Raw genomic sequence first — 130,618 nt, 5'->3', positions numbered from 1 at the left:
GATTCTGTTAAACATTTCCCAAGGGGTTACTTTCTGAGTGTAGGTAAATTCTCCTATGCCCTCTCTTGGCTTTCGGAGAGGTGTCGTTTTTCCACAAACACAGTCAAATTCATTGACTTCCATGGCCCTTATGTCAAACCATTGGAAATTCATTAGGTGTTGCCAAATGTTGTGGGAGTCCCCTACAAAATGCTGGTGGCTTAAGGACATTTTTCTTAGGAGAAAGTCAGCAGTTTTTAAAGGGATCTGGTTATCCAAAAAGACAAAGAATCAGCCTTCTAGGGCACCTGGGTGGCTCAGTCAGTTCGGTGTCTGCCTTCAGCTCAGGTCATGATCCCAGGGACCTGGGATGGAGACCTACACTGAGCTCCCTGCTCAGCGGAGAGTCTGCTTCTCCCTTTCTCTCCCCTTCTGCCTCTCCCCCTGCTTGTGCTTGCACACTCTTATTCTCTCAAATAAATAAATAAAATATTTTTAAAACCTGAAAAAAAAAAAAGAATCAGCCTCCTCATACCTGTGCTCATTGCAGCCGTATTCAACAGCCAGTATATAGAAACAACCTAAATGTCCTTCAGTGGGTGAATAGAAAAAGAAAACGTGATACACAACACACACACTGAGGAGTATTAGTCAACCACATAAAAGAAGGAAGTCCTGTCATTTGCTACAACATGGATGAACTTGGAGGACATTATGTTAAGTGAAATAAGTCAGACAGAGAAGTAAATACCGTAGGATATTACTTACATGTGAAATCCTTTTTTAAAAAAAGATTTTATTTGTTTATTTGACAGAGACACAGCGAGGACCAGGACCTCAGGTCCTCAGGATCCCAGGACCCCAGGATCATGACCCGAGCCTATGGCAGAAGCTTAATGACAGAGCCACCCAGGAGCCCCTTACATGTGGAATCCTAAGCAAACACACAAACCAGCAATTTCATTGAAACAGAGACTAGAATGGCAGTTGCCAGGAACTGGAGAGAGGAGGAAATAGTATAATCTAGGTCAAAGGGTACAAACTTCCAGTTATAAGAAGAGTAAGTTCTGAGGGATCTAATGAATGTGTGGTAATGATAATTCATAATAGAGTATTGTGGACTTCATAAGTGCTGAGAGTAGATCTTAGGCATTCTTACTACAAAAAGGGGGGGGGAGTGGTTAACTATGCAAGGTAATGGATGTGATCATTAAGTTGACCTGGTAATCATTCCACAGGGTGTATATAAATATAAATATAAATAAATAAATATATGTATACATAATCATGTTGCACACTTTAAATATATGCAATTATATTTGTCAATTACTCACTTAAAAAATAAATTTTAAAAGAATCAGTGTCCTAAAGACACATCAGATGCAGCCAGTCCTCACCAAATGTTTTAGCATTCAAAGGGAACTTAGTTACCATCAAGACCAATGTCCTGGTTGTACTGAGAAGGAAAACAAGACCAAGAAGTAAACTGACTTGCGAAAGTCACTCGGTTTCTTTAGGACCAAGGCTGAGAGTGGGCCCCAGAGCTCACAGCACTCACATCTCCCATGGTAGTCTGTTGCATGGCCTGATTTTCCACCATCACAGCTCCCGTCTGAATTCAGAGGCCCTGATACCACCTGTAAGCAACCAGAGGCTCCTGCCATATGCTCTGAGGCCCACTGTCCGTCCCCTTTTCATGCTCTCTTGTTATTGCCTATTCAACTCTCTCTCCTGCCTTAGAAACTGACCCATCATCAGCGTGAAGAACAGTGTTATTTGCTTGCCATTGTATCCCAGGGATGTAGCACATGGTGGGCTCTAAATAAATCCTCACGGTTTGAAAAAAATGAATCTGTGAATGCATGAATGATAATCATCTCCTTAGAGAATGGCCTTCCTAAGGCGACACAGGGCTTGGTATCACCCGCTACTTTCCTCCTCAGTGCAAGCTGAGACAAGGCTCACAGAGGAACGAGGATGGTTGGACGAGGAGGGAAGAAAACAAATCCACAATGGCATTTTGAGGAGGGCACGTTGAGTCAAGAATCCCAATAGATGTGTTATGGTCCAGAGACCCTGACTCAGATCGAGAGAAGCAAGTTCAAGGAAAAGGAGGAGTCCCCGAGACCCTCACGCAGACTGCTTGGCCCTTGCTGCCATAGAGACTCAACAGTCCTGCCAAACCAGGACCTGACCTCCCCAGGTAGCAGCAGGTGTCTCCAGCCAGGAACTTTGCAGTAATTGCTTGTGTCCTTCTTCTTCACCAGACACAACTTCTGAGCCATTAATATTCTTCCAGGGTGCAGAGAGCATGCCAAGAACTTCCTGTAGCTTATGAGTCATGGTCTCTGAGCACAGAACATCTCCCAGGGAAAGAAGGGTTGCAGAGCCCCAATCCCCAAGGGGATATCTTCCCAAGGGTGCCCTGCCCCAAAAGCACCCTGGAAAGGCCCTGTTAGGGATGCTGGGTTAAATTGTCCAGGGTGCCATGGAAACCTCACTGGGTGGCTAGGGCTGAAAGAACTTAGAGCGAACAGGAAAACAGGCACTGACCCGGGATGGGCAGCCTGATGTTTATACTCAGGAGCCCCAGGCTTGACAGAATTATTGAAGTAACCAAATGAGAAAATGTATGTGATACTGTTCTGCAAGCTTTACGCACTGTTACTGCTAGTTGCTATGATTAAACAAAAGTCAGACGTCAGACCTACAAGGCAGACATAATGTTCTCTGTCTCTCCTTTATATTCCCTTTGAGCTCCATTCTTCAGGAAAGACTAATAAGGAGGGAGCACTCAGAATGTCTTCTTTTTTGTTTTAAGATTTTATTTATTTATTTGACAGACAGAGATCACAAGTAAGCAGAGAGAGGAGGAAGCAGGCTCCCCGCCAAGCAGAGAGCCCAATGTGGGACTCGATCCCAGGACCCTGAGATCATGACCTGAGCTGATGGCAGAGGCTTAACCCACTGAGCCACCCAGGTGCCCACTCAGAATGTCTTGATTGTGAAATTGATTTCAACTGGATTTGCTGCAGGTGAAGATGGGGAGCTTCAAAGACCACTACAAGGGACAGGAGAAGAAAGGGTGACATTCATGACCGGGACTGGTACCCACAGAGACCTGCAAACCAAATGCAGAAATCGCAGCCTGTTAAATAAGCATATATTTATCCGGGGTGGGGAGAGGGAGAAGAAAAAATGAAAATTAAATTAAATTAAATCATTTTAAAAAGCAGCATGCACTTAGCAAAGTAATCTGCATGTGGTGGAACATGCCTACTTGTGATAAGTCTACTTTGAGTCAATCAACAAATATTTATTGAGCATCTCCTCTGTGCCAGAATGGTATTGGATGCATGGTTTCCAGAAGCTCCTCAGAATCTTTTTCCTGTTAAAATTCTAACATGTTCCCCACCTAACGCCAGCTTTGCACAATAATATTCTCAACACTCCTTTGACCCAGACGACGGGGGCTACCGAGACAGTTTGGGAATTTACTTCTATCTCAAGTGTTGTTCTTTTCCCAGTCTGTGACACATTTTTCTGTTCTCTACTTTCTATAGAATCTATTCTCTTTTGCTTCTTCTCTCCTGTTTCTCACACAGCTAGATACACGCACAAGGAGCTAAAATGCTGACAACAATTGCAAGACACTTCATTCCTGAGGGCCTCAGTTTCCTCACTGGAAAATTGGGCGTGCTGAGGAACATACACTCAAAGAACCCTTCCCGTTCTGTCCTTTGGAGACCTTGAAATTCGATACGCAGGTCTTCATTTTTCAATGAGGAGAGGAAGCTCAAGGCAGGGAGAAGCACCCAGATCATGGGCAAAGTTGAGATCAGAGATGCTAACATTGTGGAGTTGCCAACTTGCTCGGAGACTCCATGTCCAGCACGTAACAGCCTGACTTGCAAGAGACACTGTGCACAGTTCATCCATGTCCAGAACAAGAGGGCAACTATGAGACTGGGAGGAAGGAAGACTATTAAGTGATAAAAGGATCGAAGTTCTGTAGATAGCTGTTTTTCATTAGGTCTTTGCCAAGAAGGTTGACTTTGGCCTGAAACTAGGGCTAAGAGCCCTGGGATGGCAGCAAGGCAAGAAGAAGGATGGCTTCTTATCCCTCTTTGGGCTGGACATCAGCCAGGCAGCACTGATGCCTGCAGGGACCCTTGGCAGGCATCTTCCAAAGAGAGACTTTGGTAACCCAGAACACTTCCCACCTCCAACATTGATAGAACAGCACAGGAAATACTCCAAACTGGGGCGCCTCGGTGCCTCAGTCAGTGAAGCATCTGACTCTTGGTTTCTGCTCAGGTCGTGATCTCGTGGGTCGTGGGAGCGAGCCCCTTGTCAGGTTCTGCACTCGGTGAGATTCTCTCACTCTGTCCCTCCCCCAACCCCTGCTCTCCCTCTCTCTCTCAAAAAAGAAATAAATCTTTAAAGAAAAGAAAAAGAAAGTATTCCAAACTGGTCATAGCCTTCTCCAACCTCTCCAGTCCTCAAAATGCGACTCTGAGAAATGGATAACAGTATAAAGAGAAAGGAGAGGAAGGCCCAGAAAGACAAAGCTGATTTGCATTAAAGGACAAACACTGAGTACCAAGAAAAGAACTCCTTCCTGGAGGAGAAAGCAGAAGAAAACCCAGCCAACGTAAGGTAGAGTTAGAGGGAAAGGCCCGAAAGAAAGGGAGAGACAGAGAGAGCTCACAAAGGAAGAGGGATACCCCAGGAGGGGAGAGCTGTTGTCCTACTTGGTGCATCTCCATATTGCAAGAACCTGAAGAAGGATTACTTCGTTGTTTATTATGAAGTGTAATGCATCTCTTCCAGGGCTCTCAATGAAGACTCGAAAGGCTTCACAAAATTTTCTTGAAGTTGGAAATGTTTCTTTGAATGCCGCCCTGTGCTAAGACCATTGCAAAGGCGTCCGGGTTGCATTCTGGTGAGCGCACTTTGGAACAGCACATTCTGCCTGAGGTGACCTCAGATCTGTAATCTGCTGGGTTTGCAGACACTGCAGACATGGGCTTGAAGTCAAAGGGCGCTGGTTTCCATTACTAATTGTGTAAAGGAATTGTTTGGTCTCTGCTTCCTCATTTTGAAAATAGAAAGATGATGATTTCTAAACTGATACAGTTTGTAGATGGTGGCCCTCAACTGGGAAGCCATGGATCCACTCTGAGCTTTTTGCAAACACATGTGCCCACGAAAAGGAACAGAGCAGTGACACACGCTGCAATATGGACGAACCTGAAAAGCGTGAGGCTAAGGGAAAGGAGCCAGACACAAAAGACCAGGTACTAGGTCGATTCTGTTCACAGGAAAGGTCCAGAAAAGACAAATCTATACAGATAGGGAGTCGATTAGAATTTGCCTGGAGCTGGGAGGTGAGTGTGGAGACAGGAATGAGGTTTCTTTTTGGGGTGATAGAAAGGATTTAAACTAAGATTGTAGTGAAGGCCACACAACTAATACTAATAACCACTGAACTGTACACTTCATTTTTTTAAAAAGATTTTATTTATTTATTTGACAGATAGAGATCGCAAGTAGGTAGACAGGCAGGCAGAGGTGGAGAGAGAGGCAGGCTCCCTGCTGAGCTGAAAGCCCAATGCGGGACTCCATCCCAGGACCCTGAGATCATGACCTGAGTCAAAGGCAGTGGCATAACCCACTAAGCCACCCAGGCGCCCTGAACTATACACTTTAAATGGGTGCATTTTATGGCATGTAACTTATGCCTCAATAATGCTTTTTAAAAGCACACATGCTTTTAAAAAGTACACACACATCACCCCCACTGCAATAGTCCTTGTGGGGGGTAAAATTCCGAAAGAATTTCTTCCAGGTATTTTTTCTACCTATCTTCCCTACCTCCACATAAGAATCATTGACACGAGGCTTTGCCCCTCCCAGAGGGGTCCATAGCGCCCGCCCCACTGGCTATCCCCTAGGAGCTGGTTGGAAATTAATCAGAGGCCCCGCTGCAGAAGCATGATTGTGGCTTGAAACTGGTGAGCATATGAACCTCGAGAAGCAACTGCTGTCCCTACAAACAGTAAGAGTTATGCCCTTGCAAGGTCTTTTCTTTTGTCATGACTTTATCCTTTATGAATCCAACATTTGCTTAAGGAAAGTCCTCTCGCTTAAGGAAAGAGAACATTCTTGCCTTTCAGAAACCAGGTAATGTTTTGGGGGAGTGGTGGTGGAGGGACTCTTTTCAAATGAAGGTAATTCATTATTGGTTATCAACAACACTAACCAATGTTGCCTGCCTGCCTCAGAGCCTTGCCCAGATGTTTACCTGGGGTTGCCACCAAGGGCGGAACACCAGGCATCTGAGGAATGCAGGTTCTCATCTCTGTTTCTGGATGTACGTTAGGGAATCCAAATGCCCATTTGTTGTAGCGGTGAGTCTCCCCACAATCTGTCGTGTTGGTAAACTGCCCCACTGGTGTTTCTCTCAGTAATCCCACGTAGCACCGATCTCAGATGGCTGGCATCGCGCACAGGAAAACAGCCGGAACACGAGCAACATTTCCATATTTTGGAAATGTTGTGAATGATACAGCAGGGGCCTCCTTCCTAATTGCTCTGTTTCTGGCCTGGAGGACAAGCAGAAACTGGGTTTTGGAAGCTGTTTTGGGGCACTGTTAGTTGCAGAAGCTAAAGGCTGCCCATCCCCCCAAAAGACATTGGCATTATTTACATAATAGAGACTTTTCCTTGCAATTTCTACTTGAAAACATGAGAGACATTATCAGTTATGTTAGAGGTTCTGATAATCACTAAACAACAAAACCGTTTGGAAGCCATCACGTCCTTTAAGCATGATCATTTAAAGAGTCCTGTCCCACTCCGTTATGCAAGGTGGCAATCCAGCCCGAGATTCACTCCTGCCTTTCTTTGGTCCCGTGGGTGTCTTCATTTTGACCAGTTTTTTCCTCATCAACACAACCTCCAAAAGAGGAGCCAGAGATGGGAAAGATTACCAAGGCTGGGTTAGTTAAGTCCCTGTTCTTTTGAAGGTCTGGGGACAATGGTGGACAATATTTCCATTTTCCCTACGATGTTCCTCGAGTCAGACAATTCAAAATCACAAGAGAATTCAAGGTAAGATGACAGAAGAATTTTGAGCCAATTTTTTTTTTAAAAATCAAACATTTTAGAAATTGATACAAAAGTACATTGGCACTCTTTCCAATAGTGAGAAGTGCAAACAATTTTCTAAACTCTGCCCAAGTGCAAAAAGCTTTTTTCATGTACTGCCTTATTTATGATCAATGTGGGCGGAGAAACAAGAATGCATTCATGGCTTCTGTGGCTCTTGGGCCAAGGATGTAGAGACATAGCTGCAAAGGTGAAGGAAGAGGGGAGACAGTTTAGAGCTGGGGCAGGCTGACAATGTCTGACCATCTGTGGACATTGGATGAGGCTGCTCCAAATGCAGCAGCCAGAAAGCAGCCTGATGATTTAAGGCCCTTGTGATGGCTTCTGCACACCATGAAAAGGACATGGTGTGCCTCTCATGGCCCTAGTTTCATTTCCCAAGATATGATAAGATACACACTTGTATGATGATGTTGAATGAGTGAGAGGTCTAGCAACCCAAACTCCCAGCCCTAAGAGCCCTTCCCTTTTTTTTTTTATTTTTAGCATTTTTATTTCTTTTTTCTTTTTTAATTTCTTGTAGTAGTAAACATACAGTGTTATGTTAGTTCCAGTTGTACAAGATAGTGATTCAACAATTCTGTACATTATTCAGTGCTCATCACAAGAAGTTTACTCTTAATCTCCTTCACCTATTTTACCCATTACCCTACTCACCTCCCCTCTGGCAACTACTAATTTGTTCTCTAAAGAGTCTGTTTTTTGGTTTGTCTTTTTTCTTTGTTTCTTAAACTCTATTTATGAGTGAAATCATAGGCTGTGTTTCTCTAATTTATTTCTCTTAGTATCATGCCCTCTAGATCCATCCATGTTGTTGCAAAGGTCAAGATCTCATTCTTTTTTCTGACTAATACTCCACGTCTATCTATCTATCTATCCCACATCTTCTTTATCCATTCATCAATCAATGGACACTTGGGCTGCTTCAAGAGTTTGGCTATTATAAATAATGCTGCAATAAACATAGGGCTGTGTGTACCTTTTTGAATTAATGTTTTCTTATTCTTTGGGTAAATATCCAGTAGTGGAATTACTGGATCATATGTAATTCTATTTTTTGATTTTTTGAGGAAACTTCATACTGTCTTCCACAGTGGCTGCACCAGTTTGCATACCCACCAACAGTGCACGAGAGTTCCTTTTCCCCACATCTTCACCAATACTTGTTGCTTCTTGTATTTTTTTATTTCAGCCATTCTGACAGGTGTGAGGTGACATCTCATGATGGTTTTGATTTGGGTTTCCCTGAAGATTAGTGATGATGAGCATTTTTTCATTTGTCTGTTGGCCACCTGTATGTCTGTCTTCTTTGGAGAATTATCTGTGTCTTCTGCCCTGTTTGTTTTTTTTTTAATTGGATTATTTGATTATTTTGGTGTGGAGTTGTGTAAGTTCTTTATGAATATATAATTTTTAAGATTTCATGTTTTTATTTGACAGAGAAAGATAGACAGACAGAGAGGGAACACAAGCAGGAGGAGTGGGAGATGGAGAAACAGGCTCTTTGCATAGCAGGGAGCCCAATGCGGGGCTCAATCCCAGGACCCTGGGATCATGACCTGAGCCAAAGGCAGACGCTTAATGACTGAGCCACCCACGCACCCCAGTTCTTTATGTATTTTGGATACTAATCCTGTATTGAATATGTCATTTGAAAATATCTTCTCCCATTCAGTAGGTTGTCTTTTAGTTTTCTTGGTCATTTCCTTTGCTGTGCAGAAGTTTTTTATTTTGATGTAGTCTCAATAATTTACTTTTGTTTTTATTTTATTTTATTTTTTGCTTTTGTTTCCCTTGCATTAGGAGGTTTATCCACCTAACAGCCATTTCTTCTTCTTTTTTTTAATTATGTTATGTTAGTGACCATTAATTTTTGATGTAGTGTTCCACAATTCATTATTACATATAACACCCAGTGCTCCATATAATACGTGCTCTCCTCAATACCCATCACCATTTCTAGCAGAGTCGGACTCTACCACCACCTATGTATTATTATGAAAAACAGTATTAAACCTATCAAAATCGATCCCAGAGATCACAACAATTACCAAAGATTTAAAAATAACTACACCCAAACCAGGGATGCCCTGGGTAATTTAAAAAAAAAAAAAGTTTATCTACATACCATCAAAACCACATCCCATCATAAAACAGGTTTAGGTGATAGGTCCCACTTTAGTTTTATCTTCCTATAAGAAACATGGTACAGGGGCCTGGGTGGCTCAGTGGGTTAAGCCTCTGCCTTCAGCTCAGGTCATTGTCTCAGGGTCCTGGGATCAAGCCCGGCATCAGGCTCTCTGCTCAGCGGGGAGCCTGCTTCTCCCTCTCTCTCTGCCTGCCTCTCTGCCTCCTTGTGGTCTCTGTGTCAAATAAATGAATAAAACTAAAAAAAGAAGAAGAAAAGAAAAGAAAAAAGAAAAGAAACATGGTACATTACCATCTGTACCTGTTTAACATTATATATTTGACAACCGAAACCCATAACTCTGAAGCAAGACAACAGCTTGGTAATTTATTTGCACATTGTCATTTCTCCAAGGTTAAGTGGGTTTGGTGGCACATAATGCAGCTGAAAAGTTGTGGGGGAACATCTGCCGTATTCTCCATGATGAAGACAGGGAAAGAGTGTATTGATTAGTGACTACACTGTTTGTATTGGAAGCTTGACTTCCAACTTGGCCCAGAAACAGAGCTCAGATTCTAATTGGCCAGAACCAGACACACCTGAAGCCTGCTGTAACCACCCATAATATAGCGGGGGGCTGCAGCAGCAGCAGCTGGCAACAGAGGGAGCCTTTGGAAGGTCGTGAGAGTCTTCTCTGAGCAACTCAGAAGAGAAATGAACTTATTGGAATTTGGGGAGAGATAATAAATTGAATGTCAGTATGATGGAGTAAATAAAGGAACCTTACTGGGGCAAGTAGGTACTGATTATAACTAGAGACATGAGGAGAAAACAAATTGCATTTGGCAGCATGAAGAGAAATGACTGTATGTGTCAAGGTTAAAGAAAAACCTGTTTGATGTGGGGATTTGCACTGGAACCTGAAGGGGGGCTACTACCTGGGTAGGAAAGAGAGAACATTATGAACTTAGAGAGTGAATGATCCCAGCTGAAAAAGAGAATTAATGTTGGAAACAATGAGAAAGCGGCTACGCAAGTGGGACCAGACTGAGGAGGTTGGCTTTTTATCTCTGATGTGAAAAATTTTATCGGGCAGGCCAACTTCATTTGCTAGGGAACGTCTGCCTAGAACACTAGGTGAAGGATTCTAAAGCAGTGTTTGGACTTTTGAGAAAGAAGCCACGATCAGGTGGTAGTGTCTGCCCTGGGAGTTGGATGTGAGGCCCAAGCTTCCTGTCTGCTGGCTTAGTCCTACAAGAAGGAGCACCATGAGAGGTTTGAAAGCAAAACTAACTCAATTAAACCAAGAGACAGTGTTGCTATCCACTTGCCTATTACAAGAGAAAATTTGCCCCTAAAATCTTAAATTTCAAAATTGTTTTGAAAAAAAAGATGCAATAAGGATTATTACCTTACATTTAACTTGTTTATTGATTCATTCAGTAAGTATCCTTGTGTGCCTATCAGAAGCTTGGCACCAAGAATAAATTATAGGCAAGATGAATGTTTCTCTGATCCAGGAGTTCACAGTCTAGTAAGGGAGATAGACAAGTAAACCGGTCTGAACTACAGAGGGATAAACTGAGGATACCGCACAATAAGTTGAAAATGGCCACCTAAAGATATCCACAACCCAATCCCCAGAACCCGAGAATGTCAATTTATGGGCCCCAAAAAAAGGGGGGTGGAGTGGGGCTTTGCAGATATAATTAAATTAAGGATCTTGAGATGGGGAAATTATTATGGATTATCTGAGTGGGCCCTAAATATAGTCACACATATCCTTATAAAAGGCAGGCAGAGGGAAATTTAACACACACAGAAAAGAAGACCATGTGGCCAGAGGGACGGAGACTGGAGTGACACAGCCACAAGCCATAAATCATGGGCTGATGAGAGCCATCAGAAGACAGAAGCTGGAAGTAGCAAGGAAGGGATTCTCCCTTTCTGAGGCAGCAAGGTCCTGCCAACATTTTTATTTTGGCTCAGTGATACTGACTTTGGACGTCTGGCCTCTAGAACTATGAGAGAATAGATTTCTGTTGTTTTAATCCACAAAACTGATGATAATTTGTCAGGAGAGCCATAACAAACTAATAGACACCCTGGGAGCTCATGAGAGAGTGGCTCATCCAGGCTTCCTGGGTCAAGTTTGGGAGCTAATCTGGTTGATTTAGGCAAAGTTTCCTTGAAAGGCTGTCAGGGGGCTTTCACAGGGGACTTGTAAGATCTAGAAAAGCTGGAGGAAGAAGCTCAGTGAATGGGAAGCACCTCAGAAGGCTTCAAACACCATGTGGGAGGAACAATCCTTCCAAAAGGCAACGACCCCCGCCACGGGAAATAGGAAATGACTTCTAGCCATCTCTTTTGTCTCTGTGTCAGTCACTCAATCCAAAATTCCAGAAAATAGGATCTGATTGGATAAGACTCGGACTGCCAAAGGAAGGGAGAGAAATCGTCCCCCATTCAGCTTCTTCCATGAGAAGAGGAAGGAATCCCACAAATACTATACATTTGGGGAACTCTTCCCCAAATTCAGTAGGGGTCTTGGGTATTAACAACCAGGAACAACATATATTCATACCAGGAGATATCTAATTCACTCTTGGGAGGCTCTGGGGGACAAGTGGTATTTAAAGCAGAAATCTGGGGCGCCTGGGTGGCTCAGTGGGTTAAAGCCTCTGCCTTCAGCTCAGGTCATGATCTCAGACTCCTGGGATCGAGCCCCACATCAGGCTCTCTGCACGGCGGGGAGCCTGCTTCCTCCTCTCTCTCTGCCTGCCTCGCTGCCTACTTGTGATCTCTCTCTGTCAAATAAATAAATAAAATCTTTAAAAAAATAAAATAAAATAAAATAAAGCAGAAATCTCAAGGATCAGAAGAAGTTAGTCATGTGTGTTCGTAGAGTTAAATTATTTCTCTCCCCCCACGCCACACACACAACCCAGATTTGTTCCTGTCTCAGCTAACAGACCTACTAAGCACTAAACAGCACATCAGCACCCTCTCCGATTCTCACTTCTATTTCACTCCTGATTACAAAGGGACTGCGGAAGGAGTATGGAAAATATGGGGCTCAAACCAAATGATACCACGTCTGAACCTTCCAGACCTCACTATACCTGTGTCCTCAGGACGTTAGCTTGGAATCCCCCCTACGTCACAGCGCTGAGAGCAAACAACACCATTGCTGCTTCCATGAAGTGTGTATCACATTGCTTAGCAACCCCTCACTGTTTGTGTGATGAACTCTTCGCCTGGGCACATATGAATACATTTTGGCTCCCTGGGGAATGTAACTGAGTCACAATTCTGCTTTTATGAGATCAGGAAAGAATAAAAACATTATTTGCCTACGTGGTTGCCCACAACACAGCTCTAAGACCTTCAGGTGAGATGACTCAGAAGACTGAAAGAAAGATAATGGGAATGAATGTGAATGACAAGTGGGAAGAACAGGCTAGAAATACATTTGATTAACATCATCCTTCTAAGGAGGCAGAATAAATCCAGGAGGGGATTTCTGTCAGCTAGGACACCCGTGATGGGAGCACCCAGGGTGGAGACAGTCAGTAGAGTCAGTAAGATTTATGTCAAACACAATCTCTGGCCATTGTTCTCAAACTGAGCTTTTATACCTCGAGGTTTCCTGGGAAGATGTAATACCCATGACCTATGCGTAAGGTTAAAAGTGAATTTACTGAACATTTAGCTGAAGCACGTACAACTATTTATATACATCCTATACTACTTTTGCTATAAATGAGCCTCTAAGCAAGCAATTCCCATTTAGAACCCTCCCTTCACACAGCTGCTCCTGGCCCTCTCGGTCGAGGTCTATCCCAGCCTTGCCCTGACACCTTGTTTCATCATCAAAAGAAGTAAAGTCAGAGATAGGGGTCAAATGACCATTGTGCCACTTGCGGTTGTATACCAAGCAGCTGTATAGCAGCTCTCCAAATCCCAGATTCCTTATCTGCAAACTGGGCAAAATAACAGCAATTCATGGGGTTGTTCTGGCAACTAAATAAGATAAGCCTGGGTGGCTCAGTGGGTTAAGCCACTGCCTTCGGCTCAGGTCATGATCTCAGGGTCCTGGGATCGAGCCCTGCATCGGGCTCTCTGCTCAGCAGGGAGTCTGCTTCTCCCTCTCCCTCTCTCTCTCTCTGCCTGCCTCTCTGCCTACTTGGGATTTCTCTCTGTGTCAAATAAATAAATAAAATATTTAAAAATAAGATAATACAAATAAAGCACTCATCACCTCCTGAACGCTCAATAAATGGTAACTATATCGGATTGGAATCCTAGCTACTCCGCTTACTGTCTGTTGACCTTATATAAACAACTTCATCTTCATGAGCTTGCATTTTCTCCTCTGTAAAATGGTGATAGCAAAGCCTACCTTACAGAATTCCTGAGAGTATCAAATATGACATATATAAAAGAGCCAGCACAGAACAGTCAATAGTCCTTAATCTGTAGTAATAATGTTTCTATTTCTACCTATTGTTCCCTTTCATGTGGATTTAGCTAACATTTGCATGGTTGGGGTTATCTGGCTCTTTCCTCCAAAAAAGATAAATTTCTCTAAGTTACTAAGACTTTTATAAGCAACTTAAAGAGAAAGACCATCTCCTCTATAGCTTGGTGTCCTTCACGCCTAACACAAAAAAATTAAATTTAAATTTAAAAAGAATTTTTCCTCTGTCCCTGACTTCTTGCCTATTCCACAGCACTGTTTCTTGAGATTTTATTTATTGGTTTTAGGAGATCAGGGGTAGTGTCAGAAAGCACAATATTGATAACAAACATTAAATTCTGAAAATTATAGATCATTTCTACTCCCATGATTAGGATTAAGAAAATATTTAAAACCTCTTGCTTTAAACTAGTCAACTATTTAAAACATTATGTGAAGCTGGTGGGATTGGTTGGGGAGGGGAATTCATGGATCCCTAAAATATATAAGTTGATCCATTAGAGTATGGGAAAAAAAATATAAGAACTTCAGTTCAATTAGTCCAGTAGTAAATGTATATAGTAGTACATAAATAAATTCCACATCGTAGGGGTGCATACTCAAAAACTGTGATGGAATTACAACTTATATAATCAAAAATGTTTAAAGACCATTGACTTAAGTTGTGTACTTAATGTCACAGTTTGCCATTAATCTTATATCCGAAACTTACCATAACATTTAAACTTCATTACTTTGGATGTGTAATTAGAGTTACCCACATGAAAACTACATATGCAGCTTTAAAAGTTCCTCTACCTTTATTTTACTAAGGGAGCAAGGGAGAGAAGGGAGGGGAGGGGAGGGGAGGGAAGATGAGGGGAAGAGGAAGGGGGAGGGCGGGGCAGGGGAAGGGACCAGAACGGAAAGGAAGGCAAGGGACCAGCGAATTGAAATTTTTTTTTATCTCAAGAGAATAACTTAAGCACTTCATGCATCCTGCTAGCATTTCTACAACTAACACCCAAGTGTTAGCCACTGTAGAACAATACACAAACAAAACCCAAGTTTTGTCAGCCAGGGTAGAACAATACACAAATACTTGGTCCAAACTGAGTCACCAGAGACCAGCTTTCTCCCACAGTAACAAAACTCAGTTGGTCCTGGCCAGATGTCTGATGTGCCCCACTCTGCCTGCTGGCCTCTAACCTGTTCATGGTCCTGGACCTGTGGCTCCTAAAGTTGTTTGTGATGATCTGCCTTATGGCACTCTGATGTCCATTCTTTTTTTTTTTTTTTTCAGTGTTTTGTTTTTTAAAGATTGATTTATTTATTTGCCAAAGAGAAAGAGAGAGAGAGAACAAGCAAGTGGAGCCACAGAGGGAGAGGGAGAAGTAGGCTCCCCACTGAGCAAGGAGCCTCATTCAGGGCTCAATCCCAGGACCCTGGAATCATGACCTGAGCTGAGGGCAGACACTCAACCAACTGAGCCACCCAGGTGTCCCTGATGTCCATTCTTTAAAGTTTCGTGGGGTTTTTTGTTTGTTTGTTTGTTTGTTTTTTATCTGACAGATCACAAGCAGGCAGAGAGGCAGGCAGAGAAGGAGGAGGGAACAGACTCCCTGCTGAGCAGAGAGCCTGATGCGAGGCTTGATCCCAGGACCCTGAGACCATGACCCGAGCTGAAGGCAGAGGCCCAACTCACTGAGCCACCCAGGTGACCCCTTGATGTTTATTCATTAAAGAGGTATTAAATCATGGCTGCCCCAAGACTGCCCCAGGCTTATGTTGGGCAGGAGGCCATTAATTCAAATTGCCTAAACAGAGCAGTTAAAGAACACTCTCTTCTTAAACGAATGTTTTTTGTTCAATATTAAATATTTTTAAAACTTCCTCCATTTCATTATTGAAGCTTCTCATTCCCCTGTCTAGTCGTACAGCTATCAAAATTTCAGTGCAGTATCTACTGTCTACAACTGCCTAGAGTGTGGTAGACACCCCCACTCCCATGGGCAGTTCTTGCCCCAACATTCAGGGCTACCAAGGCCTATTAAGTTGGTTTCTAGGCACACTCATCATCTGGGAAGTATTCCCTTTCTGTTAGCTGAATAACCGTTTATTAATAAAACAGGCCACTAATGAGTCACTCTCAGTCTTGATTGTTTGGGCAAGTCATGACTGACTAAATCACTTCTCAGACTTGTGACCCAAGGGTTCAGTGCCAACGTGGAATAATTGCTTTCTCTATTTTATCACTTCAGGGCCAAAGGCTTAGCCAGCTGGAATATAAAATTAACTAGTAAAAGAGATGAAATATAACATCATTTTTCAATACAAATAAGGTTTTTCATCTAAATGAAATTTCAAATTTTACATTATTGTTCAAATGCTCTTATGACTCTTCAACAGTTCATTGAGGCTCTTCTTAACGACCTCCATATGTTCTCCTAACCAACCTCTTACACTTGGATTCACACTTTTCTAGAACGCTTCCCCTTTCCTCTGACACCTTGAATCCTAAGACATCTGATCCACTTGTCCAAACCTACAGTTGCTGAGGTCTAATTCACATCAAACATCCTCCTGAAGCTTTTGCTGAGGTTTGTAGCCCACGTTGATCTTCTTAACTGTAACAGCCTCATGTACAACCTGTCATTTATGTCACTCTGTGTTGTTCTCCAGTGATACAGGGAGATCCTGGATGAACTGAATAATTATAAGCACATTTGCTTTCATCACACTATAAAACTTAACATTCAATATCATAGTGTTTATGAAGCTATATTCAATATATTGAATATTGAAGCTATATTCAATCAGCAAATTTAAAACTTTGACCTTGAGGTTGCCTGTTTCTGTGTTAATCAGCGGAGATTACTCCCATGCAAAGAGACTTGGTGTGAAGGAAAGTCATTGTTCCTAGAAACAAAGCATGTCAGATTATTGGGTTATTAACCTAAACCTCCCTACATATATATATATATATATTGTATTTTTAAGTTTTTATTTTAATTCAGGTTAGTTAATATACAGTGTTATATTACTCTCAGGTGTACAATATAGTGATTCAACACTTCCATACATTACCCTGTGCCCATTACCAGTGTCCTCGGTAATCCCCATCACATATTTTACCTATCCCCTACCCACCTCCCCTCTGGTAACCATCAGTTTGTTCTCTATAGCTGTCTGTTTCTTGCTTTGTTTCTCTCTCTATCTCTCTATTATTTTTTTCCTTTTGCTTGTTTTTTTTTAATCTCTTAAATTCCACATGAGTGAAACATATATTTCTTTACTTCACTTAGCTTTATCTCTAGTTCCATCCATGTCATTGCAAATGCAAGATTTCATTTTTTATGATGCTGAGTAATAGTCTATTATATAGACCTAGATTACATATCTACACACACACACACACACACACACACACGTGTATGTATGTGTGTGTGTGTGTGTGTGTATCACATATTCACAACATATCCGCTCATCAGTGGATGGACACAGGCTGATTCCATATCTTGGCTGTTATAAATAATGCTGCTACAAACATAGGGTGCAAGTATTCCTTTGAATTAGTATTCTTGTGAATCTTTGGGTAAATACCCTGTAGTGTGAGTAGCCCTATTTTTAACTTTTTGAGGACCCTCCCTACTGCTTTCCACAGTGGCTGCACTAGTTTGCATCCCCACCAACATACACGAGGGTTCCCTTTTCTCCACATCCTCGCCAACACCTGTTGTCTCTTTTATTGTATTTCTAGTCATTCTGACAGGTGTGAGGTGATATCTCATTGTAGCTTTCATTTGCATTTCTCTGATAATAAGTGATCATGAGCATCTTTTCATGTGTCTGTTGGCCATCTGGGCATCTCCTTTGGAGAAATGTCTGTTCATGTCTTCTGCCCATTTTTTCATTGGATTATTTGGTATTTGGATGTTGAACTGTAGTAGTTCTTTATATATTCTGGATAGTAACCCTTTATTGGAAACGTCATTTGCAAATATATTATCCCATTCCGTGGTGCCTTTTAGTTTTATTGCTTCCTTTGTTGTGCAGAAGCTTTTTATTTTGCTGTACAGAAGCTTTTTATTTTTATATAGTCCCTATAATCTTGTTTTTTTCCCCTCACCTCAGGGGACCTACCTAGAAAAAATGCTATGACCAATGTCAGAGAAATTATTGCCTGTGTTCTAAGATTTTTACGGCTTCAGGTCCCACATTTAGGTCTTTAATCCATTTTGAATTTATTTTTGTGTATTGTGTAAAAAAATGGCCCGGTTTCATTCTTCTGCATGTTGCTGTCCAGTTTTCTCAACACCATTTGTTGAAGAGATGTGTCTTTTTCCCATTGGATATTCCTTTCTACTTCATCAAAGATTAATTGACCACATAGTTGTGGGCTTATTTATGGATTTTTTTATTCTGTTGCATTGATCTGTCTATTTTTGTGCCTGTACCATACTGTTTTGATTACTGTAGCTTTGTAAAAAAAAAACTTGAAGTTTGGAATTGTGATGCCTCTAGCTTTGCTTTTCTTTTTCAAGATTGCTTTGACTATTCAGGATCTTTTGTGGCTCCATACAAATTTTAGGATTGTTTGTTCTAGTTCTGTGAAAAATGCTGTATTTTGATAGGGATTGAACTAAATGTGTAGATTGCCTCGGGTAGTATCGACATTTTAATGATATTTGTCTTCCAATCCATGAACATAGAATGTCTTTCCATTTCTTTGTGTTGTCTTCAATTTCTTTCATCAGTGTTTTATAATTTTCAGAGTACAGGTCTTTCATCCCTTTGGTTAAATGAATTCCTAGATATCTTATTATTTTGGGTGCAATTGTCAATGGAGCTGTTTTCTTAACTTCTCTTTCTGTCACTTCATTATTTGTGTATAGAAATGCAACGTATTTCTGTATGCTGATTTTTTTATCCTGAAACTTTACTGAATTCACTAAACCTCCCTATATATTAAAAAATAACTAGTTTATGGGGCACCTGGGTGGCTGAGTGAGTTAAGCTTCTCCCTTCAGCTCAGGTCATGATCTCAGGATCCTGGGATCGAGTCCCTCTTCGGGCTCTCTACTCAGCAGGGAGCCTCCTTCCTCCTCCTCTCTCTCTGCCTACTTGTGATCTCTCTCTATCAAATAAATAAAATCTTTAAAAAAAATAAATAACTAGTTTATTGAACTTCTTAGTTTAAGTATGATGGGTAATATTATAATACCTGCCATGTTTATTTCAGATTGAATTTTAGAGAAATACAATGTTAGAAGGGTACTGGAAATTATTTTTTTTCCCAGTCCCATTACTCTCCCTTCCGGGCCATTGGCAACTAATATTATAAATTTGTGTATCCTATGTTATGTTCATTACACATAAATTCACTCTCTCTCTCTCTCTCTCACACACACACACATACATACACATACACACACGGTGGTTCTCTGTTACATTAGCGGCCTATAATGAGCCATACCTCCCAGAATTCATATCACTGAGTAGACACCCTCCCTAGAGCTTGAGCTGGTCTGTGATGGCAATGACACTGGGCCAGTCCCATGCCTAGGCTTTGTCTGCTTCTCCTTGTGTACTCTTGGGAGCCCTGAACTGCTATGTAAGAAACACAGTCTATGTGAGAGACCATATGTAGAGTCCACATGTAAAGGCTACATGGGAATGAGAAGTCCCAAAACAACATGTAGAAGGAGAAAAATCCAGCTGTCCCAAGTGCCGCTGATGCCGGCTCCAGATGATGTATCGGCCAGCCACCAAGCGACTAGCAAAACCAGCAGAATTGGCCAGCTGAGTTGAGCCCAGATTGCAGAATTTTAGGCCAAAAATAATTTTTGTTGATTTAAGCCTAAGTTTTAAGCTGGTCTGTTATGAAGCAATAGATAATCAAAACATATATATTCACAAACATTATATAGTAATATTCCATGTGAGTTTTTAAAATTCAACATGAGTGTCATCAGTGTGCATAACATTGTATCATTTGTTTTTTCTTAGTCAATATTATGCTCTTAGGTCTATTATTATTAAAACCATAGATCTAGTTCATTCATTTTAATTCCTGTATATTCCATTGTATGACTAATACAGCTTGTTTTAAAAATTGGGTTGTTTCCAGTTTTTCCTCATTGCAAGCCAAGGAGCAATAGACATTCTCACAAAGGTCTCCTGTGCTTATGTGAGAGAATTTCTTTAATTTAAATATCTTAATGTTATTAAAGATTTTCCATGCACCAATATTATCCCCACTTTACCAGTGAGGAACCTGAGGCTCAGAGAATTTAAGTGACTGGTTTAAGGGCAGACAGCAAATAAGTCACAGAACTAGGATTAAATAGGTTTATTTGACTCTAAAGCCCACTTCTTCAACCTCTATACTGTTCTGTATACAAGTGTCCTACAGAGCTATGTCTGCTGATTTTGTTTCCCCACCAGAATTCTAAATTCTTTGAGGGTTTACAACTATAATTCATAATAATAGCTTAGTGTTATAACTTAATAGCTTAATAACCACTTGTTATATAACCACTATGGGCCAGATGTTGTACATAACCTTTAAAATATTATTTAATTTCATTCATTTAATCCTCATACAACCTGATGATTCCCATTTTATAAACAAGGAAACTGAAGCACAGTGAATTTCAATAGCCTACCCAGAGTTACACAGATAGACAATGGTCAAGATAGGAAGAGATCCTAGTTTTGCAGGGCTTAAAATTTATCCAGGATGGATTAGGGAGGCTCTCAAAGAAATAGAATTCAAATATACAAATATAAAAGTAGGTATGAAAGTGACTATTCCAAATGAAATAGAAACCACCACTGGTTACTTGACTCTTAGATATGCAATTCCCTTTCTTCTGAGATAGAGACAGTTCCTTTGGAATGCTTACATAGAAAATGTGTCCTAGCTGCTACTGGCTTTCCATCTCGAACACTCTGCTGCTTCCTTCACTCACAGGGCCTATGCAAGGGAGGGGCTCTGAGGCTGAAGCAATATTAACTCACGATAAATCTGCTTCCAGGCAGACCTAGGATTTCACCTAGACAAACATAAATGTTTGCCTTAACATTTGCCTTCTCCAAAGCCCATCTTAGGCACCATTTTGGATTCACACAGTCCAAAGGGCCTGGCACTAGCCCTCAGTATGTATTAGGGAGCCATGATCTTGTATACAGCCCACCTCAGTCATTCTCCCTCATCTTATACCATTAATTTTCTTCACAGTATCTATCACTACCTGCAATTATCTTAATTGTGTGTTTGTGTGCTTATTGTCTATCCCACTTGAACATACAGCCCATAAGATGAGAAACCTTGTCTATATTTGTTCCACATTTTATCCTCATTATCTACAACAATGCCTTGGCCTCATTCATAGTATCAATGAACATCTATGGAATAAATTAGTAAATAAATTCTAGCTGAATGAAGAAATTAAAATACTTTCACATTAAGATAGCTCAAAGCTTAGAGAAGTCATACAGAAAAAAAATTTATAACGGAGTTTGCAGTATTTGAAACGAGTTCATGCAATCTTCTTAAAACCAAATTTATATTTTGCACACATCAGGCATTATATTGAGCTCATTTTCTTCTGAAAATGTTAAATATTTAAATCCCAGGTACAATCCACAGTTCTTGAGCAAGAGTTATCCTTCCTCTATAGTAATTATAGTAAGATTGCAATAGAAAATAACAATACTCAAGAACTATCTTTATTAATGTGGTAATCAAGAAGTTCACACTGCATATACTGGGAATCAAATCTAAAAGAACTAACAGCAGCAGCTTCTTTTTCCAGTGAAGAAATGCAAATTTTGTCACTTCGTGGATGATTTATCTTAAGTTGGGAAATTATCAGGAAATTAAAAAGAAAGAGAAATGTTTGTTTCTTAACTATGAATCATATAAGAGAATTGCACCGAGTCTGTGTTTTTTACATTTTCACACTAGTCTACTTGAAAGACTATTTCATTTTTTAATCCTCATTTCTTGTCTAACATTATTAAAATTCAAAATAACAACTTTGTTTAGTTAAATTTCATAATTGTTATTGAGGAAAAAGTACAGACTACATAAAGTTATTGTCTGAGATAAATATCTGAGATTAAAATGTCTTTTGTTTTCTGTTCTTCTATTAAGTATGGCAAAAAAAAATCCTCAAAATAACCATAATTAATGTTTCACTTGGGAATGGTTCACTTCCTTGTTGCCTTTCCAAACATCCCACAAACCTCTGTTTCTGTTTACTTTGGTTAATAAGATTTCCAAATCTTCTTCCACTATTCTAATGAGTTTAAAAGTATGCTTTCAGTATCAATTTATTTACATTACTGCCAAATGTAAGGGATTAATGGTATTGGGACAAGTGACTAACCACCTAGAGAAAAATAAGTTAGATACCTCACCCCTTACTCCAAAAGAAATTCCACTGGAATCAGAAACTTAAACAGAAAGAAAGAGAAAGAAAAACAAAACAAAACAAAAAAAGAAACCGCAAACATACAAGGGAAAAAATATAGGGAACTTCTACTTCTTATAATAATAAGTTAAGTAATACAAGTGACTATCCTACTGAGAAAAACAAGGCAAAATATTTTTAAACACACCCCTACCCCAGGATCCAACTAATCCATGCCTAGATATTTGCCAAAGAGAAATAAAACTTAAGATAATTATGCTGAAAGAATCCAGGGGGAAAAAAAGCAAATATGCCCATGCTTTCATTTATAGAGAGTTCTTAGAAATGCAAACTAGCTTACAGTGAAGGTAGATCAGTAGTTGCCTGTAGATGGGGAGTCGGGATGAAGCAGAGGGTAGGGAAGGAGGATTACCAAAAGACAGAAGGAAACTTTTAGGAGTGATAAATATGTTTATTATTTTAATTTTGGTAATGGTTTCAAGGTTATATACATATGTCAAAACTCATCAAACTCATCATATATTTACATATATGCGGTTTACTGTGTATGGATTATACCTCAATAATTACCTCAGCGATATTTACGACTTCAACAATATACCTCAACGAAGTTAGTCTACTTGAACTATTTGGAGATTGTAAGGAGGCTGTGAAGACTGACACAGCCAAGACTCAGGAAAAGAACTCCAGAGGCTGAGCCTGGTATTTGGGGGCAATTTCTTTCTTTAGGAAGCCCTATAAATGTTTGCCTTAAAAAAAATACTGAAAATGAATGGACAAAGTATTCAACTTAAAAGATTAGAAAAAGAACAGAGTAAGCCCAAAGAAACAAAGATTAGGAAGTAAAATAAGAAGCAAAATTAATGAATCCGAAAACAAGAAGTTAATAGCATAACCAACAAAACCAAATATTGAGTGGTTTTCTTTTTTTAGACTAATAAAATAGACAGGGGACCCCTGAGTGGCTCAGTCAGTTGGGTGTCCAACTCTTTGGCTTCAGCTCACGTCATGATCTCAGGGTCGTGGGATGGAGCCTCACTTTGGGCTCTCTGCTCAGTAGGGAGTCTGCTTAAGGATTCTCACTCTCCCTCTCCCCCTCCCCCAGCTCACATGCTCTCTGTCTCTAAAATAAACAAAGCTTTCAAAAAAAAATAGACTGTGGCAAGATTTATTAGGAAAAAAATAAAAAAGCAAACATACTAGGAATAAAAAAGGGGATAAAACTACAGAAGAAGTAGATATTAAAAAGCATAAAAATATACAACTTTTTGCCAATTACTTGAAAATGATCTATATTTGAAAATGAATTATAGAGAAATATTACTTACCAAACTGACTGAAGGAGAAATTTTCTAAACCTAAATAAACCAATAACCATTAAAGAAAGTGTTTCAATGTTTTAAAAAAATCTACCCCTCTTAAACACACACACACATACACACACACATACGTGTGTGCCATCAACACCAAACCTAAGAGTTTCACAGGCAAATTCTAGCAAATACTCAAAGAAGGCAATCTCATTCTTATGTCCAGAGCAGAAAAAAATAAGACAAATTCTACAGTTCATTTAATGAAGCTAATGTAACCATTATACCAGAACTAATGAAAGAATATGACAAAGGAAAATTATAGACTAATCCCATTTATGAACATAAATACAAAAGTCTTAAAAAAATGTTTCTTACAAACTGAGGGCTGTGGAAAGGGAAGGGGGATGAGGGGTAGGACAACCAGGTGATGGGCATGTGATGTGATGAGCACAAGGTGTTATATGCAACTAATGAAGCATTGAACACTATATCAAAAACTAATGATGTACTACTATATGTTGGCTAATTGAATTTAAATGTTTTAAAAAGTTTCTTGAAATCTGAATATGTATAGGCGCATGCCTAGGTGGCTCAGTCAGTTAAACATCCACTCTTGTTTTTGGCTTCAGTCATGATCTCGGGATGGTGAGATCAAGCCCTGCATGGGGCTCCATGCTCAGCACAAAGTCTGCTTGAGATTCTCTCCCTCCCCCTCTACCCCGCCCCACTAAAATAAATAAAATCTTTAGAATCTGAATATGTAAAAAATTCCTCTTGACTAAACTGTATTTACTCTAGAGAAATAAACATGGTATAATATTAGAAAATCTATTAATGTAATGTACCTCATTAACAAAGCAAAGAGGGTCACCTGGGTGGCTCAGTGGGGTAAAGCCTCTGCTTTGGCTCCAGTCATGATCCCAGGGTGCTGGGATCAAGGCCCGCATTGGGCTCTCTGCTCAACAGGGAGGCTGCTTCCTCCTCTCTCTCTGCCTGCCTCTCTGCCTACTTGTGATCTCTGTCTGTCAAATAAATAAATAAAAATAAAAATCTAAAAAAAAAGAAAAACAAAGCAAAGAAAGTAATGCGGCTCTTTCAGTAGTTGCAGAAAATGCATTTCCTATAACTGAAAATACATTTTTTTGAGAAAGAAATCATATTAATAATAATAGAAAAGAACATCCCTAACCTGAGAATGGGAATCAACCAAATACCTACAGCAAGTATCTTATTCATTGATAAATATTAGCTCCATTCTCTTTAAAGTAGAAAAAGGAAAGGATTCCCAATATCCCTGATTCTATCCAAAGTTGTACTGGAAGCCCCTGCTAACAGCGAAAACAAGAAAAAAATGATACAAGAGTTACAAATGAGTAACCAAACTGTCATTACTCATGGATGATATAACAACATAGATAATCCCAGGGAATTATAAACAATTAGAATTCAACAAGTTATTAGGATACAAGATCAACTGGCACAGATCAACTACTTTTCTATGCAATAGCAAAAAACAAGTAGCAAACAGTAATCTCTAACATCATGTCTTTCACAAACAATAAATGCTACCTGGTGCCAAGGGCTAAATCTACAATTTATGTGCAATATTTTTATGGGAGAAAAGTCACAAAACATTATTGAAGGAGTACATAAATGGAGAAGTATGTGATGCTTATAGATGGGGAGCCCCCTATTACGAAGAGAGCAAGTTTCCCAAAATGAATCCAGAAAAGCTAGTGCAAAGGCAAAATACCAAGAATATCCTTTGTTGGAACTTCACAAGCTAATTCTCAAATTGATATGTAAATGCAAAAAACAAAAAATAGCCAATGTATTTGGAAGAAGAACACATTTGGACATTAAGCTATAGTGATTAACAACAGCATGGGACTGGTGCACAGATAGCCAAGTATATCAATGAGAGGTAGCAGAGAGCCTAGGAACATGAACATAAATATTAAAAACTTGATATTTGTCAAAGATAACACTAAAAAATCATGGGAAGAGAATTAACTAGTCAGTGAATGGTGCTGGAATAAATGGTGACCCACAAAGGAGAAAAGAAAAATCAGATCCCTAGTAAACAACATGTATGAAAATAAATTTCAGGCAGATTAAATCCTTTAATATAAAAACGAAAACACTAAAATACAAAAAAATGTATTTATGACTTTAGGATAGGAAATAATTTTTTAACCAAATTAAAACCATAAGTAAGGTCTAAATTTAAAAACCTCTGTACACCAACAGATACTTATATGTATTATATATTATTTTTGTGTTTGTGTTATTATTATGTATATATTATTTATATATTATATATTATCTCTATATAATTTATAATTAATAAGTATAATTACATATATCTAATGTAATTAGTATTCAGAATATGTAATTCTTATGTAATAAGAATTCGGATCAAAAAAATTGTTAAAAGGATAAAGTACAATTTTGCATTTAAAATGTTAAGTGGATTCAAAGTTTAAAGTAGATAATTCTCTGAGGAAAAAGTCTGAATAGTCAATAAAAATAGGATAACATACTCAGTTCCACTTGTAGTTAAAGGAATGCAAAGTTAAGTAACAATAAGAACCATTTCACTCCCATTTAGATTGACAAAAACCACTCTGCAGAGCAATTTTCCCATAAAGATAGACATATATTATAGCTGAGTGATTCCACTTTGAGAGAAAGTCTTGTTAATGTGTACAAAGAGACATGGACAAAAATAAATTTGGGAACATTGTTTATAAGAGCAAAAAAAAAAAGGGAACAACCTAAATGTTCATCAATAGGAGAAATAACAAATTGTGGTGTAGTCACACAATTGAATACTACTCGGCAACTAAAATGAAAAACTAGTGCTACTTGTGTCAGCATGCATAACTTTTTTTAATATGTAAAGTAGAAAGATTAGGTTGATATAAAGTTATATAAAGTTTTACAGCCTGTAAAACAACACTATAAAAACTTTATGGACAAATACATGTATGGTCAAAATATAAAAATATGTACAGACATGGTCAGCACCAAATTTAGGATATTAATCCTTTCTGGGAAGAAGAACGAGGTCAAAAGAGGGTTTACCATATTTGTTAGATTTATTTCTTAAGGAAAAAAGATTTAAGCAAACACAGCAAGATGTTATGACTGTGTAAAGTTGTATGAGATATACAGACCTATTACAATGTTGTACTATATACTTGGTTATGTTTTAAAGTATTTCATGATTTTAAAAAGGAAAAATTGTACCCACAAATGCTGAATACTAGTCCAGGGACAGAATGAGTGTTACATTTAAATCCCATTCTTTGTATTTATGGGAGAGTTCTCTCCAGTCCTGGAATCATGAAAGGTCTTTACACAGGTATCATTCATCAGCTCTGCAAGCTTGGAACCCGAATAAAAAGTCTCTGTTGACTGAGATTTTTGCTCATGGCCATGGGGCATGGCAGTGCTTCTCAAAATGGGGTTGATGGCACAGAACTCTAAAATTTCCGACTGAGTCAGTGGTGAAGGAACACAATGTGGCAATGCTACATGAAGGAGAAAATTGGATTCTGTTCTGGCTCCAATGGAATTCATTCCAAGGGAGACACCAAAATCCTCTCTGAGAGGGAATGAAGCTGAGCCAATCTGATTATCGGAGCACTGAGAGTTCCCAGTAGAGACAAGTAAAGCTGGGTCCCAGCAGAAGAGCACAACACCCCGCCCCCCAAAATTTGAATTCGGTATTTTCCTAGAAACATTTTGCCAGAACTTGTTTGTCTCCAGGTTCCCATGAATTTTATCCACATTATAAAGTACACTCCAAACATCATTAAAATTGCTTTTTTTTCTTTTTTCTTTTTTCTTTCTTTTTTTTTTAATTTACTGGAGAGAGAAGATACTGACACTGACCTGGACAGAAACTCCTAGAACACAAAACTACCCTGTCAGCACTTTAAGCAAAGTAGACGTTCTAAGCTTTTCTCTGGCATTTTATAGGTGTGTTCAGCTAGCAGGCTGAGTCCCACATCGGGCTCCCTGCTCAGCAGAGAGCCTGCTTCCCTCTCTCTCTCTGCCTGCCTCTCCATCTACTTGTGATTTCTCTCTGTCAAATAAATAAATGGAATCTTTAAAAAAAAAAAAGGTTTCAGTTAAAACCCATTACATTGGAAACTTCAAAGTCAATGCTATTAACTGAATGTTTGTACCCCCAAAATTCACAAGTTGAAATTCTAACCCTCCTGTTAGGAGATGGAGCCTTTGAGAGGTGATTAGGTCGTGAGGGTAGAGCCCTCGTAAATGGGATCAGTGCTCTTATCAAAAAGACCCCAGAGTTCTCTGCTCTCCTTCCTGTGAGGATATAATGAGAAGTCGGTAGCCCACAGCCCCAAAGAGGATCTTCACCAGAAACTGACCATGCTTGCACCTTGATCTCAGACTCCAGAACAGTGAGAAATAAATTTGTTGTTTAGGGGCCACCCAATCTATGGCACCTTGCCATGGCAGCCTGAACAGACTAAGAGAGTCTCTCAGCACTAAGTGTTGTCAAGGATGTGTAGCAAGAAAAATTCTCAGACCTTGTTGGGGTACACCTACTCCACAGAGAAATTTGGCAACACCTAATAAAGATAAAGAGGTATAGCCAATCCACTTCCAACATGTACTAGTATTTTCAGTGCAGCAATGTATGTAATTGCAGAAGAACTGGCAACAACCTAAAAGTTCACCAGTAGGAGAAAAACAAATTGTGCTTATTTAGCCAGTATTAAAATGAAAGAACTAGCAATACAGATGTCAGCATGAGTAAATCCCTAGAATCTAATGCTGAGTGAAAAAAGATAATTTGTAAACATATATATGTATACATAGTCACACACATATATACATTTACTGATATTCTTACATACGTTCTCTATGAAATAAACAAGAGCAAACACACCTGAAACTAATGTAACCTTGTGTCAACACAGTGTTTTCAATAGAAAATAATAAAATAAGAGCAAACATTTCTATATAGTGTTGATATTATATAAATATGAAGCAAAAGGACATGAACATTTATTTAAAAAAAAAACTTTGAATGCTGACTCAAAGAGAAAAGGAAGGAGAGGATTGGGGATAAATACAAAGCAGCCTTCAACTCTATCTATGTTGTTTTATTTCTTTAAAAACAAATCTGTAACAGATATGGCAAGATGCTAAAATTGGAAAGGGATGGGTGGTAGACACAATTTGGCCAACATTCACACTAGAATGTGCCAGGCAGTGTTGCGAGCTGAAGGTACAACAGTGAATAGGATATCCAGTCTCCTCCCACACAATTCTGGTACATTCTACCAGTAGAGAAAGATCATATACAATGTAAAATAAATATTTACGTCAGAGAGTAAGAGTAAGTGCTATAAAGAAAATCAAAACAAAATAAAGAGTTATGGGGAGGGAGGAGGAGAAGCTACTTCAAGAGCAAGGTTAGGAAGGCATCTCTAAGGAGTGAGGAGTGAAGACTAAGGGGAGATATGAACTGGTAAGGGAATCACCAATGTTCAGTGTTTTCTCCCATATAAACAAAACAACATACTTCCGAGGAACATAGAAGACACGACTATCTAGAGAGAAAGCCCAGATTCCTGAATGAATACTGTAAAGATATCATTTTTTCCCCAAAATCAATTAGCAAGATAATTTTAGTTCACCCAAAAAATAAGGGATATAGAATAACCAGTGAAATATTGAGAAAGAAGAGTACTATAGGGAAATTTGATCTTCTAACTACCAATAAACTTTGTAACTACATAGTAATTAAAAAGAAAACATAAAAGTCCAGAAATAAACCTACAGGATATGGGTGACATCGCACATCAATGGAGAAAAAAAATGGATTAAGTGTTGTCCCAACTGGCCATCTATTTTCTAAAACTTAGATTCTACACTCATTCCTCACACCAAAATTATATATGGCAGAAACTGCAGAAATGAAAATAAGCATCTCTGAATCTAGGTGTTCAACAAAAAACCTAGACTATCATAAGTTTTCAAAGCATGTAAGGAAAAATGAATGAATGAATGAATAAGACATAGAGCACCTTACAGAAGAAATGAAAGGAGTTCTCTTATATTCTATTATTTGCCTTACTCGGTCATCTCTTCATTTCTTTCACATGTGTTGAGCACTTGTCTGGTGCCATCAACACGTCAGGATATAGGAAGGATTGAAGGCTTAACATGAAATGCCAAGTCGATCACATTTTTCCTGTTAAATGGCTCCATCCAGATCCAATTCAAGCAGATCCTTTTTGCCTGCAAGGTACTCAAGGTCCTCTAAGCCTCAGTGTTTGTTTCTCTCATCAGAGGAGCCTAGGTGTGGTCTGCTGACTCAGTACAAATAAAAAAGTGGCTCTATTCTAGCCTTCTTCCCCAGCAGCACCACAATCAGAAACCAGGTTCAGGGGCGCCTGGTTGGCTCAGTGGATTAAGCCACTGCCTTTGGCTCAGGTCATGATCTCAGTGTCCTGGGATCGAGCCCCCCGCATCGGGCTCTCTGCTCAGCAGGGAGCCTGCTCCCCCCTCTGTCTCTGCCTGCCTCTCTGCCTACTTGTGATCTCTCTCTCTGTCAAATAAAATAAATAAAATCTTAAAAAAAAAAAAAGAGAGAGAGAGAGAGAGAGAGAAACCAGGTTCAGGGGTGCCTGGGTGGCTCAGGTCATGATCTCAGGGTCTTGGGATATAGCTCCCTGGGAGGAGTCCCTGCTTCTTCCTCTCTCTCTCTGCCTGCCTCTCTGCCTGCTTGTGATCTCTGTCTGTCAAATAAATAACTAAAATCTTAAAAAAAAAAAAAAAAGAAAGAAAGAAAGCAGCCTCAGAGATACGGAAACTTACAGGACGAAGTCTCCCAGCAAGGAAGCAACACCCAGGTCAAAGTTTCACATTCTGACCACGCGAATCTTCTACACCTGGGCATCCGAAAACATTGAAGGGAGACAGCTCCTATTGCTGACCTGAGGCTTGCCTTCATTAAGGCTTAGAAACTGTAAATTTATTTATTTCTCTTTATGAACACTTCTTCAGGCATCAATAGAAAAACCAAAACATTCATTTGTCTTCTAGTACTTATGGAACAAACATTAATGTTTCCATGTTTTCAAAGCCTTCCGAAAGTCAAAAAATTCCTAAATAATGTTTTATGGAGAAAAACTGAAAAGTCATTCTTGGAGGTCTCTCAACACATTCTCCATAAAACAACAAACCTATCATCCTGTGCAAAAGTCAGTTTATGAAACCTATCTTCATCTTACCAAAAAATGGTAAGTTAATAACTAAGGTGGTGTTACTGATTTCAGTGGTCTAGTCCATCAGTTTTTAAAAGGCCTGCTCACTTCTCATTTAATTGAAAATTGAATACCCACCCCTTTTTTTACCTCTTCTACCCACATCCTTCTAACCCTTGGGGTGGGTGGGGGAGGAACTCTGGTAATTCATAATGTTCTGGAAAATAATCCTGTCAGTCATAGTGATAGCTGGAATGATTTGCCAATTTTTATAGCTATCATAACAGCAGCCTGTGATTTGAAATCTTATAAAAACAAGAAGCTCTGTGCTCTAAGACGTGCCTGGAATTCCAAGCCCAATAAGGGACAACTGCTGTGATCTGTTGCTGCCACCAGCAGGTCACGCTCACAGAATGACATTTTCCCCTTTGTTTGATTCCCAGCTCATCTATAGGCATTTCTTGACCACCAAATGCTTTAAGGACAAATGATTAGATCAAATAACAAATCTCATCATGGATATCCTCCATAACAATACTTTTTAAAAATCTATGACAGGTAGCCGTTACTCTTAGAAATAGACGTTATCTTTTTGTCTTCAATTCCTGTTTGCATTTTTTCTTTTTAATTATTATTTTTAGTTTTCTTTTATTAACATATAATGTACTATTTGTTTCAGAGGTACAGGTCTGTGAGTCATCAGTCTTACACAATTCACGATGCTCACCACAGCACATACCCTCCCCAATGTCCATCACCCAGCCACCCTCCCTCCATTCTTGCAGTCCCCCTGTCCCCCCACCACTCCAGCAACCTCCAGTCTATTTCCTGACACTAAGAGTCTCTTATGGTTTGTCTCCCCCTCTGGTTTCATCTTGTTTCATTTTTTTCCTCTCATAAAACCCCAAATTCTTGCTTTTTGAGATTTTTCTGATAAATGTATCTTAATCTGAGACTTAGTGATCCTGGCATGAAATGTAGAGGCCCATAGTCCATCACACTCATTACTACTACACAATATTCCTTAAATTTTCATTTAGCTTACACATTTAAGGCTGGTGCATACAAGTGAGTTCTAAGGCCACACTGACCTGGGATTAGATCCAGTTTCCACCACTAACCAGCACTGTGCTCTTGGGAAGTATTTAACTTTTATAGGACTATGTCCCCCACCCCCAGTGGGGATAATATATTTGTCTTAGGATTGTCAAGAGGAATAAGTGAAATAATCATATAGAGCATTTAGTAAAATGTCTAACCCATAGTAATCAATAAATTATTCATTATTATTATTACCAGAAAGTGCAAAAATTAAGTGACTTCCATACCACCAGAAGCCAAATCAATAGGAGCATCTGACTAGAATTTCTAGATGGCTGATTCTCAAGCCAGAGCTCTGACAGTCACACTACAATAATACTGACTTCATATTTGCCCAATTAATATTAAGGCTCTGGATCCCTTGGGATAGGCACAAATGTATTGCAAGCATTATTTTTTAAAAGCAAATTCCTTCCTAAGCCCAGAATTATACCAGCCCTCTGGATGTCCCCCTAACACATGACACCAACTTTCTTTCCGATGGATGACAGAAGTGGTGTTTCCATGGCAATAGTTCTCATAAGAAGCAATTACATGTGATTTCTCTCTAAGCTCTGAAATTCCCTTCCTTTGTGGAGCTTCAAAGAAAAAAAAAGAAGCTGTCTACTATTTGTTTCTCTCAGATGATACTATTAAATATATACATGGAGGAGTGTAACCATGAGAGTTGTTCCCCAGTGCAATTAGTGGAAATGGTCTCTAGTCTAGGCCAAGACAGTAACCAAAGCCATTGAGTCCCTTTGCTTAACGCTGACTGGAACTGAATCATTGGAGATCTCACTGAGGAGCTTTTGTGCAGCACAAGGCAGGATTATTTGAATTCTCATCTAGCCATGCTGCTAACAGTTTGTGGATTCAGGAGCGAGGGAAGACAAGAAATGCCAAAGAAGGTTTACTCTGCTACAGAGAGAATCAATAAGTCTCATTAAGTCACACGTGGGTATCTTTAAAATGGTCTCCTATGATTAGATTCTCATTATTTCTCCCTTTCTATTTGAATAGTAACATTCTAGAGTCACTGTCTCATCAAATGTCAAATTATTCTTACATCTGCAAACACTTTTTTTTCTAAAATTTTATTTATTTATTTAAGAGAGAGCTAGTGAGCAGGTGTGGGAGGGGCAAAGGAAGAAGGAGAGAATCTCTCAAGTAGACTTCCGGCTGAGCACAGAACCCAACTCAGGACTCCCATCTCACTACCCATGAGACCATGACCTGAGCTGAAATCAAGAGTCAACACTTAACCAAATGAGCCACCCTGGTACCCCTGCAAATACTTTCTAACCAGGGATCTCCAAAGGCTTTTCCACACTTTGGAGATGAGCTTACCGCATGGAAACTAAATATGGAGGTGATTGAGTTCTAGGACTAGGAAGGTAATTAACAGGGTTTGCCTCCCAAACTAATCTCATTAGACTAGAGAAGTTTATAACCAAAACTCGGGCTATTTATCTCAGTCCCATCCCAGCACACAGGCAACAGAGTCTTCTTGATTGCTCAGTATGTTTTTTAAGGTTCTAGTTCTCCACAGTTAGTAGTAGGTCCTAGTGTATGGAAACAGATGAACATCAGTGTTCTTTGGCATCTGGCCAAACTTCTCAGTCATATAGTGCTTTCTTAATTATCTTTGAAGAGTATACCACACCTATGAATTTTGTCTCCAGTAACAATATGGCAATCTAGAAGCAATTCTTCCAGCACCTTCATTACAAAGTCCTGGAACTCATCAAATGGCTTCTTCCTGTCCCACATTTCCCCTTGTTTCCATAGAAAATGTTAGATACCATTGGCCACTCCTTCCTTCAAGTTCCTAACCAGTTGCTGGCAGTCTATAGGCTAGACCCCATGGCACCAGGACAGAAGCAGACTTAGCATTCAAGGAACAGCAAGGGGCACTGTAGGAATGAAGTGTAGTTGGTGAGGGAGAGATGAGGTCATAAAGATAATGGTGCCAGAATATGTCAAACTGTAGGCCATTGTTAGGACTTTGACTTTTTCTTTTTTAAAGATTTTATTTATTTATTTGACAGAGAACTAGGAGAACACAAGTAGGCAGAACGCCAGGCAGAGGGAGAGGGAGAAGCAGGCTCTCCGTTGAGCAGGGAGCCCGAGGCGGGACTCAATCTCGGGACCCAGGATCATGACCTGAACTGAAGGCGGACGCTTAAACGACTGAGACACCCGAGGCGCCCAGGACTTTGACTTCTATTCTCAGGAACAATGATAAGGTTTAGAAGGAAAAGATAGTAATTTTTTTTTCCTTTGATAAGAGCTAAATTACCAAATGATTAAAAATGGATGCCCCAGTGTTAACTACAATGTCTCCCTCACCCTGGGTATTGTCACGGGGGCTTCCACAGACACCACCTGGCACTATAGCCTTGAGTCAAAAGTTTAGAGAGGCCCAGAGTCTGCTCTTATAAATTAGCCCACAGACTGGAATCTAAACAGGAGCTTTGGCCCCACACATCACCTCTTTCTTGCTTTCTTAGTCTTGCCTACTCATCCTTCTTTCCCTACTCTCAGCTCCATAGGCTTCTCATCAACGATGAGAGGAAGCACAAGAGGGGCTGCTCTGTGGGATGAGCAAAGTCCCTTAGTCTAGCTGAAATGCCAGTGCCCTGGGCCCCTCCTCACAGCCTATGAACCCTGGTGTCCCTGTGAGCTATCTTAACCTAACTTTGTCTCTGAGTATAGAGAGCATAAAGGTCAGGAAGAAAGAAAAACATGGCACCCACAGCGGACTTCATGCGACCTTTCTTGCTAGTCCCTGAATTAGAGACTGTTTTCCAAAGCCAATCCAGGAGGAAAAGATGGCTACATCTCCCTCCTGACCCTGTTTAATGAGGCTTTATGAAGAAAACACAAAGCTGCTCCTTAATGGTTTTCCCCTACAGTAGAGGATCTGAGTGGGTAAAGTGAGAAAGACAAAAGAAACTGGTTTCATATAATAAAGCTAGCAGTGTCTGCTCAATCAGTGATTGAATTTTAAAATATGAACAGATTCAGAAGAGAAGGGTTAATGTGACACCCTGCTGCAACGGTTATTGCTAACAGTAGAAAATAGTCCTTAACATTTCCAAGTGCTGGTACAAGCCACAGGCTGTTAGTATTACTGCTGTTCTCGTTATGACAGATTAAATAGCCATCATATAAATAATCACACTCCATCCAAAACTTGAAAATTCAACAATGCCTAAAAAGAAAAAAAACGCAGCTTATATGTACGTCGGCCTTTTTTTTTTTTTTCCCCACAGTTTATTGGATACCACATTCCCACCCTCCCTAGTTACTTACCGAATGGCTCTACATCTGTTGATGTTCATTAAGATTGTGCAGACTACCCATGATTAGGGGGCTGTGCTTCTTCCCCATCATTCCAGTGAAGAGAGCCCCAACTGATGTAACCCCTGGCCTCCCTCTGCCCCTTTACTCGCCAGAGCCCTTGGGGGAAGGACTGACTTACCTCTTCAGTACCTTTGTCAGGAAGAGCTCCACCTTGGCATATGACTAGTTCTAGCCAATGGGATGGAAGTAAAAGTGGGTGTGCAATTTCAAGGCTAGGCCCTTAGGCAAAGGCAGGCTTATCTCCTTCTGGTCTGCTGAAGTGCAGAAAGGATTGCTAGAATAAGTCTGCAAGTTGCAAGTTGCCTAGGCTAGGCACCTATCCTGCAAGGTGGAAGCTGCCTAGTAAGAACAGAGGAATAGCAGAGAAGCTGGGAGCCTGGGTTGTTAGTGACTAAAATTAGCACACCAGCCTACATGGCCAACCCAGACTTTTACTTAAGAAATAAAGCTAAGTATAATACCCTCTAGTTTCATCCACATCGTTGCAAAGGGCAAGATAAAAATACATTATATGTTCATAAATTTTTTTTAATTAATTTTTAAAAAGAGGGGGCAATATTTAAAAAAGAAAGAAAGCTATGCCAGGGCTATGCCAGGGCCCTTGGGTGGTTCAGTTGGTTAAGCAACAGACTCTTAATTTCAGCTCATGATCTCAGGTTTGTGAGATCAAGCCCCACATTGGGCTCTACACTCAGCACAGAGTCTGTCTGAGATTCTCCCTCTACCTCTGCCCCTTTCCCCGGCCTAGGAAATATATATATATATCTTAAGATATATATATATATATATATCTTAAAAAAAAAATACTCAGAAAATGTCTTCAGTATTTTGTTGGCATTTCCTCAAAAAATAAAAATAAAGGAGTTGTTTGTTTTGGCCTGCTTTGTTGAATTTTCTCTATCTTTGTACTCAAAAAGGGATTTATGGGTATTATTAATAATCTAAAAAATTTCTTTATAAAGATTAAATTATACTTAACACTTCAGGTTTTCAAGTAAGTATAACAAACCCCAACAAATTGTTCTATGTCAGTAAGGATTATTCTTCCCCAGTTTTTGTTTGTTGGTTTGTTTTTGTTTTTAACTGTGAAGTTATATTCTGAATCGGTATTGATTTTGTGGACAATGAAGAATCTCAGGGATGAAAGTTTGTAATGGTGTGAAGCAACAGGCTAGCTATAGAAGAATGCCACAGGAAACTAGTCTAAACCAAAAAAATCCTGTAGTGTACAAGGCAAGAGGAAAATAACATCCCTTTGAGTCCTTCCTTCAACAAGAATAGCCTCGTCTACAAACCCCTCTAGGACCCAATAGCTTAATTTGGGACGAACTCGGAGAAACAGTGCCATCTGCTGATTATATATACTATTTGCTACAAATCACAGAATTTCAGTCTTGCCAATATACTACAATATTAAATTGCCCAGGCATTGTGACGTACCCAGGACTGCACCACTCAGAGAACAACAGCAGGGTTTTTTGACTTGTGCCATTATCGTGCGCCCTGCTAAATGGACAAACAGGCTGTTGGCAAGTTGAATTCTGCTGATCGGAGCTGCTTGCATTTTAATTCATCGGTGGTGATCTGGCCCTAACGAGAGTATGGTTAAAATGTATTCATATTATCGTTTAAAACCATAACATTTTCACATGAAGATGTGTCAAACGTTTATTTGTGTCATTAGAAGTGATTAAATATGTGACTCAAGCCATACCCATCGCACGGAGAGATTTTGTCAGTTCCTGCAGCAGTTAGAAATCATGGAAGGGGGAAAAAAATCACGGAAGCAAAAAAAGAAGTCTAGAGCAGCCAGCAGGCAAGAAAACCTGCTGGCTCTGGCTTTCATGAGGGTCCAGCATGGCCCCGGGTTCAGCTTAATGAACACCTTGGAATTGAGATCTAAGAGCAAGAAACCTGATCATGGTAGTTAAGGAAGAAAAATAAGTGAAATATCTCATTCATTCATTCATTCATTCATTCTATTTAAAGGTAGCAGTTTTAGGGGCAACTGGGCAGCTCTATCGGTTAAGCATCTGTCCTCAGCTCAGGTCATGATCCCAGGGTCCTGGGATACAGCCCCTGCATCGGGTTCCTTGCTCAGTAGGGAGTCTGCTTCTCCTTCTCCCTCTGCTGTTCCCCCTGCTTGTGTGCTCTCTTTCTCTCTCTCAAATAAGTAAAATCTTAAAAAATAATAATAATAAATAAAAGTAGCTGTTTTGTGCCAAAGACCATAGAAGGTAATGTGATTCTAGAATGGGTAAAATAAACCTTGGTCTTCAAAGAATTCAGCCTAGTGGAAGAAGGAGCCAGGTAAATAGTTACAGACCATATGTGTAAGTGCTCTATCACAGCGCTATGGACAGGGAGCACAGAGGAGGGGAAAAGAATGAAATTCTTTTTTTTTTTAAAGGTTTTATTTACTTATTTGACAGACAGATCACAAGTAGGCAGAGAGGCAGGCAGAGAGAGGGGGGGAGAAGCAGGTTCCCTACCAAGCAGAGAACCTGATGCGAGGCTCAATCCGAGGACCCTGGGATCCTGACCTGAGCTGAAGGCAGAGGCTTCAACCCACTGAGCCACCCAGGCCAAGAGTGAAATTCTTATAAATCAAGCATCTGCCACACAAAAGGTGCTTTATATACGCAACCCAGGTGTTAATGGGGTGCCCCTTTAACACCTAAATTAAATAAGTTTGAACCCCCCACAAACTCTGGCCTGTCAAAGTCCGAAGCCCTCCTCAATTGCCCTCCTAAATTACCATCCTCTGCTTCTCAGTGTCAGAGCTCCTGTGTCACACTTGCTGCCTTTGTCCCACAGCACAAGGATTTGCTCACAGAACTCTGCCTCTTCCCAACATTTCAGCAAGATTTCATGGTGGGAAAGAGATGAAGGGAGGGCTACGTCCAGCATCTGTAGCAAACAACTGCACGGAGAACAACTGTTATTCAAATACCCTCCAATTCTGCCACTGGGAGCTTTTCTTATCTAACCCAGTCCCAGCTTCCCTCTGTAATTTTTTTTTCCTCTTCACCTCCCTCAGATTGCCTTTAAAATTCCAAATTTTTCTCCCTCATTACACTTGTTTGACTGCAACCAATACCCAAGGCTCACGCTCTCCCATCCAGGTTTTAATAAGGTGTTTTTCCAAATAAAGTCTAAGAGGAATTCTGATATAAGCAGTCCGGGTAGTATTTCTCTATCTCACCAACCATACTTTATTTCACTTAGGTCTCACAACTACCCTCGGACATATCACTGAACAGATGAGAAAACTCAGCTCATCTAAGAATACTAACAGTGTCTCATAGGTTGCTAACATATACAAAGCTCTTCGCATTTAGAACACAGCAACAAGCACTGAATAAATAAATGTTAGCCATCATGCACCCCTACAATATTTAGTTGCTTTATCTATTTTCTATCTACACTTACTACCTAAGTAGTATCATCCAGTCTCATGACTTCATTAAATATCATCTGTATATTGACAAAATCCCAAATTTATCACTAGCTCTGACCAATGCTTCTGAACCCATTTCTTTTATGGAGCTGCTTATCTGGCATCTCTCCCCATCAAATGTGACATAACCAACAGTGAACCTCAGATCTTCCCCTATAAACCTTTTTTCTCAGTCTTCCCATCACACTAACTGGCAATACCATTCCTCCTTTGGCTCAGGCCAAAAATCTTAGGAGTCACTCTTGATTTCTCTGTTTTTTCTTATACCTTGGATTCAGTCCACTCAGAAATCTTGTTGGCTCTGCCTTCAAAACTATGGAGAACACAACAATTCCTTCACACTTCACTGCTACCACCTGGTCTAAATCACCACCACCTCTTAACAAGATTATCCCAATAATCTCATATAATAACTCATACAATAACTCATATCCTTTCTCCCACCCGTGCTCTACCAGTTTGTTCCACCACAGCAATTCAGATATGTCTTTCCCCAGCTGAAATCCCAGTGGTGGTTTTTCCATCTCCCTCAGAGTCAAAGCTAGAGCTCCCAAGGCCATCTTCAGCGCCCTCTAACATTTGAATTGCCCCACCACCTCTTTGACCTCATTTATTACTATTCTTCTTAATGTCTCCACAACAGCCTCTCCGGTGGCTTCTCTAACATGTCACACACTCCATCTATCTCAAGGCCTTTGCACCTGAAGCTCCTTCTGTCTGGAACATTTTTCCAAGAGAATGTCACTTTTCCAAGAGAACCCCTCACTTTTTTCAGGTCTCTGCATAAACAGAACCCATACAAATAGCAATCACAGACCCACTTTAATATCTCTCCCTTGTTCTACTTATTCTTCACAGCACTTCTCATCACGTGCTATATTGCATATGTATTGCTCTGTGTGTGCTAGAATTAAAGCGCCAGGGCAGAGACTGCCTGTTTTATTCATCGTCGTACATACAACCTGTAAGACAATGCCTGAGATGTGCTAGCTACTCAGTAAATACTTGTGGAATGACAAATGGATATAACCCATTTAATCAAAATTAAAGAAGGCAAGAGATTCAATAAGGAAGTGTTCACCAATATCTAATATGATAAAAAGCCAAGATAAAGACTGAAGAGTTCACTGCATTTATCATTTTGGAAATCATTGGGATGGAGGCCTTGAGTGCTGGGGGAGGGAGGCCAGTGGCTTTGGGTTGACAATGACCAGGAAGAAGGAAATGAAGACATCAAGAAGAGAACTCTCTTCTAGAAACGGATAGTGGGGATGATTGCACAACTCTGTAAATATACGAATGGTAATTCTTTCTGCCTTCATGGGGTATGAAGAAAAACTTACACGATTTTTTAAACTTTCATGTTATTAGTTCATCTAATTAAATGATTTTTTGTCTCATAAGTATTTACAATTGAATGCTGTCAATTATAATTATTAAAATGCTTTTCTCCAGTGATACTCCAGAAATAGTGTCTTGGGTCAGCTTCCCTGGAACACATGTGGAGGCAGACCTTCTTGCAAGGAATTTATTAGTAAGTGCTCTTCAGGACAACGCCTTTGAGGGAGTGAGGGAAGCACGACTAAACAGGGAGGGCAGCTGCACCACAATGAAATGAGAGCAAAGGCCTCAGCTGAAGAGCTCTGGAGCTGGGCCTTTCCATCCTGCATCGATAAAGCACTGGATTCAGCTGAATCCAGGGAGGGAGCATCACCTCAAGTGGGGCAGCTCTTTTCAGCTCAGGGCTATACTTAGGCAGGGATTTGGCTAGGAGAAGTGGCAGATAGCTAGGGAAATGGATAATCTGGAAATCCAAACAGCACCCTCTATCATCCACTACAATTTAAGGTAAACAATAAAGCTACTAGTCCCTAGCATATTTTTTAAGGATTTCACACCTGAGAATAATATCATAGATATTGAAAGAAGTTTTATATGTAAAGCCTCATAGATAAGGCCTATACATAGGGCCAAGGAACACCATTTTTGCTTATTATTAGTTGAGTTCTTCCTCACTGACAATTTGGTCCCAGACTGCCTGTTCATGAATCCTAGATGTGGAACTGCCCAGTATGGTGCTAGAAAACTGAAGAATTCAGATTTGCTGATATATAATTGAGTCTTCATTCATTCATTCATATTCAGTCTAAAAGAAATTTCCCAAATGGAAGCAGAAGCTGATTACAGACCAATTGGAGACTAAGTAACTTGTCTTTGTAGACTTCAGCTTTCTAAAGCTCATTTTGTACATTAAAACTTCCTTTTTAGGTCAAAAATCACTACAGACAACTGTTGACATGATGGTAGCCCAAACATTCCCTATTCAGAGTGCAAACGATGTCTGGTGGACACAGCTTTATGGACTGCCTGTCAGTCCCCATGAGTCTGAGGTTTCAGATTACGAACTAGTGTTCTGAAGCATCTCCTTCGTCTCCTGCCCCAGCCTGCTGACCATTCTCACTCAAACTGCCCTGCAGCAACTCTTCCACTCAGCCTCTGCTAGTCTGATCTCTTTCTCCCTTGAGCTACAGTTGAAACTGATCTCACACATCTATGTCTAATATTCCTAAGTAGATTGGATTTCCCAAAGACAGGGACTAGGTATTTTACCTTTTTATATTCCTTATGAAAATTCCTTAATGGATATTTAATAAAAGTGCATTAATTATGAAATACTAATGAATAACTATATGATGACAGAATTATGTTTTTAATGTTTCAACATTGAAGAACACATACAAAAAAATTAAACAACTCAAGTTTAGGCTGTATCAAAACTATGATACATTTTGCAACAAAACATATTATAATTTAAATAATTCTAGTTTTCAAAAGTTATATTTAATTACTATGTTAACTTTTTTAAAGAAGGGAGCAAGGGAAGGTCATGAAGTAATCTTTCCTTATATAGCAGTACTTTGATTGGTTATATTCTGAAAAAAGAAGGAGACATTTTCTCTTATTCTTTCAAGAAAAGGATCTGCAAGATTTAAATGATCTCCAGAAAAATGTTTCCATTGTTTCAGCTGCGACATGGAGAGAGGTTTCAGAGAGTTGGGCTTCTGATGTGGACCAAGCTGACAATTTCTAGAGATAGGGAATTTTTCCAGTGAATCACCTGTAGTAAGTAAAACAATGAGAAAATCCTTAGGTCAATCAATACTTTACTATAAACAATACTTTTTTATTTTATTACATAATGAGTTTATATGATTTATTACATTTTGGTCTCTGACTTCAAGGAACTTGTGATCTAGTGAGAGATGCATTAAACATCCAAATAATCATCCAAACAGATGTACTGCAGGTCCACAATCCCTTATCTAAAACCTTTGGGGCCAGATATGTTTCTCAATTCAGAATATAATTAGAATAATCTGGGACAGCACTCCATAATCAAACTCATTAATGTTTTGCAGCAAGTCACATGAATAGTCATGAAATGGGTTAATGACTACTGATAAATTCCCATCGATTTAGGTAAGGTTTTTGCCACCAAACAAATCTGTTGCAAATTTATGAAGAAAAGAACAACTTTTGGTTTTTCTAGATTTCAAAATTGAAGACAAGGGACTGTGGAATTGTGTTACAAATAGTGGTAAGGTTATGGAATTAAAATACAGGGAACTCAGCACATATCAGAAAAACTGACTTGTTTTATTAATATATGAAGGATTAGAAGGCAAGAACCAGATGGGGAAAGGAGGTAAAGCATTTCAGGAGAAGGACCTGCAAAGGTTACAGTCAAGGAACGGACAGGAGCCCAGTGCAACTAGAGCCCAGAGAGCAAAGACAAAGCTCAATAGTAAAGCGTGAGGTGTGTGTTCAAGGGCTGGAGAATGCAAAACACTGTGAGCAAATCAAGAATGGCAGAAGCGAGTAGTTACTCCATAATCCATATCTTTTTCCTCTAGGGCACTTAGCCACATTTCCCAGTCTCCCCTACAGTTAGATGCAACCACTGAGTCTGGCCTATGGAATGTGGCTAGACATGCTCTGTGTCACTTCTAGGTCTGGCCTAGAAAAATCCCCCACACCATGTGGTTTTCTACCTTTTCTCTTCTCTTACCTGCTGGCTCCAAGAGACAGGGATCCCAGCAAGGAACTCTAAGGCCTAAGGGTATGGTAGAACCCAAAGAGGAGGAAGCCTGGATCACCAAATCACCTTAGAGAAAGTTGTGCCCTACGTTACTATTATGTGCCCTTCTACATGAGAAATATACTTCTACTGTGGTAGGCCACTGTGCTTTTTGAGTTTATAGCACTTAACCCCACCCTAACTAACCACTTTAAAGATTTTAGTCTCTAGTCTTAAGAGCAATGGAAGCTCTTGAAAGGTTTGTTTTGAAACATTTTACTCATGGGAAATGTCAAATATAAAAGTTAACAAGATAGAAATGTATGTACCCCACCTCAGGAACTATCAACTAATAGCCAATTTTGTTTTATTTAAACTCTGCTATCTCTACTTCCATATTATTATTATGAAATAAATATGTAGTATATATCAGCTGTAAATATTTTACTTTGCATTTCTAAAAGATAAAGACTTCATTTTAAATTTTATCACGCTTTAAAAAACTGTTTTTCCTTAATATCTAAATCCTGTCAATGTACAAAATCATTGAGATCATAAGAGATGACAACGCTACTTTAAGAATCAAGAAGATAGTAGGATAATACCTTCAAAGTACAAACAAAACAAAAGCAAAAACAAAAAATCCTATTGACTAGAATTGTACACCTAGAAAAGACAGCATTTGAGAGAGAGGAAAAAGCAAATACACTTTGAAAAATCAAAGATTGAGAGTGAACCACTAGTAGGCCTTTGCTGGAAAAAAACAGAACATGAAAAGACAGAAGTGAATCAAAGTATGTCATTAATTATAATAAATGTAAACAGACTAAATGCTCTAGTTGAAACATGAGACTGGAAAAAAGAAAGTCCATCTTTATGCTATTAACAAGAGAAATAATTAAAACATAAGGACACAGACATACTTAAGACAAAAGAAGGGGAAAGATACACCAGACAAATACCATAAAGAAAGCCAGTATAATATACAAACTTAAGATAAATGAAAGCAAAAGGTATTAAGGATAAAGAAATCACTACCTATTAATAAAATAAACCATAATAAAAAAAATTCACAAAGAAGATACAAAGTATGCAGAACAAATATTGATAGATTAGCAAGAAACTTTGATAGATCCACTGTCATACTGTAAGATTTTAACATATATCTTTCAATTACAGATATATCTAATAACAAATTAGGTTATTAATAGAAAACTGGGCAAATGATATTAACAGATGGTTCATATAAAGGAAGGTTCTTAAATATAAGAAAAAATGTTCAACTTCACTCATAAGAGGAAAGCAAATTAAAACTAGACCAATGCATTATTTTTTTACTATCAGATAGAAAAATTCAAACATTTGATAACGTACTCAACTGACAAAACTGTGGAGAAATAACCATTTTAGTCTATTGTTGGTGGGGTATAAAGGATACAACCCCCAAGGGAGGGCACCCATGATGAGCCCTGGGTATTGTATGTAAGTAGTGAATCACTAAATTCTACTCCTGAAATCAGTATTACCCTATATGTTAACTAACTAGAATGTAAATTAAAAATTGATACCAAAAAAAAATAATAATAATAAAGGATACAACCCCCAGTGGAGAGCATTTTGGCACTATCTGTTAAAATTACAAATATACACATTCTGTGACCCAACAACACTGTTAATTTACCTTACAGATATACTTAAACATATGGAAAAAGATGTATGAATAAAGATATATGCTGACTGGAAATAACTTAATTAGTATACCTAATTATACCTATAATTATACCTAATTATACCTGTGGGGGACAGGTAAATAAATTATGGTATATAAATACAATGAAGGATTATAAAGGGAAAAAAAAGAATGAGAAATTTTCTATAATGATATGGAAAGATCTCAAGTATACTATTAAGTGAAAAAGCTACAAAACTATACCTATTCCCTATGCTACCCTTTATTGGTGGGAAAAGTAGGTAAGAATACATATTCAGAGTTCCTTGCATGAGCATAAAAACACATCTAGAAGGATACACAAAATACTAATAATGGTTATTAGATAAAAGGGCTAGAAATTAGGCAGATGAGAGCAATGTAGAAGGTTTTTTTTACCATACACATTTTATAAACAGTTGAACCACTAAATATATTAGCAATTTATAAGCTAAAATTGTAAATTTTTAAATCTGTAAAATAAGAAAAAATTTATTTGGCATCAGAAAATGTGACTAATATGGCATAACTCCAAACTAAGTAATTGAGAGAATACAAATGGTTTTCATGCACAAAAGAAACATTTATGGGGTGCCTGGGTGGCTCAGCCAGTTGGTTAAACATTTCACTCTCGATTTCAGGTTAGGTCACGATCTCAGAGTCGTGAGAGGGCTCCTCACTCAGTGTGGAGTCTGCTTGAGATTCTCTCTCTCTTTCTACCCCTGCTCCTTCTCGCCCCCTCACACATTCTCTCTCTGTCCCTCTCTAAAATAAATAAAATCTTTAAAAAAAAAAAAAGAAAGAAACATTTACAAACTGACCACATACCATGTCTCTATAGTTACCATATTTCTGACTACTCTGTAGTAGCTAGAACACAATAACAAAAACTAAAACACATTTAAAACATACTTTTAAGTAATGCATGAGTCAAAGAAGAGATCATGATGAAAAATAGAAAACACTTAGAACTGCATATCAAAGTAATGAGATTCAACTTAGAGGAAAATGTACAGCCTTAAATACCTATTGTAGAAAAGAAGACTGAAAATCATCAAACTAAGCACTCAAGTTGAACAATAAGAAAAAGAACATTAGAGTATATACAAGGAAAATGAAAAGAAAATAAGAGCAGAAATTATTAAAATAGAAAAAGCATATGAATCAAATGTTGACTTGTATAAAATATGAATTCTTCCACCTCAGTCTACCTTCTTAAACCATTTTTCTTTTAAGATTTTATTTATTTATCTGAGAGAGACAGAGAGAGGAAGCATGAGCAGAGAAGGAGAAGCAGACCCCCTGCTGAGTAGGAAGCCCACCACAGAGCTCGATCCCAGAACCATAGGATCATGATCTGAGCCGAAGGCAGATGCTTAACCCACTGAGCTACCCAGGCGCCCCCTTCTTTAACCTTTTCAATGCAATTTACCAAGTGACTTTCAGGTACTAGTGACTACTTGCTCAAGTCCTATTCCCAATCCAGTTCCTATCTGAACAGTGTCAACTCTGGAGGGTTGGTGAACTCAGCCTCACTTGAGCAGCACTAGGAGTTTCTCAAGTAATGAGAAGTTCCATGTTAACTGCCTCAGAAAGGATGACCCCATTACGAATGAGTTCTACACAAAATTAACACACAGTAGGATTTTGTCAGGTGAAAGAGAAATAAGGATTAAGAACATTTTTGTTAATTCCAAAGTCATTATACCAGGTTTTGAAAGATTCTCCTAAACAAGTTAAATTGTTTACAACTAACTGAGAAGCAGCTAAATTGAGATAAATAATAAGGTTCTACTTAATATTTTCTCAAATACCCATCTGGCAGTAGGGTGCCTGGGTGTTTCAGTTGGTTAAGCAACAGCCTTCAGTTCAGGTTATGATCTTGGAGTCAGAGGACTGAGTCCCACATCAGGCTCCCAGCTCAGCAGGGAGTCTGCTCCTCCCTCGGACTCTCCCCACCGCCCATGCTCTCTGTCTCTCTCAAATAAATAAATAATTTTTTTTTCAAATAAATAAAATCTTAAAAAAAAAAAATACCCATCTGACAAGTACCCTATGACATGAGGAAAAAAAGAAAACTAACAAATGCCAATGGTAAAAATTTTAATTACTCTGTATTTAAATGTTTTCAAATGCCAAAGAGAAAGAAATTAACTTCACCATCATAACACAATTAAAATACAACTAACCTGTAACTTCTTTGTCTCCTGTACATTCACAGTCAAGCAGGTCATGAGTAACACAATGTGAACTTTCATGTAAGGTGAACAAATTTTTTAGCTCCTCTACTGAAAACTGGATATGTTCAGATGTCTTGGTTAGGTCTACGACTGCCCCAGAAAGATCCTGCTTACTGATCTGTCTTTGATAAATCTTTTCTTCTATTGTACCTAAAGAGAAAGCATTGATTCTCCTTCAGATCTTTAAGTCTGTTAGTTTTGTAAGGTAAAACATGTTAGCATACTAGTTAATAAATAATATTCCTGATCTCAAAGCACAGATTAACCCCCCAAAAAATTTTTGTCTGATTATTCAAGGAGACTACATTTTTTTTCCACACTGAAGGGTTATTACCTGTGGTTAGGAGTCTGTAAATATGTACAGGATGTTTCTGACCATCTCTCCATACTCTAGACATCGCCTGTAGAAAATAAAGAGAGAATTCAGAGAGTACAGTAGGAACCAATAACCCTGTCCACATAAACAATATGTATTAAGACACCTAAGATTAGGAATTCTAGATCTTACTTAAAGCTTCAGAAAGCAAAGCCCAGCATACCCAAGCATTCCCCACCTCACATTTTTCTCCTGAGATAAAGAAAGGGATGGGTAAACACACACTGTCATACTGTAAAATAGTTGCAGGGTGTCTCACACAACAGTGAGAGCATCTCTCTGCATCAAAGACTAGGACAGCAAGTGTGGACAGCAAGAATGCAAAGAACCAATTATAGCGTGGATGTGGAGGGTTTCTTCCCAGTCCAAGTAGTTACTGACTTAATCCTAAGGAATCCCTAGGATACCTAATCAATTCAGGCTATCGGTAGATTCCTGTGGTTTCACAATTTATTAGTGATAGTGTAGAGAGCTAGTGTTCAAACCCCACACACTCTAAAGACAAGTCTCACCTTCCACCAGCTCCTGGGGATACACTCTAAGCCCCTGTGATAAGAGCAACTTAGTCAGTTACACTGGTACTCCAACCTCCAACAAAATCTCTGGACACAAAGACTTGAGCGAACTTCTCCAGACGGCAGTATTTCGACAGGTATCGTCACTCACGGATGCTGGCAGAATTAAGTATCATCCATACAACATCAGTGAATGATGACAGCTGGAAGCTTGCGCGTCTTGTGTCCTGAAATCCCCATGGGCCTTTTACCTTTACTGATTTTAGACTGTATCCTTTCACTGTAATAAACAATAACTATAAGGATAGCTGTTTTTCTTTGTTCTATGAGTCTTTCTAGTAATCACTGAACCTGAAGGTTGTCTTCGGGTTCCCCAACACAGACACCAAATGAGATGCAAATCCATAGGTAGAAATCTGAAGGTACATGCCGATGGACTGTATTCTAAAGAAAACCAAAAGCTCCTTCTAAAATATTTTCCTACATAAGCTAGCTTAGTATCTTTACTATACCCTGCACAAACACTGATAATTGCATCTACAACACATTATTGCCTTTCCCTAGTAGTCATGGGCATCCCAAAGGCCCAACTGTGCAGTGAAGTACAGACAAGAGATACACAGGTTTGGGTCTGAATCCTGGCCCTGCCTCTCATAAGCTATGTGGCTCAGAACAAGCTTCCATCTCTTCATCTGTAAACTAGGTCTAATAATATCCACACTTGCAGGACTATGGTGAAGATTAAATAGATGTAAAGCATTTAGCAGAGTGCCTAAAAGAAAGTAAGGCCCTAACACACAGCAGTTATCACCATCCGCATCATACCTCCTAATCCCCAGCAGGAACAGGATCCCCAGTTTGCATTCTATACTGTTTCTCTAATGCACAAATAGTCATACCTGGATATCAGTGGCTGGATTCCAATCAATGTCATAGAGAATTAAGTGAGATCCTCCAATAAGGTTAAGTCCCACACCACCAGCTTTGGAACTTAACAAAAAAATAAAATCAGAAGAGTATTTACTATTGAAGCCATCAACAATTTTCTGTCTTTCAAAGACTGGTGTTTGTCCATCAAGCCTCGTATAAGTATATCCATGACGCTTGCATACTTCTTGTAGAATATTCAAGGTTTGTGTATAGTTGGATACCAACACCACCCTGGAAATCAAAAAGAAAGAGTCTTTATATACAATTTTAAAGCAATATTGGATTTTTTAACTGAAGGAAAATACTACAGTGATACTATCAGTGATATTTATAAAACATGCAGCAATGACCTTATATAATTAAAACACAGGTTCTCCTTCAAATTCAATTTTTATATCAACATCTAAGAGACTTCCAGCTTTAAAATATGGAATAAAGATGTTTCTGCTTTCTTCACCTCTCTGAAGCCACCCTAAAAACAACAAAATGAGAAAGAGAAATAACATAGCCTTTGATAAAACAAAGAGATACTTTTATGTGAAAACAGAGAGAAATGGAATGGTGACCTGCTTAGGGAGTATAGAAAATGTAAAATCCAAAGAGGGAGATTCTAATTAAAAAAAAAAAAAAGCGCAAGTTTATTCACATCGGAGAATCTTAAGACACCTCAGGAGGAAGGAGTTTAGACTACGCTAATATTAGAGCACTGGAACCCATCCACTACTCCCATGTATCCAACAAACTATTCTTTCTCATCTAGTGTGTTTATTCTCTGAAGAAAAAAAACAAAAACAAAAACAAAAAAAAACTGAGACCAGGGGACTCTAGAAGGAAAGGATATAGTAACAGATCAAAATGAACATCTACATACGGAATGGTAAGATTGTAGTTCTCTTTTATTGCCAACTACCAGAATACTTATAGCCTTGGCATCCCTCTCACATCCCACCCCCAAAAAGATTCATCTCTGGGATGATTTAAATGACCACAGAGAAAAGGTCCAGCCAGCTCACCGCCTAATTACCCAGGGAGGGCCACCAGTCAACCACCCTGCCCCGATACAGACTGTTCAATTAATGTTTTACTGCATCACACTTAAATATGAACACCAAGAATCAACAACTATTTGAGGTGCGGCTCCAAAATGAAAAATAAAACCAAAAGAAATAAACAGAGCAATGGAGGAAAGAGGAGACAACTTTAAGAAAATAATTAATATCCTCAAGTAAGAAACAGCATTCACAAGAAGAGGAGGCAATAAAAAAGAACCATCAAGAATCAGAAAGTATCTTAGAAATTTTTTAAATGACAACCAAAATAAAAATTTAACAGGAGAGTTGGAACACAGTAAAAAGAGATGATGCCAGGCAACAGATGAAAAAATGAAAAAGTGATGGAGCACATGGGTGGCTCAGTCAGTAACGTGTCTGTCTTTGGCTCAGGTTGTGATCTCGGAGTCCTGACACTGAGCCCCCACTGCGCTGCCTGCTCAGCAAGGAGTCTGCTTCTCCCTCTTCCTCTGGGCCTCTGCCCTGCTCGTGCTCTCTCTTTAACAAATAAGTAAAATCTTTAAAAAAAAAAGTGATATCCATTAGGAGAGAAAAGATAAAAGAATTAGAGAATCAGTTAATGAGGTTCAATATCTGACAAAAATTCCAAAGAAAACAAAAGAAATTGTTTTGAGAGAAAGAAAATATTTCCCAGACATGAAGTCTTCAGATTGAAAGGACCTACTAAAGCACCCAGCTCAATAAGTGAAAAAATGATCCATATTAAGGCACATCAAGATTGTAACTCAAAGCACGAGAAATGAAAAGCTGCTAGAGCTCTCATGAAGAAAATTGGTGGTTGTGGTGGTGCCATGGTGTAGTGATTAGCACTCTGGACTTTGAAAACACAAGTCACATGCAAAGAATGAAAATCAGAAAGGCATCATACTTCTCAACCTGGAAAGCTAGAAGATATGTAAAGTACCCCTTCAAAATTCTAAGAGAACACGATTTCACTTGAGAATTTTACAACTACACGAAGTTGTCAGTCAAGTACTAAGTTTCAGACACACAGGAAGTAAAAACGATTTACCGCCCATCTCTTCTTTCTTAGGAAGCTACTACAGTGAAACCCAGGAAACAGCACTGAGCTGTCAACACACTGGGCGAGCCGGCCGTTGTACTGAGAAACTGGAGGCAGAGGGAGAAAGGAACTGGGGACTTCTGCTTTATTAGGAGCCTTTTAACATCTCAAAAAATAAAATTTTAAACCATAAACCATAAAATAATATAAAAAGTAAAACTAGTATTTATTACAATAACTGAAGTTCAATAATTAAGCAAAAATAAATAAATAAAGTCAAGAATATTTCTTCTACATATATACATTATTAGCAGTAGAAATCTAAAAAAATAAAGCAAATTTTAAAGTTAAAATTTTTAAAATGATCTATGCTAAGAAGGAATGGATAATCCAACATTTTCAATTTGTATTTCTGTACCAGTTGCTTTTTGCTACATAACAAACCATCCCAAAATTCAGTGTCTTCAAATAAAAACAATTTCTTTTATATTTAGCTCACAAACTGTAGTATTAAAAAGAACACCCAGACCCAAAACAGCATCACTTAGGTCAAGACCCCAAGTCAGAAACCAAGACTTAATAACTAACCTAATTACAGTTTTAAGTCCCTCAGGAATGTAACCTTCAACCAGTTTACATGGAATTTCCTGGTCTATACTAGGAAATTTACTGATAGATCCCTTCCCCTCCCCTTGGGATGGCAACCCTGCTTAAATAATGATTCCTTGCTAATAAATTCCTTCCCACCCCCCTTTCTGCCTTCAAAACCTTTCATTAGTTAAGCTCAGCAGAGCTCTCCTCTACTTTCTTGCTAGATGGGATGCTGCCTGACTCATGAATAAAAACCAATTAGATCTTCAAACTTACTTGTTTGAATTTTGTTTTTTTGGGTGGCTCAGTCAGTTGAGTGTCTGACTCTTGGTCTCAGCTCAGGTCTTAATCTCAGGGTCATGAGTTCAAGCCCCATACTAGGTTCCACCCTGTGCATGGAGCCTATTTTTTATATATAAATAAATAAATATATAAATAAATAATAACAGGAGGTTGGCAATTTAGGCTGGACACAGCTAACAGGTTCCTCTGCTAGTTGTGGCTAGGCTGACTCAAGTATCTGCAGTGAGCTGCCTGGTCAACTGGGGACCAGCTGACCTCCTCACCAGGCTAGCCAAAGCTTAGTCACATGGTGACAGAAACGCTCCAGGAACCCAAGGGAGGACGAGCCCCAGTGCACAAAATCTCTGCGAGTTCCTTTTTGTGCTACATTTGCCAACACTGCATGGTCCAATGCAAGTCATACGGCTGAGCTCAGAGTCACAGTGGGAAATCACTCAAAACTATCTAGCAAAGGAACATGGATACATGGAGGAGAACTTAGACCATTTTTGCAATCTACCACAATTCCTATACTATTATTTCAATCATTTTTTCTTCTTTTTCTTCTTCCTCTTCTATTACTGTTACAGAAAGCAGTTAGGCTTTAACAGGCTTTTTAGGTGCCTGGAGGCCAGCAAAGGTTGGAGGGAATGAGGAGGGCGGGTGGTGGTCAAGACATGTTGCCAGGAAAGCTAGTAACCTAGCAACATTCCACAAACAAAGCCACAAGAAGCCAGATCAAACCAGACAGGCCAAAACAAAGAAGGTCTGAGAACCTGACCAGGTAAGGGAGAAATGGTATGAAATCCTGCTCCCAAAGAAACCCCCTCTCCAAATAATAAATGCTCCACCCCTCAGATAACAATTGTCAATAAAAGATAGAAATCCGAATTTCTCCCTTGAGCTCACCCACTTTCACATCTCCAGAGTGAACTCTCACTTTAAAAACTCTTTACTTACATTTTTTAATTTTATTTACATTCAACCACTTTTCATTATTTACACTTTTTTTTAATTTACATTCAACTTTATTTACATTCAACCACTGTGTCTAGACCGTCCCAAATTCTTTTACTGTGACAAGACTGAGAGCCTCTGGTAACGTCCCAGGGTGGGCAAAATGGAGGCTTTAGGGCCTGAAGGTTTCCCCAGTTCACCTGGCAATAGTACAGGGATGAATAACACTATCTAAACATAGTTTTTTCTATATAACTTCACTAAACAGAAAAAAAATTGTGGTTTAATATTTTCCCCCAACAAGTTCTTACAAGGCTAGATGTAGATGGACAGGAGAGGTGACTGTCTTGGTAAAGAATTTCAGACAGACACACACATACACACACACACAAGTACATACCACTTTGAAACAAGGCTATTATTTTTATGTTCATGAGACTGTCCCCTAAAGTAGCTGAAATCTGTAGCCAAGGCAGTCAGGTAGAGTGCAAGGGGCCCCCAGCACAAGTCTCCCTCCAAGTGATGCTTGGAGGCTACACTACAGCATTAACTCTGGCTAGCCAAGCCTTAAAGCCAGGTGCATTGAAGGCAACAACCAGAAGGGAAAATAAGTGTTTTTATAGTTGAAATTTCCTCTTCAAAAATTCTATAGGGGCACCTGGGTGGCTCAGTGGGTTAAGCCTCTGCTTTCTGCTCAGGTCATGGTCTCAGGGTCCTGGGATCGAGCCCCACATCGGGCTCTCTGCTCAGCAAGGAGCCTGCTTCTCCCTCTCCCTCTGCCTGCCTCTCTGTCTACTTGTGATCTCTCTCTCTGTCAAATAAATAAATAAAATCTTTAAAAAATTAAAATTCCATAAAACTTGGTCAAGAGTTCTCAGATATGCCTCCACCCAGTTCTAATACATCTTAACCTGCACAAAAACACTGTATGTGCTAGAAGAGTTCTTCCTGAAGACCTAAAATGTAACTGTCTGGTTCAAGTTAATGGTAACACAGCAGTTACAGCAAAGACTTAATACTACCCCTGAAACCAAACACCGTTACTTTTAGCTACATATCTTTAAAGGCTTAGAATGTTTGTGCATAGGCAGCCCAGCCCTGGAAAGCCTGGTCTCTCTACACCCAGTTAGCCATAACTCACCACCTGAAAAGCAACTCAATTAGAAAATGGCAAAGGACTTGACTAAACATTTCTCCAGTGGAAATATACAAACGGCCAGCAAATAGTTGAAAAGTTGCCCAACATCACTCATCATCAGAAAAATGGAAATTCAGGGCGCCTGGGTGGCTCAGTGGGTTAAGCCGCTGCCTTCGGCTCGGATCATGATCTCAGGGTCCTGGGATCGAGTCCCGCATGGGGCTCTCTGCTCAGCAGGGAGCCTGCTTCTCTCTCTCTCTCTCTCTCTGCCTGCCTCTCTGTCTACTTGTGATCTCTCTGTCAAATAAATAAATAGAAAAATGGAAATTCAAACCACAGTGAGATACCATCTCACATCCATTAGGATGGCTGTTATCAAAAAAAAACAGAAGATCATCATGTTTGTGAAAATGTGGAGAAATTAGAGACCTTATGCACTGTTGGAGGGAATGTAAAATGGTGTAGCTGCAATGAAAAGCAGTATGGTGGTTCCTGAAGAAATTTAATTTTTTTTTAATTTTATTTATTTATTTGAGAGAAAGAGAGTGAGCATGAGAAGGGAGAGGATGAGAGGGAGAAGCAGACTCGCTGCAGAGCACCGAGCCAGATGCGGGACTCGATCCCAGGACTCCAGGACCATGACCTGAGCCGAAGGCAAGTCACTTAACCAACTGAGCTGTTCAGGCGCCTCCTCAAGAAATTTTTAAAAGAATTGCCAAATAACCCAACAATTCCACTTTGGGTATATATTCAAAAGAACTGAAAGCAGGGTCCTTTTTCTTTTTTTCTTAGAGCTTTTTTCTTAAGCTCTACACCCAGCATTGACCCCAGCACAGGGCTCAAACTCATGACCCTGAGATCAAGACCTGAGCTGAGATCAAGAGATGGATGCTTAACCAACTGAGCCATCCACATGCCCCCAAAAGCCAGGTCTTGAGAGATATTTGTACACCCATGTTCACAACAGCATTATTCACAATAGCTGAAAGGTGGAAGCAACCCAAGCGCCCATTAACAGATGAATGGATAAACGAAATGTGGAAAAGACATACAATGGGCTATTATACAGCCTTTAAAAGGAAAGAAAATCTGATGCGTGCTACAATCTGGATGAAGCTCGATGATGTTAAACTAAGTGAAATAATCCAGTCACGAAAGACAATATACTGTAGGACTCCACTTTTATGAGGTACCTGGAATAGTCAATTTCACAGAGACAGAAAGTAGAAGGGTGACTGCCAGGAGCTGAGGGGGAGGCAAGACTGGGGGGTTGTTAGATACTAGATACTTGTTTTGCAAGATGAAAGAGTTCTGGGGATTGGTTGCACAACAACGTGAATGAACCTACCACTACTGAACAATACACTTAGCAACAGTTAATATGGTAAATTTATGTTGTGTGTATCTTACCACAATTGTAAAAAGGGCATTGGGGAGAGGGGCTGTGGATCTCTTCAGATAATATAAAGCAACAGAACACCCAACCTCTGCCACTGATGGAAGTGCCTCAGCTTCTCCCATGGGACAAAGCAGGATATGGTTTCCGTAGGGACCCACAAGCAATCAAAATGACCCTGTCCCTTAGGAAACCTGGGTGGCTCAGTGGGTTAAAGCTTCTGCCTTTGGCTCAGGTCATGATCCCAGGGTCCTGGGATTGAGCCCCACATCAGGCTCTCTGCTCAGCAAAGAGCCTGCTTCCTTCTCTCTCAATCTCTCTTTGCCTGCCTCTCTGCCTACTTGTGATCTCTGTCTGTCAAATAAATTTTTTTTTAAATTTTATTTATTTATTTGACAGAAATCACAAGTAGGCAGAGAGGCAGGCAGAGTGGGGGGGCAGGCTTCCTGCTGAGCAGAGAGCCCAATGCGGGGCTCGATCCCAGGACCCCGAGATCATGACCTGAGCCGAAGGCAGAGGCTTTAACCCACTGAGCCACCCAGGTGCCCTGTCAAATAAATTTTTTAAAAATCTTAAAAAAAGAAAAATGACCCTATCCCAACTCTACCTCTAAATTATGCTTTTTCTCATCATTCCTTTCTTCCCCCCCCCAAGAAGGAAACCTTCCAACATTTCAAGGATAAATTTTCACACATATTGTCTTATCTCTTCTTGTTCCCTCTAAAACTATTCACTCATTATTCCTTGTCCAATGACCATCACCTGTCCCCTCCTCCTCAGAAGAGGAAAAAAAGATCCAATTTTTAAAAATGCAAATAGTTAGGTCAGAGTAAAAGTTTACACTCATAAATTCAAACTAGATCAAAATCTGCACATATTTCTTTAAGATTTATTTATTTGAGAAAGAGAGAGAGAGTAAGTAGGGAGAGGGACTGAGGGAGAGAAAGAAAGAGCCTCAAACAGACTCCATGCTGGGTGTGGAGCCCGACTCAGGACTCAATCCTAGGACCCTGAGATCATGACCCAAGCCAAAATCAAGAGCTTGTTGCTTAATCAAATGAGCAACCCACATGTCCCCACAATCTGCACATATTCACATGTGAAATATTATCTAGGGGCGCCTGGGTGGCTCAGTCATTAAGTGTCTGCCTTCGGCTCAGGTCATGATTCCAGGGTCCTGGGATCAAGCCCCGCATCGGGCTCCCTGCTCAGCAGAGGGCCTGCTTCTCCCTCTGCCTGCTGCTTGTGTGTGTGCTCTCTCTCTCTCTTTCTCACTATCAGACAAATAAATAAAATGTAAAAAAAAAAAAAAAGAAATATTATCTAATAAAACATTTTAATTAAATGTATTAAACACTTCACAGAAAGTTTCCTTAATTCCTTCATTGTTATGAAAAATAAACCATCCATATCCACAAGTCAAACGGTATTATAAATGCTCTGAAGAGGTTAAGCAAGATCCATTAACAATTAAATGTAATTACTATTTTGCAATCTTTTCTATGTATTTTTGCCTTAATTCACAAACATAGTTTGGATACAAAGACAGATAAGACACAGTCCCTGTACTATAAGTACTGATAGATAAGAAAACTAATGATCATAATACGATGTGAGAAGAGCTCTGTAAGAGGCGGTTACAGGATACAAAGGGGGTACAGAAGAGGGACATCTGGGACACCTGGATGGCTCAGTGGGTTAAGCCGCTGCCTTCAGCTCAGGTCATGATCCCAGGGTCCTGGGATCAAGACCCACATCAGGCTCCTTACTTGGCAGGGAGCCTGCTTCTCTCTCCATTCCTGCCTGCTTGTGTGCTCTCTCTCTCTCTCTGACAAATAAATAAAAATCTTGAAAAAAAAAAAAAAAAAGAAGAGGGACAGCTAACTCAGTCTGAGGCCAGGGTCTTCCAAAAGGAGAATGTATCTGAGCTAAAAGAGAAAAAGATGGCCAGATGAATGAGAAGTGAAGGTCATGGAGGCACAGGCATCTGCAACAAGTGAAAGCAGACAGTGAAAACCAGAGCCAGTGATGGTCAGTGTGGTATGACTGGACCACATGGTAAGTGTGAAGGAGTGGTAGGAAATGAGACCAGAAAATAAGGCATTCGCCAGATCGTGAAAAGTCTTGCCAAATGTGCTGAAGATTTTAGAAATTCCTGGAAGACAATTCGGAGTCTTTGAAGGATTTTGAGGAGAGTGATACGTTCACATTTGTATTTTAGAAATGTAATTTAGGGCCATGTTGATATGTAATAAGGTTGAAAGAGGAAAGTAATTTAGAAAATACCATCATAACCCAAATCATTATTTACAAGAGTCAGAACAAAAGCCTTGGTACCAGAAAGGAGGCGGAGTCCACAATTAAGAAATGACAACCAGGGGCACCTGGGTGGCTCAGTGGGTTAACCCTCTGCCTTCGGCTCAGGTCATGATCCCGGGGTCCTGGGATCGAGCCACACATAGGGCTCTCTGCTCACTGGGGAGCCTACTTCCTCCTCTCTCTCTGTCTGCCTCTCTGCCTTCTTGTGATCTCTGTCAAATCAATAAATAAAATCTTTAAGGAAAAAAAAAAGAAATAACAATAGACTCTAGTGACTGACAATGTTGGGTAAGTGAAGAAGAAAAGTGAATCTAGAAAAACTAGATTTCTGCATGGATTTTGCTGCCATTCATCAAGCCAAGGAATGATGGGAAAGGATCAGGTTTCCAATGGCAAATAATGATGTTGGAGATAACTGTAGCTTAAAGTCTGATATGACATCAAGAGAGATTTGGATGTCCACTGAACAGTAAGAAATGAGGACTCGGGAACAAGAAGGCAGGGCTGGACAAGAGATACAGACTTGGGGTCAAATACTGTATGTCTGAGAGGTGAAATGATGGGGAACAGAAATAACCAAGAAAGGGTGTTTGCAGCAAGAACAAGGCTACAGAGAAACCCCAAAGAAGGGTGAACATTTGAAGGCCAGAAAAAAAGAAAGGATTCTGAAAGAGACTAAGGAAAAAATTAGGTGTTTAAATATCAAAAGATATCTCTGGGTTTTTGTGAATATTATGTATTTGCTTTAGATTTAGTTTTTCTTAAATAAAGACCATAACCCCAAAGAAGGAGGGAAGAGAGGAAGGAAGGTCATAGCCTGAGCCAAAATTCCATGAGCATTTATAAGCAAGTTTATTAAATTGACCTCTTACTTTTCAGTAGGACGAAGTTCATGGATAACCGCTAAGAGCTTCAACAGCACCTGTAGTTTTCCAGACTCTTCCTCGGTAAACATGAGGGGGTTGTAATCAGCAGGGAACACATCTACCAAGCCTTCATAGAGAGTCCTTTCTTCATTTCCATCCCAAGTTGAGCTATATTCTTTCTCCTATTCAAAAGGATAACTGTTAACACTGGTTCATGTTTGTTAATTAGGAGGGGGGAAAATGCTAAAATTATGGGGTTGAAAGTAAAGATGAATAGCTACCTGAGAAGACCAACCTAGCTATTATGTACATCTTTAGAGCTTACTGATTTGGTCATTTTTGAAAAAGGTAACTTGCCTCCCACTGAGTTAATTACAGAGCAACCCTGATGCAGTCCGCTAGTGCGGATGATCTTCACCCTACAAGGGCAGCATTACTGCCCATGTGTTCCTTGGGAAGAGGAGAAGGGACAGCAGAGAAATTAAAAAGAGAGGAAAATGGGGTCCAAACATTTTATAACATTGGTTTTCTCCAAAACCCTGAGATTTCTCATCACCGGTGCTGCTTTTTTCTCTCTCCTCTCCTTCCCTCTGTTATTTTTCTTTCCGACATTTGTGAGCTTCTCACAGCACCTCCTGGGTTATATTCAGAAACCAGCATAAGAGTTTACTCAATCTTAATTTCTTCTGCACGAAGGAATAATTCTGCCTAAGTTAACAGAGATATGTAATCATGTAATCTTACCTATACTATTTTTGTTTATATTACCAGCAGTTTTTAGAATAGTTTTATTCCAAAGTGCTTATGGTTATCAGTATCTCTGAAGTTCCTCCTCCAAAAGTACCTAGCTAACATGTGAATACTTAACCAGAAATACACTTATTAATAACTACATCACTTTTCATTTATTTTTTTAAAAGATTTTATTTATTTATTTATTTATTGGACAGAGAGAGACCTAACAAGAGAGGGAACACAAGCAGGGGGACTAGGAGAGGAAAACCAGTCTTCCTGCTGAGCAGGGAGCCCAGGACACCTGGATCATGACCTGAGCCAAAGGCCAACACTTATCGACTTAGCCACCCAGGTGCCCCTACAGCACTTTTTATATTAAATTTCTGAGACTGGCTGGTCTCCTCAATTTCTTCCACACTTACTGGATTTATTACTGTTTTTAAAACTTTGTTCAACCTACTCCACCTGTCAAGAATGCTTCCTCATTTTCCTGTCCAATTATCTCAATCCTGTAAATACTTAAGGATCCATTGCAAGTTCTACCTTGTGATTTACAGCCCTTTTTTGGGGGACGTGGCAGACACTTACTCTTAAACTTTATAGTTACAAAGTACACTTCGGCTTTGACCTTATTTGGGAAGTTAACTATATACTTTATTATATTTCCCTATGTTTTCATGTGTACTGTATTCCCTCTTTAATAATTCCAGGAACGGGGTGCCTGGGAGGCTCAGTCAATTAAGCATCGGACTCCAGATTTTGGCTCAGGTCATGATCTCAGGGTCCTGGGACCGAGCCCCACCTCAGGCTCCACATTCAGCAGGGAATCTTCTTAGATTCTCTCTCTCCCTTTACCCCTTCCCCCAGAGCCCCACCAACCACCCACCATCCACCACCACCCGGCTCACATGCAGGCTCTTTCTTTCAAATAAGTAAATCAATCTTTAAAAAAAAATAATAATAGGGGCACCTGGGTGGCTCAATGGGTTGAGCCGCTGCCTTCGGCTCAGGTCATGATCTCAGGGTCCTGGGATCAAGTCCCGCATCGGGTGCTCTGCTCAGCAGGGAGCCTGCTTCCTCCTCTCTCTCTCTCTGCCTGCCTCTATGCCTACTTGTGATCTCTACTTGTGATCTTTGTCAAATAAATAAATAAAATCTTTAAAATAATAATAATAATAATAATTCCAGGAACACCTTAAGGGCAGTGAATCCTCTAGTGTAAGATGCTGGGCACAAAGTACTAATTTTAATTTGGCTTATTCCCAAAATATAGTAATAGTTGGGTAAAGTCACTTGATTAAAAATACCTGAAGCCCTAAAATATTAATATTACTGGGATATAGAAGGGGAAAGAGACAATTGCTGGCTGCTTCAGATTAGGTCTGCTAAAATGTCGATATCTTGGAGAGATCATCAAAGGACCACAGACAGACCCAGGATCTAGTGCACAAATTTTCATGTTCAGAAACTCAACATGCTTAAGCTCTAGGCAAATGAGCCATACTCATCAAATTAAGAGACTAAGAATATAAATTTATTGACCTTCAAAGGAGACCTGCCTATTTAAACCAATTGGTCTATGCATTCTGTCATATGAAACCACAAGGCAACCCAAATCATTAACAGAAAGTTGTCTTGTGAATATTAAATTAAAAAACAAGGAAGATGGTGATCTTATGGCACAAGTTGTTAACCAGAAACACATAACCAGAATCCCTTGGGGAATCACTTTTTCCATATCTTCATACTTGGGTCCTACTCTCAGATTCTGAATCAGTCTATATGTATTGAGGCCTGGACAAAAGTAGTTTTAAAAGCTTTCCAGATTATAATGCATAAGACCCCTAATTAAGAATCAACTAATAGATAATATCTTTATACTGGGACAGTCTGATGTATGAACTCCATCACAGGGATTTACCAGTCAGTCCTCTCACATCAGCTAGTCACAGCACTTGCTCTTCTGACTCTCTATAGTCAATACCCTTCCATTATCAGTTAGACTTTTTTTGGTTATACTCCACTCACATTTCCTGAAAAGAAACCCATCACCTTGACTGAACTTGGGTGGGGGAAGAAACTAGTTTCAACTGGAATACATTTATAAAAGCACTGCTTAAAGGGTACTTATACATGTGGAAGGCTCATTTCAGCCATTTTCCATCAATTCTCATTTGCTTTGATGTTAGAGGAAAGGCTTTATTTGCCAGGTTGTAAATTATGTACCCTCTTTAAAGCTTGTAGTATCCTATGTCTGTTACTAGTTAACTGATGCATTCTGGGCCATGATAAAGTCTACCTTTTAAGGAAGAATTTGGGGCTTCTATTTCTGCTGGGCGCCATGCCCAAAGGGTTTAATTTTTATCACTGTATATAAAATGTTTCTTAAAAAGGTGATTAATAATCCTACCTACTTAAGAGTTATAGACTTCTCCTATGATAAACTATGTAAATATAACTCATTAAGGATAAACTTGAAGAATTCTGGTAGAACACTCCATTTTCGAAATATGAAACTAATGACCTCAAGCATAATGCAGCACCCAGAGGTTTTCTTTCGTTTTGTTTGCAAATTACGATTTTACTATTTAAAGAAAAAAAAATAAAAGAATAAAAGTTGTTTTTTGTTTGCTTTTATAAAAGTTGTTTTAATAAAGTGTTAAGAATGAGCTGGGGATAAGAGAATATTAATAGTTACTGTGTAACTTCGATGGCCAGGCATTCTGCTAGGTTCTTTCCATACTATTTCATCAAGTTGCCACAATAACGTCAGGAAATTATTATTGTCTCTGCTTTAGAAATAAGAAAAATAAAGGCTCACAGATATAATTTGACCGTGATTAAAATTTGCCCTTAAAGAACTGGTAAACAGCAGAGCGGAGACTGATACCCAGTTCCAACTCCAAAACAGAAAACTCTCACTATACTGAAACTGCCTTATGTTTGTTAACTATTCAAATACTAAGTTCAATTATACAACCATTAAAAATCATACTTGGAGTTAAACCTCGCCTCTGCTCGGGTCATGATCCCGGGGTCGTGGATTGAGCCCTACGTCGGGCTCTCTGCTTGTCAGGGAGCCTGCTTCCTCCTCTCTCTCTCTCTGCCTCCTCCTCCCTCTCTCTCTCCCTGCCTCTCTGCCTGCTTGTGATCTCTGTCTGTCACATAAATAAATAAAATCTTAAAAAATAAAAATTATTTGTTCCCAAATGGAACAAATAATTCTAAAATTTATATGGAACCAGAAAAGACCTCGAATAGCCAAAGGGATATTGAAAAAGAAAGCCAACGTTGGTGGCATCACAATTCCGGACTTCAAGCTCTATTACAAAGCTGTCATCATCAAGACAGCATGGTACTGGCACAAAAACAGACACATAGATCAATGGAACAGAATAGAGAGCCCAGAAATAGACCCTCAACTCTATGGTCAACTAATCTTCGACAAAGCAGGAAAGAATGTCCAATGGAAAAAAGACAGCCTCTTCAATAAATGGTGCTGGGAAAACTGGACAGCCACATGCAGAAAAATGAAATTGGACCATTTCCTTACACCACACACAAAAATAGACTCAAAATGGATGAAGGACCTCAATGTACGAAAGGAATCCATCAAAATCCTTGAGGAGAACACAGGCAGCAACCTCTTCGACCTCAGCCGCAGCAACATCTTCCTAGGAACAACGCCAAAGGCAAGGGAAGCAAGGGCAAAAATGAACTATTGGGATTTCATCAAGATCAAAAGCTTTTGCACAGCAAAGGAAACAGTTAACAAAATCAAAAGACAACTGACAGAATGGGAGAAGACATTTGCAAACGACATATCAGATAAAGGACTAGTGTCCAGAATCTATAAAGAACTTAGCAAACTCAACACCCAAAGAACAAATAATCCAATCAAGAAATGGGCAGAGGACATGAACAGACATTTCTGCAAAGAAGACATCCAGATGGCCAACAGACACATGAAAAAGTGCTCCATATCACTCGGCATCAGGGAAATACAAATCAAAACCACAATGCGATATCACCTCACACCAGTCAGAATGGCTAAAATCAACAAGTCAGAAAATGACAGATGCTGGCGAGGATGCCGAGAAAGGGGAACCCTCCTACACTGTTGGTGGGAATGCAAGCTGGTGCAGCCACTCTGGAAAACAGCATGGAGGTTCCTCAAAATGTTGAAAATAGAACTGCCCTATGACCCAGCAATTGCACTATTGGGTATTTACCCTAAAGATATAAACGTAGTGATCCAAAGGGGCACGTGCACCCGAATGTTTATAGCAGCAATGTCCACAATAGCCAAACTATGGAAAGAACCTAGATGTCCATCAACAGATGAATGGATCAAGAAGATGTGGTATATATACACAATGGAATACTATGCAGCCATCAAAAGAAATGAAATCTTGCCATTTGCGACAACATGGATGGAACTAGAGCGTATCATGCTTAGCGAAATAAGTCAAGCAGAGAAAGACAACTATCATATGATCTCCCTGATATGAGGAAGTGGTGATGCAACATGGGGGCTTAAGTGGGTAGGAGAAGAATCAATGAAACAAGATGGGATTGGGAGGGAGACAAACCATAAGTGACTCTTAATCTCACAAAACAAACTGAGGGTTGCTGGGGGGAGGGGGTTTGGGAGAAGGGGGTGGGATTATGGACATTGGGGAGGGTATGTGCTTTGGTGAGTGCTGTGAAGTGTGTAAACCTGGTGATTCACAGACCTGTACTCCTGGGAATAAAAATATATGTTTATAAAAAATAAAAAATTAAAAAATAATAAAATTAAATTAAATTAAAAAAATTAAATTTCTCTAGAGCCAATTATATATATGCATACTTTTTAGTCCCTGTTCTCTTACCATAAAACGGGGAGTAATAACAATACTTATTCCGCAAAGTTTTATAAAAAATATGCAAAATAATATGAGAAAAGCATTTAATTTGTTACAAGACAAGTGCTTATTAAGTACTGGCTAAGATTATTAATATCAAAATATGGGTTTTTTTCTGGCTAGAGAGCTTTATTTCTTTATAATAAATTCTTAAACATACTGCCAAGACCACAAAACATATATAATGTTAAGCCTTTGATATATATTGCCAACTATTTGGGGCGCCTAGGTGGCTCAGTGGGTTAAGCCTCTGCCTTTGGCTCAGGTTGTGATCTCAGCATCCTGGGATCGAGCCCCGCATCAGGCTCTCTGCTCAGTGGGGAGCCTGCTTCCCTCTCTCTCTGCCTGCCTCTCTGCCTACTTGGATCTCTCTGTCAAATAAATAAATAAAATCTTTATATTGCCAACTATCTCTCAGCTGTACCAATTTACGTTCTAACCAGCAGATGACTTTAATTTTCTTCTGATTTTCTGAATTTTGTAAATTTCATACAAATTGTATGTATCATGTGTTACTTTTATAAGGGTAAAAAATTAAGTTATTTTCAATGCTAAATTTTGTATGTGTCTGAACCAAACAAAACTGATTGGCTATATAAAATAGGGAGAGAGGGGCACCTGGATGGCTCAGTGGGTTAAAGCCTCTGCCTTCAGCTCAGGTCATGATCCCAGAGTCCTGGGATCAAGTCCCGCATCGGGCTCTCTGCTCAGCAGGGACTCTGCTTCCCCTTCACTCTCTGCCTGCCTCTCTGCCTTCTTGTGAGCTCTGTCAAATAAGTAAATAAAATCTTAAAAAAAAAATAGGGAGAGAAATCACAGCAAATTATTAGACAAGATACCAAAGGGCATGGGGCAAACTCTAAAAGGCAGTGCCTCACATCCATTTCACTCCTAGTTCTGTCCAGTATGGACAGTCTCTCAACAAAAAGAAGACTGGATAAGCTGTACAGATGAAAAATACAGGAGAGGCCGTAAAGTTTTTGGAAAACCCAAAAATGCAATCCCCTGGGATTGGCCCAATCTACCAATCAGATTCATGTGATACAAAACCCTGAGCTTATATTCTTGACACAGTCTCACATGCTACTTACCTTTATAGAGCTGAACAACAGGCAGGGGTGATTGCACAGTTTTTTAAGAGCTCCTATACATATTAGATGAGGACTATTTCCCAACAATCCTCGAAGGCAGAATTTAACAGCTTGAGAATTCAACAGCTTTCGATAAAGTTCAATCTGTAGCGCTCCTGGTCGACAAAAGACTACATTCTCTATTTTAGGTGGAAGATATTTATTAATGACTTCTTGGGTTCTTCTAAGGATAAAGAGTCCAGTAAGGCAAGTAAGTTCAGCTGCTCTTTTCTCTCCTAAGTCTTTTTCTTCCTACGGAAAAATTCGCAGACTTAAAAGTGTTATAAACAAACAGTACTTGCAGTTAAAAGGGATATTAAACATCTTATAATAATAAAACATTTACTAATTATGTCTCTTCAGATTTTTTTTTAAAATATGAGATAGAAAAACCAACCATCATCTCTTTAAATGTTCAGCATAATCATTTAATTAAATGAAACCAGTCTCCTAAATCCTTGTTTGGCTATTGGCACCATTGAGAACCATCAGAAATCAACAATCCACACACAAAAATTATTCTAAAAGTAAGCTTTTATATGAAGATTGTCATGGTACATAATCTTAAAATCATCAACAAAGAACTAGTTCATCAAATAGCAAATTCTTGGAAGCAAGTATTTTGACACGTTATTGATCCTAAAATTAAAACTATGATAAATCACTGACAAAAGGCACAGCTAATTCTTTTAAAATCATTACACATTGTTCATTAGAAATGTTAGTTTCTGATGAAAGACCTCATTGTGAGACAGGAATCCATCAAAATCCTCGAGGAGAACATAGGCAGTAACCTCTTCAATATCAGCTATAGTAATTAAGACACATCTCCAAAGGCAAGGGAAACCAAAACAAAAATGAACTTTTGGGACTTCATCAAGATCAAAACCTTCTGCATAGCAAAGGAAACAGTCAACAAAACAAAGAGGCAACCCATGGAATGGGAGAAGATATTCGCAAATGACACTACAGACAAAGGGTTGATACCCAAGATCTATAAAGAACTTCTCAAACTCAACACACAAAAAAAGATAATCAAGTCAAAAAATGAGCATGAAGACATGAACAGACACTTCTTCAATGAAGATATACAAATGGCTAACAGACACATGAAAAAAAAGTTCATCATTAGCCATCAGGGAAATTCAAATCAAAACCACATTGAGATATCACCTTACACAGCTAGAATGGCAAAAGTTAACAAGGCAAGAAACAGCAAATTTTGGAGAGGATATGGAGAAAGGGAAACCCTCTTACTCTCTTGGTGGGAATGCAAGTTGGTGCAGCCACTTTGGAAAACAGTGTGGAGGTTCCTCAAAAAATTAAAAATAGAGCTATCCTATGACCAGGCAATTGTACTACTAGGTATTTGCCCCCAAGATCAGATGTAGTGAAAAGAAGGGCCATATGCACCCCAATGTTCATAGCAACAATGTCCACAATAGCCGAACTGTGGAAAAAGCCGAGATACCTTCAACAGATGAATGGATAAAGAAGATGTGGCCCATACATACAATGGAATATTACTCAGTCATCAGAAATGATGAATACCCAACTTTTGCATCAACATGGATGGGACTGGAAAAGATTATGCTGAGTGAAATAAGTGAAGCAGATAAAGTCAATTATCATATGATTTCACTTACTTATGAACATAAGGAATAGTATGAAGGACATTAGGAGAAGGAAAGGAAAAATGAAGGAGGGTAATTGGAGGGGGAGATTAACCATGAGAGACTGTGGACTCTGAGAAACAAACTGAGGGTTTTAGAGGGTAGGGGAGTGGGAAATGTGTTCACCTGATAATGGGTATAGCACATACTGCATGGAGCACTGGGGGTTATATATAAACAATGAATTTTGGAACACTACATCAAAAACTAACGATGTGACTAACATAATCTAATAATTAAAAAAAAAAAAAAAAAAGGGAGGCCTGGGTGGCTCAGTCAGTGAAGCCACTGCCATCAGCTCAGGTCATAATCCAAGGGTCCTGGGATTGACTCCCACGTCGGGCTCCTTCCTCAGTGGGTAATCTGCTTCTCTCTCTGCCTCTGCCTGCCACTCTGCCTACTTGTGTTCTCTCTCTCTCACTCTCGACAAATAAATAAATAAATAAATTCTTTTTAAAAAAATGTTTGTTTCCAATTTGTCTATTTCCTTTAGTTTCTAAGTTCTTACCACAGTACCTCAAGTCAAAATACAATATAAGTGAAATATATGTTTAAATTCTCTTTTGAGCATACATAACTTCACAGTGAAGCTTAAAATAAATCCCATGTGTAAAAAGTCATAAAAAATTCCCCTGTTAAAACTATTTTCAACTTTTATTACAAAATAGGATCAGTGGAGAAAAGTCAGAAAATATAGTTATGTAAATTAAGAAAATTAAAACCAACTTTAATCAAATAGAAACAACCACTGCTGTCATGACTTTTATATCTATCTCCCAAGTCTTTTTTCTTTGTCAATATATAAATGTATTTCACACTTCATTTTTATTTTTATTTTCCTGTTTGTAACAAAACAGGCTCTCTATAGTTTAAGCTTCATGGGAACAAGGCACCAGTCAGTTTGGCTCTTCACTGTATCCCCTAGCATCTAACACTTTGCATTTGGCCCGCTACAGGTGTTTAACGTATAAGTGTTAAGTAAATAAATGAATGTTATTTTACTTTCAAATAATGTATGATGGATATTTTCCATGCTATTAAATATATTCATAAGTTATTATTTTGTACAGTTCATGGGAAATGCTCAATAAATATTTGCTGAGTATCATATTTTATTAATTCTGAGACATATTTTTTTTTACACTTTAACTTCTCTGATATAGATTGCTTTTTATAAGCAATGACTTCTTATAACTACGATTGATAGCATGTTTTCCTTAGTGGTGCATAAAATAAAAATGCATCTTAGAATTGGTATTATTTTGATTCAATGAAGTATTGTGTATACAACATGAAGACTCTGCTTTAACCATTTTCCAACCTTTAAAAATGTCTGTTTCCAATTTGTTTCCTTATACTTCTTTTTTTCTTTTTAAGATTTTATTTATTTATTTGACAGACAGAGATCACAAGTAGGCAGAGAGGCAGGTGGAAAGAGAGAGAGAGGGGAAGCAGGCTCCCCACTGAGCAGAGAGCCTGATGCGGGTCTCAATCCCAGGACCCTGAGATCATGACCTGAGCCGAAGGCAGAGGCTTTAACCCACTGAGCTCCTCCTTATACTTTTTTACCCTTACACAACACAGCTAAAATCTTTAAGCACATCTACAATTATTTCTCTATAATAAATTCCTAAAAGTGGTATTGCCACACCACAAAATATATACAATTGTAAGGCTTTTGATACATGCTGCTCAACTATTCTCCAGTTGTACAAATTGACATTCCCAACAGTAGAGGACAGTATTTTCATCTTTACTTGCTATTCCTATGTAAACTGAGCCAACTAAAACACCAGTAGAAGAATATAAAAGTTATTTTATTATTATTTTGGTGTATTTTTTCAATACTGGTAAAAATGAATATTTTTGTATATGTTTACTACCATTTATAATTCTTTGTGAAGTACCTAATAAAGTACCTACTTATGATTTTTTTTAATGTGGTATTTTCTAAAGTAAAGAATGCAGGAAGACTCAGCTGAAGGATTGTGGGAAAAGTAAAGAATTCACTAATTTAATTTTTTCTGAATTAAATAATGCCCAAGTTTGTGGATGACCTTCCTGGGCATACTGCTTTTTTTTAACCTTTTTTATAACAGTAAATTATACCTCAGAAGCAGAAGGCTGTCTCGATATAATAATGGGTTCTTCGTATATTTTTCTGTAAGACGACAAAGAACCTAATATTCCTGGATTTACAAAATCAATTAGTGCAAAAAATTCTTGAAGATCATTCTGAACTGGAGTACCTAAAGAAAGAAAAAAGTGATGAAAGGTCAAATTTGTGTTTTACAGTCACAGATATTTATTGAAAGTTGTACTCTCCTCCCTAAAAGAACTAAAATAAAGCCTTTAGCACTGAGAAAGAGCAGCCAAATCCAGTGGAACAAAAACTATTAAGAACCAAATAAATTTGTAACTCTGGTTTTAACTGTGTACTAAATTCAGCATAGCGGCTGCATACAGGCTCTGGAGTCTGACTAGCCTGGGATCAGATCCCACCTGTATCATTTACTCTCTGAGTGACCCTGAGTGAGTCACATACCTCAGTTTATTTCTATAAAATGCAGCTCCTAGGGTTGTGAGGATCAAATTATTGATCCACATACTAAGAATAAGACCTAAAGCACAATAAATGTTCTATAACTTTTAGTGATTCTTAATATTATTACAACTGTGTGATTCTGGACAAGCTTCTTAAGTGCTTCTTTAAGTTAAATTCAGAACTTTTTCACTTATAAAAGTGGGAAGATATCAATTTCCCAGTAGTATTACAGTGAAAGGCAAAGACAGCGTATGCACACTATAGCATAGTATTTAACATTTAGTAAGCCCTCAGTGAATGGCACCTATTACCTTTCAAAGGTTTCAGATCAGATTGAGATCTTCACTAATCCTAAAGATTGACACAAATGGATTAACATACACTGCATATACTGCATACTCAATAACTTTTGCTAACTAATTTTTAAAGAAACATTAGCATGTTTCAATAATTACATCCAAAGAACATGTAAATTAGCATAATCCAACATTGTAATTTCAGATGGCCATTCAAATAATGGACTAGAAAAGTTGCCCATGGGACGCCTGGGTGGCTCAGCTGGTTAAGCAGCTGCCTTTGGCTCAGGTCATAATCCTAGGGTCCTGGGATCGAGTCCCACATCGGCCCCCTTGCTCAGCAGGGAGCCTGCTTCTCCCTCTGCCTCTGCCTGCCTGTGCTTGCTTTCTCGATCTCCCTCTCTCTGACAAATAAATAAATAAAATCTTTAAAAAAAAAAAAAGAAAAAGTTGCCCAAAAATATAAATGAGATAATATAAGAAGTGAATAAAAATGCACTTCTTCATTAACACAGACAACATAAATTTCACAATGCCGGAGAATTTAATGATTACTTGCTTCAAAATTAAGTGAGTCAACCCCAGGACAAATGCTTATTAATTTTTTTAATACATCTAGTCAGTTCTAAATTTTTGGACCCAAAGTAGAAAGAATTAGAGGAAATATATTTATGTTGGTATATATTTTGTTAGTAAGCCTTTAAATGAACATCCATGATGATGACTAACAAAGATAGGCAGAATGAGGGGGACCTGGGTGGTTCAGTGAATTAAGCCTCTGCCTTCGGCTCTGGTCATGATTCCAGGGTCCTGGAATCAAGCCCCACATCGGGCTCTCAGCTCAGCAGGGAGCCTGTTTCCCCCTCTTTCTCTGCCTGCCTCTCTGCCTACTTGTGATCTCTCTCTGTCAAATAAATAAATAAAATCTTCTTTAAAAAATGAAAAAAAAAAAAAGATAGGCAGAATGAGAAAGGCAAGAAAGAAAGAGGGGAAACAAAGGTATAAGGATCCTATGGCTGGCTTCCAGATATTCATCCAACCCCAGCTAACTCATGCAAGCCACTCATGATAGTCTGATCCCATCTGCCAATAATCGATGCAGGAAAGGATTTGTGTCTTAGATTGGGTTCTCCAGGAGCACAGTCTGAGACAGGGATTTGGCTATACATTTATGGAGGGAGAGCTCTCAGGAGAAAAAGAATAATGGAATCAGAGAATAGCAGGAAAAGAAACTAAGGGAGGATGGCTCAGAATATAGATTATACCATAAAGTTGGTCCTGAAATTACCCTAAAGCAAGGGCTCTGGCATTTTCCACTTACCTCCATATGAGTCAACCATTGACCAAGTTGCAGGGGAGAGTGGAAGCTCTCCTTCAAACAAGGATAATTCTCCAGAAATTGGAAGGACCACACAAGACCAAAGTGAGGTATGGGAGGAAAGCTAATCAGGCCTGATTCTAATACAGGCTAAAAAGAAGTGAGTAGAAAAAGATTCTTGTATTTACATATGGGCCATCCCACCTTTCCAGACAGCTTGGGCCAGCAAGTTTGGTCATCAATAAATTATGTGCATGCAGCATACACATATAAAAACAAGAGATACTTATATTAAGCATTTACCATGGGTCAGGTAATCTTCTAAGAACTTTATGTGAATTAACTCCTTTGACCTTCACAGTAACTGTTAATAACCCTATAATAAAGTATTATAATCCTTATTTCACAGATAAGGAAACTGAGGCATAGAGAAGTTAAATAACTTGCCCAAAGTTGTACAGCTATAAATATCATCCTTAGGAACCAAGCAGAGGTAGTACAGACCCATCTCCTACATTCTTTACCATGATACCATTGTATTTATTTTTCAAAATCTCCAAAATCTAGGATGCAGAAAATTACACAGGGATTTGAAAATTCAGAATCCTACCAAGAATCAATGACCATAGGTTTATTAATACGCACCTCTTCCAGCACCACCAATTCTTTGTATGCCAAGCATATTACAAATCTTGTATAAGTAGGCAAAAATTCTATCATATCATCCCCAGAGTAAATACTGACCAGTTAGAATTATTCTTTTCTCACAGGAGAGGCTCATGAGGGCTGTAGTTGTCTTAATGGCACTGTTCTTCAAACGATGGCCCTCATCACAGATTAGAAGATCAAATTTTATACTCTTAATTTGATCCAAAGAACGAAGTAACATTTCATAACTGATGATAAGAACAGAATAAAATGGAGATTTAGTGAATTCTTCTACTTTGTGGTCCTAAAAAAAAAAAAAAAGACAATATTTAACAAATTATGGGCTAAAACTATAAAATCAAATTTAAGCAGCATATTCCTGACAGACATTAATTAGAATATGTTAACTCAAAGAGCCAAATTGTAAGCCAAGATGTTTTTCTGCAAAGGTTGGGGAGTTACATGCATTTAAAAAACTACCCTACAGACAGTGAAAACTGCAGTGTTGATTTCAAAAGCATAGAGAGGGGCGCGTGGGTGGCTCAGTAGGTTAAGCAACGGCCTTCGGCTCAGGTCATGATCCCAGAGTCCCAGGATCGAGTCTCACATCGGGCTCCCAGCTCCATGGGAAGTCTGCTTCTCCCTCTGACCTTCTCCCCTCTCATGCTCTCTCTCACTCTCAAATAAATAAATAAAATCTTAAAAAAAAAAGAAAAGAAAAGCATAGAGATTTAGAAAATGACCAAGGCTGAACTGCGATAAGTCTCTTACCTGATCAACAGGAAATATTTTGATTCTTTCACTTCCTAGCCATTTTTGAAATTCCTTCTTCCAATTATTCACCAAGCTTCCAGGTGTGACAATAAGCGTCTTCTTTATTACTGGCTTGCCTCCATAGGGTCCCTGACACTGCAGAGTCCAGATGAGCGAAATACATTGCAATGTTTTCCCTAAACCCATTTCATCAGCAAGAATAGCTCCACATCTGCCATTCACTCTGTTAGAAATAATTATACTTCTTTTAGTCACAATAGGAAAATATTTTATGCCCCTAATATCATTGGTTATTAGTCAAGAACCAAAAGCTGGTATTTTGTAATTAGGACAAACTCTACCCCGTGCCAAACCCTTTTTCCAGTTTGATTCAGCTGATTTACAACACATCTCTCTTTTGAATCTTTGATAATTATATTCATTATATATTTACTGTCAACTAAATTACTAAAATAAATCTGAAATTCGACAGTTGAATCCAAATCATGTTACTTTCATATGCATATATTTAGAGACTAGAAATATATCCCAATTTTATACCTACATTAGAATAATTTAACTATAACTGTGCTTCTCATCACTAATAGTTGAGCAATTTTTATCAGGTTCAGCACTAGACATCAAAACACTAAACTACATTGCAGTCTTAACCAGAAAGATCTGTTGAGCTGTATTTATGATTATCTGGCAGTAAATGAAGTCCTCAATCTTAGAGCTCCTTGCACTGTAAGGAAAAAAGAAAAAACTATATATTGGTCTAATACATGTAACTTGGTTACAAATCTTATGTTACAAATCTACTCAGTTAATGCAATTTAAAATTAAATATTATAAGGAATGTTATTTATAAGTGGCACGTTTATATCACTTCATAGCTTTTGAAGTTTTGATATATATTTATATATTTTTTATTTTTTTAAGATTTTATTTATTTATTTATTTGAAAGAGAGAAAGAGAGCATGCATGGGCAGAAGGAGAGGGAAAAGCAGACTCCCCACCGAGCAGAGAACCCGACACAGGCCTCAATCCCCCAACCCTGGGACCATGACCCAAGCCAGAGGCAGACACTTAACCAACCGAGCCACCCAGTCATCTATTTATATATACTTTAAGTTATACAGTCCAAAGGAACTAAGCATAGTACCAAAAATAAGTATGTGTTCTTTCTCTGACTTATTTCACTTAGCATAATATTCTAAATCCTTCCATGTCATAGCAAATGACAAGATTTCATTCTTTTTTATGGCAGAGTAATGTATTCCATTGTGTATATACATTACATCTTCTTTATCCATTCATCATTCAATAGACACTTGCGCTGTTTCCATAATTTGGCTATTGTAGATAATGCTGCTATAAACATTGAGGTGTGTGTATCCCTTTGAATTAGTATTTTTGTATTCTTTCACAAATATTTGCTTCATCATAAGGTAGTTCTATTTTTAACTTTTTGAGGAACCTCCATACCGTTTCCCAGAGTGGTTGCACCACTTTGCATTCCCCAACAATGTAAGAGTGTTCCTATTTCTTCATATCCTCTCCAACACCTGTTGTTTCTTGTGTTGCTGATTTTAGCCATTCTGATAGGTGTGAGGTGGTTACCTCATTATAGTTTTGATTTGTATTTCCCTAGTGATGAGTTATATTGATTCATATGTGGAATTTAAGAAACAAAACAAACAAGCATGGGGGAAGAAAAGAGAGGCAAACCAAAAAACAGACTCAACTATAGAGAACAAACTGATGGTGACCAGGCCTGAGGAGGGTGGGGGAATGGGTGAAATAGGTGATGGGCATTAAGGAGGTACTTGTGATGAGCACCAGGCATTATACAGATGTGTTGAATGACAGGGGCACCTGGGTGGCTCAGTGGGTTAAGCCTCTGCCTCCGACTCAGGTCATGATCTCAAGGGTCCGGGGATTGAGCCCTGCTTCCGGCTCTCTGCTCAGCAGGGAGCCTGCTTCCCTCTCTCTCTCTGCCTACTTCTGATCTCTCTCTCTCTCTGTCAAATAAATAAATAAAATATTTTTAAAAATAAAAAATAAATTAAAAAAAAAAGTAGTGTTGAATGACTAAGGGTGCTTGGGTGGCTGTCGTTAGGCATCTGCCTTCAGCTCAGGTCAGGATCCCAGGGTCCTGGGATTTACCCCCTCATTGAGCTCCCTGCTCAGCAGGAAGCCTGCTTCTCCCTCTCCCACTCCCCCTGCTTATATTCCTTCTCTCACTGTTTCTCTCTGTCAAAAAAAATAAAATCTTTAAAAAAACAAAAAATAATGTTGAATGACTCAATTGTACACTTGAAACTTAATACTACACTATATATTAACTGGAATTTAAAATAAGTACAGTTTTATTATAGTTTAACCCATTTTCTTATTAGTAAAAATAATATCCAAAAATCAGCTATGCTTTCCATTTCAAAGTACAGAAAAAAAATCACAAACATGAACTATAGCCATTATTATCATTTTTTAAAATGATTTTATATATTTGCCAGTGAGAGAGAGAGCTCAAATAGGGGGAGCGACAGGCAAAGGGAGAAGCAGGCTCCCCACTGAGCAAGGAGCCTGACACAGGGCTCAATCCCAGGACGCTAGGATCAGACCTGAGCCTAAGATAGACACTTAACTGAGTGAGCCAGTCAGATGCCTCTATTATCATTTTTTTAAGATTTTATTTTTTTTAAGTAATCTCTACACCCAACATTGGGGCTCAAACTCACAACTGTGAGATCAAGAGATGCATGCTCTACCAACTAAACCAGCCAGTCAGGCACCCCATTATTATCATTTTATATCAACAATGTGACAGTGCAAGACCAAATGCCAACTGAGATGTAGTGAGTGGCAGAGAAAAAATAGTAATCCATCCTTCGACAGTGGAAGGAAGAAAGCAGGAAGGTTTCGTTAAAAAGATGGCCCTTTTCAAAGGTGAAGGTTCAACATAGTTGGAGCTTGAACTGAATTCCAAGCAAGGAAACACAAAGGCTATGAACCTGGCAAGACAGGAAGAGACTAAAGACGGCAGGCATACTTACTCTTGAAAGTTCCGACTGCATCTTGCAGGTGTCTCCCAAACACCACTAATTTTGCGATATGTGATATCATATGTGTTATCATCTATTTTTAAGTCAACTTCTTTTTATTTAGATTTATTTTAAAATTCCAAGGATAATAAATCCAGGAAACTAAGGACTTAATATGCTACTTTTTTCTAATAATTCACTAATTAAATACTATCGGAATTTAAAAACAAAGTATGGGGCTCCTGACTGGTTTGGTGGGTGGAGTGTGCAACTCTTTATCTCGGGGTTGTGAGTTCGAGTTCCACATTAGGTATAGAGATGACAGGCAGAGCCACCTGGGTGGCTCAGTCAGGTTAAGCATCCGACTCTTGGTTTCGGTTCAAGTCATGATCTCCGGGTCATGAGATGGAGCCCCACATCTGGCTCCACGCTCAGCAGAGCCGTCTCTCTCTGCCCCTCTCCCCACACACACTTGCACTCTCTCTCTCTTTTTCTCTCGACTAATAAATCTTTTTTAAAAATTGCTTAAAAATAAAATCCTTCAATTTTTTTAAATAAAACAAAATAAAATAAAAAACAAGGCTTGTCCATGTCCACCTAAAATGATCCCACATCCCACCAGTGAAGTGCATATAATACATCAGGAAACACTGCTCTCAGTTCTGAGAGTCTGAAACATTTTAAGCAAAGGGATGCCATGTTCAGAACTGCTTTTCAGAAAAATCAAGCTAGTAGCAATAAGTAGAATGAATTTGAGGAGCATCAGAACCAGACATATAAGTACTACTGCAAAAATCCAGACAAAATAAAATTGTAGGACATCAGGTACCAGCACTGCTGCAGTGGGGTGCCAGAAAAGATCTGGAATCAAAGATCTTTAAGAGTTCAAAATAATTAAAAGTTCAGGTTTGATTACATTGAAAAGTAAAAGAGAAGAAATTAAAGATCCCCTCCCAGCCAAATGAGACAAAATCTCCAAAAAGAAAAGCATATTTTGAGAAAGAACATGAGTCTACGAAGTTTCTGGGATTTAGTATTCCCTTAACCTGTCATCAAAGGGTTCTTCATCAAAGAGTTTGGGGAGGGGGCGCCTGGATGGCTCAGTCGTTAAGCATCTGCCTTTGGCTCAGGTCAGGATCCCAGGGTCCTGGGATCAAGCTGCACATCAGGCTCCCTGCCCAGCAGGAGCCTGCTTCTCCCTCTCCATTCCCTCTGCTTGTGTTCCCTCTCTCGTCGTATCTCTCTCTGTCAAATAAATAAAATCTTTAAAAATAAGAGTTTGGGGGAATTTATTATCTCAATTCCCTATTAAACGGTCAATTTAAAAATCAAGGTCTATGCATTAAAACAAAAGAAAAAGAACTAGAAGGAAATATAACAAGATGTTAGCAGATTCCTTTGATTCTTTTTTACTTCCTTTGTCTGGCTTTTTCGTGTCTATGTATATCCTCTAAAGTATCTTTAAGAGAGGACACCACAATTCTTTATCAGAAAACTCTATTTAAAAGGGAGTTGGGGAGGGTGCGTTACATATAGTGGCTCAGGGTGGCTCAGTTGTTAGGCGTCTGGCTTCTGTTCAAGTCAAGATCCCAGGGTCCTGGGACTGAGCCCCACATCGGGCTCCCTGCCCAGCAGAAAGCTTGCTTCTCCCTCTCCCACTCCCCCTGCTTGTGTTCCCTTTCTCGCTGTATCTCTCTGTCAAATAAATAAATAAAATCTTTTTAAAAAAATAAATGAATGAATGAATGAATAATTAAATAAATGGAAGTGGGGGAGGGGCACCTGGGTGGCTCAGTTAGTTAAGTGTCTGCCTTTGGCTCAGGTCATGATCCCAGAGTCCTGGAATTGAGCCCCAGGTCAGGCTCCCCGAGACTGCTTCTCTGTCGCTTATGTGCTTGCTCTCTCTGTGTCAAATAAATAAATAAAATCTGAAAAAAAAAAATTCAAAAAAGGGAGTTGGGGAGCTCTTTTTTTTTTTTTTTTAAAGTAGAAGTGAGACTAGAAGAAAATGTTTTTTCCATAAGCAGAATTAAAGGCTACTTCCATTTTGCCCCTATAACCCTTTCTCATACTAGTAAGCTCTTATCGTACCATATTCAGGTTGATTATATTTACCTATTCCCTCAAATATTTTAAAAACTACTTAAGGGTAGGGACCATGGCCCTGACTCCTATATGCTCAGCTCCTAGCAGGATGTCTGGCACAAGGCCTCCTCAAGAATCACTTTTAGAATAAATGCACACTGGCTGGGTTATGGACATTGGGAGGGTCTGTGCTATGGTGAGTGCTGTGATATGCGTAAGCCTGATGATTCACAGATATGTACCCCTGGGGCAAATAATACACTATATGTTAATTTTTTTAAAAAAGAATAAATGTATACATTAAGTATTATTCATGATGTACTAAGACTCATTATATCGGGTTTTTTCTAGAAAACCATTTTTTTAAGTTTTTTATTTATTTACTTGACAGAGAGAATGCGGGGGGGGGGACATGGGGGGTGGTCAAAGGGAGAAGCACACTCCCTGCTGAGCAAGGAGCCCAATGCAGGACTGGATCTTGGGATCATGACCTGAGCCAAAGGCAGATGCTTGACAGACTGAGCCATCCAGGTATCCGTAGAAAACCATTATGTTACAGGCTAAATCAAAACTCACATCAGGGGCACCTGGATGGCTCAGTGAGTTAAAGCCTCTGCCTTCAGCTCAGGTCATGATCCCAGGGTCAGGATCGAGCCCGCATGGGCTCTCTGCTCAGCAGGGAGCCTGCTTCCCTTCCTCTCTCTCTGCCTGCTTCTCTGCCTATCTGTGATCTCTGTCTGTCAAATAAATAAATAAAATCTTTAAAAAAAAAAAAACAACCTCAGATCAGACTAAGGGTACCTGCCTGGTTGGTTCAATCAGTAGAGCATGTGACCCTTGATCTCAGGGTTATGAGTTCAAGCCCCATGTTGGGTGGATAGATTACTTAAAAAAAATAATAATAAAATCTTTAAACAAAAAAAAGCAAAAAACTCAGATTAGACTAAACAAATAATTTATTTTCCTACCTCATTCCCATTACACATTCATAAAGGAATATGATTCCTTCTCTCTGATGTGGTCGAAGATGATATACAAGGTGAGGATCTATCACCACATCCACAATAGGAAAACAATTCTTATTGAATGTCCACTGGCAATTATTGTTGGGTCGTGACATTACAAGAGAATCTTAAGAAAAAGATGAAAGTTTAACTATTAACGTATGGCAATTTCACTTTGTCAGTAACTATATTAACTTGCTTTAATTACTCATAGCCTATAATTATTTGCTATCATTTGTGGGGGGGGGAAGCTGGACATTTAGTAATACTGATAGTAGGCAAGAAAAGAAAATTTAAAAATAATCTCATGTCTTATTGATGTAAGATTTCAGGCAGAGAATTTCAAAGAGCTTTCCAAACTTCATATGCCTCAAAGTACTTCAAAACCAATGAAATTTACTATTGTTTAGTAAAGAATTCAGTAAGCCATAACATTTAATAGTTCAGTATTCAGAGCAAAGAGAACTATCTCCAACTGAAACTACAGGTTGGAATTTTGCCAAGTTGCAGCTGCTAATGCTCACAGCTTCTTATTTTAGAAAGGTACCCCAAATTTAACATAAGGCTTCCATTATCTTCATTTCTGTTCACACAAACAATGACTATTACTTCTATTAATCAGAAGAATTAAGAAAGGATGACAAATTTTCCATTGACTTTGCCATAATTATTTGCTTTAATTACTATGTTCATGAATGTCAAACTCATGAATCTTTACAAAGCAGCAAAAAAAAGTAACTGTAGAATAATAAGGTAATTCAGTAGAAATATACTAATATAATTTAAAGGATTTATTAAAATATCACCAAAAAATACAAATTCAAATTCAAATAACTGGAAAGCAGTTCTCAATAAATCTAAAGTTAGATAATAAACTCATCAAAATTATTTGGGGAATATACTTATATGTCTACATCATAGTTAAAAAATGTAATAGACTTTCAAAATAAAACAAAAAGAAAAAAGAAAAGGACAGAAATGAGAAGGGAAGATAAAGAAAATAGGTTCCAGGAAATTAAATAAATATCCACCAATGCAGAAACACACAGTCACAGGAATGAGAGTTTGGTCACATTTAACCATTACCAATCACCTAGAGGAAAGTTTTCTGTGGATCTAGGGTTTCTGAGCAACTAAAAGGAACTCCTATTTTTGAGGTCACTTCCTGGCAGTAGAGGATTAGGGAGAGTGAAAATGGAAAATTCAGCCCTTGGCATTCCCTGTATTCTAGTAGCAAAGCAAGAGTATATTCCTTGTTGGTTCCTAACCAAGAAAGGCCCATTTTTTTTCTCTTTTGAAAAACACAAAGGGAAAAAAGGGAAGACAGAGGTGAGGATAATTCACTACTGAAATAAGAAAGACTATAGAATCTAAACCAACTAACAAAACATCCATCTTTAAGAAAGATAAAACTTAAACCACTACAGTAATGGGACACCAGTCCAAATTTTAAGATGCCTCTCTCTCTACCTTCGCAATAAGGAAGCATCACTTGGTGATTACAAAATCTTTCATGTTTTCATTTTAAGCCTAAAACCTAATTCTACCCTTGGCAAGATAAATAAATGAGAATCATCAACTACTTATTAGCATTTACACAAAGGATTCTTAATTATATTACACAAACACACACATCCATGTATATATAATCACTATAAAACTTCATTCAGTCAACTAGTATTTATTATACATAGCATATAGCAGCACTCTGTGCCTCTATGGTAGTAATTAGAACCCACATTTTAGACTGGAGAAGACAAAGCCAAGAGAGAGGTGACTACCCCAAGAATTAAAGAACCAGTTAGGTCAGTGGCAAAATCAGGACTCCAAGTCAGATCTTTGAATAAGCACATCATTCTTTTGGTTCCCCACATCCCTGTATTATGTAATAGGAAGGCAAAGAGAAAGGAGAATAAAGAAGGAAGCCTGTTAAAAGAGATGGCAGGACAGAAAAAAAATGTGGATAAAAAGAAAAATCAGAAGCAAAAGCTTTCTGTGCTCTGCTTTCTATCTTTCTCTTTCAATTAAGCCTCTGATAAGCTCACATAGAGCTAGGAACTTTTAATTTGGGGTTTTTAATCCCGAATTTATCACTAATTATTTGAATTTCAACAATTTCAGTTCATCTTTCTGACCTCACTTTTCTTCAAACACAAAGAGACTGAACTAAATGATCTCAAAGACTCCTTTATTTCAAAAATTCTATCTCCATAATACTTACAAAAAATACTTAATTATGTTCTTTATGTACTTTTAATTTTACTACTAATATGAATGCAGCCTACTCTGTACCCCGACTGCAATAACCACACTACCCTATAATTCAAATTTACTTGTCTGTCTCCTAACTAAATGGGAAGATCTTTGATAACAATTTACCTCTGGGCTCAATGCAAAAAAAGGCACTGAAGAAATTCCTGTTGAGTAAGCAATTAAAAAACAAACAAGAGAGGAGATGTTTTATTTTTAAATGTGATTTTTAAATTAGATTCATTAATGTGAAAATTAATTTATTAAATTGAATTCTCATGATAAAATTTAAATTCTTGACCACCATTCAACACTTTAATACACTAATGCATGCGATCAAGGCATACAGTCCTCAAAAGAAAGTATAAGCTTAATCCTGACTCATGAATTGACTAATATTTCTTTTTGCTGAAGATGTCAGATATTACTCAAAATCATATATATATATGTATATATGTATGTATACCTCTCCAATTTGTATACTTTTCCATATGTATGTGTGTATACATCTCCAATTTGTATATTTTTCCTTCAACACAAATATGACATTTTCATTACTATATTCTTAGAATTATACATTTATTTTTAAATGATTCCCAAACTATATTATACAACTTCAACATTATTCCTTATTTGAGTTATATACCTGAAGAATAATACATACTTTCATCTGAAAACTTTAAACAAAACTTAAGCTGTAAATTCACATGCCAAATACTTTTTGACAGTAAAAACAGAATATTTAAATTATTTTTTACATCTTACTTGGAGCATATGGGTCATGGCGTGGTCTGCAATCTTGGAAGCCATTCAGTCTATTTTCCTTTGAACTTGACTTACAAACACTTTTAAAGGGGTTAGAGAAACACTTCTTGGCAGCTTGAGTAAAACTTGAAATAGCAGAGCTTCCTCCTCCACACTGAAAACATCTGCCACTATTGAAATCATCTGGAGAGATTATACCCATGACTTCTACTTCTTTTCCACCAATCATCAGTCTGTGGCCCTCTTCAATCTTTTCAAGCTCTTTGAATTTATACGCAACGCCTTTAAATTGAGAAGGGAGAATGTGAATTTCATTTACTGATACCATAGTCACCTTCCCATAACTCTACAGAATGAAAACTGCGTGTTGAATGCAAATAGCCTTGTATAACCCATTAGCCAGAATGAAAACATAATTTATCATATTGTCTTTAAAAAAAAACACTAAAAATCAGAAGGAATAAATAATAAAGCTATAAAAATCAGCCAAGCTTTAGAGAAAGCAAGGCCTTCTTTAATTATTGAGAACATAGCTTGGGGTGCTTGTTGGCTCAGTCTGTAGAGAAATGACTTTTTTTTTCCCCCTTTTTGAGAGAGAGTTGGGGCGGGGGAGAAGGAGAGAATCTTAAGCAAGCTTGCCCAGCAAGGAGCCCAATGCTGCACTCAGTCCCATGACCCTGAAATCATGGTATCAGCCAAATCCAAGGATCAGAGACTTAACTGAATGAGCCACCTAAGCACCCATCAATATTTTTATAATGAAAAAATTCTGCTGCAGATAATTCAGTTCAGCCTCAACTTGACACTCTTGTCACTCACTGACCTTCACATAATATAAAAATTCCTGAAACACTGAACCAGTAGTTTTAATTCTCCCCTGCTTTTGTGCCTTTGTATATATTATTCCCTCTTTTATATGCCCCTTTCTCATATCCTACAAAACTATTTATCCTTCAAATACTTCCCTAAATAATTCTTATGAAGCTTTCCCCAGCCTCCTAGGCAGACCTAAATGGTCCTTCTACCTCCTACTGCATGGAGTACAAATTCTCATTGAAACAATTATTATACTGTCTCCTAATTATCATTATAATTACATTGCCCTATCCCCACTAAACTATAAATTATATCCATTTATATGCTAGGAGTTACTCCTAGCATAGTGCCTGGCACTTAACAGTTATATACTATAAAGTACGATATTATTAAATGAATGAATGAATGAATGAATGAATGAACATATAGGATGAATTTTACAGTAATGGGCCATATTCCAAACTGAACAATAAGATAATGATAAAAAACATGGTCGGTGTTAAGTGTTCTGAATTTGTGAGCTAACTTGTATCAGTACAAATCATCCTGACAACATTTTATAATACAAATAATGACAACCTCCAATTTAGATGTATTAATTTAGATCATGTCTTGCCATTTTTTTTCCCTTGTTATTTTTTTCAAAATTTTTTTGGGTATCATTGAAATTACATAATATTCCACTCGTGATATCAACATCTTTCTAACTTTAATTATTTAGCCTTTGGGGAGTGAGTACACTAAGACAAACAACTTAATCTCTGAAAAATACCAAAATAACCATATATAATTATTTCATTTTAGAGAAAATGAATCCATGGGATGAGATTTGCTTCAGAGTTAGTGTTCATAAGACTCTTAGACTAACTATTATGGAGATAATTTAGACATGCAAGTCAATTAAAGAGCATCTTAATCTAACTAACCCTTTAGAAAATCCAATCATTTTAATTATGTAACCTCAGATATATACTAGTTGTAGGCCAAATCATAAACATCAGGTAATATCACAATACCTCTTCCAATGTCTTTGCCTTCCAAATCCTTTAATGTAAATGACTTTCCTTTTACAATGAGAACAGCATCACCTTCCCACTTTTTGTGTTTTTTCTTTGAAGCCTTACACCAAAGAACACTGAAATATTTAACTAGGCTATGAGGTTCTTCCTCTTCTTGTCTCTTAAACACTGTTATTTCTTTAGGGGCTGCGTGAACTAGAATTAAAAAATAAAATAAAATAAAAACCACATTGTTAGAAATGGTCAACTTTAAGTAGTAAGGTCATTGGAACAAAAATAAAAGCACAAAAAAATTAGATGGTATTAAAATTATGAAAGAATATTTGATCATACTCTTGTTAGTATTTTATAAATTAAGAAATTCAAATGTCAGGACTAGCATTACCAGGAGAACAATGAATATAAACTTATCATCTCAAAGTCATATAAATCAGTTCAAGAAGAATAACATAATTACCATAAACATTTTAAAACTCTAGAAACCAGAGATATTCAACATCCATGGAAAAAATATCTATTTCAAATTCTGAATTTTGGTCTTTTCCCAGGCTAGCAGGCTAATCCTTTCTTGTGAAGCTGGAAAGCAGCAGCTAGCCACAACTCCCTGTCTACCATGAAATCATGAGGCTGAACAACTGAAACACTCACAACTATTCTGTTTCTCACTGTCACTATTCAATAAACTACATGAGATGGTTAATACTCTATTGCAAAATAGGGTTGTTAAATGATTTTGCCCAATTGTAGGCTAATGTAAATGTTCAGAGGATACTGAACACTGGTTGAGCTAAGCTATAATGTTCAGTAAGCTAGATGTATAAATGCATTTTTTAAAAGATTTTATTTATTTATTTGTCATAGAGACAGCACAAGCAGGCAGAGTGGCAGGCAGAGGCAGAGAGAGAAGCAGATTCCCTGCTGGACAAGGAGCCCAATACGGGACTCGATCCCATGACCCTGGGATCATGACCTGAGCCAAAAGCAGCAGCTTAACGGACCGAGCCACCCAGGCGTCCCTATAAATGCAATTTTGACCTACGATATTTTCAACTTATGGTGGGTTTATTGGGACATAACCCCATATGTCAAGGAAGATCTGTACTCCAATCTAGCTTACAGTCCAGTCCCCCCCAAAACCACCCTCATTAAAGGTCATTAAGGAGTTCCTTGCCAATATTTATTGGTATTTTTGTCTTGTCAGAGTTCTCAAAAGTGTTGGACAATGTTGACCACTTCCTCCTTGAAATACTGGACCCATTTTTAAAGCTTTCCTAACACATTTCAATTTTTCCTTTTACTTCTTTGGTTGCTTCTTCTAAAACATCTTTGCCAGCTCATCAAACCTGAGTTTTAGACCCTCTTCTCACAGTGCCCTTCTCCTTACATTAGTTCATCTACTCGCATGGATTTAATACCATCCTTGCATAAAGCCGTATATTTTTTTCTCTAGCCCAGATCATGACTCCAGATCTGTGTATCTGTACATAATTGCCTCTCAGACCTGTCTACATGAATGTCTCATAAACATCTCAATTCATCATGCCCACTTATCTTCTCTCCAAAAATTGCTCCTCCTTCAGTTTTCTCATTTCTCAGAGTACCATCATCCTCATTCATGCCAAAAAAATTGGAAATTATGCTTGACATCCTTTACTCTCAGTTCCACAGGCAATCAATCACAGATTCAGGTGATTCTAGCCCCACATGGCTCCCAGAGCTCTGTACTGTTTGCCTTCTCCCTCCCCTCTTCCTCAAATCACCGTCTCTGATCTGAGCTACCGTACTACTACTGTAGGATCTTCCCAAGAGACCTACTGAAATCTTCTCTTGCCACCTCTACTCCCTAAAACCATTTTCCACATTCACTATATTTTTCCATTTTTAATGTAAATCTGATAGTGTATCCTTCTTAAAATCCATAAGTCTTAATGGTCTTCAAGAAAACATACTACTTCTAGCCAAAAGGCCAACTACCTCTTCCTCCAAAATACTATTCTAAATTACCTTCTGTTCACACTGCCATACAATTTAAATTTCCCTTACTGCCCAGCTAGATCCTGCTTTATTATTTCAGCATTACCTCAGCAGTTAACTATGTGACAAATTATTTAATATTAGCCATCCCAACTAAACTAGTCAAGGTTTGATCTTGCTCATCACCATATGCCCAGAACAATATGGTACTTTTCAAAACTGCCATTTTGATTCAAAGAACATTTGACTTTATGCTTAAAATATTAAAACAGAATCATCTTAAAATTAATTTTCATGAGAAACTAGCTTTAGAAATTGACTTTGAACTCATCTCCATTGCTGTCCATTTTTAGTTTCATTTTTATGAACTGTTACTTTCAGGATTATCTTCCATGTAAACTTTTTAACAAAGATTTGATTCCTCAGTCACTTTTTTATGAATATTTTACTGACTATAGCTTTTGCAAACATGAGTTTTTAAAACCATAATTTATACCAAATGCAGTTTTGCTAAGTCAAATTTTGAATACATAAATATTAACAAAAGTGTATTACTCCATCAGTTTCTAGTCAAGAAAACATCCGTTTTTAGATAACTGGTAGTTGTCATTTGTTTATCACTTTTCTTTACCAGCTTTGAGTTTCCCAGATAAAGTCTTACAGGTTCTTAGGATGAACAAAATAGATGGGATGCTCGATCAGTTTTTGAACTCTAAAAAATTTTGTAGTGTGCAATTTTAGCCAACTTTAGTTTTGTCTTTGCAGTATTTCTACCAGTAGTAGTCAATGTGCATTGAATGACTGATAATACCATTTTGCATTTTTAAAAATTTATTCCTTTCTTTTATTACATTATCCAAGAAAACAATGTGATTGCTGAGGATTGCTGTAAAACAAGAGTAAAAAGTATGTCTTCAACAAAATGGCTGGAAAAACATCCAGTCAAATACCCTGTTATATTCACAGAGCCGAAAGAGTTGACTTGTTATGTCCAGGACCCTCCTTGTGCCAAGAAAAAATAAACAGAACAAAAAACAATAAACTGAGAATTCAGAAATTACTTATAATCAACTTTGAAATACCACAGATTCTCAGATATACTCTTTCTTCTGAAGAACAGTAGGAGGAGGAGGAGAGCATGAACTAATCTGCCTGTGTTTGAATCTTGAGTTTTCCCACTTATAAGCTAAGTGACCATGGACAAGTTACTTACCACTCTATGCCAGTTTATGAATCTGTAAATGAATGTAATACTAATACCTACCTCACAGGTTTGTTGTAGGCGTTAGATTAGCTATTATACGTAAAACCCTTAGGACAGTACTTGACATAAATATTCCCTAAATGTTAACTGCCATCATCATCATCTGGTCTTGGTTCCTTTCCTATTTAGTCCCATTTTAAATGTATGCCATTAAGGCAGGTTTGAGAGAAAATTTAAAAAGTAGAATAAAGATATTGGAAACTGAACACATAAGGAACAAAACCCTCCCTCATCTAGACTACTTGTAATACATAAAATATTAATTGGCTACATTCTAATTACCCCTAACAATTCCACTCCAGCTGTAATTTTTAGTTCTAAACTTGGTTCTGATCTATTTTACCCTTGGCCCTGTAAGGTACTTTACAAATCAATACCAAAAAGACAGTCTGTATAAATAAGAGACTTAAATGTCTATTAGCAAGATTCATAAGTAAGAATGTTCAAAATCATGCTTTAATAAAAGAGGAAGAGGGAGATACTGCCATTTTAATACTGATAGCAGATATGATCATCTTAAAAATTCCTAAGCATAGTTACTCTACAGCTGGATGGCTTAATTATACATTCCATATATCCAAGCCTTTAGTATTTTTTCTTAGGGTGCGTGGGTGGCTCAGTGGGTTAATCATCTGCCTTCAGCTCAGGTCCTGGTCCCAGAGTCCAAGGATCAAACCCAAATCAGGCTTCCTCCTCAGCAGGGAGTCTGCTTCACCCTCTCCATCTGCCTGCTGCTCTGCCTACTTGTACACTCTCTCTGACTCAATAAAAATCTTTAAATGTTTTTCTTTCAAAAATTCCAAATACATTGTTTTCAATAGAACAAATAGAATTGAAAATGTCTCATCTAGGGGCGCCTGGGTGGCTCAGTGGGTTAAGGTCTCTGCCTTCAGCTCAGGTCATGATCCCAGGGTCCTGGACTCGAGCCCCGCATCGGGCTCTCTGCTCAGACGGAAGCCTTCTTCCCTCTCTCTCTCTGCCTGCCTCTCTGCCTACTTGTGATTTCTGTCTGTCAAATAAATAAATAAAATCTTTAAAAAAAAGTCTCATCTAATCAAATTCAACAAATAATGTAAATACTCTCCCAAACTGTATTTGAAAATTACTAAAACATACCAGAATTTTAATATATATTATCATATAGATGTAATATAAAGTTTGAAACATAGCTTTTATTACACTAAAAAATTTGCAATCATTAATACACAAATTCTTCTGAACCAGTTTTATCTTTTTTTTTTTAAAGATTTTATTTATTTGAGAGAGAAAGAGAGCGCAGGCTCACATGCACACACGAGCAGGTAAAGGGGAGAGGAAGAGGGACAGAGAATTTCAAGCTGACTCTACACTGAGCACAGACCGCAACCTGGCTTGATCTCAGCACCCCGAGACCATGACCTGAGCCGAAACCAAGACCAACACTTTACCAACTAAGCCATCCGGGCACCCCCATAGTTTTCTTATCTAATAATTAGAGAGATTTAATGTCATCTAAGTATCATTATGAATAAAATAAACCTAAAAGATCTTTCTTGGCATTAAATATTTTCAGAATGATACTTTATGAACATGGCAGGGACTATACATTTCATCACATTTCTCAGTACCTCTTGTCAAAGCATATATGCAGTGAAGTCTAAAATAGGGGAAAAACATCAATAAAACCACAACATTTCCAGATATCAAAACTATCTGCTTAGCATTTTTTTATTTTATTTTCTACTTAGCATTTTAAACTCATCTAAAAAATTAGAAAAGTTATTAATTTCAATTCTGACATTCCAATCGTTGAGCATGCACAGGTTTATTTAAAAAAAAAAAATACAGTTAATGCAAGCGTAAAATGGTACAATCACTTTGGATAAACGCCTGGCAGTTTCTTAAAAATTTAAACATGTAGATTTTCCCTAATCCAGCATTATGACCACAACAAATTTATACAAGAATACTCAGAATCTTTATACATAATAGCCATAATCTGGAAATAGCTCAGAAGTCCATCAAAAAATAATGGATACATAAACTGAGGTATATTTATACAAGGGAATACCATTCAACAACAGAAAGCAATAAACTACTATAAAAGGATGAACAAACACAGGTATTAAAAACATTAAGATAGGTAAAAGAAAAGAGAAAGGGTATACACTGTATGATTCCAATAATATAAAGTTCTAGAACAAACAAAACTTATCTATCATTTTTTAAAAATTAGAACAATGGTTGTCTGAGGTGCTAAAGGATTGATCAGGAAGGGGCCAGAGAGAACTTTCTAGGGTAATGATAACGGTCTAAATCTTGACAAGGATCTAAGGTACACAGGTAGAGTCACCTGTCAAAATTCATTGACTTGTATATTTCATGTCTGCAAATCTTATCTCACACACACTCACACACACACATATTGAATTCCAGTTGATGATACTTCTGCTGAAGTGTTTAGTGAAGTCTTCAACTTGTTTTAAGTAACCGTTTTATTTTTTAAAATGAATTGATGGATAGATGGATGGATGGATATATGATAAAGCAAGTATAGCAAAACAGTAACTGCAGAATTTAGGTGGTAGGCATATGAATGTTTTTTCTATCTGAAGAGTTTCTTAATCTTTGTAAGGTAAATTTACATATAATTTTAAAACATGAAAGATGTACTAACAAAGTGTAAGTCTAATGATATGTCTATTTTAGTTGAAATTTGGGGGGGGTAACTTGGGTGGTATTTTTTATTGATTTATTTAGTTTTCCACTACTTACAAAGCAACTGAAAACTAAAAATAATATAAATTCAAAGTATAGTTACTAGTTTAATCAATTTAAGGTATATAAAAATATACTAAATGAATTTCTTAAAATCATATGCAAAGATTTAGCATGACCATTAACATTTAATTAGGCTGTATATCTTAAGAATTTACTTTTTTGTATTTGTTAAGTATGACACCCATATTTCCACTCATTATTTTTAACTATTTACTATCAAATTCATCATCAAATACTTAATTGATTTTGAGAATTTGTGATTTTTAACATTTGAAAAAATGTATTATGATAGTTAGACATGGTACATTTAGTATCTTTTATAAACAATTATTTAAACAAAATATACTTCAATTGTGCCTCCTCAAAAAATTTTACCTCAGTGGTACCAAATTCTTAGTCTTGTGGCACATAAAGAATACACACAGCAGTACAATGTATTACCCTGTATTTAAAAGAGTATGTATTAACAAAGCATTTAACCACCATCATCTACAGTACATATTAAATACAATTTATCACACTATAAATTATTTAAACATGTCTATTTAAAATTTAACATTACTCTAAAAGAAGGCACATGGAAAATAATTCATTGTCTAAACATTTTCACATAAGTAAAGATACAATAGGGTAGAGTAAAATCTTTCAAAAATGAAGTAAAACCAAGTTTATGTCTCATACCAAAAAAAAAAGTACTTAATATGAATATTTAAGAAATCTAATGGAATTTTTATTTTTTCAATTTTTTAAAAAAAGATTTTACTTATTTATTTGACAGAGAGAGACAGAGCACAAATAAAGAGAGGCAGGCAGAAGCAGAGAGAGAAAGACACTCCCTGCTCAGCAGAGAGCCCAACATGGGGTTCGATCCCAGCACCTGGGGATCATGACCCGAGCCAAAAGCAGACGCTTAACTGACAGAGCCACTCACGTGCCCCTCCAACAGCATTTTTAGCAATGAAAGATCTTTGTTAATTTTGGGGGGATGCCATTATAAATCATACCTAGTTTAAAAGAAAATCAAGTTGTAGAAATAACAATGTGTTGTAGAAGTTCACATGGATAAGAAAAGATAAGAAGGTGGCAAAAATAACCTATCTTAGATGAAATATTTTTGCCTTAGCTTATTTTTCAAAGTTAATATTCTTTTACAGAATCAAGTCTACATTTTAAAGATAAAATCACTCTTCCCTATGTGTTCTGACATTACATTTCATAGGTAAAGTTCATGGCATTTAAATTTCTGCAAATTAAAATTAAATAAGATTGACTTGGAAAAAATGGGGGCAGTAAACTCCCTGAAATAAGTACAATTCTGGTAATTAAACATATGCAAAAATAAAGTTTTTTATTCTATTCAGTCCCTAATTACTAAGAAATCTGTCACCTGATGCAACCAAAGAAAAAATAATCGTGAACAAAACTGGAGGGAAAAATGACAGTAGAAGACTATGTTTACTCTATCTTACGGAAAGCAAAAAAACTTTCAAGGGCAATCTTTTATGTACATTTTTACCTTCCACACTGATTTTAGAACCTATCCACACAAATGTGTGTTGTACTTTTTTTGAACACAGAAATCTCCTAGAAACATCCCATGGAATTCTTGTTCCACAGAACAGAGTTTGGAAAACTGATGTAGCCACACAAAGTCAACATTCAAATTGAACATTCACAACAATTCTGAGGAGTAGCATGCTGAGGTTATAATATGAATTTCATTACATATTAGTAATTTGCTTTCAGTAATTTCATAAAGTTAAAACTGACTACTTCAAAGATGTATTTACTAGAATTATATTGTAAAAACATTAAATTAGAACTATAAGATTCTAATCTCTTGAGTCCAGTGTTTAGGCTCAAAGAAAAGTTATAACAAAAAGATGAAAAGTACCAAATACAGATATAATATTATATAGTCAAGGCATTTTTATAATAAAATATTTAACTCTAATAGCAGATATAAAATGTCAATAAAATTAAGCAATTAGAAAGTCCATTTTATTTTTATTCTATTTCAATATCCATAACCTAAATTCTGGATTTAATTTCCTCTCACTAAATGCCCATCGCATAAATGCTATTATAACACTAATTCAGAACTCTAATTTATATTCCTCTAATAATCAAAAGCCTCCAATGACTTCCCATCGTACATTCAACTGTAATTATTTAAAAACAGCATTCAGTGTAATCCATAATGTGGCACCAACCAACTTCTAAACTGATGTCCCTCAATTCATCTTCACCCATGTCTCTTTTCAGTACATTTTTTCTGAGACTGAAGTATGAGTTAGGCACGTACCTACATTCCAAATACTCTGTTCTAATAGTTTTCAAATATTAGCTTGCATCAGAATCTCTAAAGGGTTTATTAAGACAGATTGCTGGACTACACCTCCAGAGTTTCTGATTCAAAAGGAATGGATTTACATTCGTCAAAAGTTCTCAAGTGATCTTGATGTTACTGGTCAGCTCTACTCTTGGTCAACTATTCCTCTACCCCAAAGGCCACAAACTGGAAGCCCACTGGCTGAATGAGGCCCATTCACATGCATGTAGTGTTTTTAAAACATTTTGAATTATTTGCAAACATTTTTAAGTTGAAAAATTTCGCATAAAAATGCAAACTTCTGGCTTACTCCTGCATGTAAAAAATCTGCTGGAGCTAAATAGTAGCTACTAATTTAACCCTAGTATACAGGTAACAAAGGCTTAATTGGCCCTCTCCACACCCACTTAAAATCACCTGGCCTACCACTGTATTTGTGCTTGTACACCCTGATTCACTGTTCCCCATTCTCTATGCCTTTTTCCACATTGCTCCCTCTGACTTAAACATCCTTTTCCACTATACTAAAATTCTGAAATTCTATCTACTCCATTCTAAAGCTTGGCTTAAAAAACTCCTTCCTCAACAAAGCACCAGCAAAAATGGATTATACATATTGAAGATTTAACTTAAATTTAATGTGTGCTTAAGAATTGAGATTTTATTTATTTCTGTAAATACTAAAATAGCAGTATTTATAATGGTATTAGATTAAATCATAACTATTTTTTGCTATTTCTATGTAAAATTTTAATTTTATTCATTAAAACATTTTTACTGTGACTTTTACTGTAAAATAAATGTCTTTCAGAATAAGACATTAAAAATAAATTAGGACATTTAATCTTATAGCCAAAATATATAACTATTCTAACAGAACATTTATTTTGCTGGACAAGAAAGGAAAGAAGGTTGGGGGTAACTGATACAAGTTCCCTGGTTCTGTAACCTAAGAATCTTTAAAAGCAATTGTAATGAAATAAACACTTCCATAATTTTTTCATAAGGAAGACATTTTACTTCTATGGAATAGCAGGAGGGGAAACTACAAAGAAACAAAATCTGAGTACTGGTCCTTGCTCTGCCATAATCGGCTCTGTTATATCAAGTCACTAAGCTCTCCCTGGACCTCAGTTTCATTACCTCTGAATCGAAGAGGTAGAAAAAAAGTGATTTCCAAGTACCTTTCATCTCTAAAATCCTGTCACTTCTTCAAAAACAGAAAAGCATAAAAATCAATGTTTTATAGGCAAGGTTCTGTTAATCAGGCTAGTATTGCTCTAAATTAGACTGACTTAAAAACCTTGAACTATAGCTTTCAAAGCTCTAATTTAAAATGTCAAAGACTCAGAACTTTGAAAGAATACATATGTTTGTATATCTATTTATGTGTGCTCTAATTTAATGATCAAAATAAGAAATCTTTTGTAAGGCCAACAATCGAACTTCTTAGAAAAAAACCGAAGACAAAATATATAATCATGCCAACCAATCAATAAGTTTTAATATATCTCAAAAGAAAATTAAATAATTAGAAAATCATGTCAAAAATGTTTTTTTCACAATTGAGATTAATGCACTTTTAAGAGTATGTATTCTGTTCCCAAATGAAAATAATTTTGTCAAAATTAAAATCATCAAATTGCAAGACTGAAAAAAAATATTAGAGACTATTATATTCAGGCAGATCATGCCGTAAGCGAACTGCTTTCAGCTTCTCCACTTCAATTTTTGCTCTTAGCAGCTCTTCCTCTAGCTGCTGCCTTCTTTTCAATCCATCCCTCTTCTCCTGAACATACAATCCAAAATTTTTTTGATTTTCTAAAATTATCTGATGCTCCTCTTTAAGCATTTGCAGAATCTGAGGATCATACCCTAATTGTGACCTAAAGTGTTCTCCACGCTCATGCCGAAAAAAATCATCTCTCCTTGGGATAGAAGATGGAGACGATGTCATTCTCATATCAACAGAGGAAAGTGACGGCGACAAAGATCTTTCCATAACATGTACTAATTCATGGTCTTCTCTTTGTTCTAAAATATCACTCTGTTGAGAACTTAAAACCAGTGGAGGAGGGGGCTTAATGTCTTCTTCTTGCTTCACCTCCACTGTAATAGCAACTGGATGGTGATCCAACATTACCTGTAGTGAACTCGTACCAGCCTGTGCTTCCTCATCCAAGTTTGCACTACAGCACACAAAAAAGCATTGTAAAATGTAAATCAAATGAAGACAAGAGTATATTTATAGCATAATTATATATTTTGTATACATCAAAGTGTCAAGCTTTAGAGCTATAAAGAAAATTGTGAAATAAAAAAATTTAATCCTTGGAATAACAAATTAAAGTAACTACACTTAAAACTTCAAAAATGTATACATACAGCTCTTAACCATCCTTAACTTTAAAAATGAGTTCTTAAAAGGACAAAAAATAACAAATATTACCCAAGGCCAATGAGGTAAATAAAAAGAAAACCCTTTGTTAATGCTTTCAAAGAAGACAGCACATATTCTTACTAGCCTGATATTCTTAAATGGTATAAAGGGCCATTTACTACACTTTGGGTTTGTTATCCTCACACCTTAGCCCTAGAACCCCTGCTTCTGCTCGCCTAGACTGATTAAAAATCTAAAAATCACCACTCTATGATTTCTAGGAGAGTGGATAGTTATCTATGGGAGGTACTGATTTCAACATCTGTCCAAAAAAAGAAAAATAAAAATCAAGTTTTTGTATGGCTTTGGATACATATTCCCAGCTATCAGGGTATCATCCTAATACGCAATTCAGATACCATGGCAGTTGTCCTTTACCTATTCTAAACCACTTGATTCTACTGCCCTTTCAGTCTTTCAACCATAGTCAGGTAAAGTTCACAGGGAAAGGGTTCAAATCCACCAGTCTAGCTCCAGCACCTAGCATAATATACTGTACTTGGAACCTCATAGGTGCTCATCACATGTTGAATGACTGAAAAAAAAATTTTTTTTAATGAAGTATTTTTAACTGGCTTATAGACTATATATTGAAAGTCTGTTAAATTTACAAGTGATTTCCATAAAATATACACTTCTATTAGAGAAAACTAGTTTCAGCGTTAATTTAAACTTTGACGTACCATTATGGGTTATGACATAAACACAATGTATCTTAAAATTCTACTTTTTAAAAAAAGAATTTCATAAATAACATGAAGCTACTAATTAAGAATATATAATCTTGTTTCTTGAGGGTTTTCTTTATAAATTTATGCTTCTGCCTAACTCAAAAGTAAGTTATAAAGGGAAAGAGATTATTGGAACATTAATGAAAAAATGCTATACTTAACATTAAAGAACATTTTACAAATGATAAATAAATAACAGATAAAATAAATACATTCATTCTACATAAATGATTAAAATGCTGGAACAAGTTCAAGCAGAACATAAGGAAAAAAATCAAAACTCCCTATATATCACTTACTACTGGCATTAAATTGCCAAAAATATCAGATATTTATGAGATAACAAAAAATAACGATATATTATGAAAAATCTATTTGTAGATTACATAAATTCCTTAATTTCTATTCTTTTTGTCATCTTACGCTTTTCAAAAGAAAAATAATAGAGTATCAATGTAATTCAAAGTAGAAAGGTTTCCCTTTATTAACATCCCTAAAACCTGGAAAGGAAAAAGTTAAAACTACAAATGAAAATTAAAGTTTTAAAAATCTACATAATTAATCCAAATTAGTATGTACAATGAAGCATAAGACTCACTATTAGACATAGACATTATACTCCCATGTAAATTTTAAAATGCCTTTTATCTGAAATATCCCAATCCATTTTCAATGAAACATTACAAGTAGGCATAACAAAGTAAAAAAAAAAAAGTTTTAGAGACGGTCACAAAAAGGGATAAACAGAAGGACTTCTAAAATTTATGAATTTTGAAGATCAAACAGACTCCAAAAACACATAATATAATCTGATACTAGAGAGAGGTAAACATGAAGACATAGATCAATGCACTATAGAGGCAGCCTTACAATATAGGTATATATCTTTAAATATGTTAAATACAGTAATACTTCCTTAGTAAGAATGAAGAGTTTGGTGAGATTAACAGGCGTATTTATACAGAAGCATAATTAAGATTATCAATTATAAACTTCTGAGAATTAAGATTCAAGATGATGTCAATCAAAGAAGTAATAAGTACATTAAATATGAAAATGCTAATATAGAGAAAATGGCAATTTGGACCCTAACACAAATAAGCATTTAAGCAGCCTATTTCTAGTATTCTTTCCTTTAAAGTATGAAAAGTTGCTCTTGCTTAAAGAGCAGGTTTTGTGATGTATAAATTAACTAACTCATTTTATCAGGGCAATGTTGTTATCCCAAAAGGCTGATTGTAAATATGGTTACAAATAGTCAAAATGTAAACAGATACTTTTATATTATTTCTCTTCTATACTCACTGTATTTTTAAAACATACAACTAATTAAAATTACAATTTCTCTGTATAGTTTTCAAATTATAAAAGCCTATACTTAATGCCGGGAGTTTTATACCTGTAATGTAAAAGTCACTTTTCTCTATGATTTGAAGGGGACACATTTTTAATGAGTAGTACTGTATAAAAGTTGTACTGTGGAGTTTTCTGGAAACCCAGCAAATAAGGATTTAATTGTTTCTCAACACAGAGAACATTTTTGGCACTGATGAATTAATATACTATATCCAAGTTCCAGATTCCCACTGGTGATTTTTTTTTTTTTTTTACTCTGTTATCTACTAGAAGTAAGCAGTATATTGTAAGAAACTGGTCACAAAAAAATTATCCTAGTAAATTATAAAAATAACAAATAAGTTTGGCTAAAAAGTTTTTCTCTTCTCTTTTGCTCCTAACTTCAAAAGGATTTCACAGGTAATCAATAATTTTTCTTATATATTGACTCTTCCATGAAGAAGAAAACATTGTAAACGTTTGTTTGAAATATCCCTTGACTAATAAGTTTACAACGTGTTTAAAATAACCCTAAATGGTTCAGAAAAAGAATGCAGCTGCCATTTTTATCTTTTGCCAGGGGTTAAAACCTGAATTAGTAATAAGTTTGGAAGATTCCCAGGCAAGTAGTTAAGTAGGGCATAAATTTAAGAAAACAAACAAACAAACAAAAAAATACTCTCTAACCCTATAAGAACTTAGTTGCTTATTCATATATTAAAATTCATAGTTTCATATCTTTGCAAAATAGTATGGGAGAGCTTATCCCTTTCCTGTATGACTAAGATCAAAGTGAAACTAGACCATTAATGAATAAAAACAACAAAAACTTTTTATTAAGTAATCTGAATCCCTAATGATGCATTAAATTCCTTTCCTTCTATTTATCTTTTTCACTTTGAATATGCTGGAAAATAATTTAAACTGTCTAAATATATACAATGATGCCATTAATAAATGTACTAAATTATTGATTTTAGGTTTTTAGCTCAGTTAATACTCACTAAGTGTAGACAGTAACAATTCATTAAAAAAACAAGGGTGCCATTTCTCCTGAAACTGCTAACTTTACATAAAATTGAAAATTCCAGTGAAATATAATCTTAAATGAAATAAGAAAAAGATATCTCTCAGAAGCTAATTAGCAATTTAAATTTAAAGCTTAAAAAGTTTATTATGAGATTATGTTACAAATTTCATCCCATTTATTCCTCCCTAACCTTTACTTTTAAAACTACAGAGAGAGAGAAGGGGGAGGGGAAGACAATAAAAAGTGGCTTAAATCAAATGCAGCAGAAAAATTCCTTATAGCCTCACATTTCTTTTTTAAAAAAGCAAAACAAAGACACTATTCATTGCTCCCGTAGTGGGGATGCTTACTATGCATATCTCTATCACAACTAAGCCAGAGCCCAATAGATAGGAGGCGCCATAATTTTCCACAAGAAAATAAAATAAAGCTTACCTTTGTATGTGGTTCCTGTCTCTTACCAGGCAAAAACTGGAAATCTGGGGAATCATCTCCATAACTTTCTTGGTTGGCTCAGAAATATTGCCTTTAAAATCTGATTGGGTCTCTTTTTGCTGCAATAGCTCCTGTTTGGCATATTCTTTGAGCCTTTTGTAAAGAGTGCGTAGGCCCTGGGCTGTTCGAGGAGGGCGATCTACTCCAATTGCATTATAGTTTACAGCTATGATATCCCAACATCTATTCTTTTCCACTATTACTGAATGTTTATTAGTGTGTTCTTCGAGAATTTTAACATATGGCTTCACAAGCTTTAGCAAATCAAGCTTTTCAGATAAGGTAAAATTGGAAGATCTAGCCTTTCCTACCATTGTTCTTTTCAAATTAAGTAGGCAGTTTCTGAAACCACCATGCAGCAGCCTTCAGCTCTGCTCAGCTCTTTTCACAAACAGAAAAAGATCAGGCTTAACTAGGCTAGCCTCATTTAGGCCCACGCCTACAGGGGAGGGTTTATTAAAATTCCTCCAGCTTAAGCTGACGCAGGTTCAGGAAATCTGCTTAAGCCAAGCCTGACCTACATAAAGCTTCTCACTGAAGAAGACAGGAAGGCACAAGCAAAACACACTTGTGTATAAAGAGAACAGCTCGAGACAGGATTTAATAAACAAAGGTCTAGAGATAAACATGGAACACAGCTAAAATTTAGCTAATTTAGTGAGAATATCCAATTTTCACACATGTATGCCTAGCTGATAGACTGAAACTGCATTGCAGTATCACTTTAATAAAAACAAAAGAGGAACTGTTTTGTGCTATTTGTTTACAAATCCAGTAGACAGGAAAATGAAAAACTAAAGATATGAGTGATGAATGTAATGATTCCTAACAGAGCCCCTAATCACTGTTTTCTGAGCTGCTGTTCTCTCTTACCAAATCTGCATAATGCTGGTCCTGCTGTCAATCAGGAATTGCATATCCTCTAGCTAGTTAGGTTACACCCAGACTCAGACTTCACAGTAAAGCTAAGCTTCTCCTTCATTTTACAGTCTATGGTAGCCACATTTTTTTTCAGTTGCTTAGGAAAAAAATTTTGTTCTGAAAAGCAGATAAAAATTATGTTTTTAGCAAGGGATTATTCTAGCTATAATGTATGTGAATATGCTAGTCTCCTTTATCATGTATAAAAAACACCATTCACAGTGAGAACAGAATAATCATGCCTTAAGACTGTACACACACACACACACACACACACACACACACACAAATGGCATTTGCTATTAAAGAGCAGGATTTTTATTTAGCTATATTCATAAAATTTGGACTATTTAAAAATGAGACACCAGGTTCAAAATGGAGTTACTCATGCTAAGTCCCACCTCACCTGAGACTTAATTAGTTTTGGCTCTCCCAAAAATGGAATCTTAAACCAGTTTATCAAGAACGAGGTGATCAGCCCTAGTGAGGTAATCTGCCCAACAAACTCCCTCCATCTCCTAAAGGAAAGTGAACACAACCAACCCACTCTTTGCCAGGATAATTTCCTTGTGCCCACTCACTTCTGCCTATGGAAGTCATTCATTTTGTAGAGCTCCTTTCTACCTGTTAAATGGGATGCTGCCCAATTCACAAATCACTGAATAAATCCAGTAAGATCACAATTTACTCCATTAAATTTTGTTTTTTAACAAAAGTAAACAGCTAGTCTAGCCATTAACAAGGCCACCAGTTTGCAAACTTAAAATGTATTTTCTAATTCCTGTCTGAAAAAATAAATGTATGCATAACAATATGTAACAATGTAACATAAACAAGGTTTTAAAAAAAAAAGCCTATTTTCTTCTCATACACAAGTGTAAGGCAGGCCCACAAAAATGGGCCACTTTGGCAAGAAGATTACTTTGGGTTCAAAGCAATCAAAATCCAGCAGATTCAGGAAAAGCTTTTAACCTTCCCCCACAGCTGCCTAAATTTTACATTAGAAAGGAGCCTATACCAGGAAGAATGCTAATAGCGACTGCTCCTTACTTAAGAAACATACCTACTGTATCTCTGTTAACAGGGCAACCTTTGTTTTCCATAGATAATCCCTCACCTTCCTGCTAAAGGTCTTGCTCCCCCTTGTAGCCTAATACTCCTAAACCCCCTCCTTGGCTCAGGATGTCATATAAGCCTCAAGTTCCCAGTCTTTGGAATCTCATGTTTGTGTGGATTCCCTGTATGTACAAAACTAAATTTGAGGGACGCCTGGGTGGCGCAGTTGGTTAAGCAGCTGCCTTCGGCTCAGGTCATGATCCCAGCGTCCTGGGATCGAGTCCCACATCAGGCTCCTTGCTCCGCAGGGAGCCTGCTTCTCCCTCTGACTCTGCCTTCCACTCTGTCTGCCTGTGCTCGCTCTCGCTCGCTCTCTCTCTGACAAATAAATAAATAAAATCTTTAAAAAAAAAAAAAAACAACTAAATTTGATTCTCTCCTGTTAATCTGTCTCATGCCAATTTAATTCTTAGTCCAGTTAAAAAGACCTTGAAGGGCAGAGGATATTTCTTCCTCTCTAACATAGTCTTTAAACAGTTTTAGTGCTCAGTAAATTACAGAAAATAAAAATGCAAATGATGTTTGTCCATAGAAATGCAAACTGAAAACTGACCCACCCCAACAACCTGACCAAAGTTACTCAAAGGAAAGCAAGAACACAGGATATATACTGTCTTTGTTATTTTTGGAATAAATAACTGGTATTATATTAAAAATGAGATACTAGTAAAAATATGAAAAACCATTAAATCTCACTAATTATCAAAAATGTATACTAAAGGGGCACCTGGGTGGCTCAGTGGGTTAAGCCGCTGCCTTCGGCTCAGGTCATGATCTCAGGGTCCTGGGATCAAGTCCCGCATCGGGCTCTCTGCTCAGCAGGGAACCTGCTTCCCTCTCTCTCTCTCTCTGCCTGCCTCTCCATCTACTTGTGATTTCTCTCTGTCAAATAAATAAAATAAAAATCTTTAAAAAAAAATGTATACTAAAAGTGATTTTCATCCACAAAGATTGGCAAAATTCTTAAGGACTGAATATGTCAAGTGGATTATGGTGCAGGGCAGAGTTCTCTTTGGTACTATTCATGGGAGTGTAAAATGGCATTTTGGATTGCGGTCTAAAGAGTATTAATATTTTGCATGTGTAAAACCTTCTAAAATAGCAGTAATTTTACTTCTCAGAATCTAACTTAGAAAAATATTTAAATAGAAGGAAGAACAAAGCATTCTATGAAGCTGCATAGTATTGACAGCGATCTAAGAACACATCAGGTGGGGACAATTAAAATCACTAGCATACACCCATACTATGGTCTACTCTAGGCAGCACTAAAATAATAGAGGCAGATTTCGTTGTATTGATAGAACAAGCTCCAAAACACATGGCAGATGAAATGAGCAAGTAAAAGAAAAATACACACAAATATGCCATTATGTTTACCAAAAACAAGAAAAAACATAAAAAGTTACAAAATGTAGGTAGGGACATACATATGTATGAAAACGCACTCCCAAAACATCTGGAACTCCATTATCCTAATACAGTAGTGCTAAGAAAAGAAAACCACAGGTCCTAAACAGTGTCACAAAGACCAAGTTCCCAAATTGGGGCTTAATACCCAAAGTAACTGCAGTTTCAAACTCCCCCAAACATTTCAGTCAGGAAATTTTTCTTTCCACCAGTGCCAGTGAGTCTGTCATCTGGGTCCTCTCTCCCCTAAAGAAATATGAGGTACTCTCCATAAGACCCGCTCCCATAGAAAACCGCCTTCTCAATCCTTTTCTTTTGCTAGTAACTTTCTTGCCCCACTCTCCTAAAAAAAAACCTTCCATTTTATATAATGACTTGGAGTGCTTCTCTCAACTTGCTAGGAGGTAGTGCCCAATCCATGAATTCTTTAATAAAACCAATTAAATCTTCAAACTTCCTTGGTCAAATTTTGTTCTTTAGCAGTAACCATGAGCCATGTATGGCTACTGAGCATTTTATATGTGGTTAATGGAACTTGGGAGGTAAATTTTAACTTTTATTGAATTTTAATTAAGGTAAACTTGAAATTTTTAAACTGAAGCAGCAAACTTTACTATTTTGGTAGGATTACTGATCATATACGATACAACTCTTCCTAATATTATCAAGATCATCCCCTTTGACGAAACTTTAGTCAGGCTGTTCAGCCCTCTTCTCAACTAGGTCCTGGCCTTGGCCTAGGCAACATGCCAGGCTCAGATGTGGCAAGAAACTCCTCTGGATACCTAACCAAATCCCTCACTACCTCCACACTGATCCACTCACTCTCTTATCCTGCCCACTGGCTATAAAACCCTGTTGTATTGGGAGTTAAATTCAATCTCTACCCTCTATTGCAATATTTTGAATAAAGTCTTCTTGCCTATTTTACTTGTCTAATGCAATTTTTCTTTGACATTACAAATAATCACATCACGAGTGTAGCCCATCTTTTACTTTTTCTTTCTTTTTTCAAGTAATGTCTACATCCAATGTGGGGCTTGAACTCACAACCCCAAAGATCAAGAATCTACCAACTGAGCCAGCCAGTCACCCCTCTAGCAGTGTAGTCAATCTTAAACCGATTCCATCTGAATGATTTTTTTCCTATGCACTGACATAACATTTAATGAACTTGTTTGAATACTTTATGCAGACAGTACAAATTACAATGATATGCTGTGTAAACTGTAACATTATTAATCTGAAATACTACAATTTTAATTGCATTACAGTTAAATTATTTTTCTAGCCAAAAAAATGAGAATGGACAAATTCTTTAATATAAGAAAATATACTACTGATGCAGAATCAAGTGGAGATGCATAAACTAGTACTCAATGGAACAATGAAGAAAAAAAGACTGAACTAAGTCATTATCACAAACTTTACATAAGCATTACAAAACAATTTGATACAGGAGAATAATAAACTGTTCACTGTGTAAAAGAATTTTAAAGGTTATACACTAGACAATAATAGGAGACATTGTCAACAAATACATAGTGAATCTAATAAGAAGTTTCCTCTCAACAAGAATGGATGAGGTTTAGTCACCTCAAATCAGAATTAAATATCCAGAAATATTTTTAAATAATATGTAATAAGGTCTGAGCATACAACTATGGCCTGCCATTAAATGGCTTGGTTTCTTGCACAAAAAAAGAAAACAATTTTTAGATGAAAAAAATTTTATTTTAGTCATGGAAATGTCATTAGAAAAAATTTTTTTTGTTAGGAAAAACATAAAAATAATTTAAATTAAATTAAATTAAAAATAAAAATATTTTGGGGGCACCTGGCTCAGTCAAAAGAGTATATAACTCTTGATCTTGGGCTTGTGAGTTCAACCCCATGTTGCCTGAAGATTTACTAAAAAAAAAATAATAACGGCCTACAGAATATAAGACATAACACCTACAGAATATAAGACATAACACACCAAATATTAACTGATTCAATGATTCAATATTTTTAAAATTACAAGTACTTTTCTTTAGATGTAAATGAATTGTACAACAAAAGAGAGAAACTTTCTCATGAATATTTGAATTGGGTCATATTTTATCTCAAAGGATTTCCAAATTTACAAAGAAATGCTATCAATTTATGGCCCAAAATCCATGGCATAGATATTTTTGTATCTTCTATGTCTGTTGAAGAATTTAGTGAGATGTGGAAAAAAAATTCTACAATAGATGGTGCTCGTGAGGTTAAAAAGCCTGAAATTTATTGAAATTTTAAAACAAAAAACTAAAGTTTTGGGGCACCTGCCTGCTCAGTCAGTAGAGCATGCGACTCTTGATCTTGGGGTTGTGAGTTCAAGCCCCATGTTGGGTAGTACTTACTTTAAAAGATAAATAGGGTTGCCTGGGTAGCTCAGTTGGTTAAACAATGGACTCTTGATCTCAGCTCAGGTACTGATCTCAGGCTCATGAGTTCATTCAAGCTCCATGCTGGGCTCCACACAAGATGTGGAACCTACTTTTAAAAATAATTAATTAATTAACTAAAATGTGGATTTATAGAATTTAATTTCTTTTAAAGATTTTATTTATTTATTAGACAGAGAAAGAGAGATCACAAGTAGGCAGAGAGGCAGGAAGAGAGGGGGAAACAGGCTCCCTGCTGAGCAGAGAGCCTGATGAGGGGCTCAATCCCAGGACCCCAGAATCATGACCTGAGCCGAAGGCAGAGGCTCAATCTATTGAGCCACCCAGGTGCCCCATAATTTAATTTTTAAAAGAAAGAAACTAGGGGCACCTGGGTGGCTCAGTAGGTTAAGCATCTGACTTTGGCTCAGGTCATGATTCTGGAGTCCTGGGATCGAGCCCCACACCCCTGCCAAGCAGGGAGCCAGCTTTTCCTTCTCCTCTCCACTCATGCTCTTTCGCGCTATCTCTGTCTCTTTCTAATAAATAAATACTTAAAAAACTAATGCTTCACTTATTACTTTGTTCCACAAACATTACAAAAATATTGTACTCAATTTTTGGAAGTAAACTCTATGAAAACTATCTTGAATATTATTGTTAAAGTCATTTGGAATATGTATGTAAATGCTATGATCACTGCCAATTTACTGAACTGGTAAAAGAAATAGAACACAATTCATTTAATAATTGTTTTTGTTCTTCACCAGTACTCACTGGTTGAGTCATGGAAGGTTTTATAAAGAATTATTGTATTATTAACTCCAATTCAATATTTTTTTGAAAGAAAAGGAATGCTTGCCAAACATTCAATAATCAAAGACAAAAAAATGGTAATACAATTTGCATTTTCTAATCAATATCACACTGTTATCTGAATGAGCTAAATTTGTAGTTCTGAAGAAAAGAAAAGTATATTTGTGAGCTGGTTAGATAAATAAGAAAACATATGTTTAAAGTGAAGATTTTCATGATGCAAATCTGTGAGCATATAGATTTTTCTAATATGAATCAAAAGAAAATTTCAATTAAGAGTGATATTCAAAATGCATGCAAAAGCTACAAGAAATTTTTGAAAAATACTTTGTTGATATTCATAAATTAACTTATGATATGATGTTGATATTTATAAATTAACTTATACAATGATCATTTGAATTCAATGTTAATAATACAGATTTGACATAGTACATTTACTTAACTTGGAAAGACATACTTTTGAAACACATGATTTGCTTCCAAGTCAAATTGATTCTTCTAAAATAGATGAACTAGTTTTATAGATGTAGATTTGAATATAAACAACAATTTTAAAACTCAAGATAATGAAAAACTTTTAGCTATGTTTAGAACTTGGGTATACAAATCTATTTTTCCAATTGTATTATCAAACCTAAAGACTGATCAATAATTCACAATTAAAACTCAACATCCAAACCGAGATGTATATATAAATATATACCAGCCAAGACTTGTACTAATAGTAACTTTTGTATTAATTATACATTGAGATGATATATATATTGAGTTAAATACAATGCATTTATAAAAATTAATTCCATCAGCTTCATTTTACTTTTTCTTAATGTGACTACTAGAAAATTTTACAATCTATCTACATGATATAGATTATATATAGACAACAGTGGTCTAGAAGGATATATACCAAATTATTGACAGTAACCAGTACTGGAAGGAAACTGACTTGAAGGAAAACAGTAAAAAACTATTAATTTAGTTGTATTAGTATAAAAGATTTTTTTTAATATTTTATTTCTTTATTTGACAGAGAGAGAGAGCACAAGCAGAGGGAGAAGCAGGCAGAGGGAGAGGCAGAAGCAGGGTCTGGGATAAAGCCCTGCAAGGGAGCCCAATGCAGGGCTTTATCCCAGGACCCTGGGACCATGACCTGAACTGAAGGCAGATGCTTAACTGAGCCACCAGGCACCCCTATTACTAGAAAAGGCTTAAAAATATACTCATGTATTACTTACGTAACCAAAATCAAGTTGTAAATAATTCTTACAAACTAAGAAAAACAATGCTATAGAAGGATATAGAAAAAAAAATTTTTTATGAATAAAAGAACATCCAGTATATAAAGAGCTCAGCCTCACAAGTAATTAGGAAGACAGAAATTAAAAGATCACAATAGTTTTTACTGATTCAAATTGCAGAAGTTTAAAAAGTTTAAGAAAAAAGTTAAAAAGTTTTAATAGCATGTGTTAAAGAATGTGGGGAAATACATTTCCTCATACACTAATGATTTTGGAAGGCATTTTGGCAGACCATATTAAAAAGTAATGCAAACACATTATGATCTGACAACTATTTGCCTATGTTCATAAGACTATATGTACAATGATACACACTACAAGATTGTTTTCAATAAAAATCCTAAATAAACTATGATATAGTCATACCATTGTATACTCTGCACCAATTAAAAGAATGAGTACAAAAAAAAAAAGACTGCGTACATCTACACATTCTAAAATTAAAACAAAAATCTCCAAAGCATACTAGTGAAAACTGCAAAGACTCCTCAGCACAGAACAAAACAAAAAGGCAACCTACTCAATGGGAGTAGAGATTTCCAAATGATACAGCTGATAAGGGATTAATATCCAAAATACATAAAAGAACTTCCATAACTTAACACACAAAAAAACAAATAATACAATTTAAAAAAGGGCAGAGGACCTGAATAGACATTTCTCCAAAGTAGACATAGAGATGGCAAACAGACACATGAAAAGATGCTCAACATCCCTAATCATCAGGGAAATGCAAATCAAAACCATAATGAGGTATCATCTCACACCAGTCAGAATGGCTAGTATCAAAAAGACAAGAAATAACAAGTGTTGGCAAGGATGTAGAGGAAAAAACCCTCATGCACTGTTGGTAGGAATGTAAATTGTACAACCACTGTAGAGAACAGTATAGAGGTTCCTCAAAAAATTAAAAATAGAAATACCGTATGATACAGTAATTCCACAAGAAATTTACCCAGTGAAAACAAAAACACTAATTCAAAAAAAAACACAAGCAACCCTATGTTTATTGCAGGATTATTTACAATAGCCAGGATACGGAAGCAACCTTAGTGTCCATCAATAGACAAATGGATAAAGATGTGGTGTACCCGCACACATACATGTGTGTGCATGCACAACAGACTATTACCCACCCATGAAAAAGAATGAGATCCTGTAATTTGCAATAACATAAATGGACACAGAGGGTACTATCTTAAGTGAAACAAGTCAGAGAAAGACAAATACCATATGATTTCACTCCTATGTGGAATCTAAAAAACAAGAGAACAGAAACAGACTCATAAATACAGAGAACTGGTGGTTGCCAGAGGGGAGAGGAGTGAGGAAATGGGCAAAATAGATGAAGGGGATTAAGAAGCATAAACATCCAGTTATAAAACAAATCAGTCACAAGTGATAAAACGTACAGCATGTGGAATATAGTCAATAATATTGTAATAATGTTTTATGGTGAATATATTTTATCATGGTGAGTACTAAGTAATGTATAAACTGTCAAACCACTAAGCAGTACCCCTGAAACTAATCTAACATGTCGACTACACTCTAATAATAAAAATTTCTTTATTTCATTTCTAAAAAGTAAGATAGAGTGGGGTGCCTGGCTGGCTCAGTCAGTAGATCATGTGTCTCCTGATCTAGGGGTTGTGAGTTCAAGCCCCAGGTTGGGCACAAAGCCTATTAAGAAAAAAAAAAAAAAAAAAAATATATATATATATATATATATATAATATTTAAAAGAAATCAGATAAACTGATAAATAAATAGATGGATATACAACAAAGCAAATATAGTAAAATTCTAACTGTAGAATCTTGGTGATGGGCATATGGGTGCTCAAAGTACAATTCTTTCACGTTTCTTCATGTTTAAAATTTGTTTAATGTCCAAAATTATCCTTAAAAATAAAAATAGCGGTTAATATATTTTAACTCTTTAGCCACTAAAAATGTAGTAAGAATAAATTTCTAAAATAGAATTAAGATAATTACATCTATTAAATTTAACCATAAGAAGTAACATGAAGTAGGGGGGATTTTTTTGCATGAATTTTTTCAGGCAAGAAGAGTACTGCTGTGACTACTGAAATTATTTCTAGATCTTAGGACAGTCCAAAAAAAAAAAAAAGGTAAGAATTTATGCCTTATTAATCTGTCTTAGCCCAAATTCTCTGGCAAACAGAATCTGAAACAATGATTAGAATGCTGATGGATTTATTTTGGAGTTGCTTACACAGGATATCAAGGGTTTTTTTTTTTTTTTTTTAAAGACTTTATTTATCTACCTGACAGAGAGAAATCACAAGTAGATGGAGAGGCAGGCAGAGAGAGAGAGAGAGAGGGAAGCAGGCTCCCCGCTGAGCAGAGAGCCCGACGCGGGACCCGACCCCAGGACCCCGAGATCACGACCCGAGCCGAAGGCAGCGGCCCAACCCACTGAGCCACCCAGGCGCCCCTCAAGGGTTTTTTTTAAAGGGAAACTTAAGCAAGGATCTATGTAAAGCAAAGTGCTGGCTACCACTTTATAACAAGCTATGAAAAGATATATAGTAGGTCACTTGGCAAATGCATCTACTTGGAACTCTCCTTGGAATATCACCTAATGGCCTATAAAAACTAAACAAAACAGAAATAAAAAAAACTTTACAATAGTCCACATAGGAAAAAAAGAGGAATAGATCCGGAAGATTCTCTCTTGTCTCCTATTTCCCACTAGTCAATGTTCATCCCACTAACAATAAACTTCACTTCACTTCCAGACTGTCATCCAGCCTCCACAAACATGCAGGGTGCTACCCCTAAGTCCCGTGATGTGATGTTTCATCCAACACCATTTCATACAGGAGGAACAGACTCTCTCAGACTATGCCTCATTAGCCTGGCTGGACCATAGTCACCAAGAAGTAGGGCCCTGCTGCTCTAATTAAGCAATAGATCAGCCTACAGAGAGCAGAGCAGTCTAGGAGGCAGGGGGTATCAAGAGAATCTGAGGAGGCACATAAGATTATGTTTAATATTTCACAGTGCAACATGTGAGTTAGATGAATCAAACAAAAAAATATGCCAAACAAAATAGGGTAAAAACCATGGTGAATCCAAACCTGAAGCATCATTCTGCTGCAGCATTTATACCTCATACTTCATTGCTGTGCTTTGGTAAGGATATTCTGTGATATTAAGCACTTGAGACAATCAAAAAAGGGATTTCAGGTGCCTGGGTGGCTCAGTTGGTTAAGCTACTGCCTTCAGCTCAGGTCATGATCCCGGAGTTCCGGGATCAAGTCCCGCATCAGGCTCCCAGCTCCACTGGGAGTCTGATTCTCACTCCAACCTTCTCCCCTCTCATGCTCTCTCTCATTTTCTCTAATAAATAAATAAAATCTTTTAAAAAATAGATTTCAGAGATCATAGTCATCCTTACAGAATTGAAGGAGTCTGAGTTAAACAAACAAACAAACCTCAGTCCTCCTCTTGTGTTACTCCTTTCTCTTGCACAACTACCATACTCACAATACTCTGACACAAGATGTGGGGAGGTTTTCCACATACCAAACAATTCTAGGTGTCCCACAATTTAACTCAATTCTAACACTATCTACCTGGAGATAGCATCAGATCCCACAGGTTAAGGGTTCAGTCCCATAAGACAGTGCCCCTCCCTTCAAATGCCAATCGTGAGTTGTTACCTGTGCTTCTGACCAAGAAGCTATAAATCTGAGGCTCCCACAGCCCCAGAAATTCAAATAATTCGCTAGAGCATCTCATGGAACTCAGGACAACAGTTTACTTACTATTTGCCAACTTATAAAAAGAAATGACAGGTGATACAGATGAATATCCAAATGGAAGAGATATGTAGATCAGGTTACATGGGAAGGGACACACAGCTTCCATGCCCTCTCCAGATAGCCAGTCTCCCAGCATCTCCACATGTTCACCAACCCAGAAGCTCTCCAAACCCATACTATTTATAGAGCCCTCCTCATGTCATGTATGATCTATCATTTAATTCCATTTCCAACCTCCCTTCCCTCTCTGAAGGATGAGAGTAAGGCTGAAAATTCCAAGCTTGTAATCATGATTTGATCTTCCCGGCAACCATCCCCCATCTAAGAACCTACCAAGAATCACCTCCTTAGAATAAAAGAAACTACTATAGCCCAAGAAATTCAAAAGGATTTAGTAGGAACCTTATGTCAAGAAACAGAGTTAAAGACCAAATACTAGAACAAAAACATGTTCAGTTATCACTGAGGAGATTAGAAGGGTTGTAGGAGCTCTATGTCAGCAACTAGAGAGAGACCAATAAATATACTTATATTATCTCACAGAGTCATATTATAAAACTTACTGCAATCATGCTACATGAATCAGACCTACTCTATACGGTCTAGATTTACATACATCTTCATACATCAACCAGCTCCCTATTTGGCCAAGTTTTGTTATGGGGGTAACATATTTTGAATGAGGGGCACCTGGATGGCTCAGTAGGTAGAGCAGGCAACTCTTATCTCAGGGTTGTGAGTTTGAGCCCCATGATGAGTGTAGAGATTACTTAAAAACAGAATCTTTAGGGGTGCCTGGGTGGCTCAGTGGGTTAAAGCCTCTGCCTTCGGCTCAGGTCATGATCCCAGGGCCCTGGGATCGAGCCCCGCATCGGGCTCTCTGCTCAGTGGGGAGCCTGCTTCTTCTTCTCTCTCTCTCCCTCCCTCTCTGCCTACTTGTGATCTCTGTCAAATAAATTTAAAAAAAATTTTTTAATTAAAAAAATAATAGAATCTTAAAAAAAAAACTTACTTTGAACTAAAGGAACCTCTGCCCCAGAAGCTGGTTGGCAGGAACCTAGCCTTTAAATTTTGTATACTAAAAATATGGCTACAGCACTCATGTTTATTTCAGCCATCTTTTCAATTAATCATTTTTCAGCACAGTTAACATTATGGATGTCAGTGGTGTCCTACTAACATCCATTCCACTCTATTGTGCAGCAGCCAGGAAATTAGGATGAAATAGCTCTCACTTCCAAGGACAGGGCTGAAGAATGTGTGTCTGATTGGTACACTGATGATTCTCAGAAACCCGTAATTCTTCTTTACAGTAGTAATATAGGTCTAATGTTAGGAAACCCTTTCTAATGTTAGGAAAGTGACATAATTTCATAATTTCAGAATGAAATTAAGAGATCTTATTTAGGAACCAGAACGACGACATTAGCACTTTCTGCCCCTGTTTGCAAAAAAAAAAAAAGAGATCTTATTTAATGAGTATGAGTATGGAGCATCTGCCTTCCATCAGATAGATGAGGAAAAGGAAGTATACAGCCCCAATGGTTGTTGAAATCTATCACTTAACATGAGGGGAGCCAGTTTAACAATGAAGCCAATCCTATGGAGAATGACAGATGAGAAAAAGAGAAAGACACTGAGCTCATGAGGATATCCTTTAGACTGCTATACCAGTCAACCCTGAAGCCCGAAATTTCAATAGCTATACATGCCAATAAAATTCAATTATATAAGCCAGTATTTTTATTAATACTTACACTAAAAGCATATTAACTGATATTTAAAATTGTGCTTTCTTTCCGTTGTGCTTATCCCATTTGCTTATTTTGTCTTGCTTAAATCACCATTTCACATTTTGGGTTTAAGACTGACATACATACATTGATTGATTGATTGATTGATTGTGGGAGGAAAGAGAGACAACATGAGCAAGAGGAGGAGCAGAGAGAGAGGGAGAAAGAGAATCCCACACAGACTCTGCACAAGCACGGAGCATGGCGCAGGGCTCAGACCCTGAGATCATGATCTGAGCCAAAATCAAGAGGCAGACACTTAACCAATGGAGTCACCCAGTCACCCCATATTCTGTTTTTAAATTAGGACTCAGAGAAGAGGCAAAATACGAACACAATTCAGTCCCCCAAAAGTAGAAGCTGAACACCCGTTATTATTTCAATTATTCTACATGAGCCCTCCCAAAAGCATAAAGCAGATTTCCAGATTAAAGTTCTGCTCCAGGGGCGCCTGGGTGGCTCAGTGGGTTAAGCCTCTGACTTCGGCTCAGATCATGATCTCAGGGTCCTGCAACTGAGTCCCTCATCGGGCTCTCTGCTCAGCAGAGAGTCTGCTTCCCCCTCTCTCTCTGCCTGCCTCTGCCTACTTGTGATCTCTCTCTCTGTGTCAAATAAATAAATAATCTTAACAAAAAATAAAAAAATAAAGTTCTGCTCAAACAGGAATACTCCCAATTCAAGCAACCAAGGAAGTGTAGACCAAACTTAACATGCTTAATATGCTAATATGCTAGCATTAACATGCTTAATATGCTAGGCAATGAAGAGGCTTTCCAATAGACCTTAGTAAATACATCCCACAAAGTTTATACATCGATAGTTTATAGCCTTGGGAGGAAGGATGGCAAGAGTTATAAGACTATTTGAGAAAGTCAGTAAAGCTCCTTAGAAAAATGCACATGTCTCCCTCTGTTTTAACTGTCTCCCTGTTTACCTAGCTGGTGAGAAAGGATTCCTGTTCTAGAGTTACAAGGATGGCCAAACACACAACACCTGATACTGGACAGGTACAGATCAATAGCAGTTACATACACTCACGGAGTGGGGGAGGAAGACTGCCACTCTCATGGAAGGCCACAGAGAGATTACCTTCCAAAACAAAGTGAACCAGTAGGGGTGCGGAAGCAGGCTTTGCAGTACCAAGAGGGTGAGGTGTCCCTTGGCTCCTAGAAGATGTGACTGACTTGTTTAAATAATTCTGCAGCTGGCAGGGAAATGAAAGCTGTTATCCACAGATAAGCAGAAACTGTACCTGATCTAGTTAGTAAGAAGCGTTGTTTAGCTAGGGGATCTTATCCTCAGGAACAGAGTAGGGAAGAGAACTTTTAGTTAGGCATTTCAAGACCCTCCTGATTTCATCAGGCATCAAGGAGCATATAATACTGATTTAATTTTTGGCATTACAATACACCCTCCTCTATAGACAGACAGACACACACACACATAAAAGCACACCCCTCTCGAATCCATATCCATATTAAAAACCACTGTTCAATATGTATATCTAATCGTTGCCTTTCCCCCATGCACCCTGTGTCTTACAAAAGAGTAGGCAATGCTGGATACCCAGAAGAGAATTTGGTAACTCAACCTCCTACAGATATGGTCCTGGATAATACCTAGTAGTTTCAAATGTGCTTCAAGATGAATCTGCAAAAATTAATGGACAAATAAATGGGGAGAAGGAAAAGCTCTTGCTTACAGCAGAATGCCAACTAAAAAATACAGACGGAATTAGAAAATCTCAACAGTCATGATTTAAGAGAAAGATAAAACTACTAGGTGAACAAATAAAAAATACTGGCACCGTTTCAAAGGATCTCCCCACAGATACTTATTAAATACAAAAGCAAAAATAATACCTTTATACTGAAGAAACTTGGCAGATACTAATTTATTTAAATAACTGAACTTAATATCACTAATAATGGAATAAATTGACATCATATGCCCCCTAATGTTATACCAAGAATTATTTTTTGATATTCCTGCTGAAAATATATACCTGAATCTATTCATAAGAAAACATCATAAGGAATTAGCTATTCTATAAATGATTGGCCTCAGGGCACATGGGTGGCTCAGTCAGTTAAGTATCTGCCTTCAGCTCAAGTCATGATCCCAGGGTCCTGGAGTCAAGCCCTCTATCCAGCTTCCCTACTCAGCGGGGAGCCCGCTTCTCCCTCTCCCCTGCCCGCCATTCCCTTGTTTGTGCTCTCTCTCTGTCAAATGAATAAATAAAATCTTTAAAAGTAAATAAATGAAAAAAATTGCTCTGGATTTAAAAAGACTAAAAGGACATGACAACTAAATACAACACATAAGCCTTGACTAGTAGGAAAAAATGTTTACTTATTCCTTTTTTAAATTCATTTTTTATATGAAGGACATCACTGGGACAGGAGGAAAGAGTTGAATAGGATCTGTGGATCAGAGGGTAATACTGTATCAAAGTTAAATTCCTGATTCTGATGGTTGCACTCTTGTACTTTATTATGTATAAGACTGCTCTTGTTTAGGAAATACAGACTGAAGAATTTATAGAGTGATGAGCATCATGTCGGCAACTTATTCCCAACTGGCTCAGAAAAATTACACACATGAATGCAGTAAAATTTGTGGAAGTTCTTTATACTATTCTTAAACTTTTCTGTAAGTTTGAAACAGTCTCAAAATATAACATTAAAAAGTTTAACTTAAAAGGTATAGCAAGCTCAGCTAGTTAAGTGTCCAACTCTTGATTTTGGCTTAGGTCATGATCTCAGGGTCTTGAGATCTAGACCCGAGCTTAGCAGGAGTCTGCTTGAGATTCTGTCTCCCTCTCCCACTGCCCCTTTCCCGTTCCTGCATGTGCACACTAAATAAATAAAGGCACAACAAACTGACATTTTTTGACAATTAGATTATCAAATACCAAAAAGTAGAAGTATATATTCATATACAGATTGAGCATCACAATAAATAATACATGCATTGCTCATACATTGCTGGTGAAAGGATAAACTTCTAACCTCTTTAGAAGGCACTTCATCACTATCCATCAAAATGATAAATACACATACCTTGAAACCAGTACCCTACTTCAAGGTATTTATCCTACGAATATATTCTCACATATGTATCTAATATACAGACATTAACTGTAGCTTTGCTTGTAAAAACAAAAGATACCAAATAATATAAATATTCTTTAATAAAACACTGGTTAAGTATATATGGCATATCCATAATGATGAAATATTAGTAGCTTTTCAAAACCATAAGGGAGTTCTATGGGGCACCTGAGTGGCTCAGTCGATTGAGCAAAGAACCCTTGATTTCAGGTTAGGTCATGATCTCAGGGTCCCGGGATGGAGCACCATGTATGGCTCTGTGCTCAGCAGAGGGTATGCTTGAGGACCCTGAGATCATGACCTGGGCTAAAGGCAGACACTTAACCAACTGAGCCACCCAGGCATAGCTACAAGCTTTTTCTTCAACAGGGCATACAATGGATCAATTGTTTGATCATCTTCTTTTTTTTTTTCTTTTAAGATTTTTTTTTTTTTTTGAGACAGAGAGAGGTAACAAGAGAGAGCATGAGCAGGGAGGAGTGGGAGAAACAGACTCCCCACTAAGCAGAGAGCACGATGCAGGGCTCAATCCCAGGACCCTGAGATCATGACCTGAGCTTAACCAACTGAGCCACCCAGGTGCCCCAACTGTTTAACTATCTTAAGTAAACCTGCATTTGATATGAGTATAACACTAACACATTCTGTCCACCTCTGTTCTCATTTGAAGACACGAAAATTTATAATAATTATAAGGTGGCCATGCAAAAATACCAGCATATGCTTATATGCATTTATTCGTATCAGCTAAAAGAAAACAAAAAATCCTAAGCTTCTCCAAGAATTTATAAACCGGAGAAGGCATCCAAACATTCCCAAGGACTTCAATTCCAAATGAAAAATACTTATCTAATATCCACAAAGAGATTTTATCACTCCCTTTTTTTATCCTTCATCTTCGCCTCTTCACTACATCATTCCTTACAGCCTATAACATACTACTTTTAAAAAACAGTAACTGGAGGGGCACCTGGGTGGCTCAGTCAGTTAAGCAGCTGCCTTAGGCTCAGGTCATGTTCCTAGGAACCTGGGATCGAGCCTCGCATCAGGCACCCTGCTTGCCAGAGAGTCTGCTTCTCCCTCTTCCTCTACCTATTGCTCTGCCTATTTGTGCGCTCTCTGTCAAATAACTAAATTTAAAAAAAAAAAAAAAGAAGAAGAAGAAGAACAGTAACAGGGGAGCCTGGCTGGCTCAGTCAGTTTGGTGTTCAACTCTTGATCTCAGGGTTGTGGATTCAAGCCCCATGTTGGGTGCAGAGATTATGTAAAAAAATAAAATCTTAAACAACAAAAACCTCTCTGGTCCCATGCTCTCTCTCAGGATACTATTCTTTCCCTTCACAACCAAATTTATTTTTACATACTTCATTTATTTATATTCAGTGACTCCATTTACCTGTTTCCATTCATTAATTATCTATTACAATATGACTTTTGTTCCATTTTTTGAAACTGTTTCCTCAAATATTACCAAACCCTGAAAACTATAATATTCCAGTAGCTTATTCTTGACTACTTGACTTCTCTGAAGCATTTCAGAGCCAAAGGACTTACCCAAGGGACTTAACCACAAATTTTCCAAGATCCTTTCATTCAATCATAATGTTTTTTTCTAATTCATACTATCTGATTTAAAACCTGAAAAAGGGAAAGTCCCTGCCTTCGTATTCACACTTTAGTCAGGTAAATAAATAAATTACAAAACAAGAGTGTGGATGAACAGTTTGAGAGAGAATGAGAAGGAATTAGAAAGAATGAAACAATTTCTGTTTCTAAAGAAAGTGAGAATTGTTCTGAATATTAGGAGGACCAAGGCTTCCTGTATCAGTTTCTGAGGACTGCCATAACAAAGTACCAAATACTAGGTGGCTTAAAACCACAGAATTCATTCTCTCAAAATCTGAAGACCAGAAGTTCAAAATCAAAGTGTCGACAAAGGCTTTCTCTCTCTGCAGATTTCAGAAAAGAATCTTTCCTTGCCTCTTTCTAGCTTCTGGTGGTTGCTAATGGTCCTTGGTGACCCTGGGCTTGCAGCTGTATTACTCCAATCTCTGACTTGATCATCATGTGGCCTTCTCACCTCATAAGGACACCATCCATTAGATTTAGGATCCACCCTAATACAATATGGCCTTATCTTAAGTTGATTACAACTGCAAAGCCCCCATTGCTGAATAAGGTTGCATTCGCAAGTACCAGAGGTTAGGACTTAAAACCCATCATTTTAGGACACAATTAATTGAACCAATTGTATTTCTCCTTTAATTTTCTCAAGCCAAGGCAAAGAGTAGAGGCTACAGACAAGACCCAAAAAATAAAAAAAAAAAATTTTTAAGTTTTTTTAAAAGACAGAAGAGAGCCCTTCTAGCACAACCTCCAAAAAGGCATTTACCCTGAGCCATGGATGAAGTCATTAGTGGTAGGCCTGATGTGAAATGGTGGGATCCAGGAGCAGTCAAGAAACAATTCTTGAGATGTCTTTGGTGCAAAAAGGTGGTTTTATTAGAGCACAGAGACAAGATCGTGGACAGAAGGAGCTGCAATGGGGTTGTGAGGAGTGGCTGATTATATACTTTCAAGATGGAAGGAGTTTAGAGAGAGTGTAATCTCTAAGGAATTTGGAAGCAAGCTTGCCAGGACCTTGAAGGGCTAGCTATTATTAAGAAAAAGTCATTTACTACTGTCTAGTATAACCTTAGTCATGAGACCCTTCAGATGTACATCGGCGGGCCACATGCATGGAGGATGATTGCTAACATATATCTTGGCAGGTGGGGGTTAAGAAAAAGGAAGTTTCCAAACAGATTTTTATGTATTAAAGATTTACAAGATCCTGGAGGTAGGGCTTATGCCAAGCTAAGGTTGCCTTTTGCCCTTAGTAAAGTATTAACATTGAGGCATTTGAGTTCCTTGAGGAACGTCACTCTACCTGTCCCAAATACTTGTCAGTGGGCTGTAAGCTGTAAGGGAATTTAATCTTTTTTTTTCTCCTGCCTTTGTTCTCCACATCAGACCTACACCTTCATTCTCACACAAGGACTATTACCTGCAAAGGTGCTGGGTTATGAAGAGACCTGAAATGCCCAGTGAAGTTCAGTGGAATGAAAATATACTCATTAGGGCACTTTCTGTTGAGAAAGAAACCAAACTTAAGCAAGCTTAGGCAAAAATGATATTACTGGGGCGCCTGGGTGGCTCAGTGGGTTAACGCCTCTGCCTTCGGCTCAGGTCAGGGTCCTGGGATGGAGTCCCATATCAGGCTCTCTCTGCTCCGCGAGAAGCCTGCTTCCTCCTCTCTCTCTGCCTGCCTCTCTGCCTACTTGTAATCTCTGTCAAATAAATAAATAAATAATCTTTTTATTTATTTGAAGTGGATATTAAGTATTATGTATTATTAATAAACCTTAAGAAATACAGGCTGGAAAAAAAAAAAAACAGGCTGAGGGGTGCCTAGGTAATTCAGTCGTTAAGCATCTGCCTTCAGCTCAGGTCATGATCCCAGGGACCTGGGATCAAGCCTTGCATCAGGCTCCCTGCTTGGCAGGAAGCCTGCTTCTCCCTCTCCCATTCCTCCTTGTGTTTCCTCTCTCACTGTGTCTCTGTCAAATAAAATCTTAAAAAAAAAAAAAAAGAAAAGAAAGAAAGAAAGAAATACATGCTGAAGTATTAAGGGATAATATGGCATAACATCTGCAACTTATTTTCAAATGATCCAGGAAAAAAATGGACATATGGGGGGAAGGAGGAAAGCAAAATGTTAACAACTATAGTATTTAGGATGATAATTATTCTTTCAAATTCTCTACATGTAGGAAATTTTTCAAAATAAACAGATGATGAGGGAAAATGAGGACATATTTTAACTGGGACAAACAGGCTTGGACCCCACTTCGGGGAGGAGGGTGGATCTAGGATTAAAAAGATGTAAAAAGGTGGGGGCGCCTGGGTGGCTCAGTGGGTTGGGCCGCTGCCTTCAGCTCAGGTCATGATCTCAGGGTCCTGGGATCGAGTCCCACATCGGACTCTCTGCTCAGCAGGGAGCCTGCTTCCCTCTCTCTCTCTGCCTGACTCTCTGCCTACTTGTGATCTCTGTCTGTCAAATAAATAAATAAAATCTTTAAAAAAAAAAAAAGATGTAAAAAGGTGAATTATACTACACAAATCTCTCATCTCCATACTTTTTCTACAAAAAACATTCCTCTCCAGTAATCCACCATAGAAAGCAAGATGTTTCTCACAATGTTCTTTTCCCCAATTAACCTCTCTCTGAATGCGGGGCAGGAGGGTGTCAGGAGGTTGGCAAAGGTCCCCCAGTCCAGTAAATGTATTAAATCAGAGAAGGGATTAAGGGATTAAGGGTTGAGTAAATTAACTCCCTCTTCAATTTATCTTAACTCTTAACTCCCTTCTCATATTTAGCAGGTTAAAGAGTGAGAAACTATAGAACAAAAATACAGCAGCAAATCAGTAACAAGGAATGTATTACAGCCTAAATATCATTCCCTAGTGAAGAGATTAGCCACCATAATAGAAAAAGAAAGAGAAATAGATGGATCATTATCTGTCACAGGCTTGGCAGTAGAGAAGGAAACCTGGGAGAACAGGATATTCATTTAACAAAGATGGAAGAAAAACAAAAGGAAGGACAAGGAAAAAAGAAATAAGGAGAGAGCAAATCAATGAGACAGTGCAGCTGCTAAACTGCCATACCCAGAGGGACGCCTGGGTGGCTCAGTTGGTTAAGCAGCTGCCTTCGGCTCGGGTCATGATCCCAGCGTCCTGGGATCGAGTCCCACATCGGGCTCCTTGCTCCGCAGGGAGCCTGCTGCCCCTACTCTGTCTGCCTGTGCTCGCTCTCACCTCTCAGAAAATCTTTAAAAAAAAAAAAAAATAAAAAAAAAAAAAAAAAAAAAAAAAATAAACTGCCATACCCAGAGCTGTCTTTAGGGATCTCAGATCCCTATAAAAAGTGCTTCTCAACTTTGTCCTGACACCAGTCACAGCTTTTGAAAAATTATAAGGAACACATAAACGAAACCAGGAATCCTAGTCAGTTGGGAAAATAGAGAATTCTTTTCTCCCCCAACAAGAAATAAACCCATTCATAGGTAAAATTTATTAATCCTCAAAAATCTCAAGAACTTCCTTCAAAATGTTAAGAAATCTTACTGATTTGTACTGGTATATTAAGCATGACAATTACTCTTCTGTAGACCAGCAGATGGGGCTCTCTCCCTGAATCTGTTTAATCAACCAAAAAAATGAATGTTTTTTGGAAAAATGTAGTCTTATGTTGTCTTTCGAAGGCCAAATAAACATCAGTAAACAACCCTATTTATTGCTTTAATTACTTCTAAAATATTAATTTCTAAGAGATAAAAAAAGAAACAATCATTATTTTAACTCAATTCAACAAAGCAAGGAGGAAGCTCTGTTAAATCCTTGGTTCTCCTTCAATTATGTACCCTTATAATGCAAATCTAACTGATCTGAAGGTATTCCAAGAACTATTATTAATTAACAATTTTACTCATTTCAAGTTCACCTCTACAACTTAGTACTGTTAACACAGTTTTTAATTTTTTTTTTTTAAATAGGCTCCATGCCCAATGTAGGGCTTGAACCCATGACCCTGAGATTAAGAGTCATATGGTCTACCCCAACATGGTTTTTATAATTTTTTTTAACAAATCTTTTTTTTTTTTTAAAGATTTTATTTATTTATTTGACAGAGAGAGATCACAAGTAGATGGAGAGTCAGGTAGAGAGAGAGAGAGGGAAGCAGGCTCCCTGCTGAGCAGAGAGCCCGATGCGGGACTCGATCCCAGGACCCTGAGATCATGACCTGAGCCGAAGGCAGCGACTTAACCCACTGAGCCACCCAGGCGCCCCTTTTTTAACAAATCTTTAAACAGATTTTATTTTGGTACTTGAGGAACATACCATACTTGACCAACAAGTTCACAATGAACAGTCTTAAATATCTATTATAAAGTAGAAGATTTGAACTACATGGCTATTAACCCAATCACTAAAGAAATTATGACCAAAAAAATCTGAATTGCCAACAATCTAGAGGTTTTACAACACTTCAATATAACATTCATTCTTGAAACAGTCAATTTAAATAATACTACACTACAACTGGTCAAGTGTAAACCTAATCAATAAAAAGAAGTCTTACCTGTATGAGGTGGATCTAACGTTGCCATTACAGATGCTTCAGAATAGTGTTTTCCACTGTTATTATGCCCATGATTAATTTCTCTAGCGCTTCCGTCGGTAGGCAGATTTGAACTGCATATTCTGGGATTATTTTGTAACTGGAGAAAGGTATTCTTACTTGCAACAGCCTAAAAGAAGAGAAGATATATTTTATGCAAAAATTAAATCTAATTTCCCATATTTTTACACAGCAGATTCCTAATTTAAAATATAAACTACCAGTTTCTCCATATCTTAATAGGGAATAGATATTTTAAAATAAATTTAGGGGCACCTGGTTGGCTCAGTGGGTTAAGCCTCTCCCTTTGGCTCAGGTCATGATCTCAGGGTCCTGGTATCAAGTCCCATATCGGGCTCTCTGCTCAGCAGGGAGCCTGCTTCCCTCCCTTCTCTCTCTCTGCCTCTCTGCCTACCTGTGATTTCTCTCTCTGTCATATGAATAAATAAAATCTTTTAAAAAAATAAATAAATAAAATAAATTTAAAACCCAATTTTTAGGGGCACCTGAGTGGCTCAGTGGGTTAAAGCCTCTGCCTTCGGCTCAGGTCATGATCCTGGGTGGCTGGGATCGAGCCCCTCATCAGGCTCCCTGCTCGATGGGGAACCTGCTTCTCCCTCCCCCCAATCCTCCCTTTGCTTGTGCTCTCTCACTCTCTCTCAAATAAATAAATAAAACCTTTCAAAAAATAAATTATTTTTTAAAAAAATAAAAATTAAAAAATCCAATTTTTACTATTAAACTAGTTTTAAGGGACACCTGGGTGGCTCAGTGGGTTAAGCCGCTGCCTTCGGCTCAGGTCATGATCTCAGGGTCCTGGGATCAAGTCCCACATCAAGCTCTCTGCTCAGCAGGGAACCTGCTTCCCTCTCTCTCTCTCTGCCTGCCTCTCTGTCTACTTGTGATCTCTCTCTGTCAAATAAATAAATAAAATATTTTTTAAAAAAATAAATAAATAGTTTTAATTATGTTATAAAAGCTGAAACACACAACAGAATGAAAATTATGCTTATAATTATAGTGTATGTTACACAACATATCAGGAGAGTTTTTAAACATGTCATAATATGCCATTTCTCAGAGACAATCACTCTCTTTTGCAAAGTTTCTCAATATTAAAATCAATACTTAAATATTCTCCATTTTTTATGTGGGATAGTGGTACTGTCACTGCGTTTTTTTACAGAGACAAATATTAAACTGTTTACAAATAAAAAGATATTCCTGGGATTGGCATCAAAATAATGAGTATGTTGCACCAAAAATAATGAGATACCTAAGGATAAACCTAACCAAAGAGGTGAAAGACCTGTACTCTAAAAACTATGAAAGAAACTGAAGGGGACACAAAGAAATGGAAAAATATTTCATACCCATGGATTGGAAGAACAAATACTATTAAAATGTCTATATTACCCAAAGTAATCTACATGTTTAATGCAATCCCTATCAAATACTGACACCATTTTTCACAGAACTAGAACAAACAACACTAAAATTCGTATGGAACTACAAAAGATCCCAAATAGTCAAATTAATCTTGAAAAAGAAAAGCAAAGTTGGCATCACAATTCCAGACTTCAGGTTATATTACAAAGCTGTAGTAATCAAAACAGTAATGGTGCTGGCACCAAAAAAGACACATAGATCAATGGAACAGAATAGAAAATCCAGACATAAAACCCCTAACTATATGGTCAATTAATGTTCAACAAAGCAGGAAGGAATATTCAATGGGAAAAAGACAGTCTCTTCAACAAATGGAATTGGGAAAACTGGACAGCAACATGCAGAAAAATGAAATTGGACCACTTTCTTACACCATACACAAAAAGAAATTCAACACGGAGGGGCACATGGATGGCTCAGTCAGTTAAGTGTCTGACTCTTGATTTCAGCTCACGTCATCATCATCTCAGGGTTGTGAGACTGAGTCCCCCACTGGGATCCATGCGGCGCATGGAGCCTGCTTAAGATTCTCTCTCCCTCTTCTTCTATCCCTCCCCACCTCAAAAATGGATTAAAGACCTAAATGTGAGACCTGAAACCATAAAAATCCTAGAAGATAGCACAGGCAATAATTTCTCTGATATTGGTCATAGGAACTCTTTCCTAGATAAGTCCCCTGAGGCAAGGGAAACAGAAGCAAAAATAAACTGGGACTAAATCAAAATAAAAAGCTTCTCCACAGCAAAGGAAACAGCCACAGAACTAAAAGGCAACCTATGGAATGGGAGAAGATATTTGCAAATGACATATGTATTAAAGGCTTAGTATCCAAAATATATAAAAAACTTATGCAATACCCCAAAAACAAGTATTCCGATTAAAGAATGGACAAAAGCATGAACTAACATTTCCCCAACAAAGACATACAGGTGGCCAACAGACACATGAAAAAGATACTCATCATCACTCACCATCAGGGAAATGCAAATCAAAATTACAATGAGTTATCACCTCACAATTGTCAGAACAGCTAAAATCAACAACATAGAAACAAAAGATGTTGGCAAGGATATGGAGAAAAAGGAACCCTCTTGCATTATTGGTGGGAATGCAAACTGGTGTAGCCACGGAAAACAGTATGGAGGTTCCTCAAAAAGTTAAAAACAGGGGTGCCTAGGTGGCAAATTTGGATAAGCGGCTGGCCTTCAGCTCAGGTCATGATCTTGGGGTCCTGGGATTAAGCCCAACATTAGGGTCCACACTCAGTGGGGATTCTGCTTCTCCCTCTCCTTCTGCCCACCCCCCATGCTCACACACGCACATATACTCTCGCTCTCTCTCAAATAAATAAAATCTTAAAAAAGAAAAAAGTTAAAAATAGAACTACCCTGTGATCCAGCAATGGCACTACCAGGTATTTACCCAAAGAATACAAAAACATTAATTTAAAGGGATACATGTACTCCCCCATGTTTGTAGTAGTCTTATTTATGATAGCCAGGATATGGAAGCAGCCCAAGTGTCTATCAACTAACGAATGGATAAAGATGATGTAGTATCTGTGTATATCCATGGAATATTATTCAGCCATGAAAAAGAATAAAATCTTGCCATTTGCAATGACATGGATGGAGACAGAGAGTATAAAGCTAAGTGAAATAAGTTAGAGAAAGACAAATATCATATGATTTCACTCATATGTGGAATTTAAGAAAAAAATGAGCAAAGGGGAATAAAAAGAGCAAGAGAAAAACCAAGAAACAGACCCTGAACCATAGAGAACAAACTGTTACCAGAGGGGAGATATAGAGGGATGGGTTTAAAATAGGAGATGGAGATTAAGGAGTATATGTCATGATGAGCACTAAGTGATTAAAATAAAAACACAGGGACGCCTGGGCGGCTCAGTTGCTTAAGCCACTGCCTTCGGCTCAGGTCATGATCTCAGGGTCCTGCATCAGGTTCCTTGCTTGGCAGGGAGTCTGCTTCTCTCTCCACCTCTGCCTGCTTGTGCATGCTCTCTCTCTCTCTCTCACAAATAAATAAATAAATAAAATCTTTAAAAAATAAAATAAAACACAAGGGGCACCTGGCTGGCTCATTCAGCAAAGCACGCAACTCTCAATCTCAGGGTTGTAAATTCAAGCCCCATGTTGGATGTAGAGATTACTTAAAAACAAAATCTTTGGGGCATCTGGGTGGCTCAGTGGGTTAAAGCCTCTGCTTTCAGTTCAGGTCATGATCTCAGGGTCCTGGGATCAAGCCCCGCATCAGGCTCTCTGCTCAGTGGGGAGACTGCTTCCCCCCTTCCTCTACTTCCCTCTCTGCTTACTTATGATCTCTGTCTGTCAAATAAATAAATAAAATCTTTTTTAAAATCTTTAAAAATAAAATAAAAACTTAAAAAAAATGAGTAGGGAGGAATTGGGCAGGAAGCTGAAGAAGTAAAAATGAAATAAGATTGGTCATGAATTGACATCTGTTGAAGGTACATAGGGTTTTTTTATATAAACTATTTTCTCTATTTTTGTATATGTATTTGTTTTCTATTGCTGTTGTAAAAAGCTACCACAAATTTAGTGGCTTAAGGCAATGCAAAATTATCATTTTGTAATTCTGTATGTAAGAACTCTAACTTGGGTCTTACTGGGCTAAAATCAAGGTGATCAGTAGGGATGCACCCCTTTCTGGAAGCTCTGGAGAGAATACATTTCCTTGTCTTTGCAGACTTCTAAGTCATTTTTTGGCTTGTGGTCCCCTTCCCCTATCCTCAAAGCCAGCTACTCTGCATCTCTCTGACCCTGCTTCCCTAACCACATCTAACACTCTGTTCTGTCTCCCTCTTATTAAGCACTTCCAGATAATCCAGGATAACCTCCCAATCTTTAACATTAAAATGACTTAGTCTAACTTCCTTTTGCCATATAAGGTAACATATTCACAGGATTAAAATATGGATGTTTTTGGAAGTCCATTTTTCTGCCTACCAGACTATGTTTAATTGTTTTCTTTTAAGATTTGAGAGAGAGCACGTGCATGCAAATGGGGGTAGAGGGAGAGAGAGCATCCCAAGAAGACACCCACTGAGCAGGGAGCCCAATGCAGGCTTGACCCTGAGATCATGACCTGAGCCAAAATCAATAGTCAGTCATTCAACCACTGAGCCACCCTGACACCCCTGAATCTTTTAAATATAACTCACAATAACAGACACAGTTGTCATATCCCTATAAATACTTATTAAAATAAATTTCAGAGGCATTCCAAAAACCTATCTTGTAAGATTTTACAGTAAGTCATAGTAATATACTAATGAACACCATAATTTTACTTTTACATAATTTCAAACTTAAAGAAACATTATAGAAATAAATACAAGGAAATCCTAGATGACATTTGCCAAGATTTACCATTTGTTTACATTTTGCTTCATTTGTTTTTCTTTCCTCCCTTTCATTCTTTGTGTGTCTGTCTATATGTGTTTTGGGCCCAGCACACTTCCACTGCATGACTCTGCTTGTCTGTATATGTCAATATCTGAGATTAAACTGGAGACAACTGTGCTCCTTTACCTCTAAATATTTCAAGATGTGTTTACAAAGAGCAAAGTCACTCTTCCACAATCACAGTAAAATTATCAAGATCAGGATTTCTTATTGGTATATTATTTAACCCACAGTCCATATTCAAATTCAGTCATTTTTTCCAATATTATCATTTATAGTGTTTTCCCTAAGCCAGGATCCAATCCCAGATGACATATTACATCTAGTAAGCATATTTCTGTAGTCTCTAATCTAGAATAATTCCTTAACCTTTACTTGTCTTTTGGGACTTTGACACTTTTTTTTTTTTTAAAGATTTTATTTATTTATTTGACAGACAAATCACAAGGAAGCAGAGAGAGCGGGGGGGGAAGCAGGCTCCCTGCTGAGCAGAGAGCCCGATGCGGGGCTCAATCTCAGGACCCTGAGATTATGACCTGAGCTGAAGGCAGAGGCATTAACCCACTGAGCCACCCAGGCGCCCCGGGACTTTGACACTTTTAAAGAGTATAGGCCAATTATTTCCTAGAATGTCCCAATATGGACTGTCTCGTGTTTCCTTATAATTAGCTTCAGGTTATGCCATTTGGACAGAAATACCATAGTTCGTCATATCAAGACGCATATAGTATCCATTTGTCCCATTACTGTAAGTATATACTAGATAAAAGTAGTATCTGCTTAGTTTCCCTGGAAAGTCAGTATTTTTCCCTTTGTAATTTTTAAAAAATATATAGTGAGGAAATGGTTGAGTCTATTCAAATAACCTGGGGAGCTTGGGTAACTCAATTAAGTGCCCGAGTCTGGATCTCAGTTCAGGTCCTGATCTCTAGGTCGTGAGTTCAAGCACCATGCTGGACTCCATACTGAGTGTGGGGCCTACTTTTAAAAAAGTAATTAACTAGGGGCGCCTGGGTGGCTCAGTGGGTTAAGCCACTGCCTTCGGCTCAGGTCATGATCTCAGGGTCCTGGGATCGAGTTCCGCATCGGGCTCTCTGCTCGGCAGGGAGCCTGCTTCCCTTTCTCTCTCTGCCTGCCTCTCCATCTACTTGTGATCTCTCTATCAAATAAATAAATAAATAAATAAAAATCTTTTTTAAAAAAGTAATTAACTAGATTAAGGTGTGTGTGTGTGTACACATATATATATGTGTGTGTATATATATATACTATTTACTTAAACATTCACCCACTAGTTTTGGTATCTACTGAATTTTTTTTTTTTTTTTGACAACACAAATGACTGTCTAATGCCAACAACTGCTGCAGAAAGCAAGACAGGTGAGTAGGAACATAAGTGGTTCCAGCCAATGTCCATGCATCTAGGAAGTAGTGACATTTATGGTTCTCAAACTTCCTTCTAGAGTTCATACTGACCAGTCCCTTAAATTGTTTTAAGAATTACAGATTCTGTTCCATGGATTGAGAACTAATATGTAAACTCTTTGTTATAGAGTGCACTAATATTAAATGTCTTCATTCCATTTTAAAATCCTAGTATATTGTAGGTGGGTAAGTGTTCCCATATAACAAATATGCAACTTAAAAGCCCTCTTTTAGGGGCGCCTGGGTGGCTCAGTGGGTTAAGCCGCTGCCTTCGGCTCAGGTCATGAACTCGGAGTCCTGGGATCGAGCCCCGCATCGGGCTCTCTGCTCAGCAGGGAGCCTGCTTCTTCCTCTCTCTCTGTCTGCCTCTCTGCCTGCTTGTGATCTCTCTCAATAACTCTCTCTCAAATAAATAAAATCTTTAAAAAAAATAAAAATAAAAAAAAATAAAAGCCCTCTTTTAGGAGGGTATGTGATATGGTGAGTGCTGTGAAGTGTGTAAATCTGGCGATTCACAGACCTGTACCCCTGGGGCTAATAATACATTATATGTTTATAAAAAAATAAAAATAAATAAAAAATAAAAGCCCTCTTTTATCCCCAGAAATAATTCATAAGCAAATATTGTTGTGTGCTAACAAGCTCCTTTAATTGGAATATCAAAAGCAGTTTTCTCTTCAGCCCTGGCTTAAAGATATCCCTATATTTTTTTAATTGAGTTTAATTGACATAAAACATTAGTTTCAGATGTACAACAGTAATGATTCAGTATTTGTATACATGGCAACCTGATCATCATAATAAGTTTAGTTAAATCCATCACCATACACAGTTACAAAATTTTTCTTCTTGTGATGAGAACTTTTAAGATCTATTTCTTTGTAACTTAGGGCATCCACTGATATCTTCTAACACCATCACTTCCATTATTATGATTTAGCATTCCACTTTAAGATCTTAGCTTACTCTTCTCCCCATATATTTTACTTATACTAATATAGATTGAGACTCCTGTATAATTCAATTAGCATATTTATTTTGACACTCATTTTTGTTCCAGATTTTGTATCAGACCAAAGAAATAAAAACCCCCGAAGTTATCAAAACAATATTATTTTCATCTAAGATGAGAAATAATTTAAGAACAAAAATTTAGGAATGGGCTAGACTAAGGAGAAGTTTACTAGAGTGAACTGCTAAGGCTTCTCAAGTTGCCTTGCTTAAAACAGCTGTACAATTTCAAAAATGCCTATTTCAAAAATGCCTAGTTTTTAAAAATAACGATTTAGTTTCCTGATAGAATTAAAAGAAGAAAAGAGTAAATCAATGGTTTTGCTCTCAAATTAGTCCTTAGAAACTACATCAAAAAATAAACCTTAAGACAATGGTGTCAAAATGATTAATGGTTAAAGAAGAATCTTTTTAACATCCTGGAACAACACAGTATCCACGTACAAAAGAATGAAGTTGGACCCCTACCTCACACCACATACAAAAATGAACTCAAAAATGGGACAGACTAAAATGTAAGAACTACAAAATTCTTAGAATACATGAGACAAGAGGGAAAAATTCTGTATGTACAGTGACAGATGATAATTACACTTATTACAGTAATCATTTCATAATATCTACAAATATCAAACCATTATGTTGTATACCTGAATATAATGCTGTATGTCAATCACACCTCAATAAAAAAACAAATTAGTTTGTTTTAAGATTTTTAAGTAATTCTCTACATCCAACATGGGGTTCAAACTCACGACTCATCAACAATCACATGCTTTACTGACTGAGCCAACTAGGCACACCAAAAAAACAAATTAATTTTAAAAATAAATAAAATACAGGGCTGCTTGGGTGGCTCAGTTAAGCATCCGACTCTTGGTTTCAGCTCAGGTCTTAATCTCAGGGTCACAAGATTGAGTCCCATGTCTGGGAGTGGAGCCTGCTTAAGATTCTCTTTCTCTCTCTCTCTCCCTCTACCACCTCTCCCTCTCTAAAAAATAAATCAATTAATAAAATCAGATACAGGCATAACTCTTCATGACCCTCTTAAATAAAATACCAAAATCATAAGTACCAACACCAAAAAAATTAGATAAATTGGACTTAATCAAATTTAAAACTTCTGTGCTACAAATGATACTATCAAGAAAGTAAATAATCAACAGAATGGGAGAAAATATTTGCAAATAGTATATCTAAGGGACCTGTAGCTAAATATATATATGTATTATTTTTTTTAAGATTTTTATTTATTTATTTGACAGATAGAGACAGCAAGAGAGGGAACACAAGCAGGGAGAGTGGAAGAAGAGAAGCAGGTTTCCCACTGAGCAGAAAGCCAGATGTGGGGCTCGATCCCAGGACCCTGGGATCGTGACTTGAGCCGAAGGCAGATGCCCAATGACTGAACCACCCAGGACCCCTAAAATATATTTTTTAAATAGCACTCTTGGGGTGCCTGGTTGGCTCAGTTAATGAAGCATGGGACTTATGATCTCAGGGTTGTGAATTCAAGCCCCATGTTAGATGTAGGGATTAATAAAAAAAATTAAAATTAAATTTAAGTTAAATTTTTAAAATATCTTAAAAAAGAAAAACTCTTACAACTCTAACAAAAAGTAAATAATACAATGTTACAAAGGTCAAAGGATCTAGGGGCACCTGGGTGGCTCAGTTAAACATCCAACTCTTGCTTTTGACTCAGGTCATGATCTCAGGATCCTGGGATCAAGCCCCACACTGGGATCTACGTTCAGAATGGAGTCTGCTGGAAAATCTCTCTCTCTCTCTCCCCTCCCACCCCGCCCTTCCCTGCTCTCTAAAATAAATGAATAAATCTTTTAAAAAACACTCAAAGTTCAAAGGATCTGAATAGTCCAAAGAAGATATCCAAATGGCCAATAAGCACATGTAAAGATGCTCAACAACATTAGCCACCAGTGATGCACAAATCAATACCACAAATGAGATACTACTTCACCCACTAGTAGACTACAATCAAAAAGATAAGAGTAAGTGTTGACAAAGATGTGGAGAAATTGAAACCCTCATACATTGATGGCAGGAACAAAAATATGGCAGCCACCTTGGCAAAGAGTACAGCAGTTAATCAATGAAAGGTTAAACACAGAGTTACATGATCCAGCAATTCCATACCTAGGAATGTACCCAAGAAAAATGAAAACACATGTCTACACAAAAACTTGTACACAAATGTTCACAAGCATTATTAACTCATAATTTGAAAAGTGGAAACAATCCAAATGCCTGTTAACTGACTGATAAATAAAATGTAGTATACTAATACAACATTATACAGTAAGGTAGGCAGAACAATGCTTCCCAAAGATGTCTATACTAATCCCCAGAACCTGTGAATATGTTAAAAGAAAGGCAAAAGAATTTTGTAGATGTGATTAAGATGTGCTTAAAGTAATCTCTCCTGAAATGGAGACTGTCCTGGTTTACCCAGGTTGGCCCAGTCTAATCAAATGATTCCCAGTCTGAGGGAACCAGAGACATAATAACATGGGAACTGAAACTGTCATTACTGGCTTTGAAAATAAAAGGGAAAAAATAAAATGCAGGTGGACTACTGAACCTAAAAAAGGCAAAGGAAACAGCTTCTCCCCTAAATGAATGCATGCAGTTCTGCCACCACACCACCTTTTGCAAGTATCTTCTCCCATTCCATAGGTTGTTTTTAGTTTCATTGATTGTATCCTTTGCTGTGCAGAAGCTTTTCATGTTGACAAAGTCCCAATAGTTCATTTTTGCTTTTATTTCCCTTGCCTCTAGAGAAATTGATATTGCAGAAGTCAAAGAGGTTGTTGCTTGGGTTCTTTTCTAGGATTTTGATGGATTCGTGTCTCACATTTAGGTTTTTCACCATCTTGAATTTATTTTTGTGTA

At 37.6% G+C, this 130,618-nt stretch overlaps 2 protein-coding genes across 4 annotated transcripts; both read right to left on the bottom strand.

The window, feature by feature from the left end:
- Positions 1 to 41,332: 41,332 nt before the first annotated feature.
- RAD54B (RAD54 homolog B) lies at positions 41,333 to 120,503 on the bottom strand. Of its 3 annotated transcripts, XM_045075816.1 has the most exons (14): positions 120,336 to 120,468; positions 93,590 to 93,635; positions 83,114 to 83,311; positions 81,282 to 81,563; positions 78,231 to 78,393; positions 72,148 to 72,373; positions 71,473 to 71,680; positions 68,679 to 68,818; positions 64,858 to 65,148; positions 58,131 to 58,306; positions 48,472 to 48,733; positions 47,016 to 47,082; positions 46,631 to 46,831; positions 41,333 to 41,773 (listed from the first exon to the last, which is right to left on the bottom strand). In XM_045075816.1, exons 4-14 carry the CDS (start codon positions 81,508 to 81,510, stop codon positions 41,559 to 41,561), a joined length of 2,178 nt encoding a protein of 725 aa, XP_044931751.1. In that variant the 5' UTR covers positions 81,511 to 81,563; positions 83,114 to 83,311; positions 93,590 to 93,635; positions 120,336 to 120,468; the 3' UTR covers positions 41,333 to 41,558. The 3 variants fall into 3 exon arrangements, with proteins under 3 accessions (XP_044931751.1, XP_044931750.1, XP_004768614.1); XM_045075815.1 differs by lacking the exon at positions 93,590 to 93,635 and having other exon boundaries at positions 120,336 to 120,503; XM_004768557.3 differs by lacking the exons at positions 93,590 to 93,635; positions 120,336 to 120,468 and adding an exon at positions 97,418 to 97,546.
- LOC106003334 (fibrinogen silencer binding protein) lies at positions 89,971 to 98,567 on the bottom strand. The gene is made up of 2 exons (XM_004768558.3): positions 97,418 to 98,567; positions 89,971 to 93,635 (listed from the first exon to the last, which is right to left on the bottom strand). Exons 1-2 carry the CDS (start codon positions 97,789 to 97,791, stop codon positions 93,110 to 93,112), a joined length of 900 nt encoding a protein of 299 aa, XP_004768615.1. The 5' UTR covers positions 97,792 to 98,567; the 3' UTR covers positions 89,971 to 93,109.
- Positions 120,504 to 130,618: the final 10,115 nt, after the last annotated feature.

The sequence above is a fragment of the Mustela putorius genome, unplaced genomic scaffold, assembly GCF_011764305.1.
Source record: "Mustela putorius furo isolate JIRA1106 unplaced genomic scaffold, ASM1176430v1.1 tig00000163_pilon_pilon_pilon, whole genome shotgun sequence".
Taxonomy (NCBI): domain Eukaryota; kingdom Metazoa; phylum Chordata; class Mammalia; order Carnivora; family Mustelidae; genus Mustela; species Mustela putorius.
This window is presented reverse-complemented; position numbering and strand designations above follow the sequence as displayed.

Bases quoted from the DNA above. Each gene is read 5' to 3' on its own strand.
- LOC106003334 (XM_004768558.3), bottom strand. From the start codon at position 97,791: ATGGTAGGAAAGGCTAGATCTTCCAATTTTACCTTATCTGAAAAGCTT. The intron at 93,636-97,417 runs GTAAGCTTTATT...TGTGTGCTGTAG, and splicing joins GACAGGAACCACATACAAAG to TGCAAACTTGGATGAGGAAG.
- RAD54B (XM_045075815.1), bottom strand. From the start codon at position 120,363: ATGGCAACGTTAGATCCACCTCATACAG. The intron at 71,681-72,147 runs GTAAGAGACTTA...TTTTTTTTTTAG, and splicing joins AAATATTTCCTGTTGATCAG to GACCACAAAGTAGAAGAATT. The intron at 46,832-47,015 runs GTAATAACCCTT...CTTTCTCTTTAG, and splicing joins TTACAGACTCCTAACCACAG to GTACAATAGAAGAAAAGATT.